The following is a 136,766-nucleotide window of genomic DNA, read 5'->3' on the forward strand; positions in this document are numbered from 1 at the left end:
CTGAGATTTACATATTTAGCAGCTCTCTCAGCATCTTCAAAGAGCCCCAGGCTGGCACTGTGTCCCTGCAGCCAGGCTGGTCCCTCTGCTGGGCTGCCAGCTCAGGAGGACAATTATCTCTGGGTGGGATTTGCAGCGAGGGTTACACATGGGAGGCAGGGAGGTGAAGTTGCTTTTGGTGACTGCAGCCTTTGCAGTCCTTTGGCCGCAAAGGCCAGGGTCTGCCATCACAGGAGATGCAGGTGGCATCAGGGTCCTCCCCTGCGTGGCATGGTCATAGATTCACAGATTGCACAGGGTTGGAAGGGACCCTCAAAATCCATCATGTCCAACCCCCTGCAGTCATCAGGGACAGTCCCAGCTTGATCAGGCTGCTCAGGGCCACATTGAGTCTGATCTTGAGTGTCTCCAGGGACAGGGCCTTAGCCACATCCCTGAGCAACCTGTTCCAGTAGCTCACCACTCTGTGCAGAACTTCCTTTGTGCATATTCCCTTTGCAGCTGAGGTCCTTCCCTGAGGGCACAGGACTCCCTCCATAGACAGTCACAGGGAGATGGAGAAGAGATGAAGGGATACAGGGATGCTGCTTCACAGCTTATTTGGGATCCCAGGGATCATCAGGGGATGCAGGCATTGAACTCTGGCTTTGACCTGCTCTAGATCAATGCAGCATTTGCAGGGCTGATGAATCTTTGTTATTCCTCTATTCACCCACACCTGCTTTGTCATGGCAATCTCTGCCAAAAGCAGGAGGTGGGGGACCAGGACCTGGCTTGGGACCTCTTTTATCCCCTCCCTAGAGCACAAGCACCGGTGGTGATTAGCCTCCTTTCCTTCTCTCTGCTGGGCTCTGGCACTTCCTAACTAGGTCACTCACAACACAATCCCCAGGAGGAGAGAAGATGGGGTTCCATGAGGGCTGCAGGAGCTCCTCTAGGAGGAGAAGCTCAGGCAAGAGGGCAGAAGTCTGGCAGAAGCAGCCCCCACCCTTCAGTCCCAGACCTCCAGGCAGTTTAGATCCAGTTCTGACTTGGAGACATGATTGTTGTTGGAGCATCCTGCTTCTTTCAGGAGCTCTTCTGCCCCTGGTCCAGTTCCAGCACACTGCTAGTGGAAGCCAGGTGACACCTACAGGGAAACTAACTCACAGAATCACTGAATGTTTTGAGTTGGAAGAGGTCATTAAAGGTCTCTTTTAAAACACTTTCACCATCACTGGAAGTGTTTAAGAAGAGACTGAATGAGGCACTTAGTGCTATGGTTTAGTTGATTGGATAGTGATGGGTGATAGGTTGGACTCGATGATCTCAAAGGTCTTTTCCAACCTGGTTAATTCTGTACTCTGTCATCCAGTCCAACCCCTTTGCAGTCAGCAGGGTCATCTTCAACTAGCTCAGACTGCTCAGAGCCCCATCCAGCCTGACCTGGAATGTTTCCAGGAATGGGGCATCTCTGGGCAACCTGGGCCACTGTCTCACCACCCTCAGTGTGAAAAATGTCCTCCTTAATCCTTCAGAGCAAGGCTGAGCCTGGACCAGGATTTGTAAGGTCTTGGTCTCAGCAAAGAGGATGAGAGTGAGTGGAGGAGGAATCCACAGGCACAAAGTTATCCATAAATACAGTGATGCCACACTGAGGCCGTTTGTGGGGAGGAACAGAAATGTTTGATGGAGACAGGACAAGCATGGAGGGAAGGGCTGGGGAATCCCATGTAGGATGGTGGCACTGGGTAGTGGAGAGACCCCTCTTGAAGAGTAGAGGCTTAGGACAGAATTAACCAGGTTGGAAAAGACCTTTAAGATCACCAACCTATGACCCAGCACCACCTAATCAACTAAACCATGGCACCAAGTGCCTCATCCAGGCTCTTTTTAAACACCTCCAGTGATGGTGACTCCACCACCTCCCTGGGCAGCACATCCCAATGGCCAATCTCTCTTGCTGGGAAGAACTTCTTCCTAACATCCAACCTAAACCTTCCCTGGTGCAGCTTGAGACTGTGTCCTCTTGTTCTGCTTCCCCCTGCCCAGCCAGCCTCAGAAGATTGGCTGGGCTCACTGAGATGGGACAAAGTATTGCTGTATGCAGTGTCACTTGCTGATGTTTCTGGGATCAGGACACAGTGATTCCTGCCAAGATTTTTGTCTGCCTGACAGCAATAAATCATAGAACCAGAGAGTTGTTTAGGTCAGAAAAGACCATTTCAGATCATTAAGTCCAGCTATTAACCCAGCACCACCAGGTCACCACCAAACCCCATTCCTGGGCAGCCTGTTCTAGGGCTTGACAACCCTTTGGGGGAAGAAATTTTTCCTAGCATCCAACCTAAACCTCCCCTGGTGCAACTTGAAGCTGCTGTCCCTGGACGAGGGTCTGGAGACATGCCCCAGGACCCGAGCAGCCAGCTCTATCCTGAAGCACCTCTCCCAAAGGCATCATCTCCAAGCAGGACTGGTACCAGAACCAGTGTGCCCCTGGGAAGCAGCAGAAGTCAATACTGGCCAAGGAGGAGCCGCAGAGCAGTGCAGGGGGTGCAGAGCTCCTCGCCTCTGAACCAGGGGCTCCCCCAGCCCCCCAGCCCAGGGCTGCCCAGCAAAGCCTCTGCTCCTCTGGACCGACAAACCGGTACCGGCAGATGCCTCCCGCTGGACCAGGAGCCACCGTGCCCGGCTCTGCGCGGAGGCGGGAGGCGGCAGCCCACGAGGTGGCACCAGAGCCCTGCCGCAGCTCGGGCACCAGCGCCCTGCGAGGACCCGGCACCCTGCGGGCATCCCGCACCCTGCAGTCATCCCGGTATCCTGTGGAGATCCATCATCCTGAGAGCATTCCAGTACCTTCTGGGCATCCCTGGCACCCTCCGGGTATCACCAGCACTCTGAGGACATCCTGTCAGCCTCTGAGCATCCCTGTAACCTAAGGGCATCCCCTGCAGGACTCATCACCCTTTGGGCATCCTTAAGAACATCCCAGCACTCTTTAAGCATCTTGGTACCCTAAGGGCACCCCCAGCACCCTCCAGGCATCCCAGTACCCTATGGGCACCCTGGCACACTTTAGGCATCCCTGGCCCTCAACCCCTCCCAAGTCTCATACAAAGTTGCCCTGTGAGGACATGATGCCCCAAGAGGTGGGAGGAAGGTCAGGTCGTGCTTTTCACCAGTATCTTGGCCAGAGGCAGGTAATGTGGTTAGATCACAAGGGCAGCTTGCTTGCAGGGAGAATATTCTCCTGCAAAGACAGCAAAGAGCAATGCTTCCCAAAACAGAAATAAACACAAAGTTTGGTCTCTAAAGAGAGGTGGAAACGTCATGCTGTGTGTCACTTTGCAGAAGTCCCATGTGTTCAGGACCTCCTGCTGAATCAGTCTTCCTCTCGGGGAAAAAACAAACAAACCAACCAAACCAAACCAAACAAAAGCAGGGGGGGAAATGCAGGTAATATACTTCTGGGGTTTGCCTTTGCTTGAGGTCCCTCCGTGGAGATCCTGACAGCCTGACCTGTTGAATGGGAGATGCTTTTTTGACAGCCAGGGACTGCAACATGCCTGAAGCACAGCAGTATTGTGGCAGTCCAGGCCCTGGGCTGCCGTGCCCTGAAAAAGCCATGAGCTCTTCAGAGCCACTTCCCCTTGGAAGCACATCAGAGCCCCAGCTGGGATCACAGGGCAAAACCACACCCAGCTCAGCTGCTAAATAGCCGACAGCCCAGACTTGTCCCCATTAAAATCCCCCTGCCAGGAGTCTGCTGTTGTGTGCTGGGATGGTTGGCGTGGCTGTTTGTGGCCACCTGAAACCCCAGCGCTGCTCTCCAGTGTGTAATTGCTCTGAAGATGGACAATCTCCATCCATAGGCAGGATTAGGCCCATTAGGTGCATCTATATTTTATTAGTGGCTGTTAGGGTGTGCATTAAGGAGCTGATGAGCAGTATCACCACGCTTTGAAACCTTGAGAGGAACGTGGCACTGCTTCCAATGGAGCCAGAGGGCACCCTCTCCCCATCCCAAAGGTCTGATCCTGCTCCCCAAAGGTACAACTCTCCCTAACTTCAGAGAGAGGGAGGCCAGCACTGAGCTCCAGGTTTGAGGTGACCTGGCTTTACGTCCTGGGGAGATGTAGACTTCCTATGAGCATGGAGCACAGCTTGCCCCAAAAGTGGCTTTGGCGGAGGCAAGAGTATGACTGTCCCAGAGCCACATCATTGGGTTGGAAGGGACCTCTAAAGGTCATGTAATCCAATTTGCTCAGTCCAGCACTAAGCAGGAGCATCAACTAGAGCAGGTTACTCAGAGCTCCAAACAACCTGACCTGGAATGGTTCCAGGGATGAGTCATCTACCACCTCTCTGGGCGACCTGGGTCAGTGTCTCACCACCCTCAGTGTAAAAAATCTGTGCTGCAGAAAATACTGTGCCAGAAAAAAATGTGCAAAACCCACCTGTGCTACAAAAAAACACACCCCTGTGCTGCACTCTCTGCTCCAGCACAGCCACGGTCAGAGGGTGAAAGCCTCTTACTGGCGGCACTCCTCACCTCCTCCCTTTTCCAGAGGTCACAGTTCACAGACAGGGGCTGTAGCCAGCACATCCCTGGGAAAGCTGGGTAACCAGGCAGCACTGAATGGGCATTTAAACTGCCTCTCCCCAAGGGTAGCTCTGAGTTTCCCATCCAATGGCCCCTCTTAGCTCTGTTCTCATCCTTGTCTCATGGGGAGATGCTGAGAAATGCTCCAGCAGGGAACATGAAGATGATGCCCTTCTGCTTGAAATGATGTTGTGGTGAGTAATTAAATGCTGAGGTGGAGGTCAGGCTGACCACAGGGATGGCAGGTGCTGAGAGGGCTTCACTGCCAGCAGCTCCCTGCTTTGGAGGCAAGATGGGAATTGTACTTCAGCATCACTCAGGGCATTGCCCACATCATGAGATAACCAAGGAGCAGGGCAGAGATGAAATGCCAGCTGGTACCCAGCATATCCCCCACCCACCCATCTGCCTCAGCCTCTTCCCAGCTGCTTCCCAGGGTTTTGGAGCCATTGGCAAGGTTGGAAAATCCCAGGAGGGATGAGCAGAGAGTGCCTGCTCTCTTGTGTGGTGATGAATCTTGGAGGTGAGCATGGCCAGACCTTTATCCCAGTTGTTCTTCCTAAAAGAGGAAACCTTGGAAGCAGAACTGATGGTCAGCAGGTTGATCCAACCAAGGTAGAGCACCCTTGCATTAGTGGGGGGAAGGGCAAGAGGAAAACCCTGTTCTGATACTCCAGGGGTCTTTCCTGACACAAAACAACTCAGAATGAGGATTTCAGGCCTTTTCCTGATATTCCAGCCAGTGCTGCACAGGTAGGAATACACAGGGGGGTGAAGTGGCAGGACAGGGTATCTTTGAGTGAGGAACAGTCAGTAAAGGCCAGTTTGAATGCTTTTGGCTTCCAGGAGTTGAAAAATAGAACAAGACTGGGCTTTGCTGTCAGCTGGAGAGCACCTCCCAGTAAAAGGCAATGCCCAGAGCCAGGGTGGACACCAACTCCTGATCAGGGTGGTGACTTGTTGGGATCAAGGTGGAAGGGAGTGGGCTTTGCATCCCCTCCCCGTGCAGATCCCCCAATATGGGTTGCAATATTGAGGCTTTTTATAGTAGAGGTTCACACACTTCTGGGGCAAGACCCAGCAGCCACTCCAGCTGGGCACTGGGGCTGGGGTCATCTCTGACCCACTAGTGACCAGGGACTCAAGGATGGCACAGCACAACGCCCCATGATTAGGGGAATGGGGGATGATGCAGCACAAACCCTGTATAGAGGGTACCCTGGGATGGTCCAGTGTAGCCCCACCATGTTTAAGGAACACAAGGGATGACGCAGCGCAGCTCCCCCCCTCCATGTTTAGGGGACACAAGGACAGTGTAGCACAACCCCCATGTTTAAGGGACATTGGGATGCTGCAGGACAGCCCCCCATGGTTAGGGGACACAGGAATGACGCAGCACAACCCCCAGGTTTAAGGGAGGCTGGGGTGCCACAGGGCAGCCCCCCCGTGGTTAGGGCACACAGGAATGATGCAGCACAACCCCCAGGTTTAAGGGAGGCTGGGATGCCACAGGGCAGCCCCCCGTGGTTAGGGGGCACAGGAATGATGCAGCACAACCCCCAGGTTTAAGGGAGGCTGGGGTGCCACAGGGCAGCCCCCCGTGGTTAGGGGGCACAGGAATGATGCAGCACAACCCCCAGGTTTAAGGGAGGCTGGGGTGCCACAGGGCAGCCCCCTGTGGTTAGGGCACACAGGAATGATGCAGCACAACCCCCAGGTTTAAGGGAGGCTGGGGTGCCACAGGGCAGCCCCCCGTGGTTAGGGGCACAGGAATGATGCAGCACAACCCCCAGGTTTAAGGGAGGCTGGGGTGCCACAGGGCGGACCCCGTGGTTAGGGGGCACAGGAATGGTGCAGCACAACCCCCAGGTTTAAGGGAGGCTGGGATGCCACAGGGCAGCCCCCCGTGGTTAGGGGGCACAGGAATGATGCAGCACAACCCCCAGGTTTAAGGGAGGCTGGGGTGCCACAGGGCAGCCCCCCGTGGTTAGGGGGCACAGGAATGATGCAGCACAACCCCCAGGTTTAAGGGAGGCTGGGGTGCCACAGGGCAGCCCCCTGTGGTTAGGGCACACAGGAATGATGCAGCACAACCCCCAGGTTTAAGGGAGGCTGGGGTGCCACAGGGCAGCCCCCCGTGGTTAGGGGCACAGGAATGATGCAGCACAACCCCCAGGTTTAAGGGAGGCTGGGGTGCCACAGGGCGGACCCCGTGGTTAGGGGGCACAGGAATGGTGCAGCACAACCCCCACGTTTAAGGGAGGCTGGGGTGCCACAGGGCGGCCCCCCGTGGTTAGGGGATACAAGGACAGCGCAGGCCCCCACGCTCCGGGGACACGGGGAGGCAGCAGCCCACCCCCACCCAGGCCGGTGCCTTCCCGCCCCGTGGGCGTGTCCCCCGGCCCCGCCCCCGCGCCGTTACTTGCGCGCGGCCCGCGCGGCCCCGCCTCTCCCCTCCCCTCCCCCAGCCCGCGCCGCGGCCGCGCGCTCTCGGCTCTCCCGGCGCCATGGCGGAACAGCCCGCTGAGGCGGCCCCGGCCCCCGCCGCCCCGCTGCCCGCCGCCGCCCCGACACCCCCCTCCGCCCTGCCGCTGCAGACCCCGCCGGGCGGCTCCCAGCGCCTCCTCTTCTCTCACGACCTAGTGTCGGGCCGCTACCGCGGCTCGGTGCGGTTCGGCCTGGTGCGCCTCATCCACGGCGAGGACTCGGAGTCGGACTCGGAGGAAGGCGGCGGCGGCGGAGGACGAGGGACCGGCGGTGGAGGAGCCGCCAGCTCGGGAGGCTCCGAGTCGGGAGGCCCCGGCGGCGGCGGGACGGAGGAGGGCCGCTCCAGCCCGCTGCGGCGGGGCTACGTGCGGGTGCAGTGGTACCCGGAGGGCATCAAGCAGCACGTCAAGGAGACCAAGGTAACCGGGACGGCCGCGGGCTTCACCGGCTTCCCAGGAGGAGAGAGGTGGAGGGGTCTGGCTCGGCCTTTGCTTCCCTGTGCGTGTCCCCGGGGGGTGGCCTGGCTGCGGCCGCGGGGCCGGGGCTCCTCCTTGGATGCCTCCGGGGGCAGGGGCCTGCGGAGCTCGCCGGGCTGCCGGCTGGCTCCCTGCTTCCCCCCTCTGTGGTGTTTGCCAGCTTTGGAGGCGCTCCTGAAGGGGCTTACTGCGCCTTTTCCCCTGTTGCCCCCCCTCCTGAGTGTGGGGAAGGTGCAGGGTGTCCTCCGGAGGCTGAAATCCCTTCCCCTGCCTTCAGCCCACTCTTGTGGAAAGCCGGGGCAGGTGCCGCTGGTGGCAAAGCACAGCTGTGCAGGGGCACTGGGGTCTAATGGCACAAGGAACGGCCTGTGAAGGTGATTTCTGTGAGCTTCCAGCCCCCTCTTGCTTACTGGGGCTGTGGGCCAGCGTCTGCCTTTACTGGGCAGTGTCGCCATTGCCTGGTTTAGGGGATCAACAGCCGATGAGGGAAACCTCGACTGGGTGACGATTCCAGCGGCCAGCCACCATGGTTTGCCTCTGCCCTTGCATACGTGAGTGCTCACCCCGCACTGACGAGGCACACGCAAATCCCTGACCTCGTAATTACTCCTGAGCAGCCCCAAGGTGGAGGTCTGCCGTGGAACGTTCCCACATCCCAAAGTTGGCGTGGGGCTCCGCGCAGCCTGGCTGACAGCACGCAGACAAAAGCAGCGCAGGGGCACTGTGATAGAGCACAAAGGGGCCTGCCAGGACGGGCGTTGTGCTGAGCTGTCTCTCCAGCCGGAGCGGGTTCCCAGAGCTCCACTGGGGTGACTGGTGACAGCAGGGAGGCTGCCGGTGTGCTGTCTGCTTTGCGGTGTCACAAATGGCCCCCGGCGCTGGGGGAGAGAGGGGAGGCTGAGGGAAAGAAAGGTGTGCTGTAGTCCTGCAGGCATCGGTGGGATTGCAAGTGCTAACAGAATGTGCTAAATTTAGGTGGTAGTGTCATTACACACGTGACTGACTGGTTGGAGATAAGGGAAATGAAAACAGGTATTCAGAAAAGAGAGGGCCATGTGATGTGTTTCTGCCTTAAAAAGCCCACCTTGCCTGCTCTAAAGAACCTCACTTCAGCCACTGCAGCCTTCCAATAACATCCCCGCCTGCTGTTGCAGCAAAAACATTGTCCCAAGTTGAGTGTGATTTTTTTTTTTCAGCACCTGAGCCAAAGCTGCTCCCATTTGGGTGAGAAAATGTGGACTGAGGAGGAGTTCCTGGGTCCCTCAAATCCAGAAGTGTCAGCCCTGACTGTAGTCACTTGATAACTGTCCCCTGTGCAACGGCAGAAAAAGCCAGGCTGGGGAGGATCCGAAATCAAAGGCGGTTATGTAAACAAACAGGCTGTGCCTTTGCTTTTTGAGGTCCTTCTCTGGCGGAGGCGTCTTTCCCACTCGCATGACAGACCCTGGGGAGAGGTTTCCTAAGTGCTTGAGGAATTCAGGTGTACTGGGATTGATTTTTCCGTCTGAGGAGCTGCCCACTGACAAAATCGAGAAGCGTTGCCTACGATCGGCGCTGCAGCTCAGGGCTGCTGAAAGCAAATTGGATGCTGCGGGAAACATGCTGTGGGACTTGGCATTTTGTGGTTAGAATCAGGCTTTTTAGTTGCCTGCTGACCCAGCCCTTCTGGGGTTGCAGGGACATGTGAGAACCAGCCAGGTGAGCCTGATGTGCTTGTCATTGTCCACGCTGGGAGGGCTACAATTTGGGCACCACATGATTGTCCTGGGCCTAAAGCGTGCTGGCTTTGGCGTGCTGGTGATTGCTGGTATCTGCAGAGACATCCTTTGGCTGTGACTCTCCAGCATCTTTGGCTGTGAGATTCTTGTTCAGTGTCCTTAGTGTTAAGTGGTCCTGGCCACAGCTGAACCATGGATACAAGAGTGCTTGTTCACAGGATGTCAGGGGTTGGAAGGGACCCAAAGAGATCATCAAGTCCAGCCCCCAGAGCAGGGCCATACAATCTAGCTCAGGTCACAGACATTGTTGCACATTTTCATTTCCTTTTACTACCTTTTATTTCTCTGAGCTCTTAATTCACAGAATCAGAGAAACATTCAGGTTGGAAAAGACCCTCAGGACCACCAATAACCCTACTCTTCAAGGTTCACCCCTGAAGCCTATCCCCAAGCACTGGGGATGCCATGGGCAAAGAGTTAAGGTGCTCCTGGGGTCAGGACTTTCACCAGCCCCACCTTGTGCCACCAAGTGCCTATTTTGTGTGTTAAATCATAGAGTTGTGGAATTGCTTCAGTTGGAGAAGATCTTTCAGATCATGGAGTCCAACCATTAGATCCTGCTTTCCCATGGCAGGCTGGGTGCCTGTCTGTCTCCTCTTTGTCAGGCACTTTAAGATCCATGAACCCTGGTGCATGAGTTGAATAAAGTGTGTGTTGTAACTGAGGGAGAAATAAAATTGCTGGAAGTTTATAGGACAGTAAACCAGCACTTTCAGCTCCCAGTGTAAAGGTCAAAAGCAGCTTTCTGTACCCAGTTGTAATCCTAAAGCTTTCTTGCCTTCAAACTACAGGCAGTGAAAAAGTTGGGTTTTTTCATCTAGGGAATAGGAAAGTTAATCACTTCTGGTCTTGCTTCTAGAAGCTGAACTCTTGCTGTTGCTCTTTCTTCTTGGAAATGGTAGGCAGGCTGCCACCTAAATCCAAGCAGTGTGTTACTGATGTTAATAAGTAATAGAAACTTTCTCTTGACATGGAGCTAAGCAGTGGATACAAAGCCCCGCTCACTCCTCCAGCACTAAGTGGTACGTCTGACCTGCCTTTGACACCCATGTTGACAGTCATTAGCAGTATCACAACAGTGATGTGAATAAAAGAAGAGCCAGGGTTTCCTACTCTGAGTGCTCCTTTCCTGCTTTCCAAGACCACTCTCTCCATTTAAAGCACTGGGAAGTCGTTGCTGAGCGTTGTAAAACCCTGGCAGGAGCAAGCTTCCCTTTCCAACTGCTTGCCAGCCATGTCTTGCCTGACCCAACAAATCTGAAGAGCAGCTCCTCTGGTCGGCTGAAGTCATGTCTCTTGTCTTTTTGGTGTCATCTGAATGCAATTTGCACCTTGGATTGTGGAAGTAGTGGGAGCTGATGTGAGCTCTAGGTGCTGGCTGTAACGAATTAGGAGTGCTTGAGACCCGGCGGAGTTTGAATTTCAGGATTTCTTAGCTGGAGGCCAGCATTCCTGCTGCACTCTTAAGCTGCCTTTGGGAGCTTTACACAAGTGCTTGAACACATTAGAGAGGCTCACAGGGTGCTTTGAAATGCTGCTGCTGCCCTTCCTCCCGCCCCTCACCTGAAAGCCCCAGAGCTCTGCCGCCTTTCATTTTCACAAATGCCTCTCCTGCAGCTGGGGAAATGGAAAGTGCAGGTGTTGTGTTTCAGCACCTTATCTAAAGGCCTTCAGCAGGCCAGGTCTCTGGGTTCCCTGCCTCCTGCTCCTCAGGGAGCAGATGCTCGGTGTGAGGCTGTGGGATACACACCATGCCAATTGATTGACGTGCAAGGACCCTACAGAGCCCCAGGACTGCCACAAGAGTCAAGATGCAGTTGAAGTCTTAGCAATCTTCTGTTTTGTAAGGTCCTGGTTTCGGTGGCTCTCTGACTCTGTTCAGCTTTGCTCTGGAAATGGATTCAAACTATCAGGGCTCCTCAGACATAATCCAGTGGCTGATGAGCTTGTTGGCTGGAAATTATCTGATGCTATCTCCACAAGCCATTCTGTGAATTCAGCTTGCTTCATCCCACACGGCCCTTCCATTCTCTTTTGCCCTTCACTGCTCTAAGTTCTTGACCTCAAGTACTGAGTCATGACTGTAAGTTGCAGAAGTTTCTGGAGGTGTTCTGCTCGAGTCATTCCAAGATTTTAATAAACACTTCTTGTCTGAATTCTGCCCTGCAGTTACTGCTGTGACCTAACCTTTTAAGCTGCAATCTTTGTGCTTTGACAGGTGAAGGAAATACTTCCTCCTGCTGAAGTTCTGTGTTTTCTCTCTCTGTCCCTTTGCAGCCGCTCTGGGCTCTCACTGCTGGGATCCTAGCCTGTGCTTTTCAGATGTTAATTCTAGCTAGTGAGAGCCGTAAAAAACCCCTCCCATCTCCCAGCTTGGCAAGGCATTTGCTGTCTGGCTGCATGGGTAGGTTGCAGCAGGTGAGGAGAGCTGTACCTTGCGTGGACAGGGTCCCTCCAAGCGGCTCTGAGGAAATGCTGGTCACAATCCAGAGCTCTGGTTTTGTCGCTGCATGCAAATTCCATGCCCATAAACGATTTCCTTGCACAGGGAAGCTATATCTAACCCTTTTCTTGCTTTTGACATTTCAGTTTAGTCTCCCAGGAGTATTCTTTGAAACCATCTGATGTTTGTAGCTGTTAGAGAGAAGGCTTACTGGAATTGCTGCAGTTCTCTGTAAACTAGAACCACTTTAATGGGTGACCTTTCCCTCCTGTGAGCATCCATCACAGGGTTCTGTCCCCTCCAGTCGATCCCCTGTTTTCCTTTGATTTGTTTATAGACTTGGTGGGTCAGTCATCATTAATATTTTACTGCAAAAGTGGGATCCTGCCCAACTCTCAGGGTGGAAATCTCCGGGGTGCTAAATAGTGTAGCACGGAGACTTGTTTGGTGTAGAGCACGAGGAGCGAATTGGTAATTCAGGAGCTGGGAAGTGGCCACCTGGGTGAAGCAATTAATTATAACCCTGCTGTCTAGGCTTGGAACAGTTGTTTTTAAAAGGGATGAAACCTTTCCCCAAGCAAGAGGGGGTTTTGTGATGTGCTCTTTTCCAAGGTGCACTCACATTAAATGGTGCTGGTGTGGCTTAAAAAAACCCCCTCCAACTAAATTAGTAATGCTCTCAGGACTAGTCAACAAACTAATGTGCACTAAAAGCTTTAGAAGCTTTAGGAGGAATCAATCAAAGCCCGTGACAGGCTTTGTAATACCTGAGTGAGGCATTTTGCTGCAGCTTTCTGGTGCAAGTTCTTTCTTCCCGTGCTGATGTGATGCTGCTCCAACGAGGCTGCTGCAAAGAGGCAGCTTTGAGCCATTTTAGCAAGTTACCTTTGTGACCCGAGCTTCTTCACTGCAGTTAAACGGCAGAAGCTTTGACAGATGCTTTTTGGGGCAAGGTCTTGCTTATGGCAGCTGTCCCCAGCTCCTCTCCTCTCTTAGAGGAGAGATTGTTTTTAATGTTCAGCATCTGTGTTTGTGCTGGGAAGTAATTGGTGTTTGGGAAGCTAAAAGCCTCTTCTCCTTTGATTGTTTGACTGTTTAATTACTTGGGGGATTTCAAAGGCTCAGGAGGTGATGACACCTTCCTAAACGCTGCTTAGGAAAAACCTACCTCATTGTTTCCATTCTGCTGTTACCTCCCACCATGTGTTGAGGTTTTGCCCAAATGGGTCGTTGCAAGCACAGGAGCTGGTACTTCAATGTGAAATGTTCGCCCTTGCTGTTGAGGTTGTCAGTCCTGAGTCTCCTGGACCTGAGAGATGGGAGGTGATGGCTCAGCTTTCTGCTTGTTCTGTAGTGCTCTGGAGCACCTGAGCTGTAACTCAGTTCAAGCTCTGCCTTGCTTAGCTGGTGTATCCCACTCCTGAGCCCTTTAGGCCAGTGTCAAGGTAGGAGAATGCTAACTCCACCTTCTGGAACAGGAGAAGAAAAACGACCTGGAGAGACTCTGTGGTAATGCTTGGGCTTTTCCCCCGCTGGCTGTTAGGCTGCCAAGTAGATGTGTGCATGTTTGTGTCTGAAAGCAAAGCATTCTTCCAACTTGGAAAAGTCAAAACATCAGCAAAACCCAGTTTGTCTTAATGGCAAGACCCTGGAATTGGGTGGGGGCTTTACTTGTGACAGGTGGAGAAGGTTTGTTTCATTCTGAGTTCCTGTGGGGAGCTAGGGGCCTGGGTAGAGGGTAGCAATCATAAAGGGTGATTAGAGACATCAAATGCTAGGAAAAACTTGGGGTTTGGGCAGTGGAGGTGGTCAGGTTACTGCTAACTTGAAGAGCTGCAGTGCTTTGAGGTGTGCCTAAGTTTCAAGCTGCCAGGTGTCCTTTGGGGTTTGTTTCCCCTTTTTTGGTCTGTGCTGAATGAACTGATGTGGAGTCCTCCACCTGCAGCGTGGGTGAGCCTCTCTTCCTGTGCATTTCAGCATTATCCACACCTACCTCATGCCTTTGACTGTCCAGCTGGCCAAGAGAAAGGTGCTGGAGATGTGTGCGCTGTGCCTTCTGCCCCAGCCTTTGGGGAGTGCTTGGGCCAGGCTGTGCAAGTGGCCCAAGTGGAAGCAGAGAATGTTTACTGGGCTGACATCCTCAGGTTGTGGTATAGGTAGAAACAAACTTATTGATGGTGGATGTGAGCTTGATAGCTGTAGGGTGGTGGGGAGAGGTAGAGGGAAGGTACAGGTGATGCCACATTTGTCTTCTGTAGGGGTTGAGGCATCTTAATGGAGGGATGGATCCCAGTAAGCACCTGTGAGAGGAGTTCCTCCCTTTTGCAGAGTGATCTACTGATGGAGGCCAAAACCAGGGTTTGGGAGTGGTCAGATTTTAAGACCAAGAGATCTGTGCTGCTGCACACTGTGCTTTTGGGGTTGGTTTTTTCTAATAAATGACATCATCCCTTTGCTTTGTTCCTCCTCTGTCTGGTGTGTGTTGCACTGGAGAAGCTCTGTGACTGTGGAGGGGGTTGCAGTGCTTAGACTTAACCAGCAGTGATGCCTGCCTGTGTGCTCTCAGCTTAGTGTGTGCACCAGGTATGTACTACCCTGCTGCTCTAAATGGTACCAAATGAAGAGAGATGTGTGGAAGTTGTCTGCAGTGCAGTGGAACTGTAGCTTTTGGGGAGGGCTTGCTCTAGCATGGGGTTAAAAAGATGGCTTGGATGTGTTGAAGCCAAGGTGCAGAATGCTTTTCCTGCACATATGCAGAGATCTTGAAAGTGGGACACAGCCAGCTACATCTTGAAGAATTTGCTCAGTGTTTTTCAAAGGGTTTGAACAGCCAGCTCCCTGATCTGGATGCATGTTGAATGCTCTGGGTGGGAAGGCAGGCAGACAGGCTTCCCTGTGATTACAAAGCTGTATTTTCCACATGCTTTTGCATCTGTCTTTAAAATCACGACCTCTGTTTCTTTCCTCAACAGCTGATGCTGTAACTTTGTGAAGGGAATGGGCAGTGTGAAAGCACTTGGCAGGAGGTGAGGCCAAGGACTTGCAGCAGGGCAGGTGAGGAGAGGGTAGGAGCTCTTGGTGTCTTACTGTGTAGCTTCCAGGCCTGGAAGAAAAACTTAATTCACAGGAGTACACTTGAAACAAGGGAGCCCTGCTCAGCTTGCATTTGCTGTGGTATCACTTCACAGCCTCTGGTTACAGTCTCTTGAGTTGAAGAGAAGCTGGGTAGCTGTGCCCTTGGTCCATTAAGCAGCATTCATTTTGTACAGTAAAATTGCACCAGTGGTACTGTGTACTCAGCACACAGCAAACAGCCTGGGTTGTTTGCTCTGCCTGTAAAGCTTTCCTGCTTGGGAGGGAGGGGGTTGGAGACTGGCAAATGAAGAGGGCTATTGAGCCACCACCTGAAAAGATCAGGAGCTTAAAGCTTTGACATGTTTCTTATCCCAAAGCTGGGAAGCCCTGGTGCATCATTTCTCTTGAAGTGACTGGGTCCAGTTTTCACTTGTCAGTGGATGACAAACCTTCTGGTGAGAGAAATCCACTAATGCTGCGTGAGCTGGAATTAGTTCCATCATGACTGATTTATTTCTTACCTACTTTTGGAAGGATAGAACTTCTTTGGAGAAGAAAAGAACTTTGTGTGTGAATCATTCTGGTTGTAAGAAATGGTGCTGCTTGTCTGCTGATAAGGGTACTTAGCCAGTAAGTAGCACTTTTCATCTTCAAAGTGGTTTCTGATCTCTGATGTGGCAGTGCCTCTTTGACTGTGCCTCTTGGAAAGCTGACAAAGACTTCTCTCAGATGGCTCTGGGTTGGACAGGTGGCATCAGTGCTGCCAGGCCATGGTGCTGTTTTCCTGGTGCATGCTCAGTGCCTTCTCTGACCCTTTCTGATCGCAGCTACAGAGTATGAGCTGTCTGCTTGGTGGGAAAACTTGACTTTCCTCAGCGCAGTGATGTCTGTCTGGGCAAATATTCTCACCCCAAAGCATGGTACCTTGGTTGTTCAGCACCATAAGATGTTGGTTATTCAGCATGTGTGTCAAATGGGGTGCTTGGAATCTAGCTGGCTTGTTGTGTCTTTGGATATTGAGGAACTTGAGTTTGGTTGTAATTGTGGGTGTTGGTCTCTCCTCTCAAGTAGTTAGCAATAGGACAAGAAGAAATGGCAGGGAAGTTGCACCAGGGGAGGTTTGGGTTGGATATGACAAAAATAAAGTCTTTCCTGGAAGAGTGGTCAGGGACTGGAACAGGCTGCCCAGGGAGGTGGTGGAGTCACCATGCCTGGAAGTGTTCCAGAGATGTGTGGACTTGAGGACATGGTTTAGTGGGTATGGTGGTGGTGTGTTGGTGGTTGGACTTCATGATCTTAGAGGTCTTCAGCAACCTTTGTTAGTGCTGTCTACAACTACCTGAAGGGAGGTTGTGGCCAGGAAGGGGTTGGTCTCTTCTCACAGGCAACCAGCACCAGAACAAGAGGACACAGTCTCAAGCTGTGCCAGGGGAAGTTTAGGCTGGAGGTGAAGAGAGAGCTCTTCACAGAGAGAGTTGTTAGCCATTGGGATGTGCTGCCCAGGGAGGTGGTGGAGTCCCCGTCCCTGGAGGTGTTCAAGAGGGGATTGGACGTGGCCCTTGAAGCCATGGTTTAGTAGTCATGAGGTGTGGGGTGACAGGTTGGACTTGCTGATCTTTGAGGTCTTTTCCAAGCTTGTTGATTCTATTGATTTCACTCACCTGAGTAACTAAACTGAGGAACCTGACATGTTCAAAGTTAGCTTAGTTATGAATCTAGTGAGGTTGTGGGTTCTGCAAGGCTGGGTCAGAAGTGTGGTTGGTGAAGAGCAGCCTAGATGTAGGCATCTTAACTTGCTTTCTAGTGGTGTTTCTAGAATCAAGTGGGTGTTCCAGGCCTCTCAGCTCCAGCTATATTGTTAAATAACTGATCCTAGATACTGTCCTCAGCCAAATCCTTGGCAGCAGCTATGCTGAAACAGTTGGAGCTTGAATATCACTCTGATCACCAAGGAGCTTTTAGAATTTCCTTCATCTAGCTTTATTCCACATGACACTAAAATGGCCACTTCAGCCTTGCCTGTGGCTGGGGAGGGCTTGGGGGGATCTCAGACCCTGGGGTGTGAGGCTCAGCTGCCTGTCCTGGCTGCTGCCAGTCTCCAGTGGTCAATGCTGCTGCTGGCCTCTGCCTTCCCACCTTTGCTTTGAAGTCTTTGAGTTGGGTGTGCATGGAGCACTGCTGAGTAATTCAGAGTTGATCAGATCATGGAATCACAGAATTGTTTCAGTTGGAAAAGACCTCCAAGGTCATCAAGCCCAACCATCAACCCAACACCACCGTGGCCCAAAGTGCCGTGGCCCCTATGTTTCTTGAACTCCTCCTGGGATGGTGACTCCACCACCTCCCTGGGCAGCCTGTTCCAATGCCTGACCACTCTCTCAGCTTTGCCCTTCTGTTCAGTGGTGAAGATGAAAATGGGATCCTTGTTGTTTGCCTGGGGAGGTGGATTGTGTGTTGAATTCCAATGAATAATTCTCATTACTGTTGCAAGAAGTCTCCATGCTTCTGTTCAGTGACTGAGTCCAAGTTCCTTGAAAGAGCATTAGTTCTGAGGCAAAACAGCCAGAGTTTCTAAATTTAGAGCTACTACACAGTTGTGTAGCTGGCTGGAAATTGTGGGTAATAAACCACCTCTTCATATTTGTTCCATCCTTCACACTTCTGCCAGAAGCCTTTTCTCTGTCCTTGTGCCACAGGCTGTAAAAGTCTCTCTGCTTCCCCAAGCTGAAGTCTAAAACCTCACCAAGTGAATAGTTTGTGGGCAGTAAATGGGAGTGGGGGAGAGGGAGGAATCTCTGTCCTTGCAGGAAAACTTCAGGGTTTGGTTGGGTTTTTTTGTTTGGGTTTTGGGGTTGTTTTTTTTATGCCCTGCAGATGTGGCTGATTCATTTGCTTCCTGTGAGAGGGGGACTGGCCAAGGTTTCATGTGTAGTCCAAAGAGCTTGGGAGGCTCCTTTGAAGGAGGTGTAATGTTATTTCCTCCTTGGGGTGTGATTTATGCAGCTTGTGATTGATGAACATAGATCTGAGTTATTCTGACTGTGGACATTTTCTGAGCTGGAGGAAACTCCAGAGGGTGAAATGAGCTTGCTTCCAAGAGTGCACACCTCTGGATACTCCTGAAATACAAGAGTGCAGAATTACCCAGCAGGGAAGGTGACACTGCAGAGCAAATAGCAGCATTCCTGGCTGCTTAGATGAGAAAGAGACTTTAGGATCATGTTTTAATACATTAATTAGTATTTTTGGCATCCTCATGTGCCAGCTGTCAATGCTTTGAGGTCTCATCTCACTTGGTGTCAAAATCAGACAGTTCCATTCAAGCTGTTAGAGGCTCAGTGTCTACCTTGCCACCCAGAGCATCTGACCCACATAGCTGACTTGGCTTTTTTGCCCTTTTCACTCTGGGGCTAGAAACTTCCTGTGTTTAGTTTTGTGTGGTGCTGGGGATTGTGCTGGTAGAGGACAGAGAAATGTCTCGTGTGGTTCACAAAGACACTCTGCCCTGTACTGATAAAGCAGAGCACTAAGTCCAGGGTGGCTTTACTGCGATGAAATGCGTGCTGGCTGGGAGCTCCCTGTGACTGTGGTGAGCGCTGGGGCTGGTACTGGTAAAGGCATCCTGAGCCAGTTCCTGCTCTCCCAAGCTGCCTGCTCTTGTGTCCTTTAGGGAAGGTCTGGCATTAGAAGTTTGCTGTGATTTTTCTCAAGTGAAAAGCTTGATGAGACAAATCTGTGGTTCCTAGCAGAAATGTGCAAGCAGCTTGCACCCATCTCTCCTTGGAAAAAGCAAAAACTGGCTCCTAAATAGCTTCTTGTCCTTCTAGCTGTGCTATTATCTGGTGAAGCATGAGTATTTTCTCCCTCTTCACCCTCAGTCTGTTTATCACTAACTCCCCTGACAGGCAGGCTTGCCCTGTCCTCTTGGTGCCTTTGTCCACACCTCCTCCAGCCTGCACTCTGCTTTCTTAACCAGAATTGGCTCTGGCTGCCCTGTTCAGCCTGGAGTACCTTGCTGAATGGGGAGATTCAGGCTGAACATGAGGAGGAAGTTCTTCCCCATGAGAGTGGTGAAGCCCTGGAATGGGTTGTCCAGGGAGGTGGTTGAGGCCCCATCCCTGGAGGTGTTTAAGCCCAGGCTGGATGAGGCTCTGGCCAGCCTGATCTAGTGTGAGGTGTCCCTGCCCATGGCAGGGGGGTTGGAACTAGGTGATCCTTGTGGTCCCTTCCAACCCTGACTGCTTCTGTGATTAATATTTCCTTCTTGAGGCTGCTTTATCTGAGCCCAATCCATAGGTGAAAACCTAACACATCCCATATCAAGCGCTCTGTATTTCATGGGAGTTATGTGATCTGCTCTCCTGTTTCTTGTTTTGTTGGGGATCTTGGAGAAAGAGTAATAATATCCAGAAAACAAAATGCCACCCATAGAACTGAGCTGCTCCCTGTAATGCATGTGTAAATTCTTTGTCTGGAGGAGGCTTTCTGGTTTGTTACTTTGAACTCTGGAAAAAAGCCAGGCTAAGTTCCTTGCTTCCTTTTAATCATGCTGTCTGTCCTGTGTATTCCCCCCCCCCAATAACACAACTGAGTACCACTTCACCATCCACAGACGCTGCTTAGGATCTGTCTGCTCTTGCACAGTGGTTAAGGTAATGGTGAGTTGAATTAGGTTTGTTAGCCTAGAGAAAGCTGCCTGTGTGTTGCACTAATTCCTGTGTATCCTACTGTTTAATTGGCATTCAGCTCCACACCCCACAGTGTGTATTCACACCTAAAGCTGTCTCTGTCTCAGGGGTGCTTTGATGTCTTTTGTTTCTGCCCCACACAGTTGCTTTCTCTTCAGATTGCAGCCCTTCTGATTAGCATATGTGCAGCCGAGCAAACAAGGCAGGGCTGTGGAGAAAATACTCTTATCTGAGAGCTCTCCTGGCTGGCATAAGTTCAGCACTTACTGAAAAAGCCTTTTGCTTTCCCTTTAGTGCTTGTGGAGATGGTTGGAGGCTGTTGCTGAGCCCTGCGTGTTCACAGAACAGTTTGGGTTGGAAAGGATCTTAAAGATCATCTAATTCCAACCCTCCTGTCATGGGCCTGGACACCCCCTACTAGACCAGGTCAAGGCCCTGCCTGGCACTGAACACTTCCAGGGATGGGGATGTTGGGTTTGACAGACTGTATTTGACCCTCTCAAGTGGGAGCACAGCAAGTTTCCCCCTTGACATGAGGAGAAACTTCTTTATGGTGAGGGTGACAGAGCCCTGGAGCAGGCTGCCCAGAGAGGTGGTGGTGTCTCCTCCTCTGGAAAGCTTCAGAAACCTGCTGGATGTGTTCCTGTGTGGCCTGCCCTGGGTGGTCCTGCTTTGACAGGGGGGTTGGACTGGATGATCTCTAGAGGTCCCTTCCAGCCTCTCCCATTCTGTGGTTCTTTGCCATAGTCAGTCAGGTACCCTGGCCTCATCACCCACCCTACCCTTGATACTTACTGTTTAAGGCACTTCACCACCTATGGTGATTGACATGAACCTTAACTTTCTCTTGTGATAATTAATCTCTTCTAAGCCTCATTGATAAGTGTTTGCTGTCAGGAGAGCTGTGATGAGAAATGGACTGAAAAGATCAGCTTTTAAAGGTGGAGCAGATGTAGAGCAGAGTCTGTGCTCCTCTACCTGCTTCTCCAAACGAAGGTTGTGGTCTTGTGCTGCTGAGAGTGAGTGCATGGAGGGAGCAACAAACTCAGAGTGGAAAGCTCCTGCTTTCCAGACCTCAGATCTTTGAATCAGGTTGGTTGGAAGTGACCTCTAAGATCAAGTCCAACCATTGACCCAACACCACCATGGCCTTCAAACCATGTCCCCAGGTACACATAGTTTGGACACTTCCAGGGATGGTGACTCCACCACCTCCCTGAGCAGCCTATTCCAGTGCCTGACCAAGTTATTGTTTGGGCCAGCAGGCTGGTTTGTAGAGGCATTTATGAGCTTTCTCTGTGGCTCTTCTCTGTATCTCCTTGCTGCTGGAGGATGCCACTAAACACCATAGGAGCTGGAGAGTCTGTGATATGTGTTCTGGAAAGCAATCAAATGAATCATCATGAAATGCTGTTTGTTCTGGTTCATGCTGCTAACTTAGCTCAGGTGCAGCTGAGTTCAGCCTGCCTGCCTCTGCCCTTCAGTGCTGGCAATGCCTGAATGAAGGCTTAAAACAAAAGATCAAGGATTGGGCACAGAGCAGCATTCACAGCATCATTGTCCAACTCGTGTGTGCTACTGAGTGTGGTAGGGGAGGCACCAAATTGCAGTCCTGAAGTGTTTGCTGGCTTGGCTCTTAGCTCAGCTGATCCCTGCTGTGCTGTAAGAGGATCAGGTGTGTTAACTGCTACTGCAGACAATCGTTCCTTGTGGTCACAGAGCTTTCCTTTTTTCCTTTCCCCTTTCATTTTTATACCATTTTTCTGCTTCAAAGGCCCTGAAGCATTCATGGCCTTGGATTAGGCTTAGTTTTCTCCCCACACCAGGACTTCTGGAGCCTCAAAGACCCTTTTCCCCCCCACCCATTTACCCTCCTGTCCCTTACTTTTGCCATTTTCATTTTACTCTGCAAGTTATTCAGAACAATAGCATGCTGCTGCCCTTAAGAGCGGCAAGCCTACCTATGCTGTTAGGTATCCCAGGGCCACAGAAATGTTCAGGTTGGGAAAGACCCTCAGGATCACCAAGTCCCACCCAGACCCCTGCTCTGCAAGGTTCACCCCTAAATCACATCCCCAAGCACCATATCCAAACCACCTTTAAACACATCCAGGGTTGGGGACTCAACCACCTCCCTGGGCAGCACATTCCAATGCTTGACCTCTCTTTCCATGGAAAAAAATGGTTCCTACTGTCCAGTCTAAACCTACCCAGTTGCAGCTTGAGGCCATTCCTCCTTGTTCTGTCACTACCCAGCCTGCTCTGCATGGTGACAGACCTGTCCAGGCTTTGCCTTTCTGCCTGGCCAGGGCATCTGTTTGCCCTCTCATTTTTCCATTTTCATCAGGGAGGCAAAAAAAAATAATCCTTGAATGTTCTCAAGAGGCTTAGTTGGCTCAGTGTGACCTAGCCTGGGAGTCTGGCGCCTGAGAGGTGATGTTGAGCTGGGTCTGCAGGTTTGCTAATGAACAACGCTGATGTGTGAGCTAAAAGGGCTTTTCCCCCCCACTCACTGGGCTTTTTCCCCATCCCTCCCCCCCTCACTAAATTGCTTCAGGGTGTTTGAAAGGAAGCAAGATTATCTGTGCTAAGAGAGGAGTAAAACAAAGAATGTTTGTTATGTTCCCGTGTGGAATGAGGCTCTGGTAGGGATGACTGCAAGGTTTGTGTGTGCTCTGGGCACAGCTGCTTCCAGCTTAGCCTTGCCCAGACGTTGCCTTTGGGTTTATCTTGTGCTTTCAGGAAGAGCAGGCACCTGTGATCTGGCAAAGTGGCAAATCTCCATTTAGAGCCTGGGAAGGGGGAAAAGCTTTTTAATCATCAGTGTCAACAAGTGGGCCGTGATGTGCACCCAGGCCTCAAGCAATGGGTGAAATTGCCCTTCTGGGCACCCCCCTTGCTAGGAATAGCTGTTTTGAACCGGGGGCAGATGCTACTGGAATGTCAGTGGGGTGAAACCTGAGCATTGTGTCGAGTGCATACCTCTGAGCAGAAAGAGGCTTTGTCTTGCTTCCTGGGATTTATGGAGAGCTGCACATCTCTGCCAAGAGATGTCGTCATGGGCAGAGCGAGAGAGAGAGGAGAGAGATGTAGCAGAGCTTCTCTTTGAAGTGTTTGGAAACTCTAATATTTTCTTGAATCATCTCAGTGCTCCATTCACAAAAGCTGCTGTTGTTGTTGATGTCAGGCTGACAGATCTGGATTGGTTTTATCCCACCCTACTCCCCCACCACAAGTGATTTTATTTCGGGGAGCTCGGCGCTTTTTCAGTTCCCTACGTTCGGGCACATCATGAGGGTGTTATTTCCCCCTCCCCCTCCCTCCCTCCCTCCCCCCATTATTATGAAAAGAAGTGTTGTTGGAGTGCCCAGACTGTTGGTAACATCTAGCAATATGCTTTTTGGTGCAGTGCTCAAGTGTCTTTCCAGTTCTCTGTTTATGATTGTCTTTGGGAAGAGTAATCTGCGGCAGCTTCCCCTGCTGAAATGTTTATCCCCCGCCTGCCGTCGCTGCAGCGTTGCCGTGGGACCAGGCCTCCCCGTGCTGAGCTTGGCTGCAAGAGGAAAATTGCAGTTTGCCTTCATCCATTCAGCCCTGGAGTGTTACTTGAACTTTGTGGAGAGGCCTGAGAGCGGTGCCTGTGGCAGAAGGGGAGGAAGATTCGATTGCAAATTGCGCTTGCCTTTAGCGCAGTCACTTGCTGAGGTGATGAACTCTGCCGATCTTCACTGCTGAGAGAGGAGAGCAGCAGCTTCTTCTTGAACTTCATTAGCATCTCTGCTCTTCTTTTAATTCTTTACTTTTCTTTTTTTAAGCTGCTGTTTCAAAATCATCTTTGCTTGATGCAGTAGAGCTGGGCTTTCTGAATTACAGGGGTTTGACTTTCCAGTCAACTTCGCATCTTCTGAACTTAAGATCTTCTCAGCCTAGAGAAGAGACAGCTCCAGGGAGGCCTCAGAGCAGCTTTCTGGTACCTCTCCAGCACCTCAACATCTCTCTTACAACTGTGGTGCCCAAAACTGAACCTAGTACTCAAGGAGAGGAGTTTGTACCATAACAAAGGGAGAGGCTGTGCTTGTTGCCTTCCAGTTTCAGGGAGCTTTAAGCCTGATTTCTTTGCCAACCTGGTTAATTGTTTCCTGAACATTCTGTTGAATTCTATTCTAATAGAATAACCAGGTTGGAAAAGAATTCTGTTCTAATAAAATGGAATCAACCAGGTTGGAAAAGACCTTTGAGATCATTGAGTCCAACCTATCACCCAACACCATCTAATCAACTAAACCATGGCACCAAGCACCCCATGAAGTCTCTTCCTAAACACCTCCAGTGATGGTGACTCCACCACCTCCCTGGGCAGCACATTCCAAGGGCCAATCTCTCTTTCTGGGAAGAACTTCTTCCTAACATCCAGCCTAAACCTCCCCTGGTGCAGCTTGAGACTGTGTCCTCTTGTTCTGGTGCTGGTTGCCTGGGAGAAGAGACCAACTCCCACCTGGCTACAACCTCCCTTCAGGTAGTTGTAGAGAGCAATAAGGTCACCCCTGAGTCTCCTCCTCTCCAGGCTAAGCAACCCCAGCTCCCTCAGCCTCTCCTCACAGGGCTGTGCTCCAGACCCCTCCCCAGCTTTGTTGCCCTTCTTTGGACACCTTCCAGCAAGTCAACTTCTTTCCTAAACTGAGGGGCCCAGACCTGGACACAGGACTCAGAACGGATGTGAGGAGGAAGTTCTTCACCATGAGAGTGTGAAGCCCTGGAATGGGCTGTCCAGGGAGGTGGTTGGGGCCCCATCCCTGGAGGTGTTTAAGCCCAGGCTGGATGAGGCTCTGGCCAGGCTGATCTAGTGTGGGGTGTCCCTGCCCATGGCAGGGGGGTTGGAACTAGGTGATCCTTGTGGTCCCTTCCAACCCTGACTGCTTCTGTGATTCTACTCAAGGTGTGGCCTAACCAGTGCTGAGCACAGGGGCAGAACGACTTCCCTGCTCCTGCTGGCCACACTGCTCCTGATCCAGGCCAAGATGCCATTGGCCTTCTTGGCTGCCTGGGCACACTTAGTCCTCATTGAATTGATCTGAACAAAAGGGGAAATGGTTGGATTCTCCTTACTTTTTTCCATCTGTGGCTTGCTTACCACGCCCCTGGTGAGCTCATCTCTCTTCACATCTCAGATCTATTTCTGCACAGCCTAATCCTTGTCATTTAATGACAGCTCATTGTATGCACGCTCCCTGTGCATCTCCTGAGCTTAACTGCTTCATCTTCCAAAGCAGGAGTGATTCTTGCTGCTGTCAGTGCAGTTGAGCTCTGCAGCCTTGGGCGTATCCTGTTCTGCATCAACAAAGCTATCAGCCTTCAGAGCTGCCCAGGATCTTTATTGCTGCTGGTGGTGGGGAGGGCAGAAAAAGGATGTGGTTGGGCTCGTAGAAACTGCCGAGGGGTTTAAATACCTGAAAGTGACGTGGGAGTGGGAAAAGTCTAAGTCTGAAAGGCATCCTGATGTGGGGACGTGCTGACCAGATCAGTGTTCTCCAAAGGATGAGGCTGTGAGGTGTTGTCTCTGCTGCGTCTGGCCCATACAGAATCATAGAACAGACCAGGTTGGAAGAGACCTTCAAGATCATCAAGTCCAACCCATTAACCAATCCAACACCACCTAATCAACTAACCCATGGCACCAAGTACCCCATCAAGTCTCCTCCTGAACACCTCCAATGATGGTGACTCCACCATCTCCCTGGGCAGCCCATTCCAATGGGCAATCACTCTCTCTGTGTAGAACTTCTTCCTAACATCCAGCCTAAACCTCCCCTGGCACAGCTTGAGACTATGTCCTCCTGTTCTGGTGCTGGCTGCCTGGGAGAAGAGACCAACATCTGCCTGTCTACAACCTCCCTTCAGGGAGTTGTAGACAGCAATAAGGTCACCCCTGAGTCTCCTCCTCTCCAGGCTAAGCAACCCCAGCTCCCTCAGCCTCTCCTCCCAGGGCTGTGCTCCAGACCCCTCCCCAGCTTTGTTGCCCTTCTCTGGACACCTTCCAGCAGCTCAACATCTTTCCTAAACTGAGGGGCCCAGAACTGGACACAGGACTTGAGGTGCAGCCTAACCAGTGCTGAGCACAGGGCAGAATGACCTCCCTGCTCCTGCTGGCCACACTGTTCCTGATGCAGGCCAGGATGCCATTGAATCCTTGAAGACAGGTTGGAAAGGGACCTCAAGGGTCATCTGGCCCAACCTTTCTTGGGATAAGCACAGTCATCATTTCTCTGCTCCCACCTGCAGGGATGTTGTTTCCTGCTGAAGGGGTCGGGAAAAGCCAGTGAAGGCTGAAACCAAAGGGGCTGTCCACTTCCAGTCTCCCAGCGAGGCACTGAAGGAGGCTGTGGCTGCCATCACCTCCTGCTCAGGTGTACAGCCAAAAAAGCATGAGATGGGGATGGAGAAGTTGGTGTACTTGAGTGGGGGGGGGGGAAATACCCATAACCCAAAACTCTAAAACAAAAATCAAAAACTACAAGTCCCAAACCTGCAGACTCCTGCACAAAGCCATAGTGCTGAATTGCCATTTTGAACCTCTCTATTGCAGCCCACCACAGCCTGCCAAGAAGGGATCTCTGTTCCTGATGCAGCCCTGATGCCCTCAGAATGAGCTGTTTGTCCCTGTAGCCTGCTGCCCTGCAGCATGGTGTGCCTGGGAGAAGCCCTGAGAGATGGGCCTGGCTCCCTGAGCATGCTGTCCCAGAGCAAAACTTTGCACAAATTCCTTCTTTTGATCTTCCAGGGATTCCTTTCTGGGATTGTTTTTTGTGTTTTCTTGGATAGGTTTGAGGGGTGGGAGGGGTTGGGCTTTGGGAGCTGGGTTTTTTGCTGAATGCATTAGTGGAGAGGAAAAGGTGAACCTTGGAAGCAGTTTAGCCAGAGTTTTGGGAAGCAGGGGCAAGGTGTAATCCTCCCCTGGGAGTTGCTTCTCCCTTTCTGTATTTTCATGCAGCCAGTGACTGTCCTTGTCTGGGTGTTCTCTTCACTGGTGGCTCATAGAATGGTCTGGGTTGGAAGGCATCGCCGAAGCTCATCCAGTCCAACCCCCTCTGCAGTCAGCAGGGACATCCTCAACCAGATCAGGCTGCCCAGAGCCCTGTCAAGCCTCACCTTGAGTATCTCCAGGGGTGGAGCCCCAACCACTTCCCTGGGCAACCTGTTCCAGTGTTCCCCTACCCTCATGGTAAAGAGCTTGTTCCTAGCATCCAATCTAAATCTGCTCTTCTCTAGTTTGAAGCCATTGACCCTGGTCCTGTCACTGCAGGCCTTTGTAAACAGTCTCTCTTCATCCTTCTTGTAGGCCCCCTTCAGGCACTGGAAGGCTGCTATTAGGCCTCCCTGGAGCCTTCTCTTCTCCACAAGGGTTAAGGTTACTGACTGCCCCAAAGACTTCTGGTTTTGTCTTCCTCCTCAACCCTGATCTTGGCTGCAGTTCCATCAGGAGACATCCCCTTGCACAACAGGGTAAAGCAGCTGGCCAGGTGTCCATGACCCCAGTGTTGGAGGGTTCCCATCAGATGTGGCTGGAGATACTGCCTGCACTTGCTTGAGCTTGGTGACTTTTTTACCAGCACTTTCTCCTGCAGCTTCTGCAAGCTGTGTGTTATCTGAAGAGACATGAGGCCATTCCATCCATCCCTGCTGAAGCCTGAAAAAGTGCTGGAGCAGATTAAAGAGGCACATTCCCTCTGGATATGGGCTTCCTCCAAGTGAAGGAATGTAGGTCATGGCTGAGTATATAAAATGAAGAAGACTGCATTGTGATGGCAGCTTGTCACCTGGATAATCCAGTGAGAGGTCCTCACACTAATAGCAAACCTGTTCTTACATATGTGCTATTTAATATGACTCATTGAGCAAACCTAATTAAGTAGCAGCTCCAGCCCTGCTAAATGCCATGGCACACATGGCTGTGAAAGGCTTTATGGCTGGCACCCTGACCAGTGTGTCCTCCTGTCTGGCATCTTTTCCTCTCTCCAAATTGATGCTCTCAGCCTTTGGTGCCTCAGGGGCAAAGCAGCAAGGTTTGAGCCTCTGTTCAGTTCCTGATAGGCTAAAGGGAGTCACAGAATGTATCTGGTTGGAAGAGACCTCAACATCCAGTCCAATCTCCAACCCAGCACTGAAGGGTCAATGCTTAGCCATCTCCTTAAGCACCAGGTCCACAGGCTGCCTGAACTCCTCCAGGGATGGTGACTCCACCACCGCCCTGGGCAGCCCATTCCAATGGTTGAGAACCCTTTCAGTGAATAAACAGTTGCTAACATACAGCCTAAACCTCTCCTAGCACAGCTTGTGGCCCTTTCCTCTGGTCCTGACACTTGTCATCAAGGAGAAGAGGCTGCTTCCTCCTCACTCTAACCTCCTTCAGGTAGTTGTAGAGAGCCATGGGCTCTCCCTTCAGCTTCCTCTTCTCCAGACTGAACAAGCCTAGTTCCCTCAGCCACTCCTCATAAATCATGTGCTCCAGGCACGGCCTGTTGCAGACATGGCTGAGGGATAAAGGGGATGATGGAGACATAGCTGAGGGATAGAGGGAATGCTGCAGGCATGGCCATCCAACCCAGGCAACATAGCCAGGGGCAGTGAGAAATGAATCTGGGCAGAGGGTGGGATGGAAGCTGGCTGTGTGGAGAAGGGGATGCTCTGTCTTCCTTGCGTGGAGCTGTTGCACAGGAGCCTGTTGCAACGTGCAGGAAATCTCCTGCCACACCTGATGAGAGCTGTTTCCAACTAAAGCTCTGACAGCCAGACAATGGATGCCTGTTGGCAATGAGTCTGAGGTTGGTGGTTGTGCTATGCAGATGCTCACCCTTGAGGACCTTCCACTAGAGGATTCTGCTGCCTCAGGTGCTTCCTGGGGTTTGTAGTTTGTGGTGAGAACACAAGTGTGCTTGTGCTTGGTGCTCAGAGCAAAAGCATCCCCTCTGCTGCTCTTTCTGTACACTCAGCATACTTTGTAATCTTGACTGTGTCTTGAGTGCTTGAGTGTGTGCTTGAGTGTGCAGAGTGTGCACCCTCAAGTGGAGAAGTGCCATGTTCCTGGCTTCTTGCTGTCCACTCTTGAACAGTGCACTTGATTCTGCATCGCTCCCTTGTCCAGCTGCAGCACTAGCTGCATACCAGTGGCTGGTCATAGAATCAACCAGGCTGCAAAAGACCTGAGATCATCAAGTCCAACCTCTTACCTAATACCTAACACCTCCTGACAACTAAACCATGGCTCCAAGTGCCACATCCAAGCCTTATTTGAACACCTCCAGGGATGGTGACTCCACCACCTCCTTGGGCAGCACATCCCAATGGCCAATTACTCTGTGAAGAACTTTCTCCTCACCTTGAGCCTAAACTTCCCCTGGCACAGCTTGAGACTGTGTCCTCTTGTTCTGGTGCTGGTTGCCTAGGAGAAGAGACCAACCCCTTCCTGGCTACAACCTCCTTTCAGGTACTTTTAGAGAGCAAGAAGGTCTCCCCTGAGCCTTCTCTTCTCCAGGCTAAGCAATCCCTCAGTCTCCTCTCACAGGGCTGTGCTCCAGACCCCTCTCCAGCCTTGCTGCCCTTCTCTGGACATGTTCAAGTATCTCAATGTCCTTCTTAAACTGATGGCACAGTACCTTTCCACAGGCACAGCCTGCAGAGCTGAGCTGGGGAGTCTTTTCCAAGCAACAATCCCTCTTGTAAGCAGAAGTGTCCTGGTGGTGTCCGGCCTGACTGGCCGGGAGTTGCTGCTGGAGGTCACATGTCATCTTCAGGAGCCTGCCAAAGCTGAGGAGGATGCAGTGACAATTAATGAGGAGGGGCAGTTCTAAGGCAGGACCTGGTTTGTGTGTTTAATTAGGAATGACAAGCCAGGCAATGCAGCCCAAGGCTCTATCAACCCAAGGACCTTTCCCAGAACATGGCTGGAGCTCAGCAGCTGGGAGCAGTTCTGCCTACGCTTGTGCTGATGCTGTTCAGTCCGTGCCACGTGGGGTTTCCTGGCTCTGAATCCTGCTGTCCAGTCATTGCTTTCTGCAGTCACAGCCCTGCAGCTTTTTCTCCCTTTTGAGGTTTGCAGCACTTGGGCAGTGCTTGCAGAGGCAGAGTTCAGCTCACCTCCATTTTGCTGGAAGCAGGGAGGAGGCAGCGCGCTGCTCCAGCTGTCAGGGGAGCAGAGCTCTCTAAATCATCTTGCCAGGGTATTTTTATAGTGCTTGCAAATCTGCTCTAACTGTGTTTATGGCTCAATGTTTCACCAGAGTGGTGATGGGCTGAAATCCCTCTGTTGCACCTGAAGTCATTAAAGCAAAGAACACGTTATGTATATAGCACATAACAGAGTCTGGAGGCAGAGCGAAATAACTCTTCCCTGCTGTAGGTGTGCAGGGTAATAGATCCTCCAAAAAAAAAGGGGTGGGTTTTTTCTTTAGGAAGTAGGCATCAAGTGAATTACAGCTCCAGGAAACATGGAGCTCCCTGTCAAGGCTGAGTGAGGTGGCTGAGGGAAGGAAGATGTGTCTTGCAGACAGGGCCATCGATTAGTTGTTCACCAGGCTGTTGTTGTTCTCCGGCGTGCAGGTACTCCGGCATCCAGATGTACAAAGCAGGCATTTGGAGAGGTGCCACCAGAGGGACAGGGATCAGTGGCTTTGTAATTGATTAGCTGCATCATTTGTCCTTGGTTTGGTTGGTGTTTCTTTTTGATTCTTGTTTAAAACGCTCCCAAGGGGCTGTCGGCACAGGTAGGCTGCAAGGCTGAGCATCACTGCTGTGTTAGGAGTTCTGGTGGCTTTCTGCTCTAAAAGGCAAATGCTTCGTTTAAAGATGGGGGGTGGGTGAAGAAGCAAAAGCCTCTCACTGCCTGGCTGTGTGTTTGGAGGCAGAACCTGCTGACTTCAGGCAAAGAGGCTTTGACTGCTCTTCGCTCGCGCTGTCTGGAGTGAGCTCTTGTTCTCTGGGGGCGCCCTTGGCCGGTCAGGTTACACCTGGGAGAGTCCAGAGAAGCAGTGAAGATGCTCAAGATGAAAGACCTCAGCTCCTCTCAGACCTTAGGCTGAACTAGCACAGGTGGGAAGGACAGGAAAGGAACAAATGAACTTTGTGCAATATTGGGCAAGGCTGCTGAGGAATACATGACTTCCCCCAGTACCATTCTAGCATCTTCACTATCCAGGTCTACGTTGAAGTACCTTACAGGTGATGTTGCTGCCCCAAGTTTATCATACCAGGCCAGGAAGAGGATGGGGACATGTTCCTGTGTTGCTGATGATGGTGTACAAAGTCAGAGAAGGCTTCTTAAAAGCCCTGCTTAGAGGCAGCCTGCTGCTTTATCCACAGAGGTGTGGGATGCAGCAAAGCAGCCCTTGGAACTGGCTTTAACCCCAGTGAGGAAAACGTGGAGACTTTAGTCTGTGTCATGTATGGGAAGAGAGTCAGCTCTGAGGTGAGTTCTGTGAGCAGTGAATCTCTCTCCTCTGGCTTGCCTGTCAGAGGTCACCTTTTAGGACTGGTGTCAGTGAAGAGGTAGTTGCAGGTTTCTCTGGGACATTCCTCCCATGACAAATGGAAGATTTCATGGTTTCCTGGGGGATCTAGAAGTGTGCTGATGCTCTTGAGAACTGGCATTGAGCACCTTGGGAAATAGCCTGTCCCAGTAGTTTGTGATCACTGTAGAGCTCTTGGGCTGTGTTGAGCTGCAGAGCATGTGCAGAGGTGAGCACAAAGATGTATCCCTGCCAGAAGTTACTGGTGCCTGTGTGAGGTCCACAGGAAAACCAGGCTGGCAAGGATTACTGTAGGTGCAACTGATTTTGCCCTTAAAACCTGTGTCCTGGGAGGTATTTAATCTGACTTCAGCACTTTTAGCATGGGAACTGTGCCTCATACTAAAGCAGGGAGCATCTGACTTTATTGCTCTGCTGGTTTCCATGCCATTGCTTTAAGTGTTTCCTTCTACCACTGGCTCAGTGACTTCTGTGAGGCATCTCTAGATGTGCTTTTGGGTTGCTCTGTTGCCAAGGAAGGGACAAGGGGAGGAAATAAAATTCCCTGAGCCATCATCTGGAATTATTGTCACACCAAATGTGTTGCTGAATAACTGAATGGATACCTGAGGAGTGATACAGAGAGGAGAGTGGGGTTGCTGTGATTGCCTGTTCTGCTGGGGGAGTGCTGGGTTCTTAAGTTGCTGGCAGCTATCTGGAGAGCTTGTGAATAGATGGTTTAGAAGTCAGCCTGGAAAACACCTGAAAGGAAAATGGCAGAGTAGTGAGAGACCACCCTGATGGGTTTTAAATAGGATGTTGAAAGCTCTGGCTGAGATGGTGCTGAAGAAAAGGTCAGTCCACTGGACTCGAGTCAGACTCAGCAAGGCCTCTACACATCTGCTGCCATTGCATCATTGCTGTCACTGGTCACAGGAGCATTAAGACTGGAAAAGACCTTCAAGATCATTAAGTCCCAACCATAACCCAACTGCCAGAGCCACTAAACTATATCCTGAAGTACCACCTCTGCAACTTCTTGAACGCTTCCAGGGATGGCAACTCCTCCACCTCCCTGGGCAGGCTGTTCCAACGCCTGACCACTCGTGCAGGAAAGACCTTTTTGCTGATATCTGACCTAAACCTCCCCTGGCACAGCTTTAGCCCATTTCCTCTCCTCCTATCCCTAGTTACCTGGGAGAAGAAATCAACACCAGCCTCACTGCACCCTCCTTTTGGGTCGTTGTAGAGTGCAATAGCTACTGAAGGCAATTGAAGATTGCTTGCTTTTGTGTTCTAGGATACACAAACAGGAGGCAATGAATTCAACCTGCCCTGGCTGGAGGATGTTTTAATCTTCCTGCAGCCATTCCACAAGTGGTGAATCCACCACCCCTTGAATACAAACGTGGGTAACAGTGCAGGGGTGGCAGAAATTCTGTCTTCAGCTGACTGAGCTCCTGGGCCTGTGGGTTCAGCAGGGGCTGTGCCTTCTTTTTGTGCTGGCCAGTACAGCATTTGTGTAGGGCAGGGATAACTGAACCTCTTTCAGTGAATAGAAAACGCAGCTGAGGTGTTTTGGGCAGTGATGCAATTGTGCTGCATTGTCCCAGCAGCACTCTCACTCTCTCTTCTGCAGTCTGAGCTGGGGGAGTGGCTCTGCTGGTGAGCAGAAACAAATGCATGCACAGAGAGCCCACACTGGCACTGAATTTTGGGTGGGTTCTCTGTAACATTCCAGAGGCTGCAGGAACTGGCTGTGAAGGCTTGATGATGATGTTTGTTTGGGTGTTGTAAACCAATACCTGACTTAACAGTGGCTACAGCTGGTTCAGAAGGCATGTTGTTTAACAGCCTTTGCAGAACACCCTGCAGCCAGTGCCAGTGTACCTCTTGGAGCAGCATTTGCCTTTGCTCTGTGCAAGGGACTGGAGAGGTGACCCTAGAGCTCTGGCCTGGCCTGAGGAGGAGGCAGTGATAATGGTTTCCTTTTGAGCTAAACTTCAGAGCTCCCCCTGAGTGCTCTTCATCACTGCCTCCATCTCCAGTCTCTACATCCTGTATTTCCACCTCAGTAAATGGACTCAGGTCTTGATCTGCTTCCTTGAATTCCCTGCTCTGTCTCTTCTTCATGGGCTTCAGGCTGCTCCTCTGTGCATGCAGCATTCTTGGTGTGTAGCAGAGCAGTCAGGCACTGCAGTGGCTTTGGGGAGACCAAGAAAGGCTGTTTCTCCGGGGGGGGGGGGTTGCTCCTGTTTCAGAGCAGGCAGGAAACTTGGAGAAGCTACAAGAGTCTGGTGAGCTCCAATCCCTTTCTGCCCAGGACTGCCTTGGGAATGTAGCATGACACAGCATTTGCTGTGCTTTCAGCCACAGCTATTTATACATCACTTTTCAGTGCTGTCTCCTCAAGGAGGTTCTCTACTTGATAAAATAATCCTGATTAAGCATATTAAACATGCTGCTGTTCCCTAGACCTTAGCTGAGGGCTTTGGCTCTCTGGCAGGGGCTGTACCTTTGGGTCCAAAGGTGGCTGCATGTGAGGGAATTGCATGGTTAAGATACATCTGGATGCAGTCCCCTAAAGCAGTTTCACTGCAGACTGGACTTGCCTTAGGTCTTGTGTGGTTCACACACCAGGAATTGAAAGCTAATAGGCTAACACCTTCCCTCTCTCCTGGGAGAGAAAATTGCAGCAATTGTGAAACCTTACTGTGTGTGTTTGGGGGAAGGGACTCCTGTGAGGGGGGTGGTGGTGGAGGAGGCTCTGGGTGAAAGAAAGGGAAAGGAGAGTGGGCTGTAATACACTTAACCATCCTGTATCAACCTCCTACCTTGGGGTGTCTCGTGGCTGACATCCTATCAAAGAGCTCTGGCTGTGTCCAGAATTCTAAGCAGCTCTATAAATAGTGTTGCTCCAACTGCCTGTGTGTGCAGAGACTGTGAACAACTGGGGAGAGACCAAAACATCCCTGGTTTCATTTTTGAACCAGCCCCCCCCAAAAAAAGCCCAAACCACCAAACCAACACTGGAGCAAGAAAGAGCAGAGAAGTGAAGGGTAGGAAAAAACCACCCCTGGGTTCTCTTCCTCTGCAATGCAAAGCACACATCTGGGGAGGGCTGCTCTGAAGGCAGCACCCCTGGGGACTGCAGGCTTGAGACTGGCAGAGCACGAATACATGAATCTTGTTAAGGCATCTGAAATCATTTCCTTTTCTCTCCTGCTTGCCTGCTGCCTTAAAGCTGCTTGCAGGTTATGCTGTCTCTGAATAATTGTGAACAATTAGAAGCTAATTTAGGTGGCTGGTTTGTATTCACAGCAGCAGCATATGAGCTCACCCAGCTGGAAAGCAGACACGGTGATTTGCTGTTGATCTGTCTCCCTCTTGTTGTTCCCTGGCAGTTTTTGCAAGGTGGATGTTTGGTGGTGTTTTGCTGTGGGCTAATGAGGAGTCCCTCCTGCCTGCTGCTGACCTGATTGCAAGGGAAGAGGAGGTGCTTCATCCCCTAGCACAGAGCTGCCACCAACCTAGCAGAATCCAGCAGAAGAGCCCTGCCTGTTTGCTCCAGGAATGGAGCAAAGGGGTATTTGTCAGGGATACACTCTTTATTCCCCCTCCCAAAGGTGTGATGCACTGAGTGTGCCCCCAGAGTGAGTTGGTCAGCAGTAGTCACACCGCTTTCCTCACAGCATCCTTTGTATCCCCTGGAAAGGCAGAAGGAAGTTTGAGCAGCCCTACTCTTTTCCTCCATGCCTGGCAGTGAGCCTCAGATGCTGCTCAGAGTGGCAGGTGACTCATTTCTACATCATTGATGCTGTCCAGATGGCAACCCCAGCACAGTTCAGCAAGGAGGTGGAAAACCTGTGGCATAACAGCTGCCATCCCACTCCCAAGGCAACAGTTTGAGACATGCTTTTGCTTCAGGTAGATGAAAGAGCTGCTGGACAGACTCTTTGCATACAGAATGGAACCCAGCTTAACTGGTCAGTTAAAACAGGGCTGTTGGGAATCCCAGGAATCTGGACTGGTGGCTGAAATGGGCTCCTGCTCTCTCCCTGCCACACACTGGTTGGTGCCAGCATCCTGGTGAACTCCTCCTGAGGAGAGAGTCTCTTAGAGAAGTCAAATGCATCTCACTTGGAACTTGTTAGATACTGCCAAAAGGATCAGCACAGCCCTTGCTCTCACCCTGGGGGCCTGAGGTCTCACCAGGGTTTCCACAGCCATCCCCTTAGGTCCTGTCTGGGCTGGGCATCTCCTGGTGTGGGTGTCTGTTGAGGTGCTGTGCTCCTCATGGCTGTTTGCCTTTTGGTGAGGAGTGCCAGCTCTGACCTGTGCTTCAGACGAGGCTTTGCTGAGGGAGTGTGGAGACAGGCTGGCTGTGAGAAGTGTTGGCTGATGGACAGGCAAAGTGTTGTCTACTTCTCTGCTTCCTGCTTCCAGCCAGCGGCTTCTCACGTGTCTGGTGTGGGTTTGTCAGGTAACAGTGCCATCTGGTGCTAGAGCTCTGCTCTTGAGCGAGCTTTTGACGAGTCCTTAGGCAGAGCTGCTTAGGACAGCGTTGCTTTTCATCAGCCATCTTGCTGTGAGGAGGCTTGTCCTGTAGTCATCTGTGCTGCCACAGGAGATCCTTTGCTTCTCTTTTCTGCTCAGCAGCTTCTTTTCTCACAACTGCTGTACCCAGAAGACTGGGTAATGAAGCAAGGAGTATAAACACTGGGCAAGGGGATCATATCTTTTGCTGTAAACTGCTGTTGAGGGGGGGAAAAATGCTGGGTTTACATCAAATCCTGTAATTGGAGACATCTTTGAAAGGTGCCCCATAGGACTCTGAAGTGGCTTACTGCTAGTCTCACCAGTCAGTAAATCTTCTCTTGCAAGGTCTTTCCCTATTTTGTAGCTTCCCCTATCTTTATGTTGAGCATCATTATGGTGTTCATCCTCTCTGAATTACTTCTCTGGCCTCCTCTGGGGTTTTGTGAACCTCTGTGCACTCCAGGGGGTTTGCTTTGCATTCCCAGATGGAAAGGACCTGGCTGCTGGTTGATGGCAGTGAGTGTACAGGATGTAAGCCTGTTTGAACACACAATTCAGCAGCACTTGATGACTCTTCCCCCCCCCCCCCCCCCCCATCATACTGAAGATTATTCTTACCTGCTGAATCTACAAAGTTCAGCAGGCTGCTCAGGTCCTCTTCCCTCAAGCCAGACCCAGCACTTCAGGGACCAGGTTGCCTTTGCTGCTTCTTCAGGCATCTAACAGAGTGTCACATGAATGGGTTCCCTGCTGCCACAGCCCTGTTGTGGTGAGTGCTGGTACTCAGTGTTTACACCCATGAGACACAGCTGTGAGGCCAAGCTTGCTGGAAAGCTGAGAGCTGCTGTTGCTGGGTATGGGTGGGATTCACCTTCCAAGCAAAGCAAGGTTTGTGCACCTCTCCTTGCTGCACTTCCAGGACCCTTCTCTCTCCCAACCACATTGTTGCCTCTGGTGGGAAATGTTCCCAAGCCTACTCTTTTGCCTTTAAATAAGAAGGCAGTAGCCCTCCTGTTAGCTTGTCTCCTTCCCCTTGACTTACTGCCTTGCACTTTGTGTTCAGGCTGGTGCATTCACCAGGCCAGGGAATCTGTCTTGCAGTGTTTTCCAAACTGTCATGTAAATTCACAGAGCTGCAGCAGTGATTTGTTGCCAGCCTAATAAATAATGCCTGGCAGTCTTGGGCAAGGGAAATTCAAGTCAAAGATTTACTTTTGTTAAGCAAATGATTTATGTGGAAGCCAAATTCCTCAGCTCCAGAGCAGAGTGCTCACCCACGTTGTAATGGAGCAGAACTGTTGTTGCATCCAGTGGTTTCTTCAGACTTTGTAGCCCAAATCCACTCTTTGGAAAAGCCTCTCAGTGCCTTCCTGCCAGAAGGCTCAAAGGTGATACCTGATGGGAGAGGAGGAAGATGCTGCAGCACATGGCTGTAAATGAAGGAGCAGAAATGTGCTGCAGGAGAAGTTTTGTACCTACAGAGGATGGGAAGCTACTCTGCTTCCACCAAACAAGTTTACTGCTCAAAAAACAACTGAGGAGGGGAAAATACATCAACAAGTAGGATGATTAGAAACAGGAACAGAAGTAGCTGCAAGTCCATTCCAGGTAGACTCACAGAAGGGGTTGGGTTGGCAGAGACCTTAAACGTGAGTCAGCAGTGTGCCCAGGTGGCCAAGAAGGGCAGTGGCATCCTGGCCTGGATCAGGAACAGTGTGGCCAGCAGGAGCAGGGAAGTCATTCTGCCCCTGTACTCAGCACTGGTTAGGCCACATCTTGAGTCCTGTGTCCAGTTCTGGGCCCCTCAGTTTAGGAAAGAAGTTGACTTGCTGGAAGGTGTCCAGAGAAGGGCAACAAAGCTGGGGGAGGGGTCTGGAGCACAGCCCTGGGAGGAGAGGCTGAGGGAGCTGGGGTTGCTTTGCCTGGAGAAGAGGAGGCTCAGGGGAGACCTTGCTCTCTACAACTACCTGAAGGGAGGTTGTAGCCAGGTGGGGGTTGGTCTCTTCTCCCAGGCAACCAGCACCAGAACAAGAGGACACAGTCTCAAGCTGTGGCAGGGGAGACTTAGGCTGGATGTTAGGAAGAAGTTCTTCCCAGAAAGAGAGCTTGGCCATTGGAATGTGCTGCCCAGGGAGGTGGTGGAGTCACCATCAATTGAGGTGTTTAGGAAGAGCCTAGATGAGACACTTGGTGCCATGGTTTAGTTGATTAGATGGTGTTGGGTGATAGGTTGGACTCAATGATCTCAAAGGTCTTTTCCAACCTGGTTTATTCTATTCTATTATATTCTATTCTCCTTCCAATTCATAGATCCACAGAATGGTTTAGGTTCAAAGGGATCTTAAAGATCATCTAGTTCCACCCCCCTGCCATGGGCAGGGACACCTTCCACTAACCCAGTCTGCTGAAGGCCTCATCCAGCCTGTCCTTGAACACCTCCAGGGAGGAGGCATCCCCAGCCTCCTGGGCCAACCTGTTCCAGTGTCTCACCACCCTTACTGCAAAACCATCCACTAGACCAAGCTGCTGAAGGCCTTGTCCAGCCTGGCCTTGAATGTAGATGCTTAAATAGTGGAGGCTCAGGGAGCTTCATCCTGAAGCTGGAAGGAACTCAGCTGAGCAGCACCAGCTCAGGTTTCTGTGTCTCCATAATATGTCATCCAGGCAAATGAAAGAGCTGTCAGTTTGTCTTGCGAGCGCTGCAGGTCCCCGGGGAGCCTCGCTCTGCTGGGAGGGGAGAAGAACTAATGGCACAGCTGGATTTTGAGGCTGCCTGTGTGAGAAACCTTCCCACCACACTGGCAGCGTTGAAAGCAAACAGTGATGTGGAGCTGATGATTGGCTTCTCGCTGTTCAGATTGTCTGGCCTGATTTCCTGCGGGTGTTGCAGAGGCTTCCATCCTCTGCTGACTTCCCTGCTGCCACCTCCCAGGTGTCTCATCAATGACTGTAGGTTCTGCCTGGCTCTGACAGTCCAGTAAACAATTGGTGTCTGTAATTTGATAAAGATTCATTTCCACTTGGCCTTGAAAACTGTGGAGGATGCTCAGCTGGTGAAGGCAAGTTTATTTTAGAGCAGCGTGTGATGGCCTGGGGCTGGAAGCTGCTGTGCTCATCCCTACCAGCAATGGGATCTTGGTGAGCTAAGGTAGGAAATCCTGCTTTGTGGAATCACAGAATGGTAGGGTTGGAAGGGACCTCTGGAGGTCTAGTCCAGTCTGAGAACATGTCCAGGTGGCTTTTGAAAGTCTCCAGGGAAGGAGACTCCAAACCTCTCTGGGCAGCCTGCTCCAGGGCTCTGGCACCCTCACAGGAAAGAAGCTTCTCCTTAAGCTCAAGTGAAACCTCCTGCATTCTAGTTTGTATCTGTTGCCATTTGTCCTATCAGTGACCACCACTGAGAAGAGCCCAGCCCCATTCTCATGACCTTCACCCAGCACTGAGAAGATCCCTTCTCAGTCTTCTCTAGGCTAAACAGCCCCAGGTCTCTCAGTCTCTCCTTATAAGAAAGATGCTCCAGTCCCCTAATCATCCTCATAGCTCTCCCTTGGACTCCTTCCAGTAGTTCCATTTCTCTCTTGAACTGGGCAGCCTAGAACTGGACATAGGGCTCTAGGTACAGCCTCACTAGGAGAGAGTAGAAGGGAGAGGGGGGCGGGGGTTGGAGCACAGCCCTGTGAGGAGAGGCTGAGGGAGCTGGGGTTGCTTAGCCTGGAGAGGAGGAGGCTCAGAGGAGACCTTATTGCTCTCTACAACTACCTGAAGGGAGGTTGCAGCCAGGTGGGGGTTGGTCACTTCTCCCAGGCAACCAGCACCAGAACAAGAGGACACAGTCTCAAGCTGTGGCAGGGGAGGTTTAGGCTGGATGTTAGGAAGAAGTTCTTCATAGAGAGAGTGACTGCCCATTGGGAAGTGCTGCCCAGGGAGGTGGTGGAGTCACCCTCACTGGAGGTGTTTAGGAAGAGACTGGATGGGGTGCTTGGTGCCATGGTTTAGTTGATTAGATGGTGTTGGGTGATAGGTTGGGCTCTATCTCAAAGGTCTTTTCCAACCTGGTTAATTCAATTCTATTCTATTCTAACCTCTCTTGACCTGCTGGCCACATGCTTCTTACTGCAGCCCAGAATGTACCTTTGGCCTTCTTGGTCACTGTACAAGGAGATCCAGGGTAGCTTGCTGGGAACAGGCACTACGTGGGGCAGGCTTAGTGGTGAATCTTGGTTGTGAAGGTGCTGACTGTGGGATGAGTGGCAGGTTCTTATCTGCTTGTGAATGAACAGAAAGAGCAGTGATATGTTGTCAGCTGACTGCCTGCAGGTAGAGCTGCATGCAACTCGGAGCTGTCTTGATTTCATCTTAGCTCCTGTGAAGTCCTTTAAAGCCTTTGCTTCAGTTTTGGGGAACATTTTAGCACCCCCTGCCTACCCCTCTTCTGTTCATCCTGCAGCTGAAGCTAATCATCAGCCTGACCTTTTGCAGAGAGGGCTTTTGCACTGCTCAGAACAGCCTCAGGAAGCAGCTTTTGGACTGTTTTGCCCTGAATGTAGAATTACAGAATCCCCATGGTTGGGGAAGACCTCTAAGCATCAAGTCCAATCTGGTAGCTGCCTTCTAGTACCTGAAGGGATCCTACAGGAAGACTCCAGAGGGACTTTTCCTGAGGATGTCTAGCAATAGGACAAGAGGGAATGGTTTTAAGCTGGGGGAGGGTAGGGTCAGACTGGATCTTAGGAAGAAGTTCTTCAGTACAAGGATAGTGAGACCCTGGAATAGGCTGCTCAGGGAGGCTGTGGATGCCTCCTCCTTGGGGATGTTCAAGGCCAGGCTGGATGAGGCCTTGAGCAGCCAAGTCTAGTTGAGAGACATCCCTGCCCATGGCAGGAAGGTTGGAGTAGATGAGCTCTAAACTAAGTAGATGAGCTTCCAACTAATGCTGTTCTGTGATTCTCCAACTCTACCAGGGCACCACTGCTACCCTTGAGCACCATAACTGGATGGCTTTTCACCATAGGAATAGGTTCATCCACTGCCTTGGGCAGCCTGTTCCAGATCCTGCTCACTGTCCTTGCCCTGCTTTGAGCAATCCAAGCAGGGAACTGTGTGTTCCTGAACCACTGCAGGGGTTAGAGAGTTAAATACAGACCACCTTGAATAAGTTTGTTGTTTTCTTAATCTCGTGATGCAACTCCAGAGTAACTCTGAACATGTTCTCCTCTGTGATTCTGTGAGTGCTTTGAGCTGACAGTGATATCCTGGTGTTAGGAAGATGCAGAATGGCTGCAATCCCAAGTCCACCTCAAGGCATCAGGTGGCAGAGCAGTGATTGACTGGTGTGTAGGAGTGCTGGGAGCTACAGACCACTCTGGCATCTACTGCTTGGTCAGGCAGAAGCTTAGGCCTTATCCTGGGAGGACCTAATTCTTCTGTAAGTAATGCAGGAGTCTCAACAACTTTCTGTCCCAAACACAATGTGAGCTTTGTGTCTGCAAGAGCCACAGACCACATCTGCCTGCCTGGTGGGAGTAGCCAGGAGCTGTCACAGGCAGAACTTCCCTGCCAGTCAGTGCAGAAGATTTATTCTTGTAGCTTTGCAGCTGCATGCCTCGAGGGGTTGGGTTTAAACCCCTCTGCATTGTCTAGCTCATTGTTCAGCTCCTCTGGGTAGTAGAATTTCAGTTCTCAGGAGTCTTAAGTTTCTAGTAGTTTTCTTCTGCCCCATTCTCCCATCTCTCTCTCCCCTATAAAAGCCAGCAGGGTTGGAAATCTCCAGCTGTCAGGAGTGAAGCAAGATGTGCTGCTTCAGATGCTGGTGTGAGCCTACTCTGAGCTTCCAGGGGCTCTCCTCTTGCTGCTTTGTGCTCTCTGCTCCTGCTCTCTCAGACAGCTCACATGCAGTGCAATATGGGCAATGGAACCAAAGGCTTGCAGGGGAAGAGAGCTTTCTATGTGGTGCCACTGGGAATGTGTTGATAGTGAAATGAGAGGGGAAAATGGCTTGGCTTCTGATCTTCTGGGTCTTTGCAGTTCTGAACCCTTTGTCATCTGTCTCCATGCTCTATTTGGACAGCTGAGTTGCTGGTTTAGGCACCTCATTTGGATCTAAATAAAACCAGCTTGTGTTGAGATGATTTCAGCACTGCTGGTGAAGTCTGGGTGCATAAGCAGAGCTTAGAGTTAAAAATACATCAACACAATTGGGAGATGCTGACTTGGGCTGGCTGCTGCCAGCTCTGCTCTCTGCCTTCCCACCTCCATGAGCACCGCTAAGCCCTCAGAAGTGATTGCTGCTTATTTACCTGCCCCAATTCTTGGCCCCGGTGGCCAGTCCAGACCACCAAAATGAATTGCTCTGGGTTTTGGTCCCTTGTCAGAGGTAGCTGTTGGGGGGCAGAACTGGCCCCTTGTCTCCCACTTGCTTTAGGGAGTTGAGAGGTTAAGCAGTTCGTGTTCAACACCCCCCTGCCCAAGGCTGCTTCCACCTCACTGCTAAAGGGCTTTGCTGAAGTGAGGATCCAGTTCACTGACACAGACATATCTCCCAGCTGCTGCTCTTAACTAAAAGCCAACCAAGACAACCAAAAAAACCCTCAAAGATCACCGAGTCCAACCTGTCACCACAGACCTCACAACTAGACCATGGCACCAAGTGCCACGTCCAGTCCCCTCTTGAACACCTCCAGGGATGGGGACTCCACCACCTCCCTGGGCAGCACATCCCAATGGCTAACAACTCTCTCAGTGAAGAACTTTCTCCTCACCTCCAGCCTAAACCTCCCCTGGCACAGCTTGAGACTGTGTCCTCTTGTTCTGGTGCTGGTTGCCTGGGAGAAGAGACCAACCCCCTCCTGGCTACAACCTCCCTTCAGGTAGTTGTAGAGAGCACTGAGGTCTCCCCTGAGCCTCCTCTTCTCCAGGCTAAGCAGCCCCAGCTCCCTCAGCCTCTCCTCACAGGGCTGTGCTCAAGGCCTCTCCCCAGCCTCGTTGCCCTTCTCTGGACACATTCAAGTGTCTCGATGTCCTTCCTAAACTGAGGGGCCCAGAACTGGACACAGGACTCAAGGTGTGGCCCAACCAATGCAGAGTCCAGGGGCACAATGACTTCCCTGCTCCTGCTGGCCACACTATTCCTAATGCAGGCCAGGATGCCATTGGCCCTCTTGGCCACCTGGGCACACTGCTGGCTCATATTTAGGCGGGTGTCAATCAGCACCCCCAGGTCCCTCTCTGGCAGCTCTCAGCCACTCTGACCCCAGCCTGTAGCTCTGCATGGGGTTGCCGTGGCCAAAGTGCAGCCCCTGGCACTTGGACTTGTTGAATGCCATCCTGTTGGCCTCTGCCCATCTGTCCAGTCGGTTGAAGTCCCTCTGCAGAGCCTTTCTACCCTCTAACTGACCAACATCTGCTCCTAATTTGGTGTCATCTGCAAACTTGCTGATGACTGACTCAATGCCCTCATCCAGATCATCAATGAAGATGTTAAAGAGGATGGGGCCCAGCACTGATCCCTGGGGGACGCCACTGGTGCCTGGCTGCCAGCTGGCTGTGGCACCATTCACCACCACTCTCTGGGCTCGGCCCTCCAGCCAGTTCCTAACCCAACACAGTGTGCTCCCATCCAGGCCACAAGCTGACAGCTTGGCCAGGAGTTTGCTGTGGAGGAAGGTATCAAAGACCTTGCTGAAGTCCAGGTAGACCACATCCACAGCCTGCCCACGTCCACCAGGCAGTCACCTGATCATAGAAGGAGATCAGGTTGGAGAGGCAGGACCTGCCCTTCCTAAATCCATGTTGGCATACAGCAGCTGAGCTTTGAAAGTGCTTCTCCAACATTGAGCTCCCTCCCTGCTGAGGGAGGGGGCTGACCCACATCACAGAGAGGAGGAGGAGGAGGAGGAATGGCTGTGTCCTGTGTTCATCAGCAGCCACTCTGGCTTCCTCTGGTCGGGCTGCTTCTGGGGCTTGACAGTCTTTTGTGTGATGACAGACCTGCTGAGTATTTATTGCTGGTGCTGGCATTCTGCCCACTCCTCTGCATGCTCATCCTAGCAACAGGGACAGGTGGGGCTGGCACATGGAGCTGGAAATAGTTGTGCTGCTGCCTTTAAAAAATACTGAGAACAGGTTACATGGAATCCCCCTGCAGAGAAAGTTTTATGCCTTGCTTTGGGAGGAATTTGTGTGCTTGTTTTGCTCAGGAAGGCTCACAGAATGGGAGAGCCACTCACTGACAACTTCTGTGATTTACCAGGTCTGACTAACAGGAAAATCTTGCTGTTGCCAGGTAGCACTGAACCACCCTTGGCTTCTTCAGATCCCATTTAATGCAGGCTGGAGTGGTATGGTGAAACATAATGCAGCAATTTAAACACTGTGTGTCAGGTGGAATTGGCCTAATGCACGTTGAAAGGAAGCTATCATCATACACTTGGAGCTCTGCAGCAAGAGAACTCCAGTTAAAATACCCCAACTGCTGCTCATGTGTGAGCACTTACTGGAAGGGGAAGGTTGCTGCCCAGTTCTGGATGCTGAGAGAGGCTGGCTGTGCACTGCTTGCTTTAACAAAAGAACTGGAGGAAGCTGCATAAAAATTGATGTCCATCTGTGTTACCCCAGTGGGATGTAGGAGGCAATGAAAACAATTCCACAGGCTGGAGATTGGGAAACCTGAAGCCTCCCACGGCCTCTCTGGTGGAGCTGTGACTCCAGAAGCTGGGTTTGAAAGCCTAGCTGGCTGGCTCTCCTCCTCTCTTACTGAAACACACCATCAAGAGGGCAATAAATACTCAGGTACTTGGGTTTGAGTCCAGCTCCTGTCCTTGGGCTACAGATTTATGGTTAATTTAGTGAAGAGGGCTGGAGGCCAGGGTTGAGCTGCTGACAGAGCACCCTGGGTTTGGGGCTGGGATTGACAAAGGAAAGCAGCGAACGCAGCAGGCGTGGAGAGGTGGATGCTGAAAGGGAGATGTGAAAGTGGCTCTGTCCCTGATGCTGTGCTCACAAGAGGTGTGTCATTAGTGTGGTGTGTCATTAGTGTGTTTGCAGGGCTCAGGGATGTACCAACACAAACATGTTCTTGACCAGGAACGTGGCTGAGGCTTCTCCCTGTTCAGCAGAAGGAAACCTTACCTGAGTGAGGCTGGGCAAGCCTGGCATGGGAGTTCAGGCTCGTGGCTTCCTTGCTGCTGTGCTTAGGACATGATCCCTCCTGTAGCATTTTGGTGTTGGTGTATTTGATGGCAACTGTGCTTTAGGGTATTGAGCTTGTTGGTGAAGCAGGCTGCAAGCAGCCTTGAGATCACCCAAAGAGCTTGCTGAAGGACATCCTTTGCTTAACTGAGCAGTAATCCCTGGAGATTGATCAGGTGATACCTCCTTGTTCCAGCAACGGTTCCTGGTGCCCACAGCTCTCTTGGGAACTACTGTGAAACAGGGAGTGATGGTCCAGCCCCATCTGATGCTGGCAGCACTAGTTCTTTGCCAACAAGCAGAAGCTGGAGCATGGGCAGAGCTTTCACTTTATCCATGTCCTTATTAATGTCTTGTGTGACCTGCGTGGCCCTGAGGGCTACTGAGTGCACTTGCAGCCACTTCTTCTCCTCTTTTTTTACCCCCAAGGCAAATGCTTGTTGCAGCAAATTGGGCACCAGTTCCCCCTCCCACTCAGACTTCCCACTGTACAGTGCCTTGCTTAAAATGTTCCAGGCCAAACAGGATTTCCACAGCTATTTGGGGATCTCTTGAGTGAAAAGCGTGCAGGATGAGACACAGAACGGTGGTGATGTGCTGCTTCCTCTGTCTTCTCTGCTGCATAGTCTGGATGTGGGTAGCAAAAGGTGTGTGATGCAGATGGAGGAAGAGGAGGAAGAGCCTTGGGAGTGGTGAAGGAGTCAGAATGTCTGCACTGTCTTTGATGTCTGCTGACTTAGAGCACATTCACAGATGGGTCGCCCAGTTGCCGTGGTTCAGATCTGTCAACTGCGTTTTGTGGATGTGCTCAGGGACTCAACTCTGCTCGTGGAAGTGCCTCAGCATCCTCTGCTGAACACCTTCTCCCTCTGGAAGATTGGGGTGCAGTGCATTTGTATTTGCTGTGCTCTTTCTGCCTGAGCATCATCTGAGGTCACTAAATTCTGTCTGTCTCTCTCTCTCTCCCCTCAGCTGAAGCTTGAAGATCGCTCTGTGGTCCCTCGAGATGTGGTCAGACACATGAGCTCCAGTGTAAGTGCTGCTTTTTGTTCTCCTTTGTCCCTGTTTGATTGTGTTGCCTGCTGCATGGATTTCTGAGCCTTGCCAAATTGCCTGAATGGAGCTGAGCAGTAATGCTTTGAGCACTGAGCTATTTTTAGTGTTTGATAGATCTGGCTGCATCCTTTGAAAATGAAATGCTGATAGGGCTGCCTCTCTACTGTTTCATATCTGCAAAGGTCTTCTGAACAAGCAAGCCTGATAATGTCAGGTAATGAGACAAGAAGCTGCTCTGTCCTGCCATCTTCTAAGCTACACATTGAATCTATTCTGAGATGTGGGGAATGTGGATGTGCTCTCCTGGGCCTAATGGGGAAGCTGAAGCGAAGGCAGATCGCATTGCTGCATGCCTTTGGGTGTGCTTTGGGTAAAGGGCTTGGAGGACGTATTTTCAGGGGAGCCCTCTCAATCTACAGTGAGCACCACCCTGTGCAGTTTCTCCCAGAAGTACAGCAAATCCCAAGCCTGCTGAAGCATCTCATGCAGTTAGGTCAGCAGCCCACGGTCATCATAGATTTATAGACTGGTTTGGGTTGGAAGGAACACTGAAGGTCATCCAGTTCCAAATCCCCTGCCATGGGCAGGGACACCTCCCTCTAGCCCAGCTTGGGCAAGGCCTCATCCAACCTAGCTTTGAACACCTCCAGGGAGGAGGCATCCATGACCACCCTGGGCAACCTGCTCCACTGTCTCACCACCCTCACTGGAAAGAGTTTCTTCCTGATATCCAGTCTAAATCTGTCCTCCTCAAGTTTCAATCCATTCTCTCTCATCCTATCACAACCACCCCATGTAAAAAGTCCTTCCCAGCTTTCTTGTTAGCCCTTTTCAGGTGCTGGAAAGCTGCTCTAAGGTCTCCCCAGAGCCTTCTCTTCTGCAGGCTGAGCAGCCCCAGCTCTCTTAACCTTTACTCTTTGTGGATACTGCTGCTGGATCCTGGTGCTAGTCAGCACTGTAGCTGTGCAGCATTTGTGCTCACCAGAGGTGTGTGGCCTTGGTGCTCGTGTAGGGCACACCGGGAACACCATTCAGTGCAGGTTACAGCGTGAGATGTGGTCTCTTCAGGAGCTTAGCTGGGCTGGCAATTCCTTGCTGCTGCTCATGCCTAACCTCTAACCCCAAGCCATCTGGCCTGCCATGTGCACGCCTGTAGCTTCCCTTGACTCGCTTCCAGCCATGTGGCTACCAAGGCTGTGATGAAGCAGGCAGCTGGCCACAGGCTGCTGCGCTTGCACCACATGGTGTGCAGCCTGCTGCAGGGCTGGGGAAGGCCATTCTCTGCCCTGGGTGTTTTGGTTTGGGTTTGCTGAGGGGGTTTTGGTTGGTTGGTTTGGCCTTTTGGGTTTGGTGGTGGTTTTTTGGTTGGGGTTTTTTTTGGGGGGGGGTTGGTTGGTTTGGGGGGGGGGGGGGTTGGTTTTGATGGGGGTTTTTTGTTGTTGGGTTGTGGTGGGGGGGTATTTGGTTTGGGTGTTTTCACAGAATCACAGAGTGGTTTGGGTTGGAAGGGACCCCAAAGATCATCTAGTTCCAACCCCCCTGCCATGGGCAGGGTCACCTTCCACTAGAGCAAGTTGCTCAAAGCCTCATCTAGCCTGACCCTGGACACCTCCAGGGAGGGGGCATCCACCACCTCCCTGGGCAACCTGTGCCAGTGTCTCAGCAGCCTCACTGGAAAGAATTTCTTCCCTAATCCCCAGCCTAAATCTCCCCTCTTACAGCTTCAAGCCATTCCCTCTCATCCTAGCACCACAAGACCTTGTAAAAAGTCTCTCCCCAGCTCTCCTGTAGCCCCCTTCAGGTGCTGGGAGGCTGCTCTAAGGTCTCCCCAGAGCCTGCTCTTCTCCAAGTTGAACAACCCCAAGTCTCTCAGCCTGTCACCACAGGAGAGGTTTTGATTGAGGGCTCTTTGTTTTGGTGGAGTGGGAGGGGAGGGTTGGTTTTTTGGAGGGTTGTTTGGTTTGGGGTTTTTTGAGGGGTTTGCTCTTTCTTGAGGGTGGTTTGGGTTTGGTTTTTGTTGCTTGGGTTGGGGTTTTTTGAGGGTTGTTTGGTTTGGTTTTTGTTGTTTGGTTTGGTTTTTTTTGAGGGGTTTGTTCTTTATTTGAGGGTTGTTTGGTTTGGGTTGGTTTGTTGGTTGGGTTGGGGTTGGTTTTTTTTGGGGGGTGGTGTTTTGTTTGGAGCTTTTTTTCCTTCATTCAAACCTTCCTTTTATCAAATATAACAAGAGCAAAGTCACCCCATTTGCACAGAGTGTCCCAAAGAGAAGCACAACTTGGAGGGCAATTTGCACAATGCTCCACCAAAACACTTCTCTGAAGAAATTCACTGGTTTGAAATGGAAATTAGGAGTCAACCTCTCTCACTGAAGCTGCTGCAGCTTCATGGAAGTGTTTCAATCCACCACACTGAGCAGCTAGCAACTGGAGCTATCAGCGCTTCATGCTGCTCTACCTGGCACAGCTGGATTCTGTAGTGTATCCTTCTGGCTCAGAGGGATGCTCTGAGTCCTGCCTCTCAACTCTTTGTTCTCCAGTGCTTCTTCAAGTTGTTCTATGCTTTCAGGACAGCCAGCTGCTCTCCTCTTGGCAACCATAGGTGTGCTGCTTTTGTTTGCAATTTCCATACCCATCCTGAGCAGAAATTGGCTTCCCTGGCTTGCTGCACATGTATCAGTGGATAGATTACCCAGCAGTTGGCCTGCACACTCATTTACTCTCTGCCTGTGTAAACACTGAACTGTGCTTGCCCATTTGTACCAGTGGCTGGTAACTTTGGTTTAATTGGTGGAGTGCTGAGGGTATAATTTCATCTGATCTCTGTTCAAAAGCATAGCAAAGCTGAAGCCCTCACACTTCACCTTCCCCTCCAGTCTGATTTGAATGTCAGTGGTAAATGAAACAGTAACTCCCCTCTCTCCCAAAGAAAACCCTTTGCCTGTCAATCAGATTCCAAAAATTGCAAGAGCATTTAAAATAGAAGATCTGCAAGTGCCAGCCTGCCAGATCCAGGCTGTGGGATGGCTGCCCTGCACCAGTTGGCCTGGCAAAGGCACAAGGTGTGGAACTCGCTCTGTATTCACCACGCTCTCTTAGGGCTTGTTTTTAACCTTGAAGGAGAAGGACTCAGTCCTCTGTTCCTCAAGAGAAGAGAGCTGACTCAAGTTCATGTGCTTCTCATCCAGCACTGCGTGTGGGGAAAGGCTGCTTCAGGGGGTAATGCATAAAATGAGCTCATTTTCTGAGTGCACTTGGGCCTGGAAGCCTAAGCCAGCTGGATGAGAGGCAGTGGAAGTGGCAGAGTTCATTTTGCCAGGTGGATATGCTAATTTAGGGGAAAGATTAGAAGCTGGTCTCTAATCCATCAAACACCTGGACTGGGTTGCTTCAAAGGGTGCTGGGCTGTGTTGCTGCTTAAATAAAGGAATAAGAAGGTGGTGCAGAGATCCCTTTGTTAGGAAAGAGAAGAATGGGAGGTGGAAGATGTGAGGCTCAAGCCTGTGCTTGCTGAGCTGCTGTTCTCTCAGATGGGAGTTTGCTGGTCTGCTTAGAGCCTTGGCCCTGATGGGGCAGGACAGTTGCTTCTCAGTCCATTCACTGCCTAAATACCCAGTATCTTCTTGTGAAGACATAGGGTACCAGAAGCAGCAGGAAAATCATCTAGGGAGCCCCAGTCTAGTGTGAGTGGGGCTTGAACCCGTCAACCCTTCTAATGAAGATCAGTCACCTCCCTTCTCCAGTTCTGCTGTTGGGCTTGATGGGAACTGATTGCTGTGACACAGCTGTGAAACATCAGCTCATGTCATCTGGTCCCTTCTTCAGCAGGAGCATCCAATGAGCAGGACAGCTGTGGCTGAGCAGGCTGCTGGGGAGCTGTGCTCTGGCTGCAGAGCTGCCCTGGCAGACAAGACGCGTTGGCGACTTCCCACTCCAGGACTGCTCTGCTGAGCCTGCTGTAATCTCATGGAGTGATTCAGCAGAACCCCTCAGCCTGCAGGTCTGCTTCCCCTGTGGCAAGCTGATGTTTCATGTGACAACCAAGGAAACTCATAATAAACAAGGGTTTGGTGGCAGATGAAGGAGAAGAGCTGCAGCTCGACAGCCCAGGAGCTTCTGGGGCTGTTCACAGGGTTGATCTCTGCTTCCTTAACCACAGATGATGCTCTGTGCTTACTCAAGTATTCAGCAGCTGGATGGAGAACCAAGCTGAACTAAATGTGGTGCTCCTGCCCATGCCTAGTGGCACCCAGCTGTGTGTTAGATGGGAGTTGGGCTGGGAGGGTTGGTGCAGGCCCCCTCTCCATGGGGAAACCTTCACTTAGAGAATGGGCAGGGGGTGCTGGTGTACCTCAGGCACCCCAGTCCTAGTTATATTACTTGTTATTCTTCCCCCATCAGCAGAAGAGAGGGTTTAGGTCCAGAGACAAGATGATCCACAGAACCCACAGGTGTTGGATCAGCTCATGTCTCAGAGCTGCTGTTGTGTTGGCTGCTGATAAAGGAGAAATGAGTGCTGAAATGCTCAGTGTAGGGGAAGGAATTTGTTTCTTGAGGGGTGGTTTTTTTTTGGTTCTGCCTACTAAGCAATCTAAACCACAGGGCCAGAACTGCAAAGCATGGACAGAGGATGGGCTGGGCATGCTTAATTTAGCTTAATTTGGAGGAGAAGCAAGAATCAGTGGCTGTGCAGTGGCCTGCAGAGCTGTGGGTTTGTTGAGCAGGTGCCATGTCTGAGCAGGTCTTGCTCAGCTGATGGCTTGAGTCATGCTGGCAGCAGCTGTTGTGGAGCTGGGGTAGTTCTGGCAAACCCTTCTCAGGTGAGAGATCCAGCACAGCTCTGCTGGGCTCCTTCCTGGCAGCCTGATGCTGTCTGCATGATGGAGCTAGAGCTGGGTAAAAGGCTCCTTTTGCTTCCCAGTCTTTCTGGAAAGAAATGGGAGTGTTCTGTATGTATGGAGAGGGTCCAGAGGAGGCCACAGAGATGATCAGACTGCTGGAGCACCTCTTCTGTGAAGACAAGCTGAGAGAGTTGGGGTTGTTCAGCTTGGAGAAGAGAAGGCTCTAGAGAGATGTAATAGTGACCTTCCAGTACCTGAAAGGGGCCTCTAGGAAGGCCAGGGAGGGGCTGTTCCCAAGGGCTTGTAGCACCAGGACAAGGGACACTGGTTTGAATCTAGAGCAGGGGAGATTTAGATTGGACATTAGGAGGAAGTTCTTTACCATCAGGGTGGTGAGACACTGGAACAGGTTGCCCAGGGAGGTGGCAATTCCCAGTCTCTGGAGACGTTCAAGGTCAGGTTTGCTGGGGCTCTGAGCAACCTGATCTAGTTGGGGATGTCCCTGCTCACTGCACAGGGCTTGGACTAGAAGACCTCTAGAGGTCCCTTCCAGCCCAGTGGGTTCTATGCTTCTGTATGGAGCAGCTGGAGCCCCTACTGCTTTGTGCTCTCCAGCCCAGCTCTTCCAGCCCTCCTGGCCATGCTGACACAGCTCTGCATGGGCAGGATGTGGAGCAGGACTGATATTCCTCATCACTGCCTCCTTGGGAGGTGGGGGCCTGCAGGGCAGTGGTTGTGTGATGTGAGGAATCACAGAATGGGAGGGGTTGGAAGGGACCTCTGGAGATGGCTGGATCCAACCTCCCTGCCATGCAGCAGGCAGGTGCAAAGCAAGCCAGGCAAACAGGCTGAGCAGTCTGTCCAGGAATTACCCTGGGCTGTGGATGTCTGGAAAGAGTCCCCAGGAGGAGATTGGATGAGGTGAGCCCCAGCAAAAACCCCTCAAGTCCCAGAAGAGCTGCCCAGGGCTGAGTGAAAGCCTTGGATAAATACTTAGCCTGGTGGGAAGAACAGCATGTTTGTAAGTGGGCTGAGCAAACAAATCCACCTCTCAGAGGGCAGAAACCCTCTAAGTGTTGTGCTCAAGTCCTGCTGGAGCAGAGACCTTGATGTTTGAGATAAGGACTGCTTCAGAAGTTGCTGATCCCAGGGCATGTGTCATGCTGGCCCTCAGTCAGCTTTTCTGATGGACTTGTGGTCTTCAATGAATCAGAGTATTGATTGTCCCAGCTGTCAGGAGGCCAGGGCAGCTGTCACACTTGACAGTGTTTGGGTTAGCAGCCCTTCCTTGCAGGCCTCCACCATATGTGTGAGCAACATGCACACTGTGTGCTCCCTGCCAAAGTGGCCCCAGAAGGCTCTTGACAGCATGAGCTGTTTTCCTGGGGACACACAGGAAAATCATTCAAACTTTGCTGCAGAAGTGAGGGAGATAATGACAGCTATCTCATCAGTGGGCCAACTGCACATTATCTGCCTTGAAACCTTCCAATCTGCCCAGAAGTGTGGCAGCACTGATTGATAGTGTCCTGCAGAATCAAGCATCACAGGCAGCTTCCAAGAGCTTTGCTTTTGTTCTGGGGTTGGGGACCTCCCCCTGCCTTGGGTGACTTAAGGCAGTACCTGCAGCATGGTCTTGAGGGTCTGCAGAGCTCTGCTCAGTTGAATAGAGCAAGGAGGAAGGTTTTCAAGGCAGGAAATACTAAACATCTGATAGAGAGTGATCTGATTTGCCCAGCTGCAGGAGTCTCTGGGCTGAGGCTTTACCAGCAGATTTTAGGTGGGAAGGAAACACTTCAGCTCTTTAAGAGTGATCTGCTCTTTTGTGTGGCCCCAGGATCGTCTCATCCCAGGCTGGATGTGGCTCTGAGCAACCTGATCCAGTGTGAGGTGTCCCATGGCAGGGGGGTTGGAACTGGCTGCTCCTTGAGGTCCCTCCCAGCCCTAACAATTGTGTGATTCTATGAAATGGCTCTTCAGAACAAAAGTCTGAAGGGGCAGTGGGGGTTTAGCCTTGAAAGCTTGCCTCTGCACATCAATGTGTGTGGAACCTGCCCTGAGTAGCAAACCCTTCTTCTCTTTTGTCTTTTCAGGACAGCCAATGTGGAACTGTGATTGATGTCAACATAGAGTGTGCTGTGAAGCTGGTGGGAACCAACTGCATCCTCTACCCTGTCAACAGCAAAGACCTGCAACATATCTGGGTGAGAGCACAGCCAAAATGCACTTGGCTTGGTGGTTTGGAGGGCGCTGCTGTACTTCAGGTAGCAGACCCAAGGGGGGAGCATCCATGTTGTGCTTAGATGCATCTGCAGTTTGGGTTTATTTTAAACTCACCACCAGCAGCCTCCCTGGAAGAGGATGATGTAGCATTGCCTCATCTGCCCATCTGTTGTGTGCTTCTGATCACATTGCTGAGTCCAAATTGACTTGAAAGGCTGGGTTGAGATTGCAGTGTGAGGAGGACTGTGCTGAGGATGGGCTGGGGGGGACAGCCTGGTTGGGGCAGCCCAGTGGCACCGAGTGTTGGAGCTGCAGTATCATTACTGCTTACACAGGCTGGGAAAGTGCTGAGATGAGTTGAGCATCTTTCTGTTGAGCTGGAATGATCTGAAACTGGTTCTCCCAGTTTGAGTGGGGGAGTGATTGCCAGAGACCACCAGGGACTAGGATTTCATCATCCTTTTTTCCTCTGAGAAAAAGATAATTTGGGAGTGAAGTGGGGGGGGGGGGAAATGTCACAACCCACCCCTCTCAGGAAACAGCCTGTGGAGAGGCAGTGAGATGCAAGCTTCTCTGGGCTGGAAATTCAGTCTCAGTGATAGAAATTAATTGTTAATATCAACTGAAGCCAAGTGTGAGGGTGCCTCTGCTTGGCAGAGCAGCTCCTGAGCAGGGCAGCATGCCTGAAGATCTGGGGGGGGGGGAATTCCCAGAGAGAGCCTGAGCTGTGTAACTGGAGAATGCAGGCTGTGGGCTGCTTGTCAGGCAGTCTTCAGTGCTATTTAATTCCTGTTTACAGGGAGATCAGCAGTTGCTGCCAGGTCCCTTTGAGACAGCTCTCTAGTCTGCATGGTGTGAGGACTTCCTCGATGGCTCGGAGTACAGGGGCTGATGATACTTACAAGGTTTTTCTCTCCTGTTTTCTTCATAGCCTTTCATGTATGGTGACTACATAGCCTATGACTGCTGGCTGGGCAAGGTCTATGATTTGAAGAACCAGGTCATCCTCAAGCTTTCCAATGGAGCCAGGTACTTCTTTCTGCAGAAGGCTGCCCTGCTTGCCTTTCAGAATCCTGGCCTGCTTTAGGAGAGCTAGAAACAGGCTGAGCTTCAGTCACACACTGATGTAACCTGCTTGCATTACCTTTGGATGTACAGCAAGGATACATCCTTCCCTGAGAACACTGAGGTTGGTTGGTCACCTTCTGGAGAAGCTGCTGGTGACCGTTTTTATCAGTCCCATCAGATCAGTGCTCCTGAACCAAAGCACATTGGCCTTCAAACTGTGCTTCTCCTCTGCAAAAGGAGCTGCTTAAGGCAGATTGCTATTCCAGACCTTTTCCCAGTAGGAGATCCTGACTGACTTCCCTGAGATGTAGGGAAAGGCCTTACCTTAAAGGTCTGAGAAAGTGTAGAAACTTGCAGGCTAGTGGATTTTATCAAAGCTGAAAAAGCAGCCCAGGACTGAGCAGCTTTGTTTTCTCACTGTTATTTGCCAGCTGTATTAGGAATGCTGCTTTTTTTAATGCAGACATAATCCAAAGTTCCACCTCCAGAGAGACATTTAACCAGAGAGACTGAAAGAAATGCTGGCTTGCTTTATTTTTTTCCAAGCCAGCAGAAGGATCTGATTCTGTTCCTTGTTCATGTCAGGCAGTTAGCTGTGAGCTAAACCCTTGTGAATTCTCTGCATTCACTCTCTCACTGAGCCTGTCTTGTCCAACAAACCTTTTTTTTCCCCCTTTTTTTAACTGATGCAAGGGAAGGAAGGAACCAGTGGAGGCCAAGAGAGGCTTCTGGGCCTGGCAGCTGGGGAATATCCCATCTGTGTTGTCAATTGAGTGTTGACATTGATGTTGGGGGGGAATCCCAAAACAAAGCCACAATCCTGCAGCCAGCTCTGAGTCTTTTAAGAGAAGCAAGCAAGGAAGATTGGTGGATGCATCTGTGCTGCTGAGTCCTGTAGCACTCAGTTACCCCAGTCTGGAAGGCTCTTACTGCCTGTCTTCAGTTGGGAGTCAAAAACAGCTCCACTTCTCTATCTGTATTGCCTGCAGTTTCAAACCTTGCTTGGTGTCTGTTAGCAGTTGATGCACAGCTATGGAAGATGAGGTAACCATTTTCAAACTCTCCCCTAATGAATCATTTGAAATCCTACCAGAACTCCCTCTGGATGTGAAACTGCTAGTGAAGCAAGTAGACTCAACTAGCCTTGAAGTTCCAGCAGCAGTGTGCATAATAAATGGGGCCTTGCAGCAAACCAGTCTTGCCCAGCACCCTGCACATTACTTAATCACAGAATTGACAGGGTTGGAAGGCAACTCAAAGGTCATCCAGTTCAACCCCCCTGCCATGGGCAGGGATACCTCACACTAGAGCAGGTTGCTCACAGCCACATCCAGCCTGGATGCAGAAACCTCCAGGCATGAGGCTTCCACCACCTCCCTGGGCAACCTGTGCCAGTCTCTCACCACCCTCATGGGGAAGAACTTCTTCCTAACATCCAATCTGAATCTCCCCATTTCTAGTTTTGCTCCATCCCCCCCAGTCCTATCACTCCCTGACACCCTGAGAAGTCCCTCCCCAGCATTCTTGTAGCCCCCTTCAGATCCTGGAAGGCCACAATAAGGTCTCCTCACAGCCTTCTCTTCTCCAGACAGAACAGCCCCAACTCCCTCAGTCTGTCTCCAAAGCAGCTGCAGCCCTCTTGCTCATCCTCCTGGCCCTTCTCTGGACACACTCCAGCACCTCCAGATCCTTCCTGTAATAGAGGCTCCAGAACTGGATGCAGTACTCAAGGATTTCTACATGCTGATTGCAACCTTTAGGTACCAGGCTGTGCTTTTACAGCAGGTTTTTAGCCAGTCTTGCTCTGGATGATAAAAGCTCAGTGTGGCCCTGGGTGGCCTGACCTAGTTGGAGCTGTCCCTGCTCACTTCAGATGACCTTTGAGGGTCCCTTCCAACCCGATGCAACCTGTGATACATTGCTGGCCATGTGGACAGAGCCACTCAAGACAGCATCAGTTAATTTGATGCTGTTGGCTTTTGGGTTGGGTGGCTGTGGAAATGCATCCATGTCTCCTGTCTGTTTTCCAGGTGTTCTATGAGCACAGAAGATGGAGCCAAGCTCTATGATGTTTGTCCTCACGTCAGTGACTCGGTGAGCTTCTGCTTGTCCTGGGAGTGTCTTTGATCCACTTCATCTTGTAAGGGGATTTTTTTTGTCTAGCAGGGAGAGAGAAGGCAACACTCATTAATCCTAGCACTTATTAATCCTAACAATTAAACTGCAAACCACTTCACCAGGTCTTCCCTTGAAGCGAGTCTAACAGGATGTGGCTTCAAGGCACTGTTGGTAATGAGCTGGTTTGGAGGAGGTGCTGCAATTAGTGAATCCAACTGCTTGCCCTGCAAACAACTGGCAGAACATGCATCAGATGGCTGATGGCAGTTCACTGCTCATTATATCTGTATGTGCTTGAAAAGGCTCTTACACCATTTAATGCTTTCAGAATCATTCCCCTTCTAGAAAAGGGCACTTGGATTCAAAGGTGTTCTGCTCAAAGCACCTTTCCACATCATGTAAAACATTTTCTCTTGTTCTGGTCCATCACATTCTCTCAGTGGAGACAGAATCATAGAATCAGCCAGGTTGGAAGAGACCTCAGAGATCATCACATCTAACCTCTTACCTAATACCTAACACCTTCTGACAGCTAAACCATGGCTCCAAGTGCCACAGCCAAGCCTTTTTTGAGCACCTCCAGGGACAGGGACTCCACCACCTCCCTGGGCAGCACATTCCAGTGGCCAATTACTCTTTCTGGGAAGAACTTTCTCCTCACCTCCAACCTAAACCTCCCCTGGCACAGCTTGAGACTGTGTCCTCTTGTTCTGGTGCTGGTTGCCTGGGAGAAGAGACCAACCCCCACCTGGCTACAGCCAGGCTTTCAGATAGTTGTAGAGAGCAAGGAGGTCTCCCCTGAGCCTCCTCTTCTCCAGGCTAAGCAACCCCAGCTCCCTCAGCCTCTCCTCACAGGGCTGTGCTCCAGACCTCTCCCCAGCCTTGTTGCCCTTCTCTGGACACATTCAAGTCTCTCAATGTCCTTCTTAAACTGATGAGCCCAGAACTGGACACAGGACTCAAGGTGTGGCCCAACCAGTACAGGGGCACAATTACCTCCTATGCCACCACTTTCCAAATCACACAATTCTGTTAGCTTTTGGGGTGAAGCAGTGTGATGCTGATGGCATCTAACCTCTCACCCTCAGAGGCTGGTGGCAGCTTCCTGGCTCTTCCAAAGAGCAGCAGCAGGGCCTCGCTGCGCTCTGGCAGCGTTACTGGGAGTCGACTGAGGGGGGTGTGTAGTTCTTAGAAACCAGCAGCACACTCAGCCCTTTTCCTTCCCAGCTTTGAAAGCAAAGGTCCCCTTTGATCTAAAACTGCACATCTGTTAAAATTTGGTGCCTGTGTTTTTTGAAGAGTAAATGGAGTATCAGTTTGTTAGGGCTGTGCTGTTCTGGTTTTCTGCTTCTGAACAGAACAGGAGTGGTCCCTCGCTAGATACTCTCCAGGCTCTTAGTCTCTGCTCTTTGGGGTTGTGCAGTTGCTTTTCCCCGTGCTGAATGGATGTAACAGCATCCAGCTTTTAGTTACTCAATTTAATGATCCCTTGTTTTGAGTCATGGTTGCCTTCAAAGCGTGTGTAGCCCTCTGGAGCTCTGCGGCTTGGTCTGGAACACGACTTGTCTCTGGTGCTACTCTTGATCCCCTACACAGAATTGCTGTGTGACAGATACTTCCCTGACTTAGATCTTGTCACACTGCTCTTATCCTTTCTGACAAATTGCAAGACTTGATTCAGTTTTGTGCTCAGGGTTTTACCTACCCTAAACTGCTCTGTCCGCCCCCGCGTTCCAGATCTTCAGCTCATCAAGTCGCTCTGGCTGTCAGTGGGAAGAGCTCCACGAGAGCAGTTGTTGTGTTTACCATCCTGCTTTGTTTTCAAAGAACTGTCACACTCACTAATCCACCTAAGGCATGAGTAATGCTGCCAGACTTCATCTGAGGAGCAGAGGAGCAAAAGCAGGCATCCTCTGGCTCTGAAAGTTGTAGGTGCCTGAATTAGAGCATGGGCAAGAGACGGATGTCTTTGCCCAGGACACTCAGCCCACCTTGGCTGCCTTGTTCCTGGGACTATTTGTAGGGAATTACCCATCTTGTGTTGCTTGGTGCTTACCTTTGCTTCTCCCCCACTGAGTCACAGTCCCATTTGGATGTGTGACAGAGCAGGTTGCTATAGGAACTGCTGGGCAGCTTCAGGAGAGGAATGAGCTTTAGGAGATGGGCCCCTTGCAAATTTTACCTGATGATGAATGAGGGAAGAGAAATACTGGAATCTTAAGAGCAAGAGTCCTTTCTGATGGCTTACTTATTTCTCCTTCCTTTCCCCCAACAGGGTCTCTTCTTTGATGATTCATATGGCTTTTATCCTGGGCAAGTCCTCATTGGGCCTTCTAAAGTCTTCTCGAGTGTGCAGTGGCTGTCGGGTGTGAAGCCTGTGCTGAGCACAAAGAGCAAGTTCAGAGTGGTGGTGGAAGAGGTAAGGCCTGAGGAGCTGACACAAGGCCACCTTCTGCACAGAGCAGTCCCTAGCTGGCGTTTTGGAGCAGAGTCAGCTTGCCATGGTAACCTTCCAAGAGCAAATGCACTGTGGCTGTGTTCTTCTGAGGTGACAAATTGCTCCTTGTGAACTGACAGGACCTCAGAGCAGGATTGGCTTTTCCTCCCAAGGGACCCTGCTGGCAGCCTTTAAGGTGGTCTCCTGCCAGTACACTTAGGGGCCAGTTCTGCTGATAGTGAGGGTAGTAGAAGCACCTTTTCTATTGGAACTTCACATTCCATGCTATCCAAAAAGGGGGAGACATGCCTGACCCTTTGCTGAAAGAGGCAGCAGCTCCCAAGTCTATTAGCATGTCTCTGTGACCTGGGGCCACTGCTCTGGAGGTACCATAGCTTCCTTCCCAAGGCAGATGTCATCTTTCTGGAAGCCAATCTGTAGAAGCTCTCAGTGTTGCCAGGAGCCATGCTATGGGAGCCCTCTAGGGGTCCTGGATGTGGTGAAGCTGCACTTGGCCATCTGAAATGATAGCAGCAGGTTTGCAGCTTTCCTCTGTGTGGCTGTTTGGATCCTAGCTTCTGATCTAGGAAGGCTCCTGGAAAATGAAATTGCTTTCCCTTTCTTTCCATTGTAGGTACAAGTGGTAGAACTGAAGGTTACTTGGATCACTAAAAGCTTCTGTCCTGGAGGTACTGACAGTGTGAGCCCTCCTCCCTCCGTAATCAGCCAGGAGAACCTGTCCAGGTGAGATCAGCTGAGAAGCCTTTTTGAGTCCCAGCACCCAGGGCCTGCACAGACTGTGGGTGACACGTCTGCCAACTAATTGGACACAACACTGCTGTTCCCAGTGGGTTTTTCTCCTTGGGGTATGTCTGTGTATAGCCCAGAGCTTCCAAAATGGGAAAAAATAGTTTAGCAGACACCTGAGTTACCAGCACAGGGGCTGGCATCCCACCCACCCTCTCCAAGTACTCTGCAGCTGACAAGTGCATCGAGGAAAGCCACATCTGGCTGCAGCTCGCTTCTTGCCTTGTCCTTCTGCATGTGTCTGGAGCAGGCAGCAGATCTGAGCTGCGTGCAGTGGGCAGCTCCTGCGGTGTTCTGCTCTGGACCCAGGTTGGTGCTGAAGGAGCATCTGGTGCCCTCTGCAGGCTGCAGCTGCAACAGTGGGCTGGACAGCCCTGCAGGAGAAGTCAGCTGAGCATAGCACAATGCAGTCTGGCTCCTGCCTGGAGTTCATAAGGAAGCCAGAAAAGAGGAGCTTGCAGATGACAGCAAAAGAAACCCAACAATGCCAGCTGCAAAAGTCTCTTGGCAGTTGTCTCTGGGAGGGGAGCTGGAGGGAGAGGAGTGACTGGTGTCCCACCAAAACCCTTTGTGTCCCCACCCAGTCCCTGGTGACATTCCCATTCCTCCTTTAGAATGGTGTGCCTGGAAAAGATTTGGTGTGGTGTCAGCTTCTGCCACCCCAGGAGAAGTGCCATGGACATGAAGTCAGGCCAGCCTTGTGAAGGCCCTAGCCACAGAATCCCAGCGTGTTGGGGGCTGGAAGGGAGCTCTAGTTCAACCTTCCTGCTAAAGCAAGGTTGCCCAGGATCAAAATGTCCCAGATGGGTTTGGAATCTCTCCAGAGGAGGAGACTTGACAACCTCTCTGGGCAGCCTGCTCCAGGGCTCCAGCACCCTCACAACAAAGAAGTTGGTCTTCATGTTCAGATGGAACCTCCTGGGTTTTCCTTATGTTGAGGTGGAGCTTCCTGTGTTAGTTTGTACCCATTGCCTCTGGAGCTATTGCAGGACACTACTGACAAGTTTGGCAGTTGCCCTTTGGCTATTGATAAGATGATTGATAAGGTTCCATTACTGCTTTAGCCCTTTGCTCATGGCTGCCTTCCTCTTCCACCAGGGTGAAGCGTCTGGGGTGCTTTGACCATGCCCAAAGGCAGCTTGGGGAGAGGTGCCTCTATGTGTTCCCAGACAAAGTGGAACCTGCAAAAATCACCTGTGAATGCCCTGAGAGGAACTGTGTCCTGGGTGAAGGGTCAGTTGCCAAAAAGGTGAGCTTGAAGGGGTTGAGGGAGGCATTGACTTCTCTAACTGTTTCTGGTCACTGTGGCTTTTCAAGCAGAATCTTCCTGGTAGTCATGTGGTCTGAAATGTGACTCCTGGAGTAATGGCTTGTTGCTGCCAGCAGCCAAGTCACCTTGGGCAGCAGTCTGCCTGCACTGGGTGAAGCATGCAGCTAATGCCATGAGAACATGAGCAGGACCTTGAGCAGAGAGGTGTCACCTTGCAGGGGTCAGCTGTGTCAGAGCTGGCGTGCTCTGACAGCCAGGACTGTTGGACACATCATTTTCATTAGCATCACCTCAGGTTTCTCATGGAGCTGAGCTGTTTGGTGAAGTCCTCGCTGCAGTCTCTGCCTCCTAGGCCAAATGAGTCACACTATGGATCCTCCATGCTGGCTGTAGAGCAGCAGTGTTCCCAGCACAACAGGATATCCTCAGTGTGGATGGTGACCTCCCTGCAGAGCTGTGTCTGTTACACACATTAAGTTCTGCAGCCCCTTGTGACCTTCCATAACAAAGCTCAGAACAGCCTGAAGGAGCCAGGCTCCAATTCCTTGGGCTGGTCTGGCGCTGCTCCTGAGCAGAGCAGCGGTGAGATGCTGGTTTACAGAGTGCTCTGGTGCAGGTGGGATGGACAGGGCTCTGGGGGGGGGCTGTTTTCCTCTGTGGACAAAGCTGGGGGGCTGGCAGCCTGCTGAGGGTACAGACATTGTGTGACCCCAATCTGCTTTGCTAGGTGAGGAGGCTGCTGAAGAAGCAGATAGTGAAGATCATGTCCTGCTCCCCGGAGTCTCAGGGTACCGCCGAAGCCCCCGACAAAGAGTCTGCTGCAGCTGCTGACCAAAAGTCAGAAGAGCTCAAGCCTGGATCAAAGTGTGAGCTGGATGATTCTTCCACCAGTGCCCCAAGCCCTGTGGAGAGGAAGGAGGAGCAGCCCGAGGAATCGGGCAAGGAGAAAGAGGCGGCAGCGGCGCGACAGCAGCAGCCGCCTCCCTTCCTGCTGAAAGACGAAGGCTCGGCCGACTACCGGCTCCAGTCCATGGAGCAAGATGCTGACGATGAGGCAGCTGATGACACTGATGACACAAGCTCTGTCACCTCTTCTGCTAGCTCCACTGCCTCCTCCCAGAGCGGCAGCGGCGCCGGCCGCAAGAAGAGCATCCCTCTGTCCATCAAGAACCTGAAGCGGAAGCACAAGAAGAAGAAGACCAAGATTTCACGAGAGTTTAAGCCAGGAGACAGGTGAGCTGGCTCCCCAAAGCCAAAAGTTCTCCCCAAAATCTCCCTCATCAAGCTTCTCAGGTGTGTGACCATCATCCTGAGCTGGGGTGGAGGGTGTGCTGTCCCTCGTTGCCAGGACGGGGCCGGGTGGCGGGCAGCGGCGACTCCCTTGTGCGGTGGCCCGAGAGAAATCAGCTTGGGCTCAGGCCAGCTTCTGCTCCAGCGGGCCACGTGGTGTGACACTGATGCTCTGCTATTTCTGCTGGGCCTCAGGGCATGGCCAGGGTATCTGTGCTGCACTGGGCTCTGTTTGCAGAGACAGGTGAATGAAGATCGTGCAGCTTAAACATGACACTAATTGGTTACCTCCCTGGCGTCCTCTGCTGAAGGGCTGAGGGTAGAGCGTGCTGGCAGGAAGGGACAGCTTCTCCTCAGCAAGCTGTCTCCAGACCAGCACAGAGGGCTGTGCTGGCAGGGGTTTGTGCTGCAGTGATCTCCTGTCTGCAGCTTTAGCCAGCAATATGCTTTTTATTGGGGGTTTTTTTTAGCAAACAAAGTGCCCTTAAGAGCCTTAGGAATTGATTTGAGTGGCTGGGGGGAGGGAGCATTGCTTGTGTCTGCCCATTTCCAGATAAAACTGGATCTCAGCAGCTTTTACCTGATTTGAGAATGTTTAAACTGTTCTCAGAGGATGCAGAGACATCTGGCAACTGGCTAGCCTATCTTCTGCCTTCCCTGCTTAGTTGTATGCAGAGCCTACATCAAAATGAAGCAGTGCAAGAAAATGAGAGAATCCTCCCAGACAAGTGACATTAGCAGGATTCAAGGCATGCAGGAGCTTGAGAATGCCATGAACTTCATTCACATTTTGCCTGTCTGTAAGGAGAGAGCTCTTCCTTTAGTCCTTGGGGGTTTGGAGAAATTGGATTTGAAGGTCACAGACCTCAGCAGAGCAGTGTTCAAGTGAAATAAAAATGGGAGTGTGAGATAAAGCTCCTGGGAGTTCACTCTGCACTTCTCACTCCCCTGCTGTGTGCCTCTGCCTCGCTGAAGGTTTGGTTTGGTGAACCTGCTGGCTTTCTGCACCATGCAGGGCAGTGGGGAGACATCCCTGTGACCACACTGATTCCTGTGCTGGATCTGGGCAGCACTGTAGAGGGAAATGCAGAGATGAAATGCTGTGGGACACTTTGCAGAGATGGCCAGGCCACAGAGAATAAGAAATGGAGACTTTTTCAGCACAGAATATGGAAGCCCAGCTGATACTTTAGAGGGCATATGTGGCAGCTGGTCACAGCTCAGTGTGAGGGCTCTTCACTGTTTGAATATTCAGATGAAGCTGGTGAGACCATCAGTAGGTGTGCTGCCAGCACTGCTGGGAAATGCAAAGTGGAAGGGCTTGCTGCAGTTAGTCACCAGATCTGATGTGTCAGCTCACAGGCATCTCTGACTGCAGGGGGCCAGCTCAGTCTGTGGCTTTGCCATCGTTTACTGACCTGCTGCAGCTCTCCAGGCGGCACAGAGACCTCTGGTCATTGCTTAGTGAGGGCATAGAGGGGTTTTTACTCATGCCAGGTTGTGCTGCTTGTTTGTGAAGCAGCATAAACTGCACTGCAGGCAGGACAGTATCATTTCCTTGCCTGGGCTGCCTTTCTGCTTTCCTATCCTCAGCCTGCACAGGTCCCTCCTTCCCCCCTGGAACCATCTGCTGAATGTCACCCACCACACTTAGAATGATAGAATTGTTAGGGTTGGAGGGGAACTCAAAGGTCATCCAGTTCCAACCCTCCTGCCGTGGGCATGGACACCTCACACTACAGCAGGTTGCCCACAGCCACATCCAGCCTGGCTGCAAAAACCTCCAGGGGTGAGGCTTCCACCACCTCCCTGGGCAACCTGTGCCAGTGTCTCACCACCCTCATGGGGAAGAACTTCTTCCTGACATCCAGTCTGAATCTACCCACTTCTAGTTTTGCTTCATCCCCCCCAGTCCTATCACTCCCTGACACCCTCAAAAGTCCCTCCCCAGCTTTCTTGTAGGCCCCCTTCAGATCCTGGAAGGCCACAATAAGGTCTCCTCAGAGCCTTCTCTTCTCCAGACTGAACAACCCCAACTCTCAGTCTGTCCTCATGATCAGCCCTCTGCTCATCCTATTGACCTATGACAGATTTCTTTTCTCTGATGATTTCTGCTGTTGAGTGCTGGCCCTGCTAGAAGCTTCATATTCTTTCTGCTTCAAAATTAGTCTGATGTTCACAAAAGCCCTGCTGGAGGGGGGCAGTTGTACTTGCCTCTTGTCTCCTCTTTGTAGTTTGACTTGAAACCAACATGAATGCAGCACTTGTGTTTATGTCTGGAAGGCTTGGCCAGCAAAAGAGAGACAACATCTAAAATCAGCATGGCATTCCATTTGTTCTGTGCTGTAGGAGACATGAAAATGGTGGAGGACTCCTCAGAAAAGCCTGTCCAGCCACACTGCAGCTCTGTTCCTCCTGCCCCCAAGCAACTTCTCTCTTCAAGTGACTCTGTCAAGCTCCCCAGCAGAATAAGCAGTGTGGGGTCCATTGTTGCACGTTTGGATCTCATTCCTGAGCTGCAGAGGCACACATGTGTGTGTTTGGACAGCTGGGAGAGAGACTTCTTTCCTTCAGACACAATCCTCCATGCTTTACCCACATCCAGTGCATTTATTCCCTTTTGGGGGTTTTTTGCCTTTCAGGAAGGACTGAGATGGGTGCTGCTTTATCTTTCCTTTCCAAACCCATTCTCCTAGCTTCAAAGCTTCCTCAGAGCTGCCAGGCTAGAAGGTGCTTGGCTGAGGAAGCTCTTAAGTCTCATAGTATTTGAAGAACCTGTCATGCTTCTGCCAGGGCTAGAAAGTGAGTGCTAGTAGATGTGACTTGCTCTACAAGGAACAAAACTGAGTTGAGCATCAGCTCACAAGAAAGTAAGCCCTCCTGCAGGGTAGACATGCAGCAGTGTCACGTTGCAGTGATGTGGAACCTGCCAGCCAAGCCTGCTGCCCAACTGCTGCTACTGGGGCTGAATGAGGTTCCCTGACTTCCTCCCCAGCTGACACGGAGCGACGAACATCAGTGACCTGAGATCCGCCTCGATCCTCAGCGCCGGCAGCATCGCGTTCTGGTTGTGCTCAAGCACCTTCCCTCTGGTAGCTCCCTGCTTTTCTGTGTTCCCAGGGTTGCTGTGGAAGTGGTGACCACCATGACTTCAGCTGATGTGATGTGGCAGGATGGCACCGTGGAGACCAACATCCGCTCCAACGAGCTGATTCCCGTCCATCATCTGGACAACAACGAGTTCTGCCCTGGGGACTTTGTGGTGGACAAAAGAGGTATTGGGTGTCAAAACAATGCTCTCTTCAGGGAGTAAACCTGCTCTTGCTTGCAAAGTACTCATTGAGCTGGATCTCCTAATGCATGTTGTAGCCCTGCTTAAGGTAGCTGCTAGTGCTCCTCACCTGAGGTAGGCACGAGAGCGTAACAGGCCACACAGTGGTGAGCTGGCTTAGCAGGGATGGCAGCAGAGGGACAACAGTCAAATACCATAGCTGAGCTATGACAACAGGCAAGATGTGGAAAGGACAAAAAGCAAGGAGCAAAGCTAGAAATCTGTGTTTCTGCAGAGTAGAGGTGGCTTAGCTCCTCCTTGAAAGGGCAAACAACTCTGAGCTCTTGCAGAATGAGGGGAGAAATGACCAGCTCTCCTCAGGCTGCTTTCTCTCTGTGGCCTGTCTGTCATGATGATTTTTTTTCTTAGTCTTGGGATCCAGAGGCATCTTCTTGCATCCTTTGTTGTTGGTTTGGTATTTTCCCCTCAAACCAATTGGTGACACTACTGAGGGTCACAGTATGAGTTCAAGGAGATGTACAGCTCTTGGATATGAAATATTGATGCCACACCATCTGGCTCTCAGCTCCTTTTCTAGCAGGGCTTGACCCTCAGCAGTGGAGAGCACAGGATGTCATCAGGCTGGGAAGAGGGGAAGCTGATTTCCCAACCAAAGATGCTGTTTTGTGTGGCCATTTCTGATGGGTAGTAGTCCAGCTGGTCTTGTGGGTTAGACAGTCTGTGGAAACTAAACTTACCCATCAGCTCCAGCTCTGCCATTCTGGCTTGGCCTCTGGGAATCGGTATTCCTCTCTGCCAAACATACTCTCCAAGCAGTCTGGGATCCCTGCAGTTCCTCTGTCCCCCTTCTAAGCATGCCAGGATCCTTGCCAGAAATAAATCTGAAGGATGTCTGGATAGCAGTGTGCTGGACTGCAGCCCAGGCCTAGAGGGGAGGGCCAGGCTCAGCTTTGCTCCTGGTCCCTGATGTATGCACACACACATGGATCCTGCCTGCCTTCCACCTTTGTTGTCCAGTCCATTTTTCCAGAGGAGCAAAACTGTTGTGGGTGGCACATTTCTAGGGGGAGAGCTTGGCAGCCCAGGCTGCTCTCGGGGAGCTCTTGGCCAGCCTGACCAGAAACTCTTGACAGTCTTGGTGTGGAGGGCAGAGCAGGTGACAGTGTCTATGCTCTTGCTGATGTGTAGGAGAAGGCTACAACAGTGATAGAGCTCAAAAGTGATCCCAAAGTGAATGTGTTCAGTCTGTCATCACTCTGTGTCCCATTAAAATGCACCTCCTTAGCGGAGCACAGCTCTGACTGTGTGGGAGGCACTGTTTTCCCTCCTGCCATTGACAAATGGAAGGTTTCAGCCATGAGAACTTAGGAGCTGACAGCCTCAGTGTGCCATGTCTGTGCTGTTCCACTTAACCTGTCTATGTTCTTCCCTACCACCAAAAGCTCAGAGCTCCCAGGACCCTGGGTTGTATGGAGTCGTGCAGTCTGGGGACCATATTGGCCGTACCTGCGTGGTGAAGTGGTTCAAGCTGAAATCCAGTGGAGATGATGTGGAGGTTAGTGCAGGAGCCAGTGCCTGTTGGAACCAGCTAAGGGACTGCAGCCACAAAGCAGCAGGAGCTTCACAGACAAACACAACTAAACCTGGGAGTCGGCTCTGCAGCAGAGTTTGTCCTTGAGGATGGGAACAGCAATGTGCTTTTGGGCCTGGGAGGCTTAGCTGGAGGTGGTGTCACTTCATATTTATAGATGCCTGCAAGGCAGTCAAGACCAAGCAGAGGTTTACATCTCACAGTCAACATCAGGCTCTGATGTGAATGGTCTGCTGAAGTTGTCACAGACAGTGGTGCTTTCAGTTCACCATAAGAATTTTTCCTTCCCATGTCTTTGCTGGCTCTTGGAAAGAGAATCAGGCTGCTGCATGTTGTCCTGCCTTTCTCTGCACAGTCAGCCTAGTAACATTTTCCTGGGGCTTTGTATTTTGCAGAGCCTTGAGAGACTATGGTTGAGTTGGAGCTGAGAGGGGAACATAAGGCACACATCTGGTGTGCTGCTTTCTGCCTCAGGATGGGAGACCACACTGTGCTAACTGAGCATGGCCCTTTACACTCAGCAACCTGGCCTGGAGTTGTGCCCTCCACTGTGCCCACCTCTCATTATCTGTGGGCTCCTAGAGCTGCTCTTCCAGGAGAAATCAAAGGAAAGATGTTTGCCATTAGCTGACAAGTTTCTGGTCAAACACTTCCTTTCAAAAATCAACTCTAACCCTTTGGGCCTTAGAGAACTGCTGTGAGGAATCTGGCTGTGCAGAAGGGAATAAGAAGGGTTTTTTTCTTGCATGTCTCATGATCACAGTGAGGTGGAACCTGAAGTGAAGGTGAGGGTGAGCAGATGAGACACAGTATCTGCTTCCTCTCCTTGTTGTGCCTTGATTGATGTGCTACAGGAGGAGGAGGTGACCAAAAGGGACATTAGCAGCTCCCTGCTGCTGGAGCAACTGAACAGTGACAGGATATAAGACGAAGCCCTTGCAAGTGTTGGGGGTGTGCTCTGGAGTTGGGAGCAGCATGCTGGGGCTGAGGTGTGCTGGTTGTGTCTCTGCAGCTGATCGGGGAGGAGGAGGATGTGAGTGTCTATGACATTGCTGATCACCCTGACTTCCGCTTCCGCACCACCGACATCGTCATTCGCATCGGCAACTCGGACGGAGCCGCAGCGAAGGAGGACGAGGTGGGTTCTGGGCACAGATGTGTGACTGTCAGCAGGTCTTAGTGCAGACACTTGGAAGAGTCACTTAGCACCTCGTGGGCAGCCTAAACTCCCTAGCTTCCTATGGCTGTGTCGGTGTCCTCTGCTGCCATCGACTCCGAGTCTGATGGAGTCGTAACCTTGAAATCTTGGGACCTTGGTGACAGCCTCTGTGGCAGAGCAAGAACCCTGCTGAGACAAGAATCAAACACATGCCTGAGGGCTTAGGATTTCAGAGTAGCTTCTAATAGGAGGAGATTTTGTGCTCTCCTGAGCAAGAGTGAAGGTGGATTTGTCATGAAACCAGTGTCACTTGGCAACAGAGGACTGGGATTCTGGTTCCCATCTGAGTTGTTCTCTATGTGTTAATTTTGTTGAGCTGGGGGGGAAGAGGGAGCAAAGTGCAGAGGATGCATTCTTTGTTAGGTTTTCTTACTGTTCAGGAAAACACCACCAGTTCCTGAGCCTGCTGCCCTAAGAAGGGTTAAGAAGGTGCAGTGTGGCTCCAGTTTCAGCAGCAGGAAACACATCCCAGCTTGCCCAGCTGGCCTGAATAACCTTCCTCCAGTGGAAGGTGCTACTCACCTGCACACCCTGTGCCAGCTGTGGCTTGTCTGGTCACGCCTGCAGCCTCTGATGCTGGGTGTGGGAGCACAGGGCCAGCCGGTGGCACCCCACTAGAGGGCACCCCCATTCCGGGGACAGTGCTGTCCCCTCCCTGGCACTGGCACAGCCCCAGCCCTGCTGCCTGCGGAAAGGCCACAGCCCTGCAGTGGCCTCCATCCTGATGAGAAGTCAGGATCTGCTGCCAGCCCAGCCTTCCTGGTCCTCTCCTCTTCCAGGGGTGGACTTTTTCCCATCCCCATGGCAGTATTGTGGGATTTCTGTGCAGGATTCTTCTCCCCCTTGCCATGGGACCTCAAAGCTCCTGTCTCTTGTGCTGCAGGCATTGCTTTAGGTGGGTCTCTAGCCTGAGGAGTGTCTGCTTCTCCAAACCTTCCTGGCTGTGCACTGAAGTGCCTGGGAAGGAAGGAGGACTGACAAGCTGCTCTCTTGTTTCTGCAGCCGTCGGTGGGACAGGTGGCTCGAGTGGATGTCAGCAGCAAAGTGGAGGTGGTGTGGGCTGATAACACCAAGACTATCATCCTGCCTCAGGTGAGGTCCTGTTCCAGCTCACGATAGCCCTGTGATTCTTAGCTGAGTGAAAAGTCTTGTCTTTACATTTTGGGTGCAGAGAGATCCCCTGAGTGAGGGAACCTTGCTCCACTTACTGCTGCCTCCCCGTGTCACCGGGGGGCTTCCCCTGTATGTCAGCACAAGAAATCCTCCCTTTGTCAGGAGAACTGGGCAGCTAACTGGTCATCACTGCTCTACAACACAGAGAGCAGGGAGGTATGGGCAGACTGCTGCTCCTCTCACACACTACTCTGCATGTTCTGACCCCATCCCAGTGCCTGGCCTCCAGCACCTGCTGTGCTGCAGAGGGGATCATCAATTCTGACTTGAGCAGGAGCTCACTACGTTGCCCAACTGAGGCACCGCTGAAACACTGTGGTTTGTTCCGTCTTGCTTGTGGAATGGCACCATAGTGCTGGCCAAAGAAGCTCCTCCAGAAGCTGGACTACAGCCACAAATTGTCACCTTAGTTAGCCTGGAGATCAGACCCAAACAGCTTCCAGAGCAGAGACAGAAAAGGGTTGAGAGCAAGCTTAAAAACGCAGCCATAGCCATGCTGCTGATCCACTGGAGCCCCTTGCTTTGTCTTCTGCACTGCTGTTTTTACTGTACTGTCTTGTAACCTTATTCACTGCTCCACATACAGCTTCATCCCGTGCCTCCTCTCCTTGTTGCCTCAAATTAAGGCAGACAGCACAAAGATCAGAGAAGACCTGCTTCTGTAGGGTCCCATCTCCATCACGGAGGCAGAGAGCACCACAGCAGAGATGCCTCTGCGAGCAGAAACTACTCCCATCAAGATTTCTTTTTCAAGCCAGCAGCTCTGCATTAATTACAGTAGAACAGTCAATGCCTGCACTATGGCAGTGGGCTAGAGCCTCACAAAGCAGGCTGCTGTCTCCCTTCCCCCTGTCGTCACAGAGGCACAATCAGAGGTCTGCTGTGTGCTCCACAAAGGGCTGCTCACAGGCGGCGGTGCCGGGGCGCTGCGGTGCCGGGGCGCTGCGGCGCCTCCTGCCGTGTCACGCCGGGGCCTTCGATTCCGCTCCTCTGCCTAATGATGGGAGCTGGGGAAATGTCAGGAAGCATGAGTTATCAGTTGGCAAAACTGTGATTTATCAATGCCTGTCCATGTGCCCAGAGACAAGCTGTCTGGGTGTTTTTTCTCGGCTCTAAAAATAAAGATGGCATAACTGGCTAATTAACTTTCCAGCTGGGATTGGGATTAGCTTTGGAGGGCAGCGAGTTTTGATGGCTCTGCCTGCCTGCAGTCACTGCTGTTGAACCCAGCTAACCTCTGCTTGGCTGCCTGGCTCTGGGTGGCACAGAACTGGCTAACCAGTGCTGGGTTCAGTTCAGGGCTTTGACAAGCTGAGGCAGTGCCCATGTGCTCTAGCCTCTGGGGTCATATCTTGCAAGATTAAGAGGATTCTTGGGCTGTCATTCAAGTGTCAGAAACCTGCAGATAAAGTGCTTCACCTTGTAGCTCCTAACACAGCTCTGTAACGTTGTTGTTGCTCCCCTGCTGCTGTGTTGGGGCTCATACTAGCTTGTGCAGAAGCAGGATGATAAGATGTGAGGCTGGGTGGTGTGTGGATGGGTTCAGCTTCCAGTAGTGAGGGGAAAGGGAAGGTTTTATATAAGGGCTTATTCAGCAGCTTGGGTTTGGCTTCATTGTCCCAGCTGAATTTTAAGCAGCACTGACACACAAGAGCTAAAGCAGCCTAGCAAGGCTCTGACAGCAAGTGGTGTGTGCCACAGAAGAAGAAAGCTGGTATGGGAATGTTTGCCTGGTTCCAGCATTGTCTCTGTGGTAGGATGCAATGTGGAGGCAGCCAAACCAGAGCTCTGGGCCACCACAGCTGCTGGTGCAGAAGCAGGACCAGAAATACTAACTCCACTCGAGATACCCAACACCTTCTGAGCTAGCTCTGCATTCAGAAACCCTGGGGCTGTTTGGTGCCTGTGTGCACTTCTTGGTGGCTGGATCCCACCTAGGATTTGCTCCTGCTTTGAAAAGTATAGGATAGAGGTGCCCAGCTGATCCATATTCTGTGCTGCTCATCGATGAGCACATTCTCTGGGTCAAACAATCCACCCTGTACCGGGTGGAAGGGCTTGAAACAGCCCAACAAATTCTAGCTGGGAACTTCCTTTTCCTGGGGATTGTCTGCATGGGGGGGGGGGAAAAACCCCAAACACAACATACAAACTAAAACTGTGCTTCAGCCTAACTGCTGTGGTGTCTTTGTGACTCTGCTCTCCTCTAGCACTTGTACAACATTGAGTCAGAAATCGAGGAGTCAGACTACGATTCCGTGGACGGCAGCACCAGCGGAGCATCCTCAGAGTGGGAGGATGAAAGCGACAGCTGGGAGACAGACAATGGCCTCATGGAAGATGACCACCCCAAAATTGAGGAGCTGGAGCCTGAAGAGCCAGCAGCAGAGGAGGTAAAAAAAGTAGAGGAGCAAGTCCAGGGCGCCGTGGCTATGGCAGTTGTGGATCTTGCCGCGGAGAAAGCTGGCAAGGACGGAGCCCCAAAGAGCTTCCGGGAACTGAAGGAGGCCATCAAGATCCTGGAAAGCCTGAAAAACATGACTGTGGAGCAGCTGCTGACTGGCTCTCCCACCTCTCCAACTGTGGAGCTGGAAAAACCCACTCGGGAGAAGAAGTTCTTGGATGACATTAAAAAGCTGCAGGAAAATCTGAAGAAGACCTTGGATAATGTGGCTATTGCAGAGGAGGAAAAGATGGAAGCCATGGTGGAGACAGAGAAGAAAGAGGAAAAATCAGAGGCACAGACCCCAGTGAAGTCAGAGTGGCCCAGTGAGACACCAGTGCTCTGCCAGCAGAGTGGAGGCAAGCCTGGGGTCACCTTCACCAGTGCCAAGGGAGAAGTCTTCTCCGTGCTGGAGTATGCTCCAGGTGAGTGTCCTTCAGTCCAGTGTAGGCTGCTGTGTCCTTCACTGCTGTCCTGCAGCGTTTCTTTCTCCACAAGCTTCCCTTGTAGGCCTTTTGGAAGGAGTGTCCTCTCCTCCTTCCTAGTCCTTTGCACAGCACATTAACCTGGGGAGGAGGAATTAAGACAACTTCTACAGCACAGTCTGTTGTGGGACTGAAACCTGGCTTTTGGACGGCATCGCTGGGCCACTACCACAGCTTCTGAAGCCACAGAATTTGGGCAGCTTCTTTGTCCATGTTGGCAACTGACTTGGGAGGGCTGTGGAGATGAGTTGCTTCCCATGGCAGATTGATTCTTGAAAGCTCCAGGGTTTGTTCAGGCTCTTGTGGTAGAGCAGCAGAGCAGGAACAGCTGGTGTTCTTGTGCTGGGTGTCCTCAGTGGGTGAGTGTCCTTGTTCACTTGTGCCAATGTTCACCAGCCAAAAATAAAAGAGAGCATCTGGTTGTGTGTGGAGCATTGGTGACAGCAGAGCCCAAGGTGCTTGGTGAGCCAGGCCTGGGAAGGAAAGGTGGCCAAGCTGTTCTGAGCCTGCAGGTGTGTGGAAATCAAGGTGGGGAGCTGTGCTCAGGTTTTGCAGTGGAAGTGTCACCACTTTGGTGTGATGCATCATTGTCCCAGCTGTGGGCTGGGGCTCCTTGAGGGGCACAGGGACAGTGTTTTGTGGGACCATGAGAACAGGAGGTGCAGCTTGTGGGGAAAAATCAATCTCCAGGCTGCCTTCCTGGCTCAGCACCAGCGTCAACCCTTCTCTTCCAGATTCCAGGTTTAGATCTGGCTCCACAAGGAACCTCTGGCAGTTTCCAAAGGCAGGCTTTAATCCTGGTCTCCTCCTTGCCCCACAGATACCCATGCCTTCAAGAAAATGGAATTCCAGCCCCCAGAAGCAAAGAAGTTCTTCAGCACTGTGCGGAAGGAGATGGCTCTCCTGGCCACCTCCCTGCCCGATGGCATCATGGTTAAAACCTTCGAGGATCGAATGGCAAGTGCCTGGGTGTCAGTGCTGGGCTGCCTCTGGAATCCCCTGCTTGGCCTTAATCCCTTGCATTAGAGCTTCAGGAATGTGTGCAGCACGTGGGGCATGGCTGTAATTACAGTGAAGGGCTGCTTTAGCCTGCCCCGGGACAAGGTAGCAAGGAACAGGGAGCTCTTGAGTGCAGGAAGCCTGGTTTGGGTGCTTTGGCTGTCTCACCAAGCAGCAAAGGCAGGAGGGCAGCCAGCAAGGGGCTGGGGTAAGCAGTGAACAGCTTGGGGGTTGCTGGCTGCCCAGATCCAAAGGTTCACTCTGCCTTCAAGCTGTGGTAGCAGTGCAACTTGTAAAGGGAAGGTGCCCTGGGATGTTTGCCATTGGAATGTGCTGCCCAGGGAGGTGGTGGAGTCACCGTCCCTGGAGGTGTTCAAGGGGGGATTGGATGTGGCCCTTGGTGCCGTGGTTTAGTCATGAGGTCAGTGGTGACAGGTTGGACTCAATCTTTGAGGTCTCCTCCAACCTTGGTGATTCTGTGTTGCTTGAGCTGACTCTTGCAAGGGCTGTGGTGCCCCTCAGTTTAGGAAGGAGGTTGACTTGCAGGAATGAGTCCAGAGAAGAGCAACAAAGTTGGTGAGGGGTTTGGAACACAAGCCCTATGAGGAGAGGCTGAGGGAGCTGGGGTTGCTTAGCCTGGAAAAGAGGAGACTCAGGGGTGACCTTATTGCTGTCTACAACTCCCTGAAGGGAGGTTGTAGACAGGCGGATGTTGGTCTCTTCTCCCAGGCAGCCAGTACCAGAACAAGAGGACACAGTCTCAGGCTGCGCCAGGGGAGGTTCAGGCTGGATGTTAGGAAGACGTTCTATACAGAGAGAGTGATTGCCCATTGGAATGGGCTGCCTGGGGAGGTGGTGGAGTCACCATCATTGGAGGTGTTCAGGAGAAGACTTGATGGGGTGCTTGGTGCCGTGGGTTAGTTGTTTGGGTGGTGTTGGATTGGTTGATGGGTTGGACGCGATGATCTTGAAGGTCTCTTCCAAGCTGGTTTATTCTATGTAACCCTGTCCCCTCTGCCCCTTTGTGTAAAGAGAACCTGCTGAGGCAGGAGGAGGTTTCACAGTGCCTGGCTTTTCTTGCCTCTGCCCCCAGGATCTCTTCTCAGCACTTATCAAAGGCCCCACACGCACGCCCTACGAGGATGGGCTCTTCCTCTTCGACATCCAGCTCCCCAACATCTACCCTGCTGTGCCGCCGCTCTTCCGCTACCTCTCCCAGTGCAGCGGGAGGCTGAACCCCAACCTCTACGACAACGGCAAAGTCTGTGTCAGCCTCCTGGGGACGTGGATAGGCAAGGTAAGGCTTCCATCCGCCCCAGGTGGTGCCAGGCTGCTTTGGGAACAAGCCTCTTCCTGCCAGGCTGAGTCCTGGGTGACTTTCTGGTCGCAGGTGGTGCTTGAGCTGGAGAGGATGTGGCTTTTGGGGTCTGTTCTAGATGTCTGGAGCAGGTGACTGGTGGCGTTTAGATTCTCCTGGGACTATATTTGGCTCTTGTCCTTCCTTGATGAGAAGCCTGTGGTCAGACAAGCTGAGCTGTGTCATGCTTGGACAGAGCAGAGATGGCAACACCAGCATGGGAGCTTCTCCTCTGATTTGGGTCTCTGCCCCTACACTTCCAGACTCATGAGTGTGGCACCAAGTCCAGCTGGAGACTTGGAATAAGCAGAGCCAGGGAAATGCTGCATTGGGCAGGGTAGATCAAGAAGGCAGCTGGGGAGGGGCTGGAAGTGGTGTGTAGAACTAGACCATTCCAGGCAGAACTGGCCTGATGGCAGGGGGGGAAAAAAGACAGATGGATTGGAGCAGTGGGACACCAGCACAGCATGTGCTTGTCCCTTGTTCCCCAGGGACAGGAATGCAGAGAAACTGGGGCCTTGCTTCATCCAACATTCTCACAGAGCAAACTGTTTGTGCTTCAGCCCTTTAATACATGTGTGTGTGTGTGTGTGTTTCAGGGAACAGAAAGGTGGACCAGTAAATCCAGCCTGCTTCAAGTGCTCATCTCCATCCAAGGTAAATGTTCCTGCAGAGCCTGTGGGACAGGAACAGGCAGAGAGAGGAGGGGATGCAGGTTTGGGGCTTGGAGAGGAGCACACAAATGGGATCATAGAATGATAGAATTGTCAGGGTTGGAAGAGACCTCAAGGATCATCCAGTTCCAACCCCCCTGCCTCAGGCAGGGACACCTCACACTGGATCAGGTTGCTCAGAGCCCCATCCAGTCTGGCCTTAAAAACCTCCAGGGATCTGCCACCCCAGCTGGGTTAGTGCTGCTTTGTGCTCTCACCTTGCTGGACAAAGCAGTGTCCTTATCTCTCCCATTCAGCAGTCCAAGCAGGTGCAAGCTTTTCTCATGCTCTGCTTCTTGGCTGCCTCCCAGCTCTCTGACACAATGCCTTCCCTTCTTCTCACTGCAGCAGCTGAGCACAGAGCTGTTCTGCTTGTTATTCTGAGCTGACAAAGGTGAAGCCCTGCATCCTCAGCCAGTTACCAAAGTTGGTTGAAGTTGCTAAACTGGGCTTCACTCTCAGGACTGTTTTTCATCCCCTCTGAGTCACCTGCCCAGCCTACACTGGGCACATTTTTGCACACCATGGTGGTGTTTGTGCTCCTTCTGAAGCAGAGAAGAATCAAGGGTGTGTCCAGACCAGCCCCAGGGCTTCCTGCCACAGGGCTTTGCCCTGCCACATCTAGTTTGAGGGCAGGCAGACTAAAGCAAATCTCTTCCTCAAGGCCAGCTTTCTGTGCAGGCATGTGACTTGAGAAACCTTTGACACAGAGCAAGGGTTCCTGCAGATAGCTGCTGCTACTCCTTGGAAGTCTCACAGTCCACCTTGTCTCTTCCTGGTGGATGAGCACCACAAGAAAAGCCTTTTGTCATTTACAAGGATGAGCCTCCAAATTTAGAGAAGGAAATGCTAAATGTTTTACTGGAGTAACTTGGTGCTAGTGAAAAATCTCCCCTTCCCTCCCTCCTGCCTGGGCTTTCAGGGACTCATGATCTCACCTCCACCAGCTCTAATGCAGCTTGTGGCTGGCTGCCAGCAGCCTGGCAGTGTTAGTGCCATTGCTACATACATAAAATTACTTTAAACCAGAAGCAAGTGAGGGAAAGCTTGGTATGGGTGACTTGTCACAGGGTTCTCTGTCTCAGAGCTGCACTGCCTGATGGGACTGTGCTGGATAGGGTAGGACCTGGCCAGCTCAAAGCCTTTTGCTGAGGATTGGCCTTTGTTCTGTTTAAGAGGGAGGGAAAAGAAACTGCTTATGAAAGGGGAAGAAAAGGCAAACAAAGTTTTGGGTGTGTTTGTAGGGTTTTGGGTAGGAGGGGGGCGGGAAGGGAAAGGAGAAGGAGCTTTGAAACCTTCCCTTGCTGCCCTTTTGACCTCTTGTTCATGCCCTCTGCATCACACTTGTGGGAGACTGTTCTTGCCAGCCAAGGAATCGTAGAATGGTCTGGGTTGAAAGGCACCTCCAAAGGTCATCTAATCCAACTCCCAAGGATCTTGAGTGACCCTCTTGGTGATGTCCTAGGTGCCTCCTGTCCTAGAAGCAGCCCACTGACCCATTCCCGTGAGTGTTCCCCCTGCCAGACCAGTCCACTGCATCTTGCAGGTTCCTAGTTCTAACACACTTGAAGCCAGAGCTTGGCTTCCCTGCAGTGCCTTCTGCAGCCTCTGCTGCCAGCCTTGAGCTGACAGTGGCTGTGTGGTTATGAGTGAAGCTGATGGGAACCCCTTCAGCAAGGCATTGCTGGGGTCCCCTCAGCAAAGTGCTGGTGGAACACTTCAACCTCAACCAACTTGGCAGAAATCAGGGCCTGGCAGCCTCTGACCATTCGCAGTTCAGCTCCTCTACTCCATTCTGGTGAGATCCCACCTGGAGTACTGTGCACAGTTCTGGACCCCCTGTTACAGGAAGGATCTGGAGGTGCTGAAGTGTGTCCAGAGAAGGGCCATGAGGATGAGCAGAGGGCTGCAGCTGCTCTGCTATGGAGACAGACTGAGAGAGTTGGGGCTGTTCAGTCTGGGGAGGAGAAGGCTCCAAGGAGACCTTGTTGTGGCCTTCCAGGATCTGAAGGGGGCCTACAAGAATGCTGGGGAGGGACTTTTCAGGGTGTCAGGGAGTGATAGGACTGGGGGGGATGGAGCAAAACTAGAAATGGGCAGATTCAGATTGGATGTCAGGAGGAAGTTGTTCCCCATGAGGGTGGTGAGACACTGGCACAGGTTGCCCAGGGAGGTGGTGGAAGCCTCTTGCCTGGAGGTTTCTGCATCCAGGCTGGATGTGGCTGTGAGCAACCTGCTGCAGTATGAGGTGTCCCTGGCCACGGCAGAGGGGTTGGAACTGCCTGATCCTTGAGGTCCCTTCCAACCCTGACCATTCCACGATTCCTCCTGGTCACCCCTTGGTGTCGTGTGCCGGCAGGTCTCATCCTGGTGAACGAGCCCTACTACAACGAGGCAGGCTTCGACAGCGACCGGGGCCTGCAGGAGGGCTACGAGAACAGTCGCTGCTACAACGAGATGACCCTGATCCGGGTGGTGCAGTCCATGATGCAGCTGCTGCGCAGGCCGGTGGAGGTCTTCGAGCATGAGATCCGGGAGCACTTCCGCTGCCACGGCTGGCGCCTGGTGTCCCGCATCGAGTCCTGGCTGGAGACCAACGAGCTGGTGGAGCGCAGCCACGAACAGGCCAACGGCGCGGATTCGGCCTCCCTGCTCTCCGCCTGCGGCGCCCTGGCCGACAGCCCCGGGGACAATGCGGAGCAGGGGGCGGCCGCGGAGCTCTCCGACTCGGCGCCGGACGGGAAGGAGGAGCCGGACGAGGCGGAGCTCGGCGCCGCCGCCGCCTCCTCCGTGGCCGGCGCTGGGGAGCCCCAGCAGCACTCGGACTCGGAGAGCACAGGCCAGGCCAGGGGCTCAGAGCCGGCCAGAGACCGAACGGACGAGGGGAAGGCTGCCCAGGACTCTGCCTCGCAGCCCAGCGTGAAACCAAAGAAAAGGAGAAAGAGCTACCGGAGCTTCCTCCCGGAGAAGAGCGGCTACCCCGATATCGGGTTCCCCCTCTTCCCCCTCTCCAAGGGGTTCATCAAAAGCATCCGTGGTGTCTTGCAGCAGTACCGGGCTGCCTTAGCAGGGGCCAACATCCCAGAGTGGACAGAGGACAAATAAATGGTCGGGTTAGGGACAGGCAGGTGCAGGGGAGAAGGGAAAGCAGCAGAAAGGAAATTGGCAAACGCTGTTACCAGAAACCAGCTTCTCCTTCCAGCTTTTCTTCCTCAGCTTGGTTTGTTCCAAAGAAGGTGGTAGTAGGCCTGATCGCTCCTCCGAGGAAAGGTTGTCTCAGCATGAATAACTCTTTGCCCCCAGCCCTTCTCCCTTCCCCCTGTCCCACGTCACGTGCTCCTCTTGCCAGTTTGACCCTGCAACGGTAAGATTTGAGACCTGCACAGCAGCAGTCTTGCAGCCACATTCCCTCTGCACTTTCATCTTGGGGCACCTTTCCACACAAGGACTCTTCCCACCCAACGCTACCTCCCCAGGAGTTAGTTCTGGTGGGGCTGAAGCCGGGAGAAGCGGTCGCTGCAGTGTCTGGAAGCGAAGGGCAATGCCCTCCCAGTCTTTCATTTTTCTCTGCCTTACCATGGGTTTTATGAAGTCTGCCCCAGCTTATTGTGTTTAGACATTGGGTTGTGTTTGCATGGAAGTTGTCCACACCACGTGGAGTTGCTCTAGTCTTAGTTGTTCACTGATAGCTACGGAGTTCTTCTGATCAGGACTTGGTAGGCAGAGCCAGAGCTCAGCTCTGGCACTTGTGCTGCTCTGGTGGTGCTGTGGGGTTTCCATCTAATTCTGCAACTTCTGGCTAGTCTTCTGGATGCAGTTCAGTCATCCTCACCTCTTTCTCCAGAGTAAGGCAAACCTCCCTCTCCCCACCACACATGCCTGTTGTCTAGGAGTACACAGGATTGAGGGCTCTGCCCTCCTCACTTGAGGTATCCACATCTTCGTTCCCAGCCTTGCTGGGCTGTCACACAGCACTGCACCTCACCTGGATCCCTCCCTCACCTGGGCAGGTGGCAGCAAGGGGTCTTGGGGTGTAGATCTAGCAGCAAGTCTGGTGGTGAGCCTGGCACAGCTGCTGTTTCTCTCTCCCTGGGCTGTAGATGGGCATTTCAGAGCTGTTTGAGCCAGGGCCACCCGAGGGCAAGGCACTGCCATGTCCTGACAAGGTCCTCTTGTAGCAGCGGCAGTTAGTGACTGCTCTGTGCTGTTACTCACCCAGCAGCTAGAGCACATCAGACACTGGAGTGCACTCTTATCAGGTCCTTCCCTTGCCAGCCATTTCCTGTGGTGGTCTGGGTCTGCTGTGGCTGGCAGTGCCATGGGCATAGCCTGTGCCGTGCCCGATTGCTGCAGCAGAGACAGGGCTGGTAGGGTCAGCCCATGTGTCAGCAGCGAGAGCTGCCCAAGCTGTGAGCACTTTGAAGCAGTGACCAGAGCCTCCTGGTCAAGACACCTCCTTGAAGCCTCTTTCTCTGTGCACTTATCTCACTTCTGGAGCTGGGAGACTTCCCTCCAGCTCTGCTGAGCTTAGGCACTGGAGAAGCACCTGCTTAGCATCCATGTGGAGCACAGTCTGTCAGGGAGAGTCCATTGGTCCTTCCAGCTGGCACAGGGAGCTGCTGGTGCCAAACTTCCCAGGGAGGAGTTGGGCTGAGCAGTCAGCTCTGCCAGAAGTGAAGATGGAGCCAACACTGTCCTTTGCTCTAGCTCAGTATGGCTGTGTCTTTCCCCCCCAGCCAGGCCAGGACCTCATTTTGGAAGGGAGAAGAGCAGGTGGATCTCAGCAGGTTTGCACAGTGCTTTCTGCTCCTTGAAACGCCAGGGTCTGCACCCGCATCCCCCCACCTGGCTCCTCTGTGCCTGGCTCCTCTCCGTGCCTGCTATCTCCAGCTGCTCCCACGTTGTTGCCGAGCTGGGGGGTGACTCTGTGAAGCCCTTTGTGTCATCACCCACTGCTGGCACTTGGGAAGGCAGGTCCTGGTGCTCCGGAGGAAGCAGAGCTTAGCTGTGAAGGAAGACCTGGGCCTGCAGAGCTCTCCCAGCACTTGTCTGCAGGTGGATCTGGTCCTGCTCCAGCACAGGGAGCCTTCCCTGTCTGGCAGCGTGGCAGATCCCCAGTGGGGTGCAGGGAGATGCTGTGAGCCCCAGGCAGGGCAGCTGGAGCTGCCCATGGCACTCAGGGCTGCGTTCTGGCCGTGGCTGGTGTGGATGAATGAGACCTTTTGCGCCAGGAGCGGAGGTGGCTCCAAAATGCAGGGGGCCGGCTGGGGCAGAGGGGTGAGGCTGCTGCTGCAGGGCAGGGGAAGGGCAGGCTGAGAGGCTCGTTCCACAAATGATTAAGCCTCTTACTCACCAGACAAAACTCTGGTTGGTGACCTACAGATGGCTAGTGATCCACAGATGCTGACTTGGTCGCTGTGCCAGGCTGTCCTCGGCCCCGCTGACCAGGGAGGAAAAGAGAAGAGCCCTTCAGGGCTGAGCCGCGGCTGGGAGGGATGGAGGAGGCTGCCTGCTTTGCCCCCCCCCTTTACTCCCTGCAGCTCTCCTCTCATGAGGAAGGTGCTGGCAGGGACTGGTCACGCTGCTCAAGTCCTCCCCTCGGCCCAAGAAGTCTCTTTGGCTTTCCTCTGGTTATATAATCAAGAGCTTTTGCACAGGTTCCTGGGGCTTCCCACCGAGGAGGCCTCTCTTGGCCTTCTGGAAGGGGGGGGGGGAAGGGGGTGGGAATGCTGCTCCCCAGCTGCCCTGGCTGTGTCCCACACCGAGGCCCTGCACAGAGGTTTACAGATCTTATTATTTTTGTTTTGTTTTGTTTTCTAAAAGCTTTTGATAATGTGAAGCTCCTGGGTGGTGAGGTTGGTGGTGAGCACACTGCAGCTACTACGTCATTTCTTCATTTGGGGGGAGGGGGAGGGGAGAGGGTTGGTTGGGGATGGTTTGGTTTTGGGTTTGTTTTGGGGTTTGTTTTTTTTTTTCCTTGTATGTATGTACTATTTAAGGGGTAAGGAAATTTAAAAGGCTTAAAAAAAAAAAATACCTTAATAATAATAAAAAAAAAAAACACTGAAAAAAGGAAAAAAGAAAAAAAAAAAAAAGCCAAAGCATGATGCATATTGTTAGCCTTAAAACTGGCTACATGACTGTGTGATGTACAAATGAGAGCAGCCTGTAACTGTTTTAAGTGCTGAGGGGGGGGTTTGGGGAGGGGGGAGGAGAGGGGGTGGGGAGGGGGGAAAAAAAAAAACAACCCAGAAGCATTCACCAGGGAAAAAGGAAAACAAAAATCAGTTTGTAGCCTGGATCCTGTACAGTATTTAATGAAACTTCAAAACAAACCCACCCACCTCCCCCCCCAAAAAAAGAGGGGAAAATAGGGGAGGGAAAAAAGGAGGGGGGGGGAAATGAGGAGGGAGGGGGGAAATGAGGAAGGGGGGGGTGGGGGAAGACAACAACAACAACAGCAAAAATAAAGGGCAAACCACAACCCCACAACCAGACCCTGACTGTTGAGGCCATGCTTTAGAGGTGTGTTGTTCCTGTGCAGATGTGGATGCTTGGTTGCTTATACAATATCTGTATAAAGTGCTGTGTGACCATTAAAACTTTTGTTTTTTACCTGCAGAAGGTTTGGTTTGGTTTTGTTGGGGTTTGGGGTGTTTGTTTTTTTTCTGTTGGGTTTTTGGGGGTGATTTGGTTTGGTTTGGCTAACTGAGGTGTAACAAAAGAGGGAAGATGAGTTGCCATTAAATTTCGTTGCCTCCGTGAGTGCTTCTGACTCTTGGTCTCTTTCTCGCCCCCTTGGCGCTTGCTGGGGCTTTGGTGTGCGTCCTGGTGCCAGGCTCTGGGCTGAATGGGATGTGGGGAGAGGGCAGCGAGTCCAGAGGGAGCCAGGCAGGGCTGGCAGCAAGGGGCCTAGGTTGGAAGGGACCTTAGAAATCAACTCCTCCAACCTCCCCGCCATGGGCAGGGACACCTCTCAACTAGACTCAGCTGCTCAAGGCCCCATCCAGCCTGGCCTAGAATATTCCCAGGGAGGAGGTATCCACAGCATCCCTGGGCAGCCTATTTCAGAGTCTCACCACCCTTGCACTGAAGAACTTCTTCCTAAGATCCAGTCTAAGCCTCCTCTCCCTCAGCTTCAAACCATTCCCCCTTGTCCTGCCTCTAGACACCCTTATGAAAAGTCCCTCTGCATCATCTCTTCAGCTACTGGAAGCAGCTCTAAGGTCCCCCTGGAGCCTGCTCTAGGCTGAACAACCCCAGCTCTCCCTCAGCCTGCCCTCACAGAGGTGTTCAGCTCCCTGCAGTCCTGACTCCCAGGGCATCTGTCAGGCTTGGGGCTTATTTTTGATGCTTTTTGCTGGCACATGGTGGATGCAGCCTGGCCTGTGTGTGGCTCAGCACAGCTGCTGGCTCAGCTGGCAGCTGGGGCCAGGGCAAAGCACTGGTGAGGCTGCACCTTGAATACTGGGTTTGGTTTTGAGGGGCCCCTCCTCAAGAAGAACACTGAGGTGCTGGAACAGCTCCACAGTAGGGCACCAATGCTGGTGAAGGGTCTAGAGCGTAAGTCTTGTGAGAAGCAACTGAGGGACCTGGGGTGGTTCAGCCTGGGAAAAAAACGAGGCTGAGGCTGACAGGGTTCAGTGGTGACCCGGCAGTGCTGGGTTGATGGTTGCACTTGATCTGAAAGGTCTCTTCCAACCTAACCAATTCTGTGGTTCTATGAGAAGCCTTTGTAGACAAACCCACCCCACCCCCAAAGGCAGCTCTGCCCTGGTAGTGCCTTCCCAGCCCCTCAACTCAGGGCACAGGTAAGTGTGATGAGAGGCAAACACAGCCATGGTCAGGCTGCTGTGGCCAAGGCGTCTTGGACCTCCTGGGTGTGAGTGGGTGTTTCACCCTTGTGATACCCTTGCAGGCTTTCCTCTGCCTGCAAGCAGAGGAGGTGGGCAGCAGTGTCAGTGTGATTGCTGGAGTTGTTCAAATAGTCAGCATCTGGAGCATACCTTTGGAGCTGCTGCATCTCCCTTGGGTCTTGGGAGTGAGGGACTGCACAGGAGAAGTTGTTGGGGAGAACCCCAGGGCTGCTGGCTGACAGGTTTTGGAAGCAGGCTGGGTGAGGGCAGAGACCCAGCAACACCTGGGAAAGGAAGGGTTAGAGAGATCCCAACCAACCTCAAGCTGTGAACAGCGCAACCATCCCTGGGAGAGGCTGGGAGGAGACTCCAGGGAGCCTTTTAGGTGCTTCAGACCCAAAGGGCTCAGCTCTGGTGAACTGTCCTGCTTGACAGGGACAGCCAAGAGCCCTGAGCGCATTCCCTGCCCTGGGCTCTCCCTGCAGCCTCCTCGGGGCCGTGGCAGCTCTTGGATGTGGTTGCAGAGTTCAGTGGAGGATTGCTGAGCTCGTTTTTGCACCTGGCCTGATGCCACTGGGGAAAGAGCTTTATTTTGGGAGGTGCTTCCCAGCTGCTGCTGCCTTGCTGGCCGGGGAACAGGAACGAGTGGGGCCATGAGGGAGGGGGAACAATCGTGCTCTTCTTTCCCGGTTCTGCAATCCTAATTGCATAGTTTGCAGATGAATAAATGCAAACAGCCACCACTGTTTACTCATCTTGTACTTGAGCACTCTAAATGAGATTTAATTACTGCAATTTTATACCAGACAGGCTGAGCAATCCCCCTCCAGGCAAACCCTTGGGCTGGGACCTGTTGCAAGGCTCCAGCTGGCCCCAGGCTGCCCTGGGAAGGGGATGTCTGAGCTCCATATAGGGCCCCCCACTCCCAGCAGAAAGCCAAACGCTCAACTCCAACATCCCCTCCTTGAACCTCTTCCATGACCCTTCCCTGCTCTCCCTCGCAGGCACTCGCTGAACCTTCCCCAGGATGCCCCAAAGCGTCACGGGGGCGGGGGGGGAGGCTGAGCCCCCTGCACTCACAGATTGCACTGGGTTGGGCGGGACCCTCAAAAGCCACCTCGTCCAATCCCCCTGCAGGCAGCAGGGACACCTCCAACTCCATCAGGCTGCCCAGGGCCGCAGCAAGTCCGGTCTTGAATGTCTCCAGGGGTCCTCAACCACATCCCTGGGCGACCAGCCCCTGTGAGGCTGAGCAGGGAGGCCCTGAGGTACCCCAAAATGGGGGTTGGTGGCAGCGATGCCCTGTGTCCCGCCACCGACGCATGTCCCTTGGGAGCACCGCTCCTGGGGCCACCGCTCCGCACTGCTCCTGGCCGCAACATAAGCGTGGTCGAGCAGCGTGGGCAGGATGCTAGGGAGCCAAAGGCCACGGCGCTGAGCTAAACCCATCTTGACAGCGGCTTGGGCAGGCTGTGTGTGAGCCCAGCCTGGGGTGACAGCACCACAGCCCTCCCCCTGCCCCCAGCCCCGCCCCTGCCCACAGCCCCCGGCTCAGAGTGAAAACCCAGAGGGGATTTTTAGGGTGGGGGTTGGTGGTTTTTTTGCAAACTCTAGGTATTTATTGCATTTCTCACAAGAATAAACTCTGCTTCTACAGGAAGCTTCGGGTACAAACATTCTTCTTTTTAAAAAAAAAGTCGGTTTCTTGTATTGGAGATATTGGTCCTGACCATCCCTGGGGAGGTGGCACTGGCTCCGCGGCAGGGACATGAGCGATGCCACCCTGTGCGTTGGGGACGGGGCTGTGCCGGCGCAGCCACCCGGGACCTCGTACCAGGATCAACCACGCTGGCATCTCGCCGGCACCGAGTACCTGATGGGGCTCAGATCTGGGACGGCATCGGTCCCAAGGGGGTAAAGCTAAGCATGGGGGCAAGCGAGGGGACGAGTGCCCGCGGCCCCCAAGAGCTATTGCTAGAGGAAGAGGAGGTTCCTGAGTGGGAGGAAGGCTCTGCTGCCCTTGTACTGGGCTGTGCCGGCAGCTCAGCACTGCTGGGGGTGGTCCTGGCCGCTCAGGAGCCGCTGAGGACGCGGCAGAGCCTGCTGTGGATCTGGCCCTGGACGGGCTCGCAGGCCAGCGCCTCGCCGTCCACCGTCATGATGCCCGCGGCCGCCCGCGGCTCCAGGCGGAAAGCCCGGACGGGGACGTAGCACAGGTGGGGACAGTTCAAGTCCAGGTGGGTGCCCCTGGCCATGGCCAGGAAGATCTTCAGCAGGGCCACGCGGCTGATGCCAGCCCTCAGGTAGAAGAGGTGGATGCAGCCGTCGTGCAGCTGAGCCGCCGGCGCCATCAGCAGGTTGGTGCCCAGGTGGGACTGGTAGATGGCATAGACAGTGACGAACTCCTCCTCGGGGACCACCGTCCAGTGCGCCGGCACCGGCTGGCTGAGCGGCACCAGCAGCGAGTCAGCAGGCAGAGCCCCAGGCGCCTCCGTCCCAGCCGGGGGCACGGCGCGGCCAGCCCGGCCATTGGTGATGGGCGCCTGGGGGTCTCTGGCTGCCGCGGGGGTGCCCTGCTCGGGGGCAGCGGGCAGGTAGGAGAGGCGGCCCTGGTACACGCGCAGCTTGGCCAGGCACTGGAGGGTGCCCAGCGTGAAGCGGGCGTTGCCCATCCGCCGGTACTTCTCGCTGTCGATGTCCACGTCCGAGATGAAGCCCCAGCCGAAGCCCAGGAAGGAGAAGAATCGCTTGCCCGAGGCCGTGCTCAGCGACACCAGGTCCATCTGCGTGTGCAGCCCCTTGCACAGGATGAAGGTGCAGTTCAGCAGCAGCTTCTTCTTAGCGACGTGATCGTTGCTGTGAGGAGTGCAGAAGGGTGAGTTCGGGCCGGAGCCAGCTCGGGGCCCCTCGGGCTGTCCCGGCATCCACACAGGAGCATAGAACAGGCTCACAGAATCACCCGGGTTGGTAGTCCGACCCATCCTCAGCTAGATCAGGTGGCCCAAAGCCCTCTGGAGCCTCACCTTGAATATCTCCAGCAAGGGGGCCTCAACCACCCCCCCGGGCAACCTGTTCCAGTGCTCAACCGCCCTCATTGTGAAGTACCTGATCCTAACATCCAATCTACATCTCCTCTAATTTCAAACCATGCAACGCTTGCCCCTGTGTCATGGTTGGGAGGTGTCCCAGTGGGGTGATGTTGTCCCTCAGGGTCAGATGCTGGGAAAGAGTTTGCTCAGGTGGGAAGGATAAAGCAGCTCCTGAAAGAGGGAATCGATTAGGGGCTGCTGGGTGGGGGTGGATCCTTTAGGGTAAAGCTGTGCTGGACTCAGAGCCTGGAGGGGAGAAAGCCTGTGTGGGGAGCTGGGGACATGGGGACACAACCTGATGCTCCCAGGGACCAGCTGGGCCTAGGCAACATCAGCCTGAGGAGAGGTGGGGACCCATGTAGGCACCTCTGTGCTGGGCATCCCAGCACCTTTTCCTGTGCTGGAGCCATGTGCAGCCTTTTGCTCCCTTCATCCCCCCTCCTCGGTGCCAGCAGAGCCCCGTGTGCCAGCCAGGGCGGTGCCAGCAGCAGGTGACTCACCCTGCATAGTAGTTGATGGAGGCAGCCAGGGCATTCCCAGAGCCCCCTGGCAGGATGCACAGAGGCTTCTTCATGGTGTCCTCCCAGTCTGGCCGCTCCATGAGCCCGTTCACCACCTGCAGGGATGGCGGGAGCTGGTTGTAGCAGAGCCAGGCACGGAAACCAGTGGGCTCTGTCCAGCCCTGGGGGAGGCAGAGCCCACAGTGCCCCTAGTCAGGGCAGGACCGAGGCCATGGCTGCCTCACTTTGCTCCAGGCCAGGTGCCAGCTCTCCTCTGCCATTCCCTGCCTGCCTTTGCATCTCAGGGCTCAGCTCCTGCCCCAGGCACCCTCTTCTCCCAGTTCTCTGTCCATCCTGGCCAGGGGGATGCCCTGCAGTGCCCCTCACCTCAAAGAGCAGCCCGTCCCCGGACATGACCACCAGCGTGTCCCACTGTGACAGGTCCTCATCCCTCACCTTCTCGTGTGCATGGTGAGGCCTCTCTGGAGAGGAAAGCAGAGAGAGTTGAGCATCACCCTCCCTCCTGCTGCCAACCCCCATACAGTGACCCCAGCCCCAACTGTCCCCACAAGGGTCCCAGCCAGGAGTTTAGGAGATGAAGCAGTCACCCCTATTGGTCAAGGGGTCCTCAATTTGCACCAGGGGAGGTTTAGGTTGGACATGAGGAACAATTTCTTCCCCCAAAGGGTTGTCAAGCTCTGAGATAGGCTGCCCAGGGCAGTGGTGGAGACCCCATCCCTGGAGAGACTGAAAAGCCAGTGGTGATGTGGTGGACTTGGCAGTGCTGGGTTAGCAGTTGGACTTGGTGATCTGAAAGTTCTCTGGTTGAGTCCCCAGCCCTGGATGTGTTTAAAGATGGCTTGGATACGGTGCTTGGGGATATGGTTTAGGGCTGAACCTGGTAGAGTAGGGTTCTGGGTTGGTCTTGGTGATCCTGAGGGTCTTTTCCAACCTGAATGTTTCTGTGATTCTGTGAAAACAGCTCTCTGCTTTTCCTGAGTGCAGCCACATCTGCTCACCCCCATTCCCACCACCACCCGTGGCAGCCCTCTCATCACATTGTCCCAACCAGCCCCACAGGAGCCAGACCCGTGGCTACAAGGTCGTCAGAGAAGCCCATCCCAAGGCAGCAGCAGCCAGATAGGAGGCCAGGAAGGGAGGAGGAGAGGTGCTGCTGGCAGACTCACCGGTGATGAAGACGGTGGAGGCGATGTCAGCCTCGGCCAGCATAGGCTGCACCACAGCCTGGAAGTCCTCGAGGGCGCGGCCAGCCCCGCTCCGGGGGTTCAGCAGCACCAGCGCACGGCAGGGCCGGGGCAGCACCCCGTAAGTGTCACCTGGGTGGGGGACAGGGTTTGGTCAGGGCGGGGGGGCGGCCCAGAGAGAGTTTAGCGTTTGCCACACCTCCAAAGGAAGCGGAGCAGCCCCTGATCCCCACCGGCTCCCTGGGCTGCAGCCCTCCCCCGAGGGAACGGGAGGTGAGCAGGGATGGAAGGTCCCTGCTGGGAAAGCAGGGGAGGTGACAGAGGCTGCGACACAGGGGTCTTGTGAGGTCATCCTGAGCTGTCCCACAATCGGCAGGGATGTTTCACAGCCAGGCTGGAGCCCTGCAGCAACCCAGCAGTGCCGCAGAGGATCCGGGGCTCTGCAGCACCGAGCGTCCCTGGGCACCCCTGGGCACCGCAGGGCCACGGGGTGCTGCCAGGCCAAGGAAAGGAAGGTGGAAGCAAAGTGGGGGGGGGGGTTGAAGCCCAGCCTGCCCCGGGGCAGCCAGGCCCACACATTGGGAATTTCCCTGCTGAACGCCTCCGGCTCAGCCACGGCTCAGCCCCACGGTGAGCAGGGAGCCAAGCATGGAGGGACGAGAGCCAGGGGGACTCGAATTCCCAGTTCCCCACATCCACTCCAGCTGGAGCCAGGCCAGGCCAGACACCTGTGCCAGCAGACGGACGCCTCTGCTTCCCCTGCTCCCCACAGGGCTCTGGTTTCATGTGTGAAGCCTCTGGCCGGGCTGTAATTACACTCTTGGCAGGGGTCTGCATCCCTCTGTGCCCCTGCCTGCCTCCAGCCCTCCCAACCCCAGTGGTGCCTGTGTGGGGAGACAGGGTGAGCATACAGCTGCCCTGTGAGGGGGGTGCAGGGCAGAGCAGCAAAGTGCTGGCACTCTGCCATGGGCAAGACCCCTGGGTGCTGCCTGGGCACCCTGAGCTCTGAAAGGAGCAGGGCAGTGAAATGAGCAGGCAGGGTGCCTCAGGCTCCTGCAGTGCCTCTGGAAAGCCCTGGCCATGCAGGGTGAAGGCAGTTTTGGGGGCTGGGCGGATGCTCTCACCAGCTCTGGGCCCCCTAAGCTGTAATCTGCCCTGAAGGCAGAGGCAGAGGCCCACTCAAGTGTGTGGGTTCTGCGGGACAGCCTGTGCCTGCTGACTCAGCAGAAAGAGCTGCTCTCAGGAGCTGAGTCACTGAAGCAGATGACATTTCCCAGCACTGCCTCGGGCTGGGAACCCCCTGCCTCTCACTCGGGACTGGGGGCTGGGGCCAGCTGCCTGTCCCTGCCTTGTCTGCACACTTTGCTTTGAGCTGGTGGGACACACAGGCAGCTTCTTGCCTGCTCAAACCCTCCTGCTGCCCACAGCGGGGATGGAGGGGGGAAACCTGGGGTGGTGGAAGTCCCTACGTGTGGCACTCCCCCAGGGTGACAGCCATCATCACACCGGTCACGGCTGTGCTGGGGCTTCCCTGGCTGGCAGCTGGCAGACTTCCATGAGCTGCTTCATGGGGAGATCTCCCTGAACATCCCATCCCCATGCCCAGCCCCGGGGAGCACACAGCGCTCTGCTGACTCTGGCACCATCAGGTTGGTTTTGTGCCCCTGGGGATGACCTAGTGAGGCTGTCACCCTCTGGGCCACCTCCTTGTCCCTATGCCAGCTGTTCAGGACCTGCCACTGAGTCCTCAGCAGAGGTCTACCCGTGAGAGCCCCAACAGCCAGGGCTGAGAACAGGTCCAGGTGCTGGCTCTGGGCCAGTTCTTCCCACTGCTGTCCAAGGCCAGGGAAAGCTGCTGGCTGCACACCCCCCACACGCCTTCCTCAGCCTCTTATCAGTGGGTGCCAGATGTGAAGGGACAAGCTGCCCTTGGGCACAGTGATGAAGCAGTGTGAGCAGCTCGGGGCAGGGATAAGAGGCAGCAATCCCAGGGCTGGGCTGACCCTGCTCCCCACTCCTGAGCCTTCCCCAGTCACAACCAGCACTAAATCCTCTACTGGCAAACGCAGCCGAGCCCCCAGGACGAGAGGCTCATGCTGCATCCCCAGCTGCTGGGGGCAGGTGCTGGGGGGCTTTTCTCTCTCTTTTTCCTCTCCACTCTGAAGGATGCAGAGCCAGAGCACAGAGCACTTCAGGTACCCATATGTTTTTTAAACCCACAGTGTTCCTAACCAGCTACATGGCTCCTGAAGCACACAGAGCTGCAGCTGGCTCTGGCATGAAGCCCCTGCCTGGGCCCGTGGGTGCTGCCCTGTGGGTGCTGCCTCTGCTGGGCTGCAGAGTACACCTGGAACCCTGGAGAACTGCTCCTTGGGTGGAAGGGGAAAGGTGAACCCTGCTGAGGGCACAGAGAGATGCCATGATTCTGTCATGGGGAGCAGACTGCTGGTACCAGGGTGTGAAGAGGGACAGGAATGTGATTCCAGTGTGGGATCACACCAGCAGCAGCAGGCTCAACCCATGGCAAAGTGGGGGATGGTGGTTGGGAGCTGGAGCAGGCCAGCAGCGATGCTCAGCAGAGGGCACAGATGTCAGCAGCATCCCTTCGCCTTGCGCAACGCTGGCCTGCCCCTGGCATCGTGGCCAGGCTCTGACCACTTCCCTGCACACCCTGGTCACTTCCAACCTCAAAGGCTGAGCAGAGCAGACACTGAGTCAGCAGGAGGAAGGGGCTCCAGCTGCTGCCAGCGCACAAACCCTGCTCCCACCCCTCCACCCACATGGGACACATGTCCTCGCTGTGCTCCGGCAGGGACCACGCTGCCACAGCTCCGCTGTCAGCAGCTCCAGCTGCTCCCTTATGTCCCCGAGTCCTGGAAACTCTCTGGGCACAAGGAGCAAGTGTGCCAGGCTGGCAGGGAACAGGGCTGGTGGCCTGCCTGGTGCGAGGCTAGGGTGGACTGAGGCATGCCTGCTGTGTGTCCCCCTCTGGGCTGAGATAAGGAGGGGGAAGCTTCCTCCCTGACATAGCTCTCTGCAGGGCTTTGATCCTCGGGGATGCTGAAGCTCAGGTGACACCAGGATGGGCTCAGTGCTGGCTCCCCAGGTCCCCTGGCTGCGGGGATGGGGTGGCAGGATTGCTCCCCACGGACTCACATGCAGCTTCGCAGCGCTGCCTTATCTGTCCCGCACAGGCTGCGATGCTGGCACGGGGTGGGGGTGGGGGAGCGCAGGGTGTGGCGAGAGGCATTTTTAGCTCTGTCCCAAACTGGGGGGGGGGGGAGTGGAGGGAGAGGAGGTTTGCAAATCCTGCCGGCCCTCGGCTGGAAAAATAACTGCCAAATCCCACACCACCTTCTCCCGTCCTCCTTCCTCGGGCTCCCCCGAGGCTCCAGCCTTGCAACGAGCCGCTCCCGCCCCAGCACCCTCCTCACGCTGCCTGCTCGAAAGGGCGAGGGGTTCTAAAACCGCCTGCAGCTGCGGAGTTCAGGCTGGAGATAGAGACTGAGGAGCTGGGGTTTTCCCTTCACCCCTTTCCCCTGGGTTTTATATTCTTTAGGAAGAGTAGCAGAAAGTTGTTTTGTAGCTGCAGGTCATGTTAAAAAAAAAAAAAAAGAAAGAAAGAAAGAAAGAAAAGAGCTGCATTTTAAAACGCAGGCAGGGGGAGCTGGGCTAAATGTGAGTTGACAGGATCCCTCTAACCGCATGTCTCTTAATTTCCAAGCCTGATCAGCGCGACTGGACAGCTAAATAAACGAAGTAGTGCATATAATTGAATCTGGGCTCTGATGTTCAGCTTCATGCCAGCCTGCCCTGCCCTGGCTGCAGCTCCGGGGCGGGGGGCGGGGGGGAGGAAGAGGGAACTGGCACCCCCAGACTCCTCTGTGCTACTTTGCCTGCTCCCGAGTGATGGCTGGGACCTGCCGGGGACAGTGCCTGGCTCCCGTCCTGCCTGCGTCAGCAAGCACGCCTTTTATTTTTAATTCCTTCGTTAATTCTGCCCTTCGGAGCCTTGCTCGTTATTGAACCCGAGGGACTGGGGCGAGGGGGGAGGGAGGAGTGGGGAGGGGGGCGCAGCGAAGGGTCCCCGTGGTGTCAGCACATCCCTGCCGCCCCTTGGATTTAAGGGTGAAATCTGAGAGAAGCCACTCCCGGGGCTATGCACAGGGATGTCCCGGAGTCCCCCACGAAGCTCAGGGCTGGGGGAAAGGCGATCCGGCTGACCCTGCGGGGATGCGAATCGCTTCTCGTCCATGTCACCCACCCTGGTCCCCAGCCTATCCCTCGGAGCCCGACCCCCGCGCAGCGCTCCCGGCTCTCAGCCGCGTCCCTGGGACTGGCTGTCCCGCGTGGGAACCGGCGATGGAGAGAGGGAGAGCCCCCCACGCCCCGTTCCTCGCTCCTCATCCCACACTCCCTACCCAACAGCCTCCATCCCACATCCCTCATCCCACACCCCCCATCCCACGCCTGGCTGCTGGCCCCGGTCCCGGCACACACCCCCCCGCCCAGTCCCTGGGCTTTCTCCTTCGGGACCTGCGGCGGAGCGGAGACAACTCTGCTCCACGGGGACGGGTCGGGTGTCGCTGTCCCCCTCCCCCCTCAAGTCTCGCGTGGGGTGGCGTCTCGGTACCCACCGTCCTGCGTGGGCACGGCGGGCACGGCGAGCTCCCGGATCCGGCGGCTCCAGGCCTGGGCGATGCGCAGGTTGCCCTCGGCGTCGGGGGCGAGGCAGACGCGGAAGGTCCGCTCCAGGCGCTGGCGGGAGGGCGAGCCCCAGCGCGACCCCCGGAGCGGGTAACAAACCAGGGAGAAGCAGGCAGCGGGGACGGCAGCGGGGAAGGCGGTGGAGCCCACGCAGTCGGCCAGGCGGAGCGCGGCGTCGGGACCGGCCGAGCACCCGGAGCCGGGACGCCTCACCTGCAGCTCCCGGGCCGTTAAAGCCAGAGAGTAAACGGCAGCACCGGGAGTCGGTCCAGCACCGAAAACACCTTGAAGTAACACCGGGGGCCCCCCGGGCTCCGGGGGAGTGCGGCGGCCGGCGGCCATCGGCGGCGGAACGGGAACGGGAGCGGGACGCACCGGGGAGCGCCGCCCGCCGCTTGCTCGCTGCTGACACCCGCCGCGCCGCCCGGCAATGGCAGCCGGGGCCGCACCATTCATAAAAACTTAACCCACTCCCCCGACCCACCCCGTCCCGGGGCTGCCCTGAGCCCACCCCCACCTCCTCCCCAGTCCCCTCCCCTGCCTCGGTTCTCCCAGGCTCTGCCCGGGACGCGGGGTACCACGACTGCCCGGTGGGGACACAGCGAGGGCACAGCCACAGGGCGGGGTGATTGCCCTGCTCGGGTAGGGGGTCCCGTATGGGTGTTCCCAGCCCTGGGGCTGGCGTGGCACCCACCCAGGCTCGCAAGGGGAGAGCAACAGCCAAGCACCGGACGGCCATGCCAGCCCCAGTTCTGGGCATCGTGTCCAGGGACACAGGGACCGACTGCTCCAGCTCCGGGCTGAGTGGTGCTTGGTACTATCTCTGTGCCTTTCCAGCCGGGACGGCGAGGGAGGAACGGACACCCGGAGACATCATGGCACGGCCAGGGCGGAGGAGGACATTGGGGACTGGGAGGGAGGACATTGTCCTGCCCGTCACTCACCATCAGTGAACCCCAGTCCACCACGGAGCACTGAGTGATGGAGACAGAGCCCAGGGGGTCTGCCTGGAAGGTGCCAGCGTGTCTGGGAGCTGCTCTGTGCCCACAGCAGCTGAAACAAACCACTGAGAGCAGCTTTAGGTGGTGACAGGACTGAGCTCACCTTCCCGATGCGCTGCTGGGCTCCAGGGGTTCTGGCCCAGCCCAACAATGATGGGTTTTGCCAACCAGCTCCCAGAGGACGTAGCTCTGCTCCACATGCTCCAGCTGGCCCTCTGCTCTCCTGAGGCTCCTCCGCGCAGGGAAACGAGCAATGAGCACTCAGACAACCGCCATGGGACTGGTAAGGCAGGCAGAGAGGTGCCCCAGTGCTTCCCTTCACCTCACCTGGGCCTTCCTCACCCCCTCCTCATCCTTCACAGCACCCTCTGTGACAATGTTCATGTGGGTTTCACTCACCCTGTGCTGCTGGGCTGGCAGCTGCCCGAGACCCTGTAACCTTGAGCTCACACTGCACGGAGGCATCGCCCTTCATGCTCGGGGCAGGTTAATCAGCACTGAGCCCTCAGCCCTCTGTCCTCACCTAAACCCCTTGGAACTGGCCAAAACTGGAACTGGTGCCCAGCTGGTTGACATGGTTAAGCCTTTCTTTCCCAGAGCGACCTAAACCAAGAGCTGAGGTGGCATGATTTGGATCATGGTGCTCTCCAAAAAGCCTTCCCTGCACTCTGGGGGTCAAAGACCTTCTTTGAGGGGGAGCTAGAGCTGAACCCAGACCCCACCATTTGCTGGCTGATACTTTCAGATAAGGGAACCTCAGCTCCCACAGCTTATTCTGGGTGAGATTTGAGTGCAGCTGCTGCCATGCCACAGTCCAGTGTTTGTAAACAGCCCTGAAGTGCTCAGCAAGGTGTCACAGGAGGAAATAGCTGACTGCTGAGGAGTGCAGAGTCCTGACCTGCCCCTCACCCCTCTCGGTGACTAACCAGCTCCCGATTTCCGCCCAGGAAGACACGAGACGTGGTGGGAGGATGTGACAGCAGCTGTCATGCTGCTCCTGGCAGGTGCCACGGGGCCATGGGGCTGCTTCGGGCTCGGTCCTCACCGTGTGACACCCACTCATGGCCCCGTGCCGCAGGGAACCCCCCAGCCCTGTCTGCTGCACGAGAGATGAACATGTGGCCAGGCTCCACTGGCCGTGGCCATGCTGGAGACAGGGCAAAGGGGCTGAAAGTGGCTTCATCATGAGCTGCTGAAGCTGGCAGTGCCACAGCATTCATCCATGGGAAGGGTTAGCACAGGGATGCCCACGGCAGGGATGCCCATGACAAGAAGGTGAGGGTGCTGCAGCCAGATTATTAGATGGCAGGACCAGCACAAATTCAACCTCCAGGCTGGCACGTCTCATCCAGGTAGAACTTGTCCATCTTGGTGCTGACCTATGGGCACTTCACATAAGCCCATCCTAATGCTGTGCCACTCTTGGCAGATTCCCACTTCATGCCAGAGCCAGCCCCGTGCCCACCGCCTGCCCCATACAGGTCGCTTTGCTCTGCATAGCCGCGGGCTGATTAAAGCCAGCGCCACACGGACGCCGCTCGTTTGCCTCCAGCCGCGACGTCTGACGCGGAAACTGGGGTCGCTTCCGTCACCACCCGGTGCTGATAAACAGTCGTTTGGGGCTATCTTAATTACGAGAGCCTTAACGAGCTCTCTTGACCCGGCCAGCAGCCCGAATGGTGCTCAGCTGCCAGCACTCCTGCACTGTAGGCAGGAGTCTGCCCGTCGGGTTTGTCCCGATCGGCTCCGTTCCCACCCGTGTGCGTGGGAGGGCAGCGCGGGGAGGTGGCGTGGGAATGTAGCGTGGGGCTGGTGTGCTGGTGGGGACAGACAGTGCTGGATTCCCCTCACCTCCCTTCTCATCACGAAGGGGGCTTGCCCACACTATGGAGTGCCCGGTCCAGCCATGACCATGGCTCCCTTCCAGAGATGGTCTCCAGCTGTCCCTTCCAACCCCTGTCCTTCTGTGATTCCGTGAAGAGCAAACACCCCACAAACTTCTATCCTGGGAGGGCCTCGGGGGTACCCCAACTCACAGATGTTATCTGGGGCAGAAAGCTTGTATGCCTGGACTGCCGTGCCCCAGGCTTGCTGGAGAAGGTGATGGAGCCTCTGTGTCCGGAGAAACTGAGGCAGAGGCAACAGCCAAGGTTTGTCCTGAGCTGTGCAATAGGCTAAGGGTTAAATCCAGCAATTAAACAGCCCCGCAGCTTCTTCTTGCCCCCAGCTGCCAGACGAGCTGCTCTCCCCAGGGAGGTTGTCCTGGGGGAAGAAAGCAGAGGCTGAGGACTTCCCCCTCCCCTCCAGCTGATGCATTCCGGCTGCAGTGCAGAACAGAAGCTCCCAGAGCCAGGGCGGGCCAAGATTTTGGACTCCCACTGCCTGCACAAGCGGCAGGCAGCCCTGGGGGAGGCATGCAGAAGAGATGGCTCTGCTGCAAGCTCAGCTGCAGCGTTTGGGGGCACGCAGCTCCTCCAGACCCCCTGCCCGCTCTGCCACGTCCACCGGGATGGGAAGGGGAGGGGGATGCACTCATCCCGGATCCATCTCTTTCAGCATCCTTCCCGCTGCTGAAGGTACATGTCTCAAGGTGGAGCCAGAAATAGCGCGGCTCCTCGCTGCATCGGGGCTGGCAGGGCTGCAGGGTTTGGCAGGGGGACAGGCATCGACTGCAGCAGTGGGAACTTTCCAGCCGGTGCCTGCGGAAGCGGCCGGTGCAGAGCCGGAGTCGTTTCGGGGCAGAGTCAGCCCGGGGACTGCGGCTCGGCGTCTCTCAGCCCCCAGCCACAGGGGCTGGCAGGGAACGGTCACCCCGTGGCCCCCCGGGTGGTGCTGGTGCCAACACAGCAGGGAGCAAGAGAGGACAGAAGTAACAGAGGTATCTCCTGGAGGACAGAGATTGGGATCACAGCCCACCTGAGGTGCATGAGCTGGGACATGGGTTTTGGGTCTGCCACTGATGTGCTGCACAGCTCTGCCAAGTGACTGCACTCTTGGTCTCTGCCTCCATGCCCCGTGGGCAGCAGGCATCACCCCCAGTCCCAGCCTCACAGCAGTCCAGGACTTGACTCAAGAGGTTCTGGGCTTCTGAGGAGGTTATGGCAGCTCACACACCACAGCCGAGCCACGCAACCTTGCTGGGGGCTGCTGCCCACCCCTGATCCTCCTCCAGCGAGCTGCCGGCACAGCCCAGGACCATGAGGCTCGTCAGGAAGCTGAGCTCATTCCTCCCAGCTGATGATTGACTCAAAAATATTTCTGAGGTCAGACCTCCTCGGGGGGAACTCTCCCAAAGCGCCCCCCGAGAAGCTGCTGAGTCCGGAGTAACCACACACCGCGCTCGCTCCGCCCGAAAGTCACCCCCGATGACAAGCCCTGGCGTCAGAGGGGCTGAGGCAAAAGTGCTACCGTTTGATCTCCCCCTTTGCTGGGAGAAGCCACATTTCAGACCCGTTGTAGGGTTTCCACCACTTCCCCGCAGCGGTTTCCTGCCATGATGTGAGCGCAGGCATTTTTGGGAGGTGAGTCAGAGGCTGCAATAAGAACCACCTGGCCGGGAGCTCGGAGGTTGGAGCCCATCCCGGGGTCATCCCCCTTGCGATGCTTGGTGCCTGGGGCAGGATTACTTAGCCCCACCACAGTCTCTCGTTTCTGGCCTGGGTAAGAAGAATTGGGATTTGCTGCCACGCTTCCCATGGCTTCTTTTTCCTTGTGGGCTCCACCCGGGCTTCGGGGAGAAACTGGGTAAAGGAAAAAAGGCCAAAGCTGCTCCAGCTCTGCAGGAAGCTGCCTGCAATGGCTGTCCCACCCTTGCATCACGGCAGCCCCTTGCACAACCCCCCCCCCCGCCCCCAAAGCACCCCAGCACACACAGGGTGGCACCTAGGCCCTGGTTTTCTCCGGGGAAGCAATGCAGGGCTGGGCAGAGCTGAGAAACTGCCCACCCTGCTTGTTTGAAATCCAACATATAAAGCTGGTTGCTTGTAAAGAAACCTCCCAGGCTTTCCCTGCTGGGCTTTAACATTTCATTTTTCCTTTGCCTTTAAAAATACATGACCCCCCCTGCCTGTCCTCCCCCTCAACATTACTCAAACCCCTCTGCTCAGCAAATAACTGCACGGCAGCCAGCAAGTGAGGCTGAGCCTGGATAAGCCTTTTCAGAGGAGCTAAACCTGCTCAAAGCTGGTGCTGTTCCCTGACCCGCCCTCCTAATCCTGCCCAGCTGATAATGAAATAATAAAGGGCTGCACAGCCTTGCTCTCCCTGTGCTGTGGGGGAGGTTTCTGCTGTCTCTCTGCGTGCCAGGAGCTGGGATATTAATTGCTCCCTAAGTAAACAGAATTGCTTCTTTCTTCTCCTTTGCCTGGCTGTAAAACCAGGTGTGACCCTCAGCCTGCAGAGCAGAGAAACCAAAGCTGCTGCATTTTCCAGGAGAAAGGTTGGTCGTTGCAGTGATAACAGCCATGATCTCTGCCCACTGCCCTGCCCGGCCTCCTCAGGAGATAAGGCCAGCCCCACAGCTCTGCCAGATGGGAACAGCTGTCCCTGCAAGGCTGTGCCGGGCCTTTCCCCACAGGGATGAAGCTGGTGGCACTGTGGGAAAGTGTGTGGGCTCTCAGAAACACGAGAGCAGGGTGGGGTTGGGGCAGGATGTGGTGTCAAGCCCCTCTAAGGTAACAGAGATGCCCCCCGGGGTCTGCTGTGCTGGTGGCTGCGCTGCAGCAGATTGCACCAATTTGCTGCATCTGAGCCCTCAGGAGCTGGGAAAGCCAGGGAGGGTGACAACACAGGCAGGACCTGTCCCCCGGGGCCAGGGTGGCTCTGAGCACCCCATGGGGCAGCAGGAGTGAGGACCAGAAGGTGATAGCTGGGAGAACCCAGAGGGCAGTGCAGAGGCTGAGGACACCCAGAGAGGCTACAACATCAGCCCTGGGCTGCTGTGTTGAGGCTGCTAAGCTCCAGGTGGCGCCAGGTAGGAAAGGGTTAAACAGCGTTTCCTTCTCTGGCACACCTGAACTTCATGGCCGGCAAGGATGGAAAGGCTTTAAAAGAGGAAGGCAGGAATAAGCTCCTGTCTCAGGGGAGCTGGTGGGAGGCTGAGCACTCTGCAGAGGCTGAGCACTGGGTCTCCCACTCCCTCCTTGCTTTCCCCCTGCCTGGGTGCTGCTTTGGGGCTCGTCCCTGCTGTGACCCCCCTGTCAGGGTGCCCCTGTAGGAGCTTGTCCCTGCTGTCCCCATCCCTTGAGGTTCTCCTGCTCCCTTAGGACCTGTGCTTTCTCCAATAAGTGCAGAAGCAACCTTGGGAAGCAGCCAACTTCCTACCTCCCAAAAATAGTCTGGCCCTCTCCGTTTTTTTTCCCCTAGCTCTGTTCTTTTGGAGGACAAAGCCAGCAACTTGTGACCAGCTGCAGCAAGGGTGCTGAGACTGCTGTCAGAGCACCGTGCCTTGCAGGGCAGCAGCAGCTGTTGCTAAACGTGCACCAGCATGTGTGGCTGAGGGAGAGGCCAGCCTGGGGTTGGGGGTGCCCAAGATGGGGGTTGTGTGGGCTGCCTGGTGAATGGATGCCGCCGATGGATGCCAGGCCGCGGGGTTAGTGCCAGCCTGGAGGCCTGATTAGGATGGCACGCCCGGCTGCGCCGCCGCCTCGCACGGAGCCCGGGCAGCTGATGCTGTTAGCGCTCACTTCCCCTTGCACTGCCGTCGGGGAACAAGCAGGGGCGTTGGGCTCCCGCTGGGACAAGGCACGGAGGAAGGAGCTGCGGAGGATACAGGGGACTTGGAGAGGCACCAGCAACCTGGCAGGGACCAGGGGCCATAAACTGGCTGTATGTGGGAAAGGCATCTGGTGCTGCACTGAATCTGCCCCTGCAGCCAGCAAGGGGGGGTGACAGCTTGTGTCACGGCTCCCGAAGCACAGGCAGTGATGTAAACCTTGACCTACACGACCACGCAGCAGGCTTCACTGTGCTCATGGCCAGGCTGGATGTGGTTTTGACCAACCTGACCTAGTGTGAGGTCCCTGCCCATGGCAGGGGGGTTGGAACTGGATGATCCTTAAGGCCCCTTCCGACCCTAACAATCCTGTGATTCTATGGCTGACCCTGCAGGGCTACAGCTGGTGCTCTGATCCTGCTGTGGGAGTAAATCCAAGTGGCTTGTAAGGTGAGAGGGGGGGCTCTCATGGCTTATAACACCTGGTAAATAACTGTGGAGTGCTCGTGGTGGGGGTGGAACCACACTGCAGGGACAGAGATGTGCCATCAGACAGAGATTTCCATCTCGGTGCTCGGGCAGCGCAGCGGTGGCACATGGAGGGGACAGGGTTGCGTATGTATCATGCTTGCATTGAGGATGCTGCATCTTAATGAAAGCTGGAGGGAGACAATCTTTAATGAAGTGTTCAGTGGAAGAGGACTGATGGTGATGCTGCAGCTCCCAGCTAAACACAAAGTGTTTCTGACAAGAACCATCGCCAGAGGCACCACCGCTGTCACGTACCCAACCGCGAGCGGCTGGCACACAGCACGGCAGCCTGGCAGTGGGGTGAGATGCGACCAAATAACTGAGCATACAGCCTGGGTAGGAAGATGTTCTTCCCCATGAGGGTGGTGAGAGACTGGCACAGGTTGCCCAGGGAGGTGGTGGAAGCCTCATCCCTGGAGGTTTCTGCATCCAGGCTGGATGTGGCTCTGAGCAGCCTGATCTAGTGTGAGGTGTTCCTGCCTATGGCAGGGGGGTTGGAACTGGCTGATCCTTGAGGTCCCTTCCAACCCTAACAATTCCATGATTTTACGATTCTCCATGTCCTGAGCAAAGCCCACCACGACCTCCCTCCTCTTAGCTGGGAGAAACCAGTCCGAGGAACAATGATCCCCCACAGCAGCTGAGAAAACTGCCAGGAAAGACGTCTCCAGGGTGAACAAAACCACATCGGGTGATTCTGGTGATGAAATTGATGCTGTTGGGGTCTGGGCAGAGCTCTGACAGATAGCAGAAGGAGGAGGAGTAGAAGCAGGAGGAGAAGCTTCTGCTTAGACAAGTAGTGCCTGTACTTCGGCAGGACTTCGTCCTCGCATTCAAGGAGCCTGGAAGACCTTGGACTTTAAGAGAGCCTGACAGCGAGTGTTGCCTTGGGGCAATAGGGCAGAGACCAGGTTTACAGATTCACAGATTGCAGCGGGTTGGGAGGGACCATCAAAGATCAGCCTGTCCGACGCCCCTGCAGTGAGCAGAGACACCTCCTACTACATCAGTTTAGCTCCAGCAGCACCTCGTCCGGGCCGCCATCGTAGCCTCGGGGTGCCCCCGGTCCAGAGCGCCGCCCGGCCGCTGCGGGGCTCCAGGAGGACCGAGGGTTAAGCCCGGCGGGGCGGGACCAGCCCCGCCTGCCATAGAGCTGGGCTAGAGCGTGGTCAGAGCGTCGCCGCAGCGCTTCCGTCGGCCCGGCCACCATCTTGGGTACGGGCACTGAAGCCGCGCCTCTCACCGCCGGGCAGAAGGAAAGGCTAGCCGCCCTGTTAACCGCACCCGGGAAGCGAGCGGAGCACTTCCACCCAGGAGGAAGAGTTGACGCTGTTCTCACGCCTCCTTCTCAGGTACCGGGCCTGTTCGGGCAGTAGTTGATAGCTTTTTCTCTCGGTGAGGCCGTGCGGCCGCGGTGCCCTCACCTAAGATGGCGCGGGGGGCGGTCTCTGCCGGGGGAGAGCATGGCGGCCGAGGGCAGCGGCGCTCTGCCCGGGTGGCGGGACGCGCTTGGCTGGGTGAGGGGACAGGACCCTCCCCGGTAGGGACCCCTACCATTACCATACCCCCTACCCCACCGCAGGGACCCCTCTCGCTTTGCTGCCTCCCAGGGAAACACTTCACCCGCGTCCAACCTTCCCGCGCCCCCTTCCGCTCCCCCTCCCTCAGCTCACGTCTGCCTTCCCCAGCGCAAGGACCCCACCCCGCTCTGTCTCGCTGCCCCTCCTGGCTCTGGAGCCCTGCCTTGCCCTGGCGCATGAGGTGCCTCTGAGTAAGCGTGGGGCAGGTTAGGGTCGGGGTTACGCCAGGCTGGGCTCCCGGGAGGCTTGTTCTGCAGGCGCCCCGCACACACGGGCGCACCCCTCGCAAGCCGCTGCTGCAGCAGCACGTTATTTTAACAGGCATGTTTTCCTCCTCCCCCTTTTATAGTTTGCCCCCGGAGGGGACCAGCACGACCATAGGTAGCGAAGTGCTCCTCTCCTCCTCCTCCCCACCCCTTAAGGGGCGGCGATCGAGGCGGAGAGGAAGAAAAGGATGCCACGGAAGCTGTTGTTGCCTTATAAATCTGTTTTTTCTCGTTTTCGAGCTCCAGGGGGGTTGCATGACTCTTTGGCGATGAACGCAGCCAGAAGTGGCTATCGGGTCTTCTCGGCCAACTCCACGGCAGCCTGCACCGAGCTGGCAAAGAGGATCACGGAGTAAGTTCCCTCTCTTGTTTCAAGTTTCTTCCCCCGCCGCCACCCAGCCCAGAGCTGCTCCTAGCAGCCAGGCTTCCATCAAAGTCGCTGCAGAGGCTTTGGGCGACCTCCTGCCTTCTCAAGCCAAAGGTGTCCATTGTAAGCACCTTTTCTCCAGGGGCTGTGCACTGAGAGTGTTCAGCAGCTCTGCCCTTCGCCTCCTTGGCTCCAGCTTGTCCCTCCCGGTAACTCAGCCTGACCCGGCTGCTTTCTGCCTCCTGTGTCTCTGACATCCCTTTCAAGGCTTAAAAAGGCAGGTTGCTGCTCTTGGGGAGGGAGAAGGTGAAAGTTAGCTGGACAAACCTCAGAAAACGTTTTAACTGCTTTGGGAGATGCTGCAAACTTTGTCTGCTGCTTTTTCCTGGGGACAGGCTGGTGACACTGTGCTCAGCAGCTTCACTGCGTGGGGCACTGGGAGCATTGCCTGTGTGGACCTCAGTGCAACACCAGCAGTTACACTGATCAAAGTGGATTAATCAGCCTGCATTGTGGTGGGGGTGGGAGAGGTGGGCAGCAGTGTGCTAACAAAGGAGAGTTTAGCTCAGGGACAGAAGTTGCCCCTTTATTTGTTACTTCAACCCATCAATTTGGGCAGAGTTTGACCATGACTTGGCAGGGACTGGGTCCTGCTGAAGGAGGGGTGGCTCCAAAACGGGGCTCTTGCTGCAGAGGGGAGCACCTGAGCGTACCCCAACTCTTGATCTTTTGTTTTGAATGAATCTGGCTCCAGTTGGGGCACTCCCAGCTGAGGGGGCTTTTCCAAAGCAGGCATCTGTGTACTGGGGAGCTGCCATCCTAAAGCAGGATTTGAGTTTCCTTTCTGCTGCTTCTCAGCTACACTCCATAGGAAGCTGCTCCCAAAATCGAGAGGGCTCAGTGCCTGTTCACCTTCCACAAGAGATGGAGGGCATCCTTGCTACCATTTGGGCAGCTGCTGGCCCATTCTTGTCTCCAAGGACATGCTTGAATCAGGAACGTGACTAGATACAGGTGTGCTGCCATCTTACCCTGCAAGCATGATTTGTTTGTCCAGCTACCTTAGTAAACTGTGTTCAATCCTTAGCACAGATTATCTCCATGAAGCTGGCTGGCTGGGATCCCTGGTGGTGGGATGTGTGTTGGATACTAGTGATGGACTTCTTTGGAGTCAGGTGGAAAGGATTAGCCCTTCTTTGGAAGTGAGAAGGATTTTTGCTGTGCTTGGTCAGTCCTGTGTCACTTTCCCTTCACTGCTACAGCTCTGGCAAATCAAGTCTGTATAGCTAAGGGAGTTACTTTTTGCTGCAACAGATGGGGCATGGCTTTACAAGGCTTGCCCTGTTGTGTCAGCACAGAGCGTAACAGGAGTCCCCTGAGGACAGGCTCCAAGTTCTCAGGACTGAAAGAGCAAATGGGCAAGCTTTCTTCTCTGCTCTTTGTCTTAAAAATAACTCCCTTTTGAAAACCAGATGTAATGAGAGGAGACACAGAGCAGGCTTCCCCAGGCCATGGCACACACAGCTGCCTGTGTGACGTGCTGCTGTGACCCTCTGAAGCGTTCCCAGGGATGCTCTGGGTGGGGGGGGGGGGTGGGGGGGTGGTGAGGGACAGCAGGATCCAGAGAGTGACCTCCTGGCTGTCCTTCACAAAGTAAACTTCTAATAGAGGTGATGTGAGCTTTTTGCCTCAGCTCCAACATCAGTGAGGTGGTTGGGTGCTCTGGTGGTGGTAGGAGCACAAGAGTGTGATGCAGAGCTACTGCTTCAACTGAGACTTGAGGACACAGCTTTACTGTCTGTAAAGCAGGGGATGGGGACCACTCTGAAGTGCAAAGGTGTGAAGCATTACTGCCCAGAGGAGATTTTGTTGTGACAGGACAAGAGGGAATGGATTGAGGCTTGAGGAGGGGAGATTCAGGCTGGAGATTAGGAAGAAATTCTTTCCAGTGAGGGTGGGGAGACACTGGAGCAGGCAGCCCAGGGAGGCTGTGGGTGCCCCTTGCCTGGAGGTGTTCAAGGCCAGGTTGGATGAGGTCTGGAGCAACCTGGGCTGGTGGGAGCTGTCCCTGCCCGTGGTAGGTGGATTGAGACTAGATGATCTTTCAGCTCCATCCTAACCCCAACCATTCTGTGAACCTATGAATGTGAGAGGATGCAAAATCTGGAACCTTTCAGAGCAGGGAGTTGCCCACAGTAAAGAGTCTGCCCCAAATGAAGGTGTTTCCAGCATCTTGTGCAGCAGTTTTGCACCCACTTCCCTTCAGGGCTGTTTGAACACCTTTGTAACACGTCCCTTGTCTTTTCAGGTCGCAAAAGATGCCTGGCTGCTGGCTTTCCCCCTGTGTCACATCCCAGCCTCTTCTTTGCTGGGAAGGTCAGTTGTGCCTTTTGCTAGAGCCTTAGAGAAGGGTGAGTCTGGCCTCTAATATTGTGTGTTCCTTTTAAAGGTGGTTTTTTTGTTTGTATAGCCTGGAGTAAAAGAACTTTAAACCAACACACAATATTGGGAGTAGGGCCCCTTGGGACACTTGTCCATCCAGGCTCTGGTGCTCTTTGCTCCTGGCTATGATAGGACAAAGGGGGAATGGTTTTAAGCTAAGGGAGAGTAGGTTTAGGCTGGATCTTAGGAAGAAGTTCTTCAGTAAGAGGGTGGTGAGACTCTGGTTGCCCAAGGAGGTTGTGCATGCTCCCTCCCTGGAGGTGTTCAAGGCTGGGTTGGATGAAGCCTTGAGCAATCACATCTAGCTGAGAGGCTTCCCTGCCCATGGCAGGGAGCTTGGAGTAGATGTTATTAAACCCAACACTTGAGGAGTCCTGGCTTAGCCTTTTCTAAACTCTCCAGCCTGGGGAGGAGCAGTGTGACATAAACCAGAGAGCTGAAAGCTGTTCCCAGCTCCCAGACTGACTCTCAGCTCGGGCTCTGCGCTGGCATTCTGGCACACCTCCCTCCCCTTGCAAGTTTCCCTTTTTGCCTTGGTGTCTGTTGATGGGATGGGCTCAGAATGCTCACTTTCACTTCTGAGTTCTGGGAGCTGTTGGTGTCTGCCAGGGAGAGGAGATGCTGCTGGCTCATGAGAACCAAACACCTCATGGAACTTCACACAGTGAAGCTGCTCCTCAAGTTCAGGACCACTCAAACACAGCCAACCCCCCAACCCCCTAGCTAGAAGCTCCTAAACTGAGAGGGATGATTTCAAAAGCCCCTTCCCAGAGGGAAAGCAAACTCCTCTTGGAATTAGGGCACTTGGCACCTGATTACAAGCTGCATTTACAGGGCAGGAAGATAATTTCTGTGTGCAGTGCTGATGCCTAATAGGCCTCTTGTGCTGCTTCTTGGGGGGAGGGAGGTTCAGCAAATCTTTTTAACCTCCAAAGTCCCTCAGATGCATTTAGATCTTCCTCTGACTGCAGTGTTTGGTGCAGGAGGTACAGACACTAAATTCCACTCCCCACTTGTGTGTTTGGCTTGGAAGGGATTGCTGACTGGAGCTTGCCCATGCTTCCCTGGTGCTTCTGCAGGTCTGTGTTGTCTGGGATGTGACACCAGCATAAAGCCATTGCAGAGCTGGTGTGGGTATTCTGGGTTCACAGACTGCATCAGGTGGGAAGGGACCCTCAAAGGTCGTTTTGTCCAGCCTCCCTGCAGTCAGCAGGGACACCTCCAACTAGATCAGGCTGCCCAGGGTCACGTTGAGTCTGGGTTTGAGTGTCTCTAGGGACAGCCTAGAGACATTCCTGGGCAGCCAGTGTTTCACCAGTCATTGTGCAGAACTTCCTCCTGATGGCCAAGCTCTATCTCCCCTGCTGCAGTTTCAAACCACTGCCTCTTGCGCTATCGCTCTGAGCAGTCCCTCCCCTGGGCTGGCTTCCTGCAGGTCCCCTTCAGATACTGAAATGTAGCTGTAAGATATCCCTGGAGCCTTCTCTTCTCCAGCTCCAGTTCTCTCAGCCTGTCCCCACAGGAGAGCTGCTCCAGCCCCCATCTGGACCTGCTTCATCAGGTCCATGTGCATGTGGTTGGCAGGACCGAAAATGCTGGTGACCTCAAGGTGTGTCACTGCTGTGAGCATAAACGACGTGGAGTGAAGAGGAAAGGAAGGGCACTTGTGTTCTGATCTCTGCTGCAGGGAGCCCTGTACCTGGCAGCTAAAAGCAGGGTGATGCTTTCTGTGGATGAGCAGGAAGTGAGTCCTGCTATCAGAAGAGACAGGATGGTTAGGGGAACCTCCGGCAACCTTCCTCAGCTGAAGGAAGGAGCGTTTTGGAGGGGGGCGAGGAGGAGTAACTTCAGCTTCCCTTGTTTGGTCATCTTGGCAAGTACCAGCATGTGGCATAGGGGAGTCAGCTCGCAGGAACCTCGTGGTTGCTCCTCTCCTCCCATCTCCAAACCTTCCTGCCTTCTGGAGAAGGACCTTCTGCCTCTTCTTGGCTTCTGGAAAGAGCTCTTGTGTGATGCTTTGGGAGGAGAGGAGGTGGCGTCGACTCTTTCCCATCTCAGAAGACCCAGCACTGTGGCAGAAGGGGATCAGATAATGACAGGGTGAATCTGCATCAAAGGATTTGGGCAAGGAGCAAAGAGCAGCCAGCTAAAAAGCCACACAGTTGGAGAGGGCCCCAGGGGACAGTGCTGGAAGAGGGTGAACACGGAGCAGCTGGGGTTTGAGATTGTCCATGTGGCTTAGAAGAAGCCTGCAACATGTCTGAGCAGATTGGCTTTGTGTGGTAGCTTTTGTGTGGTGCCAGATGCATGGGAAGTTGCCTCTCCAGAAGTGGACTGGTAGGAGCAGAGGGAAATCTGTGTGGTGTTTGCTGGTGGTTCAGCTCCACAGCTCTGGCAGGGCTGGAATTAGTGATGCCAGTGCTGGGTGGCAGATGAGCAGCAGGGGCTGTTCTTCAGGCACCCAGCTGGATAGATGGAGAGAGGGAAAGGAGAGCTCAGAGAGCTATAAGGATATTTGAACAAGGCTGTAGCCTTGTATCCAGGAAGCTGCTGTTTCCTTTCCCTTTCTTGGCTTGTTCTTGTCATGGGGAGATGAGGAAATGCACCACAGAGCTGCTGCTGTGCTGGCTGGACCCAGCTGACTGATCTTGCTTTCAAGATCTGCTCAAGTTTGAAAAGCAATCAAAAGTCAGGCTGTGGCTTGCTCTGCCTGTGGCCAAGCACCAAGCAGATCCTCTGCTGTCAGCTCCAGCTCCTTCTGGAGCCTGCAGGGGGGTGTGTGGGGCGAGTTGGGTGTTTGCAGAGCTGAGACCAGTGAAAGTCTGAGCAAGGAAGAGGGTGATGCCAAAGGAAAATCCTCTCACAGTCAAGGGCTTTGTCTGTGTGCACATCTCTCTTCAAATGGAGTGCCTGCACTCTGAGCTGGCTGGAAGCTCCCTTTGGAGATAACTTTGCCAATGTCTTTTAGGTGCTTGTCGCAGGGAGGGGAGAAGGAAACACAGCCCAGGCTGAGAGCCCTTCCCAGCCCAACCGGAAATGCTTGGGGAGCATGAAAATGCTGCAAGTGCACTTGCCTCTTGAATTTGGATTCAGCTAGGCATCAAGGCTCTTTGAATTGCCTGCCCTTTGTCTCAAGAGCCTGCTACAGTGGTTTTTGACAGCCTTCAGAGGAGCATTTCAAAGTACACTCTTAACAGGACCTGGTGGCGTTTCCTAAAACACTGCGGTGTGTCACTTCCCCCTTCAGCTTAGGTGACTCCTGAGCTGCTCACACTGAGGCTGTGGATCTGGGGCAGGTTTTTATAAGCATTCCTGGATCCACAGCTTACTATCCTCTTGGCATGTGTTGAGACTGCAGAAAGTGAGATCATCTTTCCTGGGCAGTGCTTACAGAGAGCGAGCGAGAGACTGCAGATCAATAGACATCTCTACTGGCCAGTGGCTCTGAGGAGGAGTTTGGAAAGGCATAAAGAGAGTTCCTCTCTTAGGTGTTGTCAGGTTCTAGAGAGTTTAGAATCACAGAATTGTCAGGGTTGGAAGGGACCTCAAGGCTCAGCCAGTTCCAACCCCCCTGCCATGGGCAGGGACACCTCACACTGCAGCAGGCTGCTCACAGCCACATCCAGCCTGGCTGCAAACACCTCCAGGGATGAGGCTTCCACCACCTCCCTGGGCAACCTGTGCCAGTGTCTCACCACCCTCATGGGGAAGAACATCTTCCTGACATCCAATCTGAATCTACCCATTTCTAGTTCTGTTCCATTCCCCCCAGTCCTACCACTCCCTGACTCTAAAAAGTCCCTCCCCAGCTTTCTTGCAGCCCCCTTCAGATCCTGGAAGGCCACAAGAAGGTCTCCTTGGAGCCTTCTCTTCTCCAAATGTTTGGTGCTGGTGTGAGGATAGCAGAGCAGTGCAAGGAGCAGGGCTTTCCCCAGCAGCAGCAGTGGGGTCACCCAGGGAGAGCTTAGGGCATTCTGCCTATTCATAAGGCAAGACTTCTTCACTGTGAGGGTGGCAGAGCACTGAAGCAGGCTGCCCAGAGAGTCTTCTCTGGAGACATTCAAAACCCACCTGGATGTGTTCCTGTGTGACCCATTCTGGGTGATCCTTCTCTGGCAGGGGGCTTGGGGTGGATGGTCTTTGGAGGTCCCTTCCAACCTCTAATGTTCTGTGAGGTGGTGTTGCAGTCTTTAAAAGCTGGGAGCAGCCTGGAGCAGCAGTACCTTGATCCTGCTGTGCTCAGCCCTCAGGACTTGGCAGAGAGACCTGGGGCTGTTTAGCCTGGATAAGAGAAGCTAAGAGGGGATCTTATTAATGCTGATCAGTATTTAAAGGGCAGGGGGCAAGAGGATGGGACCAGACTCTTTCAGTGGTGCCCACTGATAGGACAAGGGGCAATGGGCACAAGCTACAACACTGGAAGTTCTTCCTAAGCATGAGGAAAAACTTCTTTGCTGTGAGGGTGCTGGAGCCCTGGAGCAGGCTGCCCAGAGAGACTGTGGAGCCTCCTTCCCTGGGGAGATGCCAAACCTGCCTGGACATTGTGATCCTGGACAGCCTGCTATGGGTGACCCTGCTTTAGCAGGGGGGGTAGACTGGGTGGTCTCCAGAGGTCCCTTGCAGCCTCCAGCAGTCTGTGATTCCCTGTTTCTGTGCACAGCTTTTTCAGCAGCTCCCAATTCTGGGGGCTGCTGCTTTTAGGAACAAAACCAATAGCAAACTGAGTTTGCCTCTGGGGGATGGAGGAAGGAGCTTCCAGAAGTGAACTCCTGCCCTGATACCTGCTCAGCACTGCTTAACAAGTGAGATCAGTCTGACCATTCTGCAGTCTTCCACACTTCAAATATCAACAGAAGCCTCCAGTGGTGCCCCACAGCCACATCCTGCACCAGGCAGCAGCCTTTTGTCCAGGGAGCTGCTTGTGCTTGGAGATGTGATTTAGCTGCAAGACCTGAAGTATTGTTTCTGCCACAAGAAGCTGTATCTCTCTGAGGGGGGAATCTGCTCTGGGCTACCTGTGGTGCCAGCCTTTTCTTTCCTGGTGTAGATCTGCCTGTGTCTGCAGTCACCCAGTGCCTGCAGAAGCCTCTGTTCACAGGGTTATGCTGTTAGTCCTGAAGCCCAACACAAGCAGAGCTCTTGCTGTCAGTTTAATTCCCCTGTTGCCTAAAGCAACCAGCAGTTGGGAGCTTCTGCATGGAGAGGATTTGGAGACAAAAGAGCTGGGGATGGAGGGGGGAAAAGAGGAGAGGTAACAGGCAGGGAGAATCTCTCTTTGACCTCCATTACAAGTGGTTGCTCCCAGGCTGTGTGGTGGCGAAAGCTGTGCTCTGCCCTTGACTCGGGTGTGCAGATCTCCCTTTGGACACAAGTCCTCTGGAATCAAGGGGTTTACAACAGGAGCTGCCTGAACAGTCTCCTCTCTAATAAATCAAGGTTTTAGCAGCCTCCTTCACTGGCTGAAGTCTCTCAGCTTACACAAAGCCTTCAGGAATGGATTCAGTGGCAGGTGTGGCCCTTGGGTAAACGTTCCTGAGCTGCCCGTCGGTGTGTGAGCACTGCAAGCGCTCCCAGGGCTGCAGAGTGCTGCAGGCTGGGTTGATGTATGACTTTTATGGGCATTTTTATCTCAGAGCCTTCCCGTTGCTGCCCCTGCTGTTTATTGGCAGTCAACAGCTGGAGCAGAGCAGGGATTTACCGTTGGAGCAGAGCAATCTACTGCCGCTCCTGCCTTGGAATTCCTTACTGGCTCTGCTGCTGCTCTATGCACCCAGCTTTGACAAGCTGGCCTGTGTGGTGTCCTTCTTTCTGTCAGGGAGCAAACTTCCCCTTCTGATTCCTTGTTTCAGCAGCACAGAAGCTGTGTTGCTGCTGTATGATCTGGGTAGGGAGCCGCTGGGCTCTGCTCCCTTCTCGCCAGCTGCAGCCTCGCGTAGCGCCACAAACCTTTTGCTGCCTTTCCTTGCCACCCCTTAGCCTTGAAAGTGCCACCCTCCAAGGGGTGTTTTGCTGCAGTGTGTCTGGCTGGACTGGTTTTGAAGCATTCCTTCCTGCTAGGAGGTGCAGGGTTGAGTAAGGGCTCTTGCAGAGTCTTGTTATGATGCAGGGTTTTGCAGCAGTGAGGTGGGAGCGTGGTGCCTGCAGTGAAGTCAGGGCACGTGTGCCTCCAGCGGGAGCTGGCAGGGCTGGCTGTGCACTTGGGGGGGGAATTAAACAACCTGTGAGTCACTGAACATCTCCCCACACTCAGGGGTTGGTTTGGTGTGCCTGTGTGTCTGGCTCTGGAGCTTGTTTTGACTCGGAGGGCAAGGCTCAGCGGCTGCGAGCGCCTGGCTGGCATCGGGAGGGCACCGGATCCCCAGGGGTGGCAGCGAGTGCTCGATGGATCCCCTCTGCACAGCTCCCCCTTTGCTCTGCCTCCATCCCTGGGCTTTGCCCTTGCTTGACCAGCTGCACCCTGAAGGTGCTGGAGGTACTGAGGAGGCCTTTGTGTCGCAACTGCAAGTTGTAACCCATCAGGGCTGATGGGAGAAGGTGAATTAGAGGTGTGGGTGGCTTGCCCTGTCTGGCCTGGGTGATGCTGCAGTCAGTCCCCAAGCCAGGCAGGTTACAACCACACAGGGATGACTCTCACTGCAGGAGTTCCCTCCCCAGCCCCAAGCCGTGCAAAACGTGCTGCCAGGCACACGCTCGGTGCCCTCTGTGTGTGCCCAGTGCCTGCTCTGGAGCCAGCTGAGCACACAGAGTGCCCTGGGTGGCTGATCTCACAGCCACGCTGCCCAGGCCAGCTTCTAGATCAGGCCTCCAGCATGGGGGCTAAGAGCTGAATCCAGCAGCTGCTGGTGGGCCAGCAGAGTGCCAGTGTTGGGCAGCCTTGCTCACTGACCTCTGTTTAAAAAGAAGGCTGTCTTTGGAGCAGTGGAAGCTGAGGCTGAGTCTGTGGCTGAGGAGCTGGGGAGAGACCGAGTGAGTGCTGAAGGAAAGGCAGTGGCAGATGTGGACACTGCTTGGGGTTGGTCCTGATTCACATCACGTTGGCACGTGCCCAGGTAAATATGTGCAAGCAGGAAGCTCCTGCTCTAATCATTGTGTTGGACAAAGCTATTTTCCAGGCATAAGCTGTTTCCTGATCCACCTTGTGGGCATGGCCACTGAGCAGACCCCAGAGGAGAGGAGGGACTTCACAGTATCACAGTATCACTAAGGTTGGAACAGACCCCAAGGACCATCAAGTCCAACCTGTCTCGACAGACCCCACGACTAGACTTGCCTGGTGCTCCGAGCAGCAGAGCGTGTCTAGCCCAGGAAGGCTCACAGTTAAAGCACACTTGCCTCTAAATCTCACTAATGGCTTGTTTGTCAGGACAGTTAAATGCAGGAGTGTCACCTGAGGGAGCAGGCTGCCTTTTAGAGCCTTTTCAGATGCTCTTCAGAATGTCAGCACAAGGGGGAGCGGCCTCGAGCTGCACCAGAGGAGCTTTAGGTTGGACGTTGGGAGCAATTTCTTTGCTGCAAGAGTGGTCAAGGCATTGGAACAGGCTGCCCAGGGAGGTGGTGGAGTCACATCCCTGGAGGTGTTCAAAAAAACCCCACAAGTAAATGTGGCACTCTGGGGGCATGGAGGCTGTGGGTAGAAGGTTAGACTTGATGATCTTAGAGGTCTTTTCCCATCTTAGTGATTCTATGATGAAGAATCTTTTCATATAAGGAAGAGGCTACAGATGTGTGTGTGTGTGTGTCCCCACCTCTCCTGAACCTGTGTTGTGATGAGTGTTGTGGGTTTGACATTTGAGGAGAGGAAGGAGTAATCTTGAGAAACAGAGGAGAGGAAGGAGTAATCTTGAGAAACAGAGTCCTTTTTGCTGAAGCTAAAAATCTGTTCAATCAGCTGAGCTCTTTCAGCAGGAAGGGGGGAAAAAACATCAAGTGGGAGTCCAAGTGTGACTCAGTTGCCTTTAGTCAAGCCTGAGTAAATCATTCATGTTTACTTCCACAGCAGATCTGCCTGGGCTGGCATTGTGCAGGCTAGCAAGATGTCCTTTGCCATCAGAGGACAAGGGCTGGCTCTTGGATGCTGTTATCAACCACCCCAAAGCCCTCAGCAGGGATGTGGGAGGGAAAGAAACCCCCAGGGAAGGTGGGGGGACGTGTAGTTCTGCAGCCTGGCCTGTGCACCCTGCTAGGCAGAGCTGTGTTTTGGTGGTGTCTCATGGTTGCTCCAGTCTCTGCTTTGCATCAGGAGCTGCTGGGTTCCTCCATCTCTCACTTCCCCTTTTTCCCTCTCCAGGCGTCTGGGAGCTGAGCTGGGGAAATCTGTGGTGTACCAGGAAACCAATGGAGGTAAGAGAAACCTTTCCTGGGTGCAGGTAATCTTGCAAGTGCTGGGCAGCTCCATCAGCCAGACCTGTCTGAGTGCAGTGATTCAGCTGTGGTGTTGCTGCTGCTGCTCTGTGCCTGACCTTGAACAAGGCAATTGGATGTGTCTGTTGTTTGCCTCTCTTACCTGGCTCCTTTGCCCATCAAACTCTCCTCTGAAGGGGAGTCCTGCCTTGGCTGTTAGCAGCTACAAAAATCCTTGTGCCCAGCAAAACATCTCCCAGATTTCAAAGTGCTGGCCTGCACTCTTAAGTGTCTGTCATGCAAACTGTTGGATGATGTCCTTCTTCCAGCCCTCCCCTGCCACGTGCAGTTGGAGCTGCCTGGGCAGGGATTGTGCTTTCAAGAGTGCAGATCTGGGGTGGGTGTCTTGGAGCTGGGTTTCAGCTCTCTGAACATAGCAAGTGTCTGTTTGCAGATGCTGGGCTGAAACACAAGGATTCTGGCTGCCAGGCTTCAGTGGCTAAGAGTCACTTACTCTTTCAAGACCTTAGTTACCATGTTTGCAAGAGAGACCAGAACCAGAGAGCTGACACAGATGAGAGGAAGGGATGGAAATGGTGCTGGCTGGGTGTGAGGCTTCAGAAGGGGCCACACAGTGTGCAGGCTGCCATGGTTAAGGTTGGGTTGGCTGCTGCAGTTGTGCTAGTGAGTGCTCACTGCCCTTTGGGGTTAGTTTTAAATCAGGTCACTTGCTGCAAGGTCTGAAGTCGTTCCTCATCACTGCACAGCAAATCAGTCTGCTTTCAGCAGGGTCCCTTAAGGGTACTGCCAGTGCCCAGGCAATTAGGCTTGGAATTTGGTAGCTGGGTAGAGATTTCTCCTTTCACTTATTCCTGCCCTCTGGTTCATGACTCTGTGGCAAATGAGTGGCTAGGACAGGTACCTTGGGAGATGTGGTGCCCTGCTTCAGAGCTCAGCTCTTGGCGTTTGAGGCTGGGACTGTAGGAATTGTGTTCAGCAGAGACCCAGCCCTGCAGCTCCTGGCAGCCTTGAAATGCCTTGACCTTGACAGTGAAACTGGAGAGTTCTCCCTCTGAACTCTGTGCTGCTGGGGTTGCCTCTGAGCTGTGTGGAGCTGACCCCATGGCAAGCTGGGGAAAGAGCTGAGTTACCTTCTTGGTGAGTGCTAAAGGTTGCTCTGCTTTGTTCGCTGCCGAATGCCACACCGACAGGCAGGAGGGGAAAGGATCTCTCCTTGTTAGGAGATTGTCTTCTACACCTAAAAGAACAACTGTTCAGCCTGGTGCTGCATGGTAGATGCAACTCACTGGTGTGCCATGACAGCTCTTTGTTTCTGGGGACCTACCTTTGCTCGCCTCTGTGTGTGTGTGTGGAGCCTCTGGCTCCTTCGCCCTTCATACACCCACTCCACACACACACAGGGGGCAGTCACTGTTAAACATTAATAGATGAGGGGTGAGCAACTGATGTAATTTATCTGGACCTGGGCAAAGCCTTTGACACTGTCCCACACCACATCTTGGTCTCCAAACTGGTAACACATAGGTTTGATGGGTGGACCACACCGAAAGAGTGGCTGTCCATGGGTCCATGTCCCAGTGGAGGCCAGGGACAAGCAGAGTCCCTCAGGGATCAGTCCTGGGACCAGTCTTGTTCAGCAACTTTGTGGGTGCCATGGACAGTGGCACTGAGTGCACCCTCAGCAGGTTTGCTGATGACACCAAGCTGTGTGGTGCAGCAGACAGGCTGGAGGGGAGGGATGCCATCCAGAGGGACCTGGACAGGCTGGAGAGGTGAGCACAAGCCAACCTCATGAGCTTCAACAAGACCAAGTTCAACAAGACCAAGTCCTGCATCTGGGTCGAGGCAATCCCAGGCACAAATCCAGGCTGGGCAGGGACTGGCTGGAAAGGAGCCCTGAGGAGAGAGACTTGGGGGTGCTGGTGGAGGAGAAGCTCAACAGGAGCTCTCAGTGTGCACTTGCAGCCCAGAGAGCCAACCAGATCCTGGGGTGCATCCAGAGAAGTGTGGCCAGCAGGGCAAGGGAGGTGATTCTCCCCCTCTACTCAGCTCTGCTGAGACCACACCTGGAGTACTGCCTCCAGTTCTGGAGCCCCTATTACAAGAGGGATCTGGAGGCGCTGGAAGGTGTCCAGAGCAGGGCCACGAGGATGCTCAGAGGGCTGGAGCACCTCTCCTGTGAGGACAGACTGAAGCAGTTGGGGCTGTGCAGTCTGGAGAAGAGAAGGCTCCGAGGTGACCTCATTGTGGCCTTCCAGTATCTGAAGGGGGCTACAAGAAGGCTGGGGAGGGACTGCTCAGGATGTCAGGGAGTGATAGGACCAGGGGGAATGAAGCTGGAGGTGGGGAGATTCAGGCTGGAGGTGAGGAGGAAGTTCTTCCCCATGAGAGTGGTGAAGCCCTGGAATGGGTTGCCCAGGGAGGTGGTTGAGGTCCCATCCCTGGAGGTGTTTAAGCCCAGGCTGGATGAGGCTCTGGCCAGGCCTGATCTAGTGTGGGGTGTCCCTGCCCATGGCAGGGGGTTGGAACTAGGTGATCCTTGTGGTCCCTTCCAACCCTGACTGATTCTATGAAACACATGATGTAAATCACTGTAAATCTGGTGTTTGGGAACAAAACTGACCTCTCTTTTTCAACCTTCTCAGAAACAAGAGTTGAAATCAAAGAATCTGTCCGGGGCCAGGATATCTTCATCATCCAGACGATCCCCAGGTAAGGGCTGCCTGGCTCCCTCCCAAAGCTCTGATGTGCTTGCAGCGTTCTGGTTCAGGAGGTTGGCTGCTAGAGCTGTTCACCATCACCAGTCTCTTTTCCAAGTGCTGTCATGGCTTTGACTCCCCTGTGAGGCACTTGCATAGTGTTAAGCTGTTAGAATTCCCAGAGGGTCGCTTGTGCCACGGCCACCTGCTAAAGCTTCCCATCACATAGCTGCAGTGTCTCACTTGAGGTGCAGAGCCAGCCTGCCTGATGCCTTCCAGTGGAGCACAACCCTGCTCTGTGTGCTGGAGGTGCCCTTGCAGCCTGAGTGGTGTGGGGCTTTCCGAGTGGCATTTCCATTTGGGGGATGTATCATTCCCTCCCATTGATTAGCAGCAGCTCCTGCTTTCATCACAGGTTGGGTGGCTGTTCCTCTTTCTCTGCAGTGATGTGAAGCTGAGCTCAGGTGGAAGCCTGCAGCTTCCCTCCTGTACTCTTACAGGCCTTTCTGAGTTTTGTTTTGGGTTGCTCTAGCCTTGAAGAGGTAAAAGAAGTGATGCAAGTAACCAGGGGGCTAGAAAACCAGCTGCTAACCCCCAGTTTGTCTGGCTGAGGAAGAATGTAGTGAGACAGCATTGGGATCACAGACTGGTAGGGGTTGCAAGGGACCTCTGGAGATCAGCTAGTCCAACCCCTCTGCTAAAGCAGGTTTGCCTAGATCAGGCTGCACTGAATCATGTCCATGTGGCTTTTGAAAGGCTCCAGAGAAGGGGACTCCACAGCCTCTCTGGGCAGCCTGCTCCAGGGCTCTGGCATCCTCACAGGAAAGCTTTTCCTCATGTTTAGATGGAACCTCCTGGGTTCCAGTTTGTGCCTGTTGCCCCTTGTCCTGAAGAGTCTGGCCCCATCCTTTTGGCCCCTACTCTTTCGATATTGATCAGCATTGAGAAGATTTCCTCTGTCTGCTCTTCTCCAAAGAGGCTGGTGTGGAGGAAGCCCACGTGCAGGTTCTGACTGCAGAGTGACCAGCCCTGAGCTGCTGTCTGAGGTGCTGGTAGGATGCCTTTGGCACAGTGAGCGAAGCAAGGCTGTTCCTGCTCTGACAGCTTTTTCCCAAGTTACTAATTCTGCTCAGGTTTTGGAGGTTTTGGAGTGCCAGAGCTCAAGCAGGTAGCAGAAGACCTTCCAAATGGAATTTTGCCTTGCTTGCCAAAGAAGTAGAGGCCAGTGAGAATTCAAGGTTGTGTCCTTTTTTCCTCTGGAGCTCCTCTTGCAGGCTGAGCTCTTCCTACAGCTCCTCTCTCTTCAGAGAGCTGCTCCAAGTGTTTCCTCCTTCAGGGAGCAACTAAATCTCCATGAGACCAAAATCCACTGCTGCAGGGTTGGGTTGGGTGAATGCTGCTATCTCTGTCCCTCCCTTGTAACTGAGAAGCTGTGGAGCAGATCAGGTGTGCAGAGAGAAATAACTCAGAGCATTAGGGACAGCAGTAGTTTGTTTTCAACTTGTTGATCCCCTTGGTTTTTTTACCCTAAAGAGAATTCAGTGTGGGGAGCCCCTTTTTTTAGCCACTATCTTCAAGGCCCTCCAGGTGAGGAGCCCCCTTTGTGCAAGCCAAGTCACCTCAGACTGCTAAGGTGCAGCTGTGCCTTGCTGCATTGCTTTAGAGGACAGGTTCAAGGGCATCTCAGTTTTGCAGTGAGTTTGAGGGAGCTTTGCAGGAGAGGGGGGGGGAAAAAAACACCACCTGTGGGGAATAGTCTAAGAATAGGACTTCTGCACTCTGTGGTGGTTTGAAAAGTAAACAGAATATTAGGGGATGGGAGGGAAGGAGCCAGAGAGGGGGAATCAGCCTTGTTATGCTGCAGGGGGAATTGACAGTCTGCATCTGAAATGCACAGAGAGGGAACAGAAAGAGCCGAGTGTTGGATGAAAGCTGCCTGTCCACAAAGCATACAGCAGGACTAAAAATATTAGCAAGATGGATGTCATCCCAGGCTGGTGGTGTGTGGATGAGCATTCCTAAGAGGGAAAACTCATGCTGAGAGTGTGGCAAAATGAAAGGGCTGGGAGTTCAGTGATAAAGGGAAAGCAAACGGAGTCTTTCGGTGCCGAGTGCTGCTGCAAAGTCCGTTGGCAGCTTCACACAAACCATCTGCACAGCCCCAAGAACAAGGATCTCCAGGCAGGGCTGGGGAGGCTCTGGGCTGCTGGAGTGGGGTGGGTGGTAAGTGGTGTGTGGGGGGTAGCTGAGCTGGCTCTGAGTGTCCTGGGAATGAGCTGACAGGCCCCGTGTGCGGTCTTGGCTCAGGCTTGCCAGCAGTGACTCTGAGCCTGGCTTCAAGGCAGGAGGTGGGGAGGGCAGGGAGGAGGTTGGGTGCTCTGCTGGGATCTGTTTTGGAGGTGCTGTGGTTGGGGTTCCACCATAAATGTTCTTTCCTCCCAACTAGTCCTTGCCCCAAGCTGGGCCCTTGGACGGTGTCAGTGCCCCTTGCAGAGGAGCAGGTCAGTGTGGCACCTGGCTCAGCACAAAGCACCCAGGGGGGTGCCCCTTGCCTGGATGAGCACCCCCAGCCCACCCACCTTGGGCACTGCTGGAGGGACAGATGCATCCACACCTGCCTGGTGTCTGTGCTGGCTGGTCTGCAGGAGCTTCCTGGAGCCCAGCATGGGGTCCTGCTGGAACCCTGAGCCAGGTGCTCCTCCTTGAGTGATCTCTGCATCGGTGTGGCCAGCACTGTCCCACAGCAGCATGGGCACTGCTGGTGCCTCTTGAAAGCAGTGATAACCCTTTCTCCCAGGAGCACTCTTGCTCTCTATCTGCTTTCCATAGGAATGTTTAGTGGGAGATCTCCCTACCCATGGCAGCAGGGTTGGAGCTAGGCGTGGAGGGGGTTGGACTCGATGCTCTTTGGAGGTCCCTTCTCCCCCAGACCATTCTATGAACTAGATGATTTTTTAAGATCCCTTCCATCCCAAAGCATTCTGTGATCTCTGTAGGTAATTATTAGGGTGTTTTTTTAAGAGTCATTTGAAAACTAATGAGGGAGAACTGCTGAGTTTCTGGGATGAACTTTAAATAGGCTGAAACTTGGCCACGTTGCTTTTTGAGCCACCACTGATAGCAGCATCTTTTGCTCCTCTCCCAGCCCTGCTGGCACAGCTGAGGGGGAAAAAAAACCACCAAAGGGAAGAAACAGTTCTTTGTTTGCTCGTTGTCCTACGTGGCAGGGGGCTGTGTTTTATGTAATTCTTGGCTTGGGTGCTTCAGAGCTAACAAAGGTTTCTTGTGTGCACGCAGCGCCGTGCGCGGGGGGCTGGCGAGGCCGGCGGCAGAGCGGAGCCCCGCAGCCCTCGCCAGCGAAGAGGCACAAATGGAGGTTAATCTCTGAAGGAAAAGGGGAGGGAATGGAGGGATGGAAGTGGTTAGAGCTTTGTCACAGGCCACACAGAAGGAGGCTTGGGAAGTGGTTTCTCCCCGCTCGTTGGAGGGGAAGGCAATCCCCGGCGGTCAGGAGGGAAAGGGATCCTTGAGCCACGGCTGGGTGACATCCCAAAAGCTCTGCAGAGCTTTAAGCTGCTCTGTGCTGTGTGATCCTCTGCTGCTCTGTGGAAGGATGGCTCAGGCAGCTCCTGCTCTGTCGCTGCAGCCTGCTCTGGTGGAGGATGGCCCTGCTCACTGCAGGGGGAGTTGGACTAGGTGACCTTTGGAGGTCCCTTCCAACCCAAGCCCCTCTATGATTCCATGACTAGATGAACTCCAGAGATCCCTTCCAGGCCCTACCAGGCTGTGATCTCTAGCTAGCATGGAGATGCTGATCTCTACCCAAGTGATGAGTCTGGGCTTTGTCCTGTTTCACAGTGCAGTGTTTCTTCCAGGCAGGTTATTTTTCCTGCCTTGTATTGTTGCAAATGAAAACCGGGCTCACAAACCCAGGGTGGATGGAGCTGTGTTGGCTGCCGGTGTGCCCCTTCTCATAAAAGACTGGTTTATGTCACAGTAGGCTGTGTGAGGTGATGTTTCTTCCCTTTGTTTGTTTGTTTGTTGTGAGGATGGAGGGAAAATGTCATGTTGGAATGCAAAAGCAAACTGCAGTCCACACCCCCTGAGCGCTGCAGTCGCGTCCCGCACAGGCAGCAGTTGAGGGCGAGGTGCTGGGGCACGATGGAAGGAGCCACACAATGACAGCCTGGGTCTTGCATGCATTAGCAGAAGATGCAGCATTATTGGCTCAGAGGTTTGTTGAGGAGAGGTGTGGGGCAAGGAGTTGGGTTGGAAAAACACCTGCTCACACTTGGACTGCTTCTCGATTCTCCTTAGAGATGTGAACACTGCTGTCATGGAGCTGCTGATCATGGCCTACGCGCTGAAGACCTCCTGCGCCAGGAACATCATCGGGGTCATCCCTTACTTCCCCTACAGCAAACAGAGCAAAATGAGGAAGAGAGGCTCTATAGTCTGCAAGCTGCTGGCTTCAATGCTTGCCAAAGCAGGTGAGTGTCCCAGGAGCAGCAGCAGCAGCAGCGTGGCAGGGCTGGGATGCTGCTGGGCACGCCAGAGGCAGGCTGCCTGGCTGCTGGGCGTGGGGGACGTGCTGCTGAACCCTGGAGCCCCTTTGGGGGAATCCATTTTCTTCAGCTTGATTTGTGTTTCTTTGTAACTTGCACCTGGGGAGGTGGCCTAGAAGTGTCACACTGCAGTAAGAGTGTCAGCCTGGTGCTGTGGTCTGTCACATGCCTCTTCCTCAGGGGGGCTTGGGGACTTTTTGATTTCACTTGCTCGTGCCTGGTTTATCTCCTGGTGTAGCAGTCTGAGCAATGGCTAAAACAGTCTGGGAAATGGAAACATTTGAGCAACTCCAGCCTCATGGGAGTCATCTCAATGAATTCATAGAGCCACAGAATGGGTTGGAAGTGACCTTGAAGATCAGCTGGTGCCAACCCCCCTGGCTTTGGCAGGGACACCTTCCACTGGGATCATGGAATCAACCAGGTTGGAAAGGATCTCAGAGAAGATCAAGTCCAACCTATTACCTAATACCTAACACCTCCTGACAACTGAACCATGGCTCCCAGTGCCACCTCCAGTCCTGTATTTGAACACCTTCAAGGGACAGTGTGACCCCCCCCAACACCTCCCTGGGCAGCACATTCCACTGGCCAGTTACTCTTTCTGTTGCTCAAGGCCCCCTCCAATGAATTATTGTTGTTGTTTGTTTGTTTTCCCCTTAGGTTTAACACACATTATCACTATGGATCTTCACCAAAAGGAGATCCAAGGCTTCTTCAGCTTCCCAGTAGACAACCTGAGAGCATCCCCTTTCTTGCTGCAGTATATACAGGAAGAAGTGAGGTTACTCTAGCTCTGTGCATTATCAACTTGTCTTGGTGTGGCAGCAGTGCTGGGCCTCTGCTCGTGCAGAGGTTGTGCTCTGCCTAAGGCAGTCACTCTGCTCAAGCATTACTTCACTGGGGGGGGGGAACACACACCTATTCCATGTTTCACAGGAAAGGGGGAAAAAATGCTGTGTTGTGTGATTGTACCTGGGTGGGAATTGAGCTCTTGGCCATAAGCAGGAGGTGAGCTTTGCTCTCTGTTATTTATGCTCCTGCCTCTAATCACCTTTTAAATCCTGTGAGAGGGTCTCTGCTCGCCCTTTGTTCAGCACTGGATGTCTGGCTGCTCTGAATTATTGATAGACTTTGTCTTGGGCTGAGTGTAGGAATGCTGAGCACAGCAGGGCTGGGGGCAGGGCAGGGAGGTTTCATTTTCCATGTGCCAAGGATGATGATTTATGCCCACACTGGAAGAGCAGTCCCTGGGTTCAGACCTTCCCCTGCAGCTGCTCCATGTGGGGTAGGTTGAGCACTGTGAAGGTTTCCACCTTTGCCCATTTTGAGCACAAGGCCAGTGCCTGCTCTGCCACAGGGTCTGGGGCTTAGCAGGCTGATGAGTGCCAGGGTCTGATACCTCTGGCCCCCAGATGCCTTCACCACACCTTCCCCTTCCTTCTCTGCTCTGTGCCCTGCGTCTTCAACTCAGCACTGCAGACCACAGCTTGTGGGCACCAGCTGGGAAGGAGGCAGAGGGCTGCAGCCCTGTGCAGAGCAGGGCCTGGAGCATTGCCTGTGCTAAACTTAGTGGTGTTGCCTTTGGGGCAGAACACAAAGCTGCTGGTGTTGGAAATGAGTGCAGCTGCCACAGAGCAAAGGTTTGGGGCTGGGGAGGGGTGGGATTGGTCAGCCATGTGTCAAAGCAGTTACTCACCAGTGAAAAGCTCTTGCCTTAAATAACTTCTTCTCACTTCCAGATTCCAGATTACAGAAATGCAGTTATTGTAGCCAAATCTCCTGATGCAGCTAAAAGGTAAATGGGTGCTTTACTGCCTGGTTAAAAGTAACTTGGGAAAGGTTTGGGGTGATGGGAAATACACCAGGAAAGATATGGGAGAGTCACAAATGGATCAGCTCTCTTCCACTCCCTGAAAGGAGGTTGTAATGAGGTGAGAGTTGGTCTTTCCTCCCTAGGAGCAAGTGGTAGACAAGAGGAAATGGCCTCAAGTTGCACCAGGGGAGGTTTAGGTTGGGTACTAGAGGAAACTTCCTCACTGAAAGGCTTCTCAAAGACCGGAGCAGGCTCCCCAGGGAGGTGGTTGAATCCCCATCCACAGAGGAGTTTAAAAGACACAGGGATGTGGTGCTGAGGGACATGGTTTAGCACCAGCCTTGGTAGAGTTAGAGAATGGTTGGACTCGATGAACTTCAAGGCCTTTTCCAACCAAAATGGTTCAGTGATCTGGTCCCTAAGTCCTTTGTGGATGGAAACAGGATGGACACGGTGTAGGTGGGCAGCTGAATGGTGCAGTCCCACCCCTGTGGGAATAAACTGGAGGTCTGTGCAGCTGCAGAGCTAGGTTCTTCCCTTGGTGCCAGGGTCAGACCTGCTGCATGAGTTTCAGCAGTGGCTGACCACCTCAGCAAGCACCCTGTGGAGGAGTACCAGGAGAGCCCTGCGGTGGAGCCAAGGGGCAGAACGGGCTTTGGAATATTGGGGAGGATTGAAAAGTTGCTTCCAGCGAAGCTTCACGCTGGGGAGCAGCCTTTGCTCGCCCTGTTGGGTCTGGGAGAGGTCTGCTGCACCGGGCTGTGAAGATGCATCAATGCAAATCTTCCTGACATGCCGTGGTCGTCCTGCAGGGCTCAGTCTTACGCCGAGAGACTTCGCCTGGGGCTGGCGGTGATCCACGGCGAGGCTCAGTGCACAGAGCAGGACATGGACGATGGAAGACACTCCCCTCCCATGGTCAAAAACGCCACTGTGCACCCTGGCCTGGAGCTGCCCTGTAAGAATCAGCTTCTCTTTGGGCACCAGCCACGTGGTTTGGGGGGAAAGGGCTGCTGGCTTGGCTGTGTAGGAGTAACCAAGCTGACGGCAGTTGGACCGGCGGAACTTCTCTGGTGGGAAGGTCGCAGGAGAAGGCACAGAGGGAGCATCAGTGGTGTTCTCCTTGGCTCTGCCCACTCAGCAAGTGCCAGGTGACAAACTTCTGATGAAGGTGGTGCCTTTGTAGCTCTTAGCAGCAAAATTCATGGAGCCAGTGAAGCAGGAAAGAAATGAGTGTGACTGCCATGGGAGCAGCCACTGGGGCAGGCTGCTGCCCCCACCGTGGAGGGGGAGGGCTGCCTCTGACTTCTCCTCTTGCTGTAGTCATTCCTAATGCTGGAAATTTTCTTCACCTTGGCAGCAAGGTGGTTGTGTTCCAATCTCTGTTTTGAGAAGGTCTTGAGGTCTATGTGGCTTAGGGTGAAGAGGTTTTCTGAGAGCAGGGCTGAGCTCCTTCCTCTGTTCTTGCCATCTGTTGCAAAGCTGCTGGTTTGAGAGAACAGAGCAAAGAGGAGGGGGAAAAGGAGGAGGAAACCTGTGTTCTGAGAAATGCCAGCCCTCCTGCAACAGCAGCAGCCAAACAACAACGGTGCAGGCGAAATCCAGCTCCCCCTTGGAAGGATTTCAGCTGTTGGGAGGATGGTGGTGGGACAGAACTGAGTGCAGTGGCTGTGGGAAGCGCTTGTGCTGCTGCGTGTGGTAGGGACTGATGGCTCCATCATGCAGCCAAGCTTTGTTGTACCAGCAGTGGTGAGGGCTGCTGATAAGTGTCTTCTGCCTCTTTTGAAGTTCAGAGAGAGCATCCAACCAGTTTGTGGGCAGGTTGTGAGGGGAGGCAAGTAAGACTGTAGGTGTTTTCTGTTACCCCAGTCATCGCTTGCTACGATACCACCAGTTAAACAATGCTGGTGAGCCTCTGCTTGGGCCTTGGGGGACAGGTGGGGTTTGGGAATGTAGTTTGGGACTTCATCTTGATTGGCAAGGGGAATTTTTCACACCCTTCCAACAAACCAGGAATTTGCCTGGTTGCTCTTGGCCTTTCCCTTCCCCTCCCACACTGAAGAGGAGGCTGTCCTCCCAAATATCTCTAGCTGACATTTATCTGCTACCAGGGCATTGATGTGACTGCATTTTTATTTCCTACCTTTAAGGAAGCTCATCTGTGGGAGCTTGTGCTGCTAGAGAGCTCCATAAGTGATGGCCCACACAGAAGTCTGGCCTTGTCCAGTTCAGTTATTGGCCCAGTGGAAAATTCTTTTCAGTCCTCAGTTATGCAAACACAAACTGGTTTGCTGTGTCTCACCACTTGCCTATTTTATCTCCTGCAGACTGATGACCTTACATTCCTGCATGCCTAAGGCACACATGGAGCACAGTCAGGCTGTGGGTGAGATGTGGGGTGGGTGAGGGGGCAAACTTGTCCAAAATTCTCAGTAGAAAGTTGCTTTTTCTCTCCCCTTTTCTGTTCTGATGGGTAGCTGGGTTTGAGTGAGCTGAGCTCTGTTACTGGAGGTGCAGGATACCAAGGTAATACTTGTCCAGAAGCAGACTGCGAGCTTCTACTGCATCCTGGTCGTGTCACAGCCTCTTGCCATGGAGCTGCACTCTGCCAGGCAGAGGTGAAAATGCAGCCAGAGTGAGGGATGGCAATGCTGCAAGTCTCTGTTCTTATCCTCTCTGCTGTGCCTCCTTTCTTGTCTAGTTCAGTCTTGGGGAAAGTGTCTTCCCATCTCAGGTGGCACAGGAACCAAGCCCCTTGACCAGCTCTTCCTGCTGTGTGCCCCTCACCAGCAGTCCCAGTGGTGTAAGGTCTGATGGCAGAGGGAAATCTTCCAACTGGCTCTTGTCAGCAGAAGTGGTGGTGATTTGGGGGGGGGGCACTGGAAGGAGTGGGCTTGGCAGCCAGATGTAACCCTGCTGGCATTTGACAGCTCCCACCAGGAGTTTTATTCCTGTCCAAGCTAGATAATGAGCTAATAATTAATCTAAGCAGGTAGGTAGTGCCTGTAATTGAAATTTATGGTCTGTTTATCTCTTGTGATGCTTGATCTTTATTTTATTGCAACCCCTCTTCCTTCTCCTGAGAGCATTTTGCCTTCAGGATGTAGATGTGGCTTTGCATTTGAGAGGAGCCTCAGAAATCACAGTGCAGGGGAGGCTGGGCAGCCTGTGCTCCAAGGAGCAATTAGCTCTTAACTCCAAGCTAGCTGTGACCTTAACTGCAAAGCCTACCAGTGAGTGGTGTCACTTGGCTCAGAGCAGAGCTGTTGCTCACTTTCTGTGTACACTTTGTGTAGGCTTCCAGAAAAGCAGGCTGGGGAGCAGGTTGTGGAGCTGGGCAGCAGCTCTCCACGGGAATCTTTGGAGCTGTGGTCCTTAAAATTGCTTTCCCTGGGTGTGAGTCACTCAGCCCAGCTGGGCTTGCACTCTGGGCATTCCCAGGCACTGAGGAGTTGTGGGGATAGTTCTGGAGCAGCCTGCCCTGCAGGATGGGGAGTTTCAGGTAGGATTTTTTTCCCTGACCCAGGAGGGTCAGGCAGGCTTTTTGACAGGCAATGACTTCTGGCTTGGTGCTGCTTGAGGATTATATTGAGTGCTGCTTGAGGATTATATTCTCTTCTTAAAGAGAAGAATCTTGCTACCTAGTTGTGTCCAGAACTCCTTGACATTTAAGAAACCTCTGGGGCCAGAATCCTGGAGAGACCTGAGCTTAGGAAGAGGAGGGATGCAGAGCACCTTGGTAGGAGGCTTTGCTGTGCTCCCTGTAGAAAGGATAAAATCTTGGTGGGCCAAAAACCTGTTGGAAAATGCTGGCTGCTCCTCTCTGCTTCAGTGGTCAGAGCAGCTCAGGTTATCACCTAGTGGCATATGGATGCCCACCACTGAGTTCTTTCCTTGCTGGGAGTTTTTGCTGCCTTCACTCTACAAACCAGCACCCTCTGGCAAGTGAGGAGTTTGCCCCTGATGGACACAGCAAAGTCTCTGGCCTGCATTGGAGGCTGATTGCTGTTTGGTGCAGGTCTGGAAACTGTTACATCTGGATGCTGTCAGTGCATCCACATCCAGATTTTTTCATGCTTCAGGATAAAGGCTAAAGGCTGCTCCACAGGAAGCTTTTGCATGAGCCATGTCAGTGCAAATTTGGGTCAGGAAGGAGTGGATCCTTAACTTCCCAGTGCATCTCCTCAGCATGTGTCAGACAGCACAGCTCATCAGGGTATCCTTCTGCTGCCAGTGGCTGGTTGTACTGAGCTCGCAGATCTGAGCTCCAGCTGTGGACTCTGTCCTGTTCTTTCTGTTAATCCACTTCAAAATAAATCAGCAAATTTCCTTGTGCAAGCTTCCTCTAAGCCTTCTTTGCCTGAGCAGGTGGTGTTAAGGTTCTTGCATGCTCTGAAAGCTTTGTGTGTGTGTGTGGAACGTGATAAGCCCTATGAAGAGAGGCTGAGGGAGCTGGGGTTGATCAGCCTGGAGAAGAGGAGGCTCAGGGGAGACCTTCTTGCTCTCTACAACAACCTGAAGGGAGGTTGTAGCCAGGTGGGGGTTGGTCTCTTTTCCCAGGCAACCAGCACCAGAACAAGAGGACACAGTCTCAAGCTGTGCCAGGGGAGGTTCAGGCTGGATGTTAGGAAGAAATTCTACATAGAGAGAGTGATTGCCCATTGGAATGGGCTGCCTGGGGAGGTGGTGGAGTCACCATCACTGGAAGTGTTTAGACTTGATAGGGTGCTTGGCTGCATGGTTTAGTTGATTAGGTGGTGTTGGATGATAGGTTGGACTTGATGATCTTGAAGGTCTCTTCCAGCCTGGTCTGGTCTATTCTGTTTGAGAGGAAGCAAACTGCACTGCAGGTCTCAAATCCTTCCTATGGACTCATGAGGCCAGCAGGTGAAAACCTGCACCTTGTAAGGCTATGTGGCCTTTGATAGGGGCAGCTCAGAGAAGCCCATTTGTTGTTCCCAGTATGAGATCCCTCTTGTTTTACCCCAGTCCTGCTCTGGAGCATGAGGAAAATCACTGACCTTTGCTGGTTTGTGACTCTCCTCGCACAGGGATCTGTTAGAGGTTTGGATTTGTGTACTGGGAGGGCTCTGAAGTGCCCCCCAGAAACTGAGAGTTCCATCTTTGTGCAGCAGCACTATTCATGTGAGGAGGAAGATGATGGTTACACCAGTGGTTACCCACTTGTGTGGGTGTCAGGATAATGTAAAGCACATGTCTGTATCTGGGCATCAATGCAAGATGCAGTCAAGGGCTGAGCCTCTCGTGTGGCGGAGCTGTTGTGGTTTGACTCAAAGCTAACTGACCTGAGCTTTTGTTTTCTTCTTCTGCAGTGATGATGGCCAAGGAGAAACCACCAATAACTGTGGTTGGAGATGTTGGAGGAAGAATTGCCATCATTGTGGTATGAATGTGATAGAGAGGAGGGTGGGGTGGCTTTCTCCTAGCATCTTGAGATGATTTATCCCAGAGGGTGGGAGGGACTGCCAGGGTAGTGAGGGGAACGTGGTTGTTACCACTGTTCTCTCCAGTTCTGCTGCTGGCTGTGGTTATTTCAGCTTACAGTTAAAAGCCCTTCACACTTCAGCACTTTCATAGTATCATAGTATCAGTCAGGGTTGGAAGGGACCACAAGGATCATCTAGTTCCAACCCCCCTGCCACGGGCAGGGACACCCCACACTAGAGCAGGCTGGCCAGAGCCACTTTAAACCCTGAAATCTCCTTGCTCCTTTAAATCTACAAATGTCATGTGCCTGCCAAGGACTCAAGAAACCAAAGATGTGCAGAGAAATCTCCCAGAGTCCTTAAAAAACCCAAACTCACCCAACCAAAAGAGCTTGCTGAGCCTCTCATTCTTGCTGTGCCCTGCTGCGGTGTGAGTAATCAACACACAGCTACTGTCACTGTGAAAATGCCACCTTGATGAAGAGAAGCTCTGGTTGTGCACATGCATAGAATCATAGACTTGTTAGGATTGGAAGGGACCTCAAGGCTCAGCCAGTTCCAATCCCCCTGCCAGGCAGGGACACCGCACACTGGATCAGGTTGCCCAGAGCCACATCCACCCTGGCCTTAAAAGCCTCCAGGGATGAGGCTTCTACCACCTCCCTGGGCAACCTGGCCTACCTTCTCTCCAAGGCACAGTCTGTAAATCAGGGCAGTGGCCTTCACAGCTGTAAGCCATGCATGTGGCTGTCCATGCAGCTGGAGCAGGCAGGGGGCACTTTAGTCAGCTCTGTGCTGACCCAAAGCTGCAGCACCTTGCAGGTCCACTCCTGCTCTGCAGGCATTGGTTCAGCTTCTGGTCTCGAGCTTCTTTCTGCCTGTTTGTTTCTCCTCAGGATGACATCATTGATGATGTGGAGAGCTTTGTGGCTGCTGCAGAGATTCTGAAGGAGCGTGGAGCCTACAAGATCTTTGTGATGGCCACGCATGGGCTGCTGTCAGCAGATGCTCCCCGTCTGATAGAGGAGTCCTCCATCGATGAGGTGAGGCTGCTCCCTGGGCTGCAGAGCAAGGGCTGCTGGCTTGATGGAGGGCACCAAACCCCACAGACTGATGGGCTTCTCCTGCCACACAGCTCATCTCTGAAGTGACTGCTTTCATCAGATGCTTTTGGTTAGCTGGCTCTTCATGGAAAAAAGCTCACCCGAACCCCCTGTGTGATGAGTGCTTGAGGTCAGATCTGCTCCTCTGTGTGTGTATCTTTTCTCCCCCACTGCACAGATATTAGTCACCCCTGCCTGGGCACTTCCCTCACCACAGCTGGGTGCATGTGACTGCTTTCTGAGTGCACAGACCTTCTGTCTGTCCTTCTGCCCCAGCCAGTGAGGGGCTGTTGGGTCCATTCAGAGTGTCTTGAGTGATTCAAGCCTCACCCTTAGGAGCACATGCAGGTCCTGTAGTGTCCAGAGAAGGGCCACGAGGATGAGCAGAGGGCTGGAGCACCTCTTCTGTGAGGACAGACTGAAGCAGTTGGGGCTGTTCAGTCTGGAGAAGAGAAGGCTCCGAGGTGACCTAATTGTGGCCTTCCAGGATCTGAAGGGGGCTACAAGAAGGCTGGGGAGGGACTTCTCAGGTAGTGATAGGACCAGGGGGAATGGAATGAAGATGGAGGTGGGGAGATTCAGGCTGGACATGAGGAGAAAGTTCTTCACCATGAAGCCCTGGAATGGGTTGTCCAGGGAGGTGGTTGAGGCCCCGTTCCTGGAGGTGTTTAAGCCCAGGCTGGATGAGGCTCTGGCCAGGCTGATCTAGTGTGAGGTGTCCCTGCCCATGGCAGGGGGGTTGGAACTAGGTGATCCTTGTGGTCCCTTCCAACCCTGACTGATCCTATGGTAAATGAACCAGCCTGTGTGGAGGTGACTGCTGTGGGGCAGTGGTTATGCCAGTGCCCTCTCATGTGAGGGACAGATTGGCAGTCACATGGGGGAAGACCATGTGCTTTAGTCTTTGTTTTCTAACGTGGAAGGATTGCTCCCCCTGAGCCGTGACAGCCAGTCCGCAGCACCCGGGGAGCGGTAGGTGTTCGGTGAGGGAGCCTAGCAGCAGCACAGCTAATGGTCTGTTCTTTCTGGCACTCTGTAGGTGGTAGTAACCAACACAGTTCCTCACGAGGTGCAGAAGCTGCAGTGCCCCAAGATAAAGACTGTGGATATCAGTTTGATCCTCTCCGAAGCCATCCGACGGATCCACAACGGCGAGTCCATGGCCTATCTCTTCCGCAACATCACCGTCGACGACTAGACCTGGCCCTGCCCCTCTCCTGGCTTCCACAAGAGAAGGAAACATGCATGAAAAGGCAATACCATACATTAGAGGCATAACACAACTCTTTATTCGTGTAGGGGCATGAGGGTTTGCAGAGTCTTGAGCCGTGAGATCTAATAGGTAGAAATCAACCTGACCAGCACTTTACAGGTGAATAGAAGCAGCCGCTGGCAGTGGGGGAGGATCACATCTGAGCAGAGAGAGGTGGAGCAGTGAGGTGGTGTGGAATTCTTAAGTTGCCTTTTTTTTTTTTTCATATACTGTTATTTTTATTTCATAGTGTGCTCCCCATTGCCCTGTAGTTCGGGGAAAGAAAAGCCAAGTAGCTGTCAGCTTCTGAGAGGGGCCTGGAGCCTGCGCACCGCTGCGTGCGGGCAGCGAGAGGAGACGGCCTGTGGGGTGAGCGTGCGGACGGGAGCGCTGGGCTGGACCGCTTGCTGCTGGCAGACCTGGTCAGCAGAGCAGCTCCATGCCAGCTGAGTGTCCTCTCAGCTCCTGCACAGCACAGGGAGGACTTTCATCAGAGCTAAGCTAGCGGAACATCCAGACAGGGCAGCTTAGGGCAGCCTGTTCCCTGGGCGACTCACCCCCTGGTGTCGGGGCGCTGGGAGCCAGCTCGCATGTGTCTCCCGGCAGGGCAAGGGGTGCTAGTTAGTGTGCTGGTCTTTTCATTTTGGGAGCCTTGGATCATTATCTGTTCTTCAGTGGCAAGTCATACGAGGGTCTAGGTCCCCACTTGAACGCTTGCCTGCGCTGCAGAAGCAGGCACAGGGTTTGGAGTCGCCTGGGGCTGATGAGTTGTTGTGTCAGAGTCTCGGGAGGGAGTTGGAACAATATCTGCCTCTTAATGCAGCTGTGCTCTCCAACAAAACACTAACACTGCAATAAAAAGCATAGGATTTTTCATTGGTGGTGCCTCCTGTCAACCCTGTGCTCCCTCAACAGCTGCTGTGTCAGTACCGTGGTGTTGCTGCTGTAACCAGGCTCCGTGGGCAGCCTCCAGCTGCCTTCCGTTGGGAGGTAGGACTCACTGCGTGCTCCTTCCTGGAATGAGACACTAATCCTTGCCTGGAGGGGGATGCTTGAGAAAGCTGCAGAAGGTGCTCTGTCTCCAGGATGGTAAAAGAAGAAAGTCCCAGAATCTGACTGTAGAATCACAGAATGGTTTGGGTTGGAAAGGACCTTAAAGATCCTGTAGTTTCAATGCCCCTGCCCTGTTGCCATGATCTTCCCTCTTACTGAGGCCAGCAAACACACTCCACCACTTTCTAGCCTGCTGATGTAAAGGACAAACTCTGCTTGGAGGCTCAAAAGAGCACTGCTGACGCTTGCAGGCAGTTGTTCAGTTTTGCTTATCCTTCAGCTTCTGCCTGCATCTTGCTCTTCCATTTCAGCATCTGGAATGCACAGGATGCCAAGGGGCAGGCAGTGGCTCTGTAAGCAGGACAAGCCTTGAACACCAGGCAAACAAGCATGTCTTGTCAGGGGGGGGTTCTCCTGCAGAGCAACATCATGTCTTGTAGCTGGTGAGGGTGCACACAAGCCCAGAGCGGTTGAGTCATCTCCAGTATCCAGCACAGATAAAACCTCCAAGCCAGATCCTGCCAGGGCTGTGCAAGGCAGGATCAGGCCTCAAGGCTGGTGATGGTTTCTCTGCCTTTTCCAAGCGCTGTCACCAAGTCTCAGCTGTCCCCTGTGACCACAGTGTGGCTCCTTGGCCTGGTGGAGTGGCACAGTGCTCTAAGTGCTCCTGAGCAGGCTGACAAGTGTGTGAAGTGCTCACAGGTGTCTGTGTGCCCCCTTCTAGGTCAGTGCTGGGCCATGCTCTTCACACTGGAAACCAGGGTTGAAATTTTGTGCAGTGTTGCTTTTTTCTCTCCTTTAAACTGCTTGTCAGACCTTCCAGGAGCAAGGCCAGGCTCTGTGAAGTGCTGTTGTCCTATCCAGGCTTGGTTTTGCTGGGCTGGATTTGGGTAGAAACTGTCCAACCATGGCACTGGTCAGCAGAGGGTTCTGCCAGTGTCCCCTGGGTCATGCCCAAATCATCCACAACCTGAGTTCTCCTCAGGCCTCACTTCAAACCTTACCCTGACTGGAAGGCAAAAGCAGTTGGCAAAGCTGAGGCTAGGAGATGTTGCATTTCAAGGTCCCAACCTGCTCTAGGGAAGCTGGCAGCCTGTGTTCACTGGGCCCTCAGGTCAGGGGAGGTGGTGAGTTAGAGCTGGTGTACAGGAGAACACAGCATCCATCCCATCTGACCCAGCCTGGACCAAGGTTGCCATCACCTCAGCATGGAACCTCAGCACTTTCCTTCTGTCCCAAGATCCTGCCCCTGCTGTTGCCGTGCTGGCTTGGGGGTTTTCCAGCTTTTTCTGCTGGTCATGGGTGCTGTCTTAGCAAGCTTGAGCAGCCTCTGGGTGTAGCTGAAGAGCTCCTGAGCCTACAGCTCTGCCAGGTAACAGAGCTCCGGCTCAAGCTCCTTCCCACAGGGTCAGCTTCTTGCCTCAGTATATCTTGTTCCAGTCTCTTAATCTTTCTACTCCCTCTTTGAATTCAAACCTCTCAGCCTGGAAAAGAAAAACACCCAGGGAGCAGATCTGTGTGGTTTGGGTGTAATGCTTGGAAATGGCTAGCTTGTAACTTCTTGAAGAGCAAGATCTCTCTTCTGTTTCCTGTTTGTCCAGCCTTGGAGATTGTCTTTGAGTGCCTCAAGCTATCAGTGTTGTGACTGTGGGAGGGTCTGACCTGGAGCTTTCTAAGGGAGAAGAATCTTGTTGATTATTTTTGGGAGTGTTTGTTTCATGGATTTCTCAGCTTCAAAGATATTTTTTCCCCAGTGTCTGAGCATTTGACTTCCCAGGTTTCTCTGGAAGCATGTATTGGTCTGCATTCCTTTTTCCCTGCTTACATGGCTCTCTGCTTGCAATCTATGTGCTGATGTGGTCAGCAGCAGCTTTCCATCGTTCCCAGGTCCAAGAGAAGTATCAGAGGTGTTTCCTTGCTGGGCTTGGCCTCCTCCTGGAGGTTTCCAGATGGGACCAGGCTGTGCAAGAGGCAGGGATCACAGAATCACAGACTGGTTTGGGATGAAAGGATCTTAAAGATCAGAGAGTCATAGAATGCACTGGATTGGAAGGGACCCTTGAAGCTCATCTTGTCCACCCCCCCTGCAGTCAGCAGGGACATCTTCAACTAGAGCAGCTTGATCGGAGCCCCAGGCAACCTGGCCTTGACTGCTTCCAGGGATGGGGCATCCACCACTCTTCTGGACATCCTGTGCCGGTGCCTTACTATCCTCACAGTGAAGAATTGCTCCCTCATACCTGATTTAAATCTTCCCGATTTCAGTTTAAAGCTGTTGCCCCTCGTCCCATCACTACATCCCCCCTGGTCCATCCTCCACACCTCCCTACGCGTGGCTCCGCCCTGGACAGGGCCGGCTCAGGCTGGGAGGAAGCCGCCGGTCCCCAGGCATGACCGCAGCTGTGGTCAGCGGGAGCGGTTCGGCTGTTAAAGCGGAAAAGGCTGCGGGGAGCGGCCGGGGCGGGGAGCAGCCGGGGCTGGGAGCGGCGGCGACTGTCGCCTGGCAACGGGAGACGCTAAAGTGTTACCCACGGTACGCAGGGGCACGCCCACAGCGGGCTCCGCCAATGGGTGGCGGGGACGGGAGGATGCTGACCAATGAGGGAGAAGGGGCGGGCTCGGCGCGGGGCGGGTCCCTGGCTGCGGCTGAGGCGCCGGAGGGAGCTGGGCTCCGGGTGCGGGGCCGGGGGGGGTTCAGGCCGGGAAGAGGCTTCAGAGTTGGGAGAGCGGCGCTGGGAGCTGCTTGGGGACAGCTCCAGGGGCAAGGGGAGCTGGCTCTAGGGCTATAGGTGGCTGGGGAAGGAGGAAATGGCGCAGACCCCAGCAAGCGCTGCCCTCGGGGGGAGCACCCAGCCACGCAGCGCTGCCCCCGCTGCTTGGGTCTGGGTGGGGTTTGGTTGCATTCCGTGGTGAGGGGGGATGGAGGAGCAGGAGGAAGGCTGCCAGCTGCCCGTCTCTTTCACCCACCCAGGCGTCCTCCAAGTGGGTGGAAGGTCTCCTGACTGCGCCTCTGCCAGCGTCCGACTCGAGTGCTCTGGGACAGGGCGGCAGCGATGGCTCAGGTCCCCCTGTCCCAGCTGCTGGACCTCGCCATCGGGACGCCCGAGATCGGTGCTGTCAACTTCCCGATGCTGCACAGCCTGCTGCAGGCCATACTGAAGCACCTGGGCCTGCTGGACCTGACTGCCCAGGAGGTCCTTCTGGGGGAACAGCAACCTGCCAAGGCAACCCCCAGAGAAAAAGGGGGACAGGGCAGAGGCACAGGCTACAGGCCACTTGCCCCTGAGGACTCGCTGCAGGAGACCACAAGCAGCCCCCAGGTCGCTGACATGGACCAGATGAAAAAGAAGATTGAAGCAAATGAGAATGGCATCTCCAAGGTAGAGGCTGTTCCCCGACCCCTGGCTGCTCCCCCATGAGACACCCCTTGCTCCAGGGTCTGCACCAAGGTGGTGCTGGCCTTAGGCCAAGGTCTGGTTCAAGGCCAAACTCATGGTGGCACGTGGGGCTTGATTGTAGGAAAGGGATGGAGATTTGGGGAGGAAGAGGTGGGGCTGAAATGCTGCTCTGGTTGTTCTGGGTCCTCCTCACGTTGCCATCAGTAAGTCGTGGTGAATCTGATACAGCACTTGGTGCCCCTGGCTCTGCCAGCTAGAGGCTCAGCACCTGAGGAAGTCTAGTCCCACCACCCTCACCATTCCTCCCTTCCCTACTCCTGACCTATAGCCAGATGCTGTGTCTGCTCCTCAAGCAGCTGAAAGGCTCTGTCAGCACCTTAAGGGCTCCATCTCCTGCCACACAATCCCTTGGCTTGCCAGAGGGCTAAACCCAGCTCTGGTGGGGACTGGAGAGGAACCTCATCCTACACAGCACTGAGTTGCTTGTGACCATGTTTCACCTGAGCATTCTCAGCAGGAAGAAACAAGGTCAGGTTCCAGGAGAGGGCCACCCTCAGTGCGGCCTCAGGATGGCTTCTGCCAGGGCTGGGACACAGGGAGAGCTGAGCTGGGACACAGGGAGGTTTCCCTGGGCAGCTGAGCAGGGTGCACTAGTCCTGCTTGGGGCAGCACTCATCCTGCTTTGTTAGCAGTGCTTACTGCTGCCCTGCTGGGCCAGGCTGTGGTTGGGAGGGTGGCAGCAGCTCTTTGCCCTTTGGATCCCCTTCGGTGGTCTCTCATGGAGTCTGGTGGAGGCAGGCAGGGCTGGACCCATCCCTGCTGAGTCAGGTTGTGCAATAGCCCCCCTTCAAGGGAGGGTTGAGGGTCTCTGGGGAGCTTCTGCCCCTTCTTGGCTGTTGAAGACATAATGAATGGTAAGTGCTGCCTACAGCCCCTGTGCTGCCCCTCTGTTCTGTGCAGACCACAGAGGGGTAAAGGTCCAGGTCACCAAGGACCCTCCCCTGGGGCTCACCCCTGCCACCTCCTTCTCCTAGGCCATGGCTGTCTCCCGTGATCTCCTTGAGGAGATGGGTGGGATGAAGGCAGCACAGTCCCACATGGAAGAGGACATCCGGACAATCCAGGAGGCCCTTGGCTTGGTGAGCTGCCACCACTGCCCTCAGGTGGGAGCTGGGCCCCCTCCCTGCCCCTCTCCCAGTCACCCCACCCGGCAGCCCTGCATGTCCCCCAGCATGAAGACCACCAGGAGGGAAGAGTCAGAAGGGTGACCCATGGGCTCTCAGCAAACTCCACCTGGAGCAATCCACCCAGTGCTGCCTGGGGAGGTCAGAGATGGGCTCTGTTGGCTGCAGTCAGGCCAGACTAGAGGTACCTGGCTGATGCCAGGGCACTTTGTAACAGACCAGCCCTGAAACCACAAAGTGGGGGCCGGGGAGGAGTGGACACAAAGATCTACCCACACAACACAGCCACAGCCCTGCCCAGCATCCCTCTGTCTTGTGCCCAAGTTAATTTGTGGATGGTCCTTGTAAATCCTGATTGCTGTCTCTCTCCTTGCCCTGCTCCAGGGGAAGCTCCAGGATGGCCAGCTACCAAGCCTTCATGAGCAGACATCCTTGGATGATGATGTGGTATGGCCATGAGCACAGCTGGATCCTGCATGGGGACAGGAGGAGGCAGTGTCCCTGATTCTCCTGGTGTTCTCCATATCAGGGCATGGTCTGCAGTGGTGCTGGGCAATGATGCTGGGGGAGGTCAGAGCTCCTGTGAGCTTCATTCCCCCAGCTCTGTGTCCATGACTGATCCTGATCCCTTTCTTCCCCAGAAAAACCTGAAGGAAAGGCTGAGCCTCTACCCAGCCCCAGAGGAGGTGAGCAACATGGTGCGCTGGGAGGTGCTGGAGGATTGCCTGGTGGGCAGCAAAGCTGGAGATGCAGATGGAGAAGGAGATGGAGATGGAGATGGAGATGGAGATGGAGATGGAGATGGAGATGGAGAAGGAGATGGAGAAGGAGGTGTAGAAAGTGATGGAGAAAGAGGAGAAGGAGATGGAGAAGGAGAAAGAGAAAGAAAAAAAGGAGACAGAAAAAAAAGAGGAGGAGGAGGCCGAGGGCTGCCAGTGGTGAGTGCTGGGGCACCCCAGCTGCAGGAGTGGGACCAGGTGGGACTGAAGTCCCCAGCACCTCCAGCCCCTGCACACCCCAGGGCCTCTGTGGAACATTGCTCAGCACTTATCTCCCTGCACCTCCCACCAGGAGGCAGGACCTGGGATGGGCAGAGCCAGGTCTTCCCCTGGCTAACAGAACTCCTCCATCATCCCTGCCATTGAACACCAACCACAGCCTCGCCATGGGGCAAGTGAGCACCCAGAACCCTTGAGGTGACCACACAGCTCCATGTCATTGCTCAGTGTGGGGCAGGAGCACGGTTCCCTGGCTTCCCAGTCACTCTGGGTCTGGCAGGGAGGAGCAAGGAACCAGAGTGGAATGTTTTGGAGCAAATCCTGGCACCTGACCTTCAGATGGTTTCCACCTGGGGCTGCTGCTCCTGAAGTGCAGGGGCAGCCTGTTGGGTTGGGAAGTGGCTCTGGTCCAGCAGGTCTGAAGTTCTGAATCCCACTGTTAGAAGAAAATAAATGCCTGGTTGTTGTGTCAGGTGACATCAGGGGGGTGTTTGCTGATCCACTGC

At 53.7% G+C, this 136,766-nt stretch overlaps 3 protein-coding genes across 4 annotated transcripts; 2 read left to right on the forward strand and 1 right to left on the reverse strand.

Annotated features, from left to right (window-relative positions):
* The first annotated feature begins 7,058 nt into the window (after window positions 1–7,058).
* On the forward strand, window positions 7,059–78,559 carry UBE2O (ubiquitin conjugating enzyme E2 O). Its single transcript, XM_054170703.1, has 18 exons — window positions 7,059–7,488; window positions 45,725–45,784; window positions 52,736–52,846; window positions 53,797–53,894; window positions 55,964–56,027; window positions 58,327–58,470; window positions 59,123–59,232; window positions 60,394–60,544; window positions 61,293–61,798; window positions 64,976–65,130; window positions 66,590–66,702; window positions 67,751–67,876; window positions 68,960–69,049; window positions 71,341–71,998; window positions 72,879–73,015; window positions 74,151–74,354; window positions 75,014–75,071; window positions 77,487–78,559. Exons 1-18 carry the CDS (start codon window positions 7,090–7,092, stop codon window positions 78,230–78,232), a joined length of 3,930 nt encoding a protein of 1,309 aa, XP_054026678.1. The 5' UTR covers window positions 7,059–7,089; the 3' UTR covers window positions 78,233–78,559.
* A 6,110-nt stretch (window positions 78,560–84,669) lies between these two features.
* SPHK1 (sphingosine kinase 1) lies at window positions 84,670–93,270 on the reverse strand. Its single transcript, XM_054170718.1, has 5 exons — window positions 92,415–93,270; window positions 87,760–87,909; window positions 86,960–87,054; window positions 86,573–86,688; window positions 84,670–85,839 (listed from the first exon to the last, which is right to left on the reverse strand). Exons 1-5 carry the CDS (start codon window positions 92,938–92,940, stop codon window positions 85,056–85,058), a joined length of 1,671 nt encoding a protein of 556 aa, XP_054026693.1. The 5' UTR covers window positions 92,941–93,270; the 3' UTR covers window positions 84,670–85,055.
* Window positions 93,271–100,973: 7,703 nt separating this feature from the next.
* PRPSAP1 (phosphoribosyl pyrophosphate synthetase associated protein 1) lies at window positions 100,974–130,719 on the forward strand. Of its 2 annotated transcripts, XM_054170721.1 has the most exons (11): window positions 100,974–101,081; window positions 101,816–101,927; window positions 112,672–112,724; window positions 115,391–115,457; window positions 119,762–119,934; window positions 120,673–120,788; window positions 121,752–121,807; window positions 122,638–122,783; window positions 127,159–127,229; window positions 128,169–128,315; window positions 129,415–130,719. In XM_054170721.1, exons 2-11 carry the CDS (start codon window positions 101,845–101,847, stop codon window positions 129,571–129,573), a joined length of 1,071 nt encoding a protein of 356 aa, XP_054026696.1. In that variant the 5' UTR covers window positions 100,974–101,081; window positions 101,816–101,844; the 3' UTR covers window positions 129,574–130,719. The 2 variants fall into 2 exon arrangements, with proteins under 2 accessions (XP_054026696.1, XP_009896231.1); XM_009897929.2 differs by lacking the exon at window positions 100,974–101,081 and having other exon boundaries at window positions 101,722–101,927.
* Window positions 130,720–136,766: the final 6,047 nt, after the last annotated feature.

The sequence above is a fragment of the Dryobates pubescens genome, chromosome 20 (assembly GCF_014839835.1).
Source record: "Dryobates pubescens isolate bDryPub1 chromosome 20, bDryPub1.pri, whole genome shotgun sequence".
Lineage (NCBI taxonomy): Eukaryota > Metazoa > Chordata > Aves > Piciformes > Picidae > Dryobates > Dryobates pubescens.

Excerpts from the sequence above, each read along its gene's own strand:
- UBE2O (XM_054170703.1), top strand. The coding sequence starts at position 7,090 with ATGGCGGAACAGCCCGCTGAGGCGGCCCCGGCCCCCGCCGCCCCGCTG. Across the intron at positions 53,895-55,963 it reads AAGCTTTCCAATGGAGCCAG|GTGTTCTATGAGCACAGAAG; the intron begins GTACTTCTTTCT and ends TCTGTTTTCCAG. Across the intron at positions 58,471-59,122 it reads TCAGAGTGGTGGTGGAAGAG|GTACAAGTGGTAGAACTGAA; the intron begins GTAAGGCCTGAG and ends TTTCCATTGTAG.
- PRPSAP1 (XM_009897929.2), top strand. The coding sequence starts at position 101,764 with ATGCCACGGAAGCTGTTGTTGCCTTATAAATCTGTTTTTTCTCGTTTT. Across the intron at positions 119,935-120,672 it reads TTCAATGCTTGCCAAAGCAG|GTTTAACACACATTATCACT; the intron begins GTGAGTGTCCCA and ends TTTTCCCCTTAG. Across the intron at positions 121,808-122,637 it reads TCTCCTGATGCAGCTAAAAG|GGCTCAGTCTTACGCCGAGA; the intron begins GTAAATGGGTGC and ends GTCGTCCTGCAG.
- SPHK1 (XM_054170718.1), bottom strand. The coding sequence starts at position 92,940 with ATGAATGGTGCGGCCCCGGCTGCCATTGCCGGGCGGCGCGGCGGGTGT. Across the intron at positions 87,910-92,414 it reads CGCCGTGCCCACGCAGGACG|GTGACACTTACGGGGTGCTG; the intron begins GTGGGTACCGAG and ends TCCCCCACCCAG. Across the intron at positions 85,840-86,572 it reads TCCATCAACTACTATGCAGG|CAACGATCACGTCGCTAAGA; the intron begins GTGAGTCACCTG and ends CACTCCTCACAG.